This window comes from Quercus robur, chromosome 6 (genome assembly GCF_932294415.1).
Source record: "Quercus robur chromosome 6, dhQueRobu3.1, whole genome shotgun sequence".
Classification (NCBI taxonomy): domain Eukaryota; kingdom Viridiplantae; phylum Streptophyta; class Magnoliopsida; order Fagales; family Fagaceae; genus Quercus; species Quercus robur.
In genome coordinates, this window is record NC_065539.1 from 50,410,748 (window position 1) to 50,554,926 (window position 144,179).

The 144,179-nt window shown below is 36.0% G+C and overlaps 3 protein-coding genes across 11 annotated transcripts in view; all 3 read left to right on the plus strand.

The window, feature by feature from the left end:
- Positions 1 to 24,899: 24,899 nt before the first annotated feature.
- Positions 24,900 to 104,361, plus strand: LOC126689304 (G-type lectin S-receptor-like serine/threonine-protein kinase At4g27290). Of its 6 annotated transcripts, XM_050384461.1 has the most exons (8): positions 24,900 to 26,215; positions 26,341 to 26,466; positions 27,491 to 27,648; positions 27,756 to 27,966; positions 28,093 to 28,330; positions 28,405 to 28,555; positions 28,637 to 28,664; positions 103,806 to 104,361. In XM_050384461.1, the coding sequence occupies exons 1-8, from the start codon at positions 24,919 to 24,921 to the stop codon at positions 104,069 to 104,071; spliced, it is 2,475 nt and encodes an 824-aa protein (XP_050240418.1). In that variant the 5' UTR covers positions 24,900 to 24,918; the 3' UTR covers positions 104,072 to 104,361. The 6 variants fall into 6 exon arrangements, with proteins under 6 accessions (XP_050240418.1, XP_050240412.1, XP_050240417.1 ...); XM_050384455.1 differs by lacking the exons at positions 27,491 to 27,648; positions 27,756 to 27,966; positions 28,093 to 28,330; positions 28,405 to 28,555; positions 28,637 to 28,664 and adding exons at positions 102,638 to 102,795; positions 102,897 to 103,107; positions 103,234 to 103,471; positions 103,546 to 103,696 and having other exon boundaries at positions 103,778 to 104,361; XM_050384456.1 differs by lacking the exons at positions 24,900 to 26,215; positions 26,341 to 26,466; positions 27,491 to 27,648; ... (2 more) ...; positions 28,405 to 28,555; positions 28,637 to 28,664 and adding exons at positions 99,987 to 101,362; positions 101,488 to 101,613; positions 102,638 to 102,795; ... (1 more) ...; positions 103,234 to 103,471; positions 103,546 to 103,696 and having other exon boundaries at positions 103,778 to 104,361.
- LOC126689305 (UPF0619 GPI-anchored membrane protein C1322.10-like) lies at positions 32,417 to 35,163 on the plus strand. Of its 4 annotated transcripts, XM_050384463.1 has the most exons (5): positions 32,419 to 32,806; positions 33,832 to 33,908; positions 34,200 to 34,271; positions 34,741 to 34,833; positions 34,915 to 35,163. In XM_050384463.1, the coding sequence occupies exons 1-4, from the start codon at positions 32,570 to 32,572 to the stop codon at positions 34,775 to 34,777; spliced, it is 423 nt and encodes a 140-aa protein (XP_050240420.1). In that variant the 5' UTR covers positions 32,419 to 32,569; the 3' UTR covers positions 34,778 to 34,833; positions 34,915 to 35,163. The 4 variants fall into 4 exon arrangements, with proteins under 4 accessions (XP_050240419.1, XP_050240420.1, XP_050240421.1 ...); XM_050384464.1 differs by lacking the exon at positions 34,200 to 34,271; XM_050384465.1 differs by lacking the exon at positions 34,200 to 34,271 and having other exon boundaries at positions 32,420 to 32,806; positions 33,832 to 33,847.
- Positions 104,362 to 141,724: 37,363 nt separating the features above from the next.
- Positions 141,725 to 144,179, plus strand: part of LOC126689310 (UPF0613 protein PB24D3.06c) — a 9,151-nt gene continuing 6,696 nt past the window's right edge. Inside the window, exons 1-3 of the mRNA XM_050384468.1 lie at positions 141,725 to 142,118; positions 143,222 to 143,298; positions 143,590 to 143,695. Coding sequence (XP_050240425.1) covers positions 141,882 to 142,118; positions 143,222 to 143,298; positions 143,590 to 143,695 — 420 coding nt within the window. The 5' untranslated portion in view covers positions 141,725 to 141,881. The remainder of the gene's footprint in view (positions 142,119 to 143,221; positions 143,299 to 143,589; positions 143,696 to 144,179) is intronic.

Genomic DNA, 144,179 nt, shown 5'->3' on the forward strand with positions numbered 1-144,179 from the left:
CTTGTTAACTATGCAAAAATTCAAAAATTATTGTTTATATTTAAATAAGTGGAAACAGTTTTCGGTTCTATTGGTCTTATTTTTGTTTGATTACATAAAAATGTTTTTTGTAACTTGCATTTTTCTGATAACGCTTTCCATATTACTTGATCTCCAAAATAAATGGAGTGTTTGTTTCTTTTTGGGAAGAAAAGTGAGGGAGTTGGGTTAATTAGACCTATTTAGTGTAAATTTAGTTTCTAGTTTCTACTTCTTTGATCATTCTCATGGTCTTTTCGGCCATCGTGTCGCGTGGGCTTGTTAACTGCCTGATATTATTAGCTTGAAAGAATAAAAACTCTTCCAGCAATTTATGGGTCAGGCCCATTTGATGCGATTGACCCCCAAGATATCTAACTTGAGGGTGCTCTAAGCCGAAGGTTTGTTCTCCGAGCTAGGCCTGGTGAATCATTAGGTTCTGAGACAAAATTTCCTGGCCTGATTAGTGATTAGTGAGTACTATAAACTTCAGCTGAATCTGTTGCATTTTGTAGAACGCCAAAAATATTCCAAATAAGCTTTAGACAAAGCCCCTTTTTGACCCATAGATTTTTTTTTTTTTTTTTTAGAGATAATTACTATATACTGCTAATTTCATAGTTTGAAATATTTCCCTCCTAAATTTCCAAGCATTTAGTGCATGAGAAGATACTAATTCAACTACAAAGCTCCCTGCTTAAATTAGAAAATTTCAATGGTTTACACTGTTACTCAGCCTGACACAATAGGCCAGAAAAATTAAAATTTCATATTTGGGCTCATAAAGTTGTTAAAGGCCCAATTACTCAAGGCTTGAAGATGGTTTTATCTCCTGCTGGCTGCTACCACAAAAGGATGACATGTCGGGTAAATACATGAGAATACTTTGAATAGTTAGCCGAGTCAAGACCACTTGCTAGACAAAGAATGAAACAAGATAGATACAAAATCCTAGAGCCCAAACTTGTATTTCGTGAAGCTTTTATTTGGGCTTGAGCCGAAGATTAGTTTCAACATTTGGTCCAATCCTACATGAAAACCCAAGTGAAAAAGTCTGGCAAGATATGTTATTGACATACCAGATTTTTTAGTGTAGATGGAGGATGTTTTATCACAAATTTCTCATGTACTTCAGGTTGATTTAGCCGGTTTATCTTAATAAAGTCCTAATGTTCACTCTTAAAAAAAAAAAAAAAAAAAAGGCAATAAAAGGGTTTTTTCTTTTTTTTTTTAAATCATTGATTTTGATCTCCATTGGAGGACTTGCAAATGGTTTGGACTTCTTCAGCAGCAACAGTTAGGCCGAACAGAGCTTGGCAGCCACCACCTAAGTATTGGTACAAGATCAACGTCAATGGGGTGATCATACTTAACGAGCACAGTCTCGTCATTATCAAAATGCAAGGAAGAATCATGAGAAGCATGAAGACAACTTGACAGAATCAGGAACAAGGAAAGCTGCAGAATTGAAGAAAGAAGAAAAAGCAACAGTAGCTTAAGGGACTAAACTGTGTGTAGCTTTGTATTTGTATTTATCAATTGAGTAGTTAGTTATGACACGTGAGAAAGGTTGTTAAATTGTAGTTTCACACATGTGAGATTAGTTAGTTTTTCACCTTAGCAGTTAGTTTTTTCTCTGTTTTGGCTTCTCTGATTGTAGATAAGTGGTACAGTTTCTAATTAATTCAATTGAGAAACTTTTCCCTCAGTTTTCTAATATGGTATCAGAGCAAATTCCCAAATTTTTCTAGAGTTTTACACTTTCTCTCAATTTTCTTGAGAAAACTCTCTTTTGAGAAAAATCTTCTTCTTGCCAACAATGGCTTCCGCTACAACTACAAATGGTTCTACAACAGAGAATGCACCTTCTTCTTTTTCATAGGACTCACCAATGGATGATCTCTTGTTCTTGCACCATGCAGAAAGTCTAAGCACAGTTCTTGTTACATAGCCCTTGATTGGTGGAGAAAATTACTCAACATGGACTCGAACTGTGAGGAAAGCTTTGCTTACCAAGAATAAATTGGGATTCATTGATGGTACTCTTACTCTCTCATCACCATTGGTGTCTTCTCCTTCAACTGTGCAAGCATGGTTCGGGTGTGACAACATGGTTGGCACTTGGTTAACCAATTCAGTCTCACCCAAATTTCAAGCAAGCATCATCTATGAAGACATTGCTTTAGAGATCTAGAATGATTTGAGGAATTTTTTTGCTCAAACCAATGGACCAAGAGTCTTCAATCTTCAAAAGGAGATTGCTGAGCTTCATCAAGGTGAGGTGTCTATAACTGATTTCTTTACTCAATTGAAGGTACTTTGGGATTAGTTACAAAATTTTAGTCCTTTCCCTTCATGCACTTGTGGAAAATGTGTATGCAACATAAATAAAAGGCTTAATGATTTATAAGCCAGAGAGTCAATAATGATGGGATTAAATGAATCTTTCTCACAAGTTAGGACTCAAGTTTTGCTTATAGATCCAATTCCATCCCTTAGCAAGGTTTATTCTTTGTTAATTCAAGAGGAAACACAAAGATAAGTCATAAATCCATCTATTGTTAAGGTTGATTCCACTGCTCTAATTGCTAAAATGACAAGTGTTAATGCAAATCTTGGTGCCAATCTTGTTGGTAATGGTCTTGGTGGCAAGAGTAAGGACAAACCAACTCGTACTCATTGTGGTAAAACTAGTCACACAGCAAACAAGTGTTGTAGGTTGCATGGTTTCCCACCTAGCTTCAAATTCAAGAATAAGACTGCAATGGCTCATCAAGTTTCAGTCTCTCAACCACAAGAATTGATGGCAAACACAAGCACTAGTAGCTCAATGTTTACTTCTGAACAATGTCAACAACTCCTAGCTTTGTTTGCTCATTGCTCTCCACTTGTTTCTGTAGTGCAAGGAAAGGAAGTACCCTTGACAAATGTAATGTCTTCTTCTACCACTGCTATGTCAGGTATCAATCTTTCTCATTCTGTTTTCTTTGCAAAAGTAGTGAACAGAAGGACTTTTAGTTCTGATACTTAGGTCATTGATACTGGTGCTACTGACCACATTGTATGTTCAGTGAGTTTATTGTCTTCCATAACTGCTATTGCTAATACCATAGTTGAACAACCTAACGGGGAAACTGCTTCAGTGACACACATTGGAACCATTGTTTTGTCTTCTTCCCTTACTCTCAATAATGTTCTATGTATGCCATCTTTCACATTTAATCTACTTCCTGTTAGTACTATTACTAAAACACAACCATGTTGCCTTGTTTTCTTTCTACCTTTTGTTTTGTTTAGGACCTTGCCTCTCGGAGAACGATTGGAGTGGGTCAACAATTTGATGGATTATACCTGTTACAATCTAGTAGTCTTCAACAGACCTCTTCAACTGCTCTAGCTATATTTCTGGCCAGTCACAAACTCAGTACAACTTTCAATTCATTTTCAGCTACAACTACTTCCCATAGTACACTTTCATCTCTTTGGCACTTTAGATTAAGTCACCCCTTAGATTATGGGTTGCAAGCTTTGTCTCATGTTTTTCCTTTCTTACAAAATTCTTGTAATAATACTTGTGGTATCTGTCCTTTGGCTAAATAGAAACGTTTGCCTTTTCCTTTTAATAATCACATAAGCAATTATGCTTTTGATCTTCTTCATATGGATGTTTGGGGACCTTATTCTACATCTACCTTGGATGCTTGCAAATACTTTTTCACTGTTGTTGATGATGCCACTAGAGCAACTTGGGTTTACTTGATGAAAACTAAATTGTTGTTCAATCTCTTATCATTTCTTTTCATACTATGATTGTTACTAAATTTAATGTCAAAATAAAGCAAATCAGAACTGACAATGCTTTAGAGTTCAACATGCCTAATTTCTTTAGTTTTGATGGTATTATACACCAACAAAGTTATGTGTATACTCCACAACAAAATTCTGTTATAGAAAGAAAGCATTAGCACCTCCTTTCTATTGCCAAGGCTTTGCAATTTCAATCCAATTTCCCTATTCAGTTTTGGGGGGAATGTGTCTTAATTGCTGCCTATTTGATTAATAGGTTACCTTTTCCCTTATTAGATAATAAGACTCCTTTTGAACTTTTGTTTCATAAACCACCTTCTTATGATCATTTAAGAGTGTTTGGTTGTGAATGCTTTACTTCTACCATTGTTGCAACTAGGAATGAGTTTGATCTTAGGTCCATAAGGTGTGTGTTCTTTGGTTATCCTTTTAATGTCAAGGGGTATAAGGTTTTTGACTTAGGGTTTGTTTGGAAACCATTTATTTTACTGAAATTGAAAACTTATTGCTGAAAGTACTATAGATAAAGATAAAAGTTAGTTGAAATAATACGGTGAGGCCTATGAATAGTACCAAAAAGTGCAGTGGGACCCATGAATAATAGAAAAATAAGTTAAATAGTAAAATAATTTATAATTTTCATCCAAATCCAAACGCACACTTAAACTCTCATTTTGTTTTCATTTCAAGGCATGTTATCTTCCATGAATCAGTTTTTCCTTATAAGACTTTTGTCTCTATTAGTATTGATTCTCCTCTTCCTTTTGATGATGTTCCTTCTCTCTCTACATCTCATTCCTCTCTTCCTACTTCTGTTTCTTCTAATTTGGATGACACTATTCTTTAAGTTCATCATGAGCTTGATGATGATTTTTTGCATGATGTTCCTGCTGAACCTCCTAAGCCCCTACTGATCCTATTCCTCTTAGATAGTCCACTAGAGTTCACAAAAAGACCTTCAAATCTTCAGGATTACCATTGTAACATGGTTACTTCCACTCCCACTACTAATGTTCTTCAATCAGGTACTTCTCACCCCTTGTCTTCTCATCTTTTATATCAGTCCCTTTCTTCTTCCTTTAAGACCTTTTGTTGTTCTATCTCTTCTATTGTTGAACCCTCACATTATTATCAAGCAATTACTAACCCAAAATGGCAGGAAGCTATGACTGCTGAAATGGCAGCTTTAGAAGCCAACAACACCTGGACCTTGATAACATGTGAACAATGCATTTCTTCATGGGGATTTGACTAAAGAGGTCTATATGGCTCTTCCACTAGGGTTTCATAGCCAGGGGGAGTAGGTTTGTAGATTGAACAAGTCTCTTTATGGACTTAAGCAAGCTTCTAGACAATGGTTTGCCAAGTTCTCCACTACCTTGATTCAAGATTTGGGGTTTGTCCAATCCAAAGCTGATTACTCTCTATTCACTAGACAGAAAGATCAGTCTTTCTTGATCATATTGGTTTATGTAGATGATGTTCTAGTGGCTAGTAACAACAAAGATGAAATTGAAGAATTCAAGTTGCTGTTGGATCAAAGGTTCAAAAATAAGGATTTGGGAGACTTGAGATATTTTCTTGGGCTTGAAGTTGCTAGATCAAATCAAGGAATAACCATATGTCAAAGGAAGTATGTTCTTGAGGTGTTAAATGATTCAGGATACTTAGGGTATAAGCTAGCGAAGACACCAATGGAGCAAAACATCAAATTAAGTAAGTATGAGGGAGAGGAACTTAAGGATCCAAGTTTGTATAGAAGGATGATTGAAAGATTGTTGTATTTGACCATTACTAGGCTAGACATTACCTATGCAGTTCATAGGTTGAGCCAATACATGGCTAAGCCTAGGAAACCTCACTTAGATGTTGTGTATAGGATACTGCAATATCTAAAGAATGAGCCAGGAAAAGGAATTCTATTTTCATCAAAATGATAGTTACATGTGAAGGGGTTTGCAGATTTTGATTAGGCTGCATGCCCTAATACAAGAAGATCAGTGTGGTTATAGTATATTCATTGGTGACTCACTAGTTTCATGGAAATCAAAAAAGCATTGCACAGTGTCTAAGTCTTCAGTAGAGGCAGAATATAGGGCTATGGCTATGGCTACATGTGAGATAGTTTGGCTGTTATACTTTCTAAAAGACATTGCAGTTCAACAAAATAGAGAAGCTTTGTTGTTCTATGATAGTTAGGCTGCCTTACATATTGGATCAAATCCAGTATTTCATGAAAGGACCAAGCATATTGAGATTGATTGTCATGTAGTAAGGGATAAGGTGCTTGAAAAGGTCATCAAGGTAATTCATGTTAGAACACATTGTCAACTTGCTGATTTACTGACCAAGGCACTCAGTTTCAATCAATTTTCAAGTTTGGTTTGTAAAATGGGGATGATCAATATTCATTCCGCAGTTTCCCTTTAGGGGGGGGGGGTATCAAAATGCAAGGAAGAATCATGAGAAGCATGAAGACAACTTGACAGAATTAGCAACAAGGAAAGCTACAGAATTGAAGAAAGAAGGATAGGCAACAAAAAAACAACAATAGCTTAAGGGACTAAACTATGTGTAGCTTTGTATTTGTATTTATCAGTTGAGTAGTTAGTTATGACACATGAGAAAGGTTGTTAAAGTGTAGTTTCACACGTGTAAGGTTATTAAGTTAGTTTTTCACCTTAGCAATTAGTTTTCTTCTCTATTTTGGCTTCTCTGATTGTATATAAGTGGTACAGTTTCTGATTAATTCAATTGAGAAAGTTTTCCCTCAGTTTTTTGATAGTAATGGCGTCATTGTCTCAACAAATTCCCCTTCTTGGTACAATGGTAAAGGTTGAAGCACTAGCAGCAAGGAAACCTTTCGAAATTGCCCATGACTGTGGTCTTGACAGAGTGATCCTTGAGGGAGATTGCAAGGTTCTCATGAAAACTCTACAAAGCGGCTCCAAGTCCCTGGCACAGTTTGGAAAAATAGCAAAGGATGTAAACTTTTTTGCTTCTTTTTTCTGAGATGTAAGTTTCTCTTAAATATGTAGAAATTGTAACTCTGTTTCTCATTCGTTTGCAAGAAGAGCAATCCAATCATCTCAATTATTAGTTTCGATGGAGGATGTTCCTCTAGGTGTTGAACATGTCCTAAGGGCTGATTTAAGAAGCCTTCTTAAATAATAAATCTTGACCTTTTTCTCAAAAAAAAAAAAAAAAAACCTACCTCGTATAATTTTAGTGAACTCATAAATTTTGAGTCAAATCTTATAGCTAAATTACAAATTACACTCTCTAACTTTGTCAGAAAGAATTCTAAAGCCTTCCTTTGTGGTTACCTTGGAGTTACTTGTAGCTAGAAGAGCAATGCAATTTATGCAAGAGAATGATCTCCATTAGTCCATCTTTGAAGACAATTCTGAGATCGTTATAAATTCTCTACAGCATGGTGATATGTTTTAATTCACCCTTCTTTTGGCCATTTAGTAAAAGATATTTTGTCTTATGTTAGCTTTTTTCAAAACTTTTCCTTCTCTCATACCATTAAGCAAGGCAATGCAGTAGAACATACTTTAGCTTGGAAAGCAAGATTTTCTTTTCTGTTGTTAATTGGAATAAAGTATATTCCTCTTGACAGAAATAATGTTGTGCTTACTGATTTACTAGTTATTCAATGATACCTTGATTCTAAATTTTAAATAAATTAAAAAACCTTTGACCGAAATTCAAATTGTTATTTAACGTAATCTTAATTACTACTTTCATTAAAGTATTTTTGATGTTTTAAAAATAAAAATAAATCAACATATATATAGTTTGATATTAACAATTACTAGATAAATTGTTAATTACTTTACTGATTGCCAGTCTATTTTCCGATACTTTCTAAGCTTTAATTCTTAAATCCTTTTCCTCTTCCAAAAAAAAAAAAAAAATCTTAAATCCTTCCAAGCTTTTTAACACCAAGGCTTTTGAAGCTGCAAGGCCGCCTTTGGATGTCATGTCAATCATGTCATGTAGTCAAAATTTGGGAAAACGGAGGTGTCATCAGTTTCATCAAAAGATCGAGCACCGGTGCAAACTACTGCTCCTAATCCATGCACTTACACACCATAAATGAAGAAAAACGGAGCTTTAGGCATTTGGTTTGGTCTTGTGGTGAGTTGCTATATTCAGTTCTAGTTGCGAAGATTTTATTACCTAGATTTGGAATCAATTGTAGCAGATGAAGAAAATAAAAAAAAATTATGGTTTATTAGCCCTGCCGATTGATAAAATGTTGTTGTTATTGTTGTTATCTCTCTCTCTCTCAAACATTCACTTGATCTCTAACCCTTTGGAGTGGTCAATTGATGAGAGTATTGAGAGGTTATTGTATTGTCTTTGTTCATGATTTCTGTTTCTAGGTCCAAGCCTTTAGAAGAGGATCTAAAGGCTATTAGTTCTATCATCTTTGATATTAAGAGTCTAGCTAAGTACTCTACTTGTTCTAGATTTTGCTTGGGTTAATCGCTGTAATTATGCTACTCATACAGCCGCTAAGCTCGCTTTAAATTCCTGTTTCTGTGTTGTTTTTAATAAGGGTAACCTTCCTCCTGACTCTTTTCGTAAGGAAGATTGCTCACTCTGTTCTGTCCTGTTTTATTAATACCATTGCAGATTATCAACAAAAGAAAAAAGTTTGCAGAAGTTGCAATGAAAAAGTTTCCTACTTTTTTCTACAGGTTTAAGTTTTGGAACAATTTTAGATCTTCCTGAATAATTGAGTTTCATGAGGGAATAGAGCTAAACGTGTCCCCATAACGTGTAAGAGAGACTCATATAAATGAGTCCTTGTGAGAAGCTTATCCACACCGCTAACCCCAGCCAAATTAATTCTGTTTTCTAAAAATGAACATCATTTCCAACATATATAGATGCATGTGTATGGATTGGGATATAATTATGCGACAGTACTCTGTGTGAGCAAAAAGTGCACCAAGAAGAAATGCTTAAATCATGTGTGTCCTGTTTGGATTGTTTTGCAAAATAGTGATACAGTCCATGACTTATTTTAGACACCTAAGCAGGAGAGTTGCATACTGAAAGTTATTATTATTTTTGGTTAATGTCAGGTTTTATTCAGCTTTTTTCGATTTGAATTATAAAACATTTCCAGTGGCTTTCAGTTCGGTTGGGAGTTCAATTGATGTGGTATATCAGGTGAAAATGAATGCTGCAACAGATGTTGAAATTAGTGTTCTGAGCGTGTGTTCCAGAGGACCAAAGGCATTGGGTATAGTCATTCTGCTAGAAGTAATTCAATTGAGTGTGTTGTGCAGATAGCACCCCAGGACTCAAATCAATAACAGTAAATAAGCGGAAATTAAATAACAAGCACACACAATAGAACACAAGAATTTACATGGTTCGGCAAACTGCCTACCTCCACGGAGACGACGGAGAAATTTCACTATAAAATTAGGGAGATACAATAGTGCACAATAACACTCTCAAGAAATCCAAATCCCAGTACACCCTAACTTTCTCTCACCCACAAGACAAGAAAACTCTATTCTTCTTCTTCTGCGGCTGCTAGGTTTTTAGGAATTTCTCTCATCTCTATCTCTAACAAATCATCATCAGTAGGCTTATAGCCTAGCCTAAAAGGTGGTGTGGTAGCAAGAATTATTGGGTCTTGAACATTAGGCTTCTTCATGGTTCTCCCTAAATTCATCCCCGGAAGATAATTCATTTTTCTCATCATTGCTACCACATTGTTGTTGTTGTAGGGAGCAAAGTCCATTAGGATCTTCTTCTCTTCTTCTTCTCTTCTTTCAAAGCTAGGCCTCTCAATCTCAAAGCCATCCAAGGTCAATGGCTCTTTCTCAAAATCAATACCAAAGATGGGCTTGGGTGTACTCAAAGTATCGCCATATATGGTTACAATAGCTCCTTTATTTGGAAACCAAACCATTTGGTATAGAGATGAAGGTACGACCTCTATGTCATGAATCGATGATTGTCCAAGAAGCATACTGAAGTATGATGCTATGTCAGTACTTGAAACTCCACCTTCTTGATCATCGGCCCTATAGTGAGCTCTAGTGTTATGGCTCCCAAGACCTTTCTTCTACTATTGTCATATGCCCTTACATGCTGATCAGTAGGCACAAAGTTTTCAATGCTTAGATCCAAGCAATTTGTAGTCTCTAAAGGACACACATTTAAGGCACTTCAATAATCTATTAAAACCATCGGGATTCTCTTGCCCATAGCATCTACCGTAATATGCAACAAGTTGTTATGGTGTTTCCCCTTCTTTGTCAAATCCTTGTCAAAGTAGGAAATAGGGAGCTCCCTATTTATGGACCCGATCATAGCATTCAGATCTTGGGGAGTTGTAGTTGTAGGGACTTGGATTTGGTTGAGAAGGTCTACTAGGTTTTGATGGTGTTTGTATGAGGCCATGAGTAGACCCCACAAGGATATGTTGGCTTATGTCTTCTGTAGTTGCTTTAGGACCTCATCTTCTTTGGCAGGTGTTTGTTGGTGGGATTTATTCAAGGCTTCTACCTAGTTGTCTGTCTCCAAATGTGGGGGTTTGAAGTGTCTCCCCCCCCTTGTGATGTGGGCAATTCTTTTTGGGTCATTAGGATTGGTATCTTGGGGTTTGAAGTGTCTCCCCCCATTTGTGGATGTTTGATTATTTACTTGGGGTTTGAAGTGTCTCCCTTCATTTGTGGATGTTGAGTAATTCTTGGGTTCTGGTACTTCTTCATTCCATATATCATATCCTATGGTGGTGGTGGATGTCCTATCCATCAGTTCTTCCCGTGTCATCAAAAAGCATTCAGGTAGGTCATGGATCAATTCAGATGAGTCTTCTTTACATTCTTTTTCAATCATCAAGCAATTAATCCTTGGTCCTTTCCCAAAATTGTGATTGGGTAAGGGATTATTAGTGATGCTAGGCCTTGTAGGTGGCGCAATCACCTTGCTATCTATTAGGTTTTGAATTGCATGATGAAGGCCAAAACAATAATCAGTATTATGGCCAGGGCCTTGATGGTAGGCGCATCTCTTATTCACATCAAACCTTAAGGGTAGCGGGTTTGGAATTGGTCTTGGGTCTAAGGGTTTCAACAATCCTTTTGCTTTTAACTTGTTAAACACTTGGCTCATAGACATATATAACTCATGAAACTCCCTCTTGGATCTAGGCCTTTGTGATACTTGCACGGGTGTTATGGGTGCAATTGGCTGATAAGTATCATTTTTATGGATATTAGAAACTTTTGCAACTTTAGAACTAGATCCTACATTCTTTTTAAACCTCGGTGGGTTGTCATTCTTTATAGTGCCATTATTTATTGCATCCTTAATTTAGGTTCCAGTAGCAATCAAAGCTTTAAAATTAGGAAAATATTGTGCAAACTAGTACTTATGGTATGCAGGTAATAAATTCTTTACAACTATGGCTAACTGTTCTTTTTCACTTGGCCTATTCATCATTTGTGCTGCCTTGGCTCTCCACTTGGTAATGAAAGTAGAGAAGGATTCTTTCGGCTCTTGTTTAGTGGTCTCGAGATCTCTCCTTGTTACGTCCACTTCTATGTTGTATTTGTATTGCTTGTGAAACTCTCGGCAGATGTCTTCCCAACTTCTGGCTCTAGCATCATCCAAGTTGAGGATCCACCTAAGAGTGGCTCCGGTCTGAGTGTTTTGGAACATTTGAGCAAGTACTTCTCCGGTAGCACCTAGGGGTTGCATGGCCCTCATATACATCTTCAAATGGGACTTTGGGCAGCCGGTCCCTAGGTTCTATGCACTATTCACGGGACCTGCAAGGACAGAAAAATGCAAATGTAACTTTAAAATTGGGCCCCATAGGCACTATTCATAGTATAAAAATTATTTTATTATAGTGTTTTCAGTAATAAGCAGTATCTAAACAAACCCTACATATATAAAGTAATTTATAAACAGAAACAATCACGCCAGAGCTCTTTGGCTCTCTCTCTCTCAATCAAGCGCAGGCCATTTTCAGGAAGGATTAGATTGGCCGTTCATCTACTGAGCACATCGACGAAAGGAAGTGCCTTTGCAAATGCCGCTGATCGAAGCCCATTTTCAAGTGCCGTATCTGTGGGTTTGATTGTTCTAGTTAGCTTTTTGGGACTGTGTGGGATTGGTTTGGTTTCTTTGGTTGTGGACATTCTTATCATTTCTTACTTGTTATTTTAGTTGAATCTTGAAATGGGTATTGGCTTATGTGCTTGTTTTTATACATTATTGTTCTTGGCTTCGAATTATTAGTATTATTTTTAATTTATTTTCTGTTGAATAATTTTAACATGAACATTTGCTTAAATTTTTGACATAAGTATGGTAATAAATGTGTTTAAAATTGGTTTCTTTCAATTCTGTCACAAAGAGAGTCAAAATTTAATAAGTTGTATATTGTGAAGGTATTCCTTAAAACAGGTGGGTGGGTGCTTTGAGTTTGGATCTTGAAAAATGAATAAAGAAATAAATAATATGTAAAATCAAATAGAGTCTGGTATGAATGTTCAACAATGCCGAATGGGTGCAAAAGCTAATACAAAACCTTGAATTCTCTCATAGTCCATGTGACAAAGAAACTGTCTTTTTCAATTTCAATACAAAATTGCTTTTGTTAACTTGTGGACAACGGTTATACTAATGAAGAAAAAAATCCATGTTTAGTGGAAAATTCGTAGTGTTGAAAAGTTAAGTAAGGAGGGGTTATTGACAGATTTCATCAATGTGTAAACATATCTGAAATTGCTCTTCCTTCTCATTATTTAAGTATGAGTGATAAGCAAGGGGGTGTGAAACTAAACAATCAATGGGCGTTCTTTCTTTTATTTTTCTGCTTACTTATTTACTCTTTTTGTTCTTAAAGTCTCCTTTGCAGTAGATAGCATTACACCATCTAAATCTATTAGTGATAGAAGTACCCTGGTCAGCAAAGATGAAAGCTTTGAACTGGGTTTCTTCAGTCCTGGTAGTTCCAAGAATCACTACTTGGGAATATGGTACAAGAGTATCCTAGTTAAAACTTTTGTTTGGGTTGCAAACCGACTCAACCCAATGAATGACTCATCTGGCTTGTTGAAAATAAACAGCACAGGCAATCTTGTGCTTCTGAGTCAGAATGAGAGTGTTGTTTGGTCGATAAGATTACAAAAACAAGCCAGGAATCCTGTGTTACAGCTACTAGACTCTGGAAATCTTGTACGAAGAGATGGAAATTCAGGAATCCTCCTGTGGGAAAGCTTTGACTGTCTGTCTGATACGTTTTTACCAGGAATTGAGATGGGATGGGACTTAAGGAAAGGTATTAAGTGGTGTCTTACAGCATGTAAAAGTCCAGATGATCCATCTCCTGGGGATTTCACATATGGGATAGAAATGCATCCATACCCTGAGCCTGTTATTCGGAAAGGGACCAGCAAGTTCTACTGTACAGGTCCATGGAATGGTCTTCAGTTCAGTGGTTCACCGGATCTATAGCCCAATCCGATTTATGATTACTTCTTTGTTTCTAATGATTATGAAGTATACCATACCTACAAACTCAAAAATAAATCATTAATCTCAAGAATAGTTTTGAACCAAACTAGCAATACACGTGAGCACTACATATGGATTGAAGCTAGTCAAGTTTGGCACCGCTATACATCAGTACCTAGAGACTATTGTGACTATTACGGCCTTTGTGGATCCAATGGAAATTGTATCATTAGTGGATCACCGGTCTGCCAATGTTTACAAGGATTCAAGCCTAAATTACCGAAAAAATGGAGCTTAATGGACAGGTCTCAAGGTTGTGTACGCAATAAACCTCTGAGCTGCCATAAAGATGGATTTCTCAAATTTGTTGATTTGAAATGGCCAGATACTACATATTCTTGGGTGAATCAAAGAATGAGCCTCAATGAATGCAGGGCCAAGTGCTTGAACAACTATTCATGTATGGTTTATACAAACTCAGGTATCAGAGGAAGTGGTAGTGGCTGTGCCATGTGGTTTGGTGATCTAATGGATATTAGACAGTTTCCTTCTGGTGGACAAGATCTATACATCAGAATGCCAGCTTCAGAGCTAGGTATGAAGTTAATTTTGTAATAAACTCCTTATTGAAGCTACTTATGGTTTCCATTACGCTTTTCATTCTGATTTGATTTTGTTTCCTGCAATCCTTTCCTTTCAGTTTCATATCCATTAGCTTTAGTTTAACTACATTTTTCTTTGCCGTGTCAATTTCAACCATGAAGGAGCAAGTCATGTTCATAAGATAAAGAGAGCAGTGGTAGTTGCTGCCACCCTTGCTGCAGTTTGTGGAATGATCTTAGTTGGCCTTTACATTTGCAGAAGCAGAACAAACTTAAAAGGTAAAATAACTTTACCCTGCAAACCATTGCATACATTTGGTAGTATTCTCCTATGGAATCACTTGATAGGCCTTTTGCTTTTAAACAGGATCTCTTTGTCAATATGCGAAATCTACTTATTTCCATTTGATAATACAAAATTTGGAACAAGGATTGGTATGAGGTATACTACAATCATGTTAAATGTTTCAATGCACTCCAAAAGAATTTCATAGACTAAACAGTGTCATTAGACTAAGCAAACTTTGGACAATTTTTTGGGTTCTAATTTCGTGTCAGCAAAAGCAAATACACACAAACAAGAAATAAAAGCATTCACACAATACAATATTTGACATGGTTTGACCTTTTCCATGCATACACTCGTTTGTATATCAACCAAAATCCATTGTTAATGACATGGGATACAACGACACTTAATTTAACCACACACAAAAACTAATATGCTCTCACAAACAACACTCACAATTCCAAGCTCTAATTCTTCCAATTATGCTCTCCCACTAAAGAAATATGTACGTTTTTAGACCCCTTAAAACACAAGTTGTTTGACCTTGTTATTTAGCCAAGTGATTACTTAAGTAAATTGTTCAAATCTAGGTTAACACAAGTAAATCATATCATGTAAACAATACGAAAAATAAAAAACACAACAATATGATAACGTAGGAAAACCAAATCGGTAAAAAACCTGGGGAGGATTTAACCTAACTATCCTCAAGGTAAAACAAATCCACTATGAAAGAATTGAAGTTTTACACTAGCGACTTAGACCACTAACATCCTATTGCTACCTCGAGTAGAAAAATTACTACCACGACCACGTGACAGCTCCAAGTCCACGGACTACTTCTTTCTTGGATTCATAGCAACCACAAGCACTCCCACTTGTGTTTTTCTTTAAGCTCTTTATGTAGCAACTGAAGTGATCACCAAGCTCTCGACATCAATCTTGATCTTGATAACCCTAAGTGTGTATAAAGCCTAACACCTCTAGATTACACAAGAGATTCACACACACAACATATCAACAACCTAAAAACGTGGCTAGGATTTTTCTTTTTATACTTAAGGCAAAAAACGTCATATGGGCTTGGGCTGAGTTGGAAATTCTGCAAAAAAAAACATTTTGCACGAGCTTCGATCAATCGAGTCTAATTTTCAATCGATTAAGCCTTGCAGAAATTGAATAGTAATTTTTTGCAATTACTCGATTCCAACTTTACACATAAATCACTTTGAGTAGCCTAAATCTAGACTCTAAGTTTTGATCATGGTTTGCTAACATTACATATTGAAGTTCTAAAACATTTAGATCCTAAATCCTTAGAACCTAACAAAAAAGGTATATTTTTAACTCATATACTCTTCAAAAAAACTCATTGCAGGATCTTCAAAGACACTTCTTCTCTCCCCATGTAAGAGAACCTCATGGGCAAATGACACCAAACCCTTAATATATATGACTCCCACTCTGATTCCTCACTGGGTAGGGAATAGAATGTTACTTCTTTGCCAAGCAATACCAATTTCTTGAACCACTAATTACTTGTCAAAGAAGTAATTCCTTATCTGCCATAGTCTAGCCACTTTTGAATGCAAATGACCTTACCATTAGGATGCCCTTGACCTATTCATGCCACACACATAGAGCTTTGGACACCATTCCTTGAGCTGTGCAAAGATATTTATTATAGTGCTACCCTAAGAAAATGTTTAAATACTAACTACGTAAATGTTTAAGATTCAAAAAACTAAAGTGAGAAAAACTTTGGGATATACAACTCACATGCACTTACTTCACGCTCTAGTGGCATTGTGCCAAAGTTTTAAAAACCAAATTGTTCAAAGAATCAAAAAAGGGAAAGGTCCAAGGTTTGAGTCTGGTCGAATCTTAATGATATATAATTTACTAGTTAATTAAAATACAAATAATTGTGTTACATTTGTTAAAATTATCAAATTTGACCGAAAAATATCTAAAGAAATTTAAACAACTTTCAAATGAATTTTAGCGATTTTTATTAGGTTAATAGAAAATAATAAAGCTAAAAAAATTTTGTTTGGTAGTCCTTTAAGAATAAAGCAGTTTCATCTAAAATAAGTCCATTTTTTAAATAGATTCATAAATATCATGTTGAAATACAAAAGCACAATTCTTCAATCACAAATAAATTTAGTTAATACAAATTCAATGGTGCTAATGTATTGAGAGAGAGAGAGAGGTTATATAATAAAATAAAAACCAATTAATCCTGTAAGAGAACAATAAATATAATAGTTATTCAATTAAAGTCACAAAAAAACCAATTGCCTTATGGTACGTGACACTAATTTAAGGGCAGATGCCTGAGGTTTGAATCCCCACAGCGTGTGCCCTCTGTAAGTTTTCTTAGAAAAATGTTACTACCTTAAACAAGTTGAACTATGAACGGTTCAACGGGTGGTTAGGGTGGTTCACTGATTTTGTTTAGTATGCAGGGTTTCTATATATATATCGGATTCGTTGTCGCTTTGTGGTAAACCCAATCAGATTGGGCAGTCCGGTTTGGGTTTAAAAACCATGAGTCATGCCATCTAGTGGGCTTCGCTTGATCAGCCCTCAATGCTCCTACTCTAGCTTTGTGATGAATAGAACAAGATTATTTATAGGCCATGGAGCGATTGGTTGAGCCATGCTTGGTGTTGCTGAGCAGGTCATACACCTTGTGCAACTTAAATTTTCTGCCTAAAACTGTCTTCTCAACTAGTCAAGGCCTTCGTTGGGTGGTCTTGGTGTCCTTGGAAAGTTTATGAAACCTACTTTCTAGTGCCTCCACATTTGTGTAGTTTTGTACAATGATCCGAAGGTTATAGTCTTGTGAAGTTAGGTAGTTGGTGAGGCAATTTTGACCCAATCATAGATTTTTGTCGGCTTTCCATTTTAGTGCGAAAGACCTGATAATCCAAACTTCCTCAAAAAAATCGGGCTTAGCCAAGTTGTACAGAATTTTGACTAGTTTTTTGAAGTACATGCCTTTTGAAATATCATTAAGCAATTTATGGCAACTTAGCGCGCAGATTTAGTACCCCAAGATGATTTTGGGACTTAAAATATGCTTTTCCTAATTTTCATATTTTTCACATAAAATTACCGACAATTTGAACTTCCATGTAAAAATTCAGTTTAACCAAGTTGTAGAAAATTTTGCATAGTTTAAGAAAGTTTTAGAAAATTTTACATAATTTAAGAAAGTACACTTTTTTCAGATGAACTATGTGTGGTTCAAAACAACTTTGCGTGGAATGGTTCTAGTGCAGTCTGATTTTGAAAAAGAAATCCGAGATTTCCATAGAATCCATCCACTTTCATGCTCTTAATTAACGACCTTCCTGTTGTCCGTTTAACTCAAATGACTTATCATTGTAAAGCTTTAATAGTGCCAAAGTGGCACTTCTAATTTCTTGACATGAAAAGTTATGATCACGGCAATGTAACCTGAACCAGTTTTGATTATTTTTTTTGAGTGTCAGTGGGTCTTTTGGTGATTCCATGTCCAAAGCATATAAGATCAAAGTTTTTTTTTTTTTTTTTTTTTTTCTTTTTTCCTGTGATCTTTCCAATGGTTTCCAGTTTGCATCAATTCAACAACGGTTGGCCCTGGTTTGATCCATTTTCCCTAAATTTCATGATATTTTGTTTGTTCCAACTATGATTGTAGCCTGCAAATAGTCGTTTTGATTTTTGATTTTTTTTTTTTTTTTTTTCCATTCTTTTTAGAATGCAACCAAATTCATGCCGATTAGACAACAGAGCTCTAGTTAGACTTTGGTCAAAATTAGTCAAATTTGCAGTTTGACCATAAATCGATAGAATATACTGGTTTGATGCCTAATCTAGGTAAACAAGTACGTTTGGACCTTAGAAAACCCTTAGTCAAACTTAGACAAAGTTGATCCCAACATTCATCTTTTGAGTCTTCTCAAAATTTTTCATCTCATTGAACTTCTTCTTACAGGTCTTCACATGAGTCCTATACAAACCGCAACATGCATGTCCTCTTGCATAGTGCTACCAACATTGGTTTCAATGCACACAACACCAATTCCCACAATTTTTGAGTAACTAGAATTACCCATCTTCACTATACCAAAGTCTCCTGCTTCGTACGTGGTTAACAACCCCTTCGTAGGGATAATGTGGTGGGGGGCTACAAAATCAACAACCCACTCAACATCATTATTAGCAACATGCTCACACTTTTGCTCTTCAATAGAGAGCACCACATCATCCTCATCAATCACAGCAGCTGTAGTATTTTTCTCACTATCATTCTTTTCATATTTTCTTTGATCTTGTTCCTTATTCCAATGCCAACAATCTCTTCTTAAGTGACCCTTTTTCCCACAATGGAAGCATTCTCTAGTTTCCTTGAACTAAGATCTATCTCTTGATTGTGACCTACCATTGAATTTCCAATCATTAGGTCCTCTGCTTCTACCTCTACTCTTGTTCTCCGTGACAAAAGCTTGATCTTATGCATTGTCTATATTTGCATCTCTCCTGCAAACCTCTTCACTTAAAATCAAATCTCGAATATCATCATATTTGAGTTTGCTTTTCCCTGTAGAATTACTCACCACCATTCTCATGGCTTCCCAATTGTTTAGTAAAGAAGCCAAAAGTATCAATGCACGAACCCCATCATCAAATTCAATTCCCACCATGGATAATTGATTTGTGATTGTATTGAACTCATTCAGATGCTACACTATAGGAGTGCTTTCTGCCTTCTTCAGATTAAATAACTTCTTCATCCGATACACCTTGTTAGCCGACGGCTTTTCATACCTGCTAAACAAAGTCGTCATCAAATCCATTGTAGTCTTTTCTTTCACAACATTGTGCGCAACTGATCTTGAAAGAGTTAATCAAATAACTCCCAATACCTGTCTATCAAGAAGGTTCTATTAGGATTAGTGCCTTTAAATCCTATTGTATGATGCTATGTATGATATTAAGTATGACATTATGTATGACTTAATATTGTGATTAATAAATTTATTTTATTATTATCTGAAATAATGGTAACATGAATATTCGGAAATTATCATATAGTCCATGAGATGTATAGTATGTGATTTATGTGAAAAGTTACAGAAGATATAAATCACAAGCTCTTTATAAATTCAGAAGTATAGTTCGTAGTCGGTGATGAAATTGGGCATTTCATCTACGAAGACTATAACATATCAACTAAGATGATTTGTTTTGATCATGGAAGTGGAGACTTCTAGTTGATATGTTTTAAGAGTTAAGACATATTGAACTGGACCGCTATGAGATTTATTATTATCTTAATGACTGTCAATTGAATAATAAATTTCACGACTTCTATTTACATAAACTCTTAAATCTGAGGGAATAATAGATCAAATCATGAAATGTAGATTGCTTTGATATATCAGGAGTGAGATCTAAAGTAACAGTCAAAACCTCACTATGTTGGGCAGCCACATTAAGTGTTGATGGAACATATATTCTCAAGATGGAATTCATAATCTCTTAACGGAGATATAAAATATTCTCTTGAGATAAGTTTAATGGGTACGGTTATTCAGAGTGTTAGACCTAACCACTTTAGTAAGAAATTACTAAAGTATATATTTATGGAATTGAATTTCATAAATATATGATGAATAACTTAAAATGATTAAATCAGGTAGATTAAGATGTAGTAATCTACAAAGTCGCAGTCTTCATTTATGACTTTGTATTACTATGAATATTTTATAAAGGGGGTGCATGTACAATAAAGTCTTGGGATATAATTTATTAATAAGGCTTAGAATGCAATTATATTTATATAGTAATATTAAATATAATTAATGGTAACTTTGGACTTGTCAAGAGTTGACAGAAAATCCCAAAACCCATTGGAGTTAGTGTCTTATTTGTTCCCTTTTGGTCACATTCCAAGCCACACACTAAAGCTCAATTGGAAAGGCCCAAAAGGCCAGCACATTAGCGGAATTGGAGTGAAGATTAAAGGTGTTCTCAAGAACTTCCGATCTTTGGTTTTGAATTTCAGCACACCAAGATAGACTCTCTTGTTCTTATATTTTGAAACTTACATAGCACATGTTATCAATTGCGAATGAAGTAGATCTGTTAATTTTCCGCTGCGTACATGCATATTTCCATCAGGTTCCGGTCTTCATCCTTCATAGTTTCAGGTTTCGTCCCTAAAAGAGACAGATGTAATTTCTTCCCATAGAGATAATCTTCAATCTGCATCCTCCAATACGCGAAGTCTGTTCCATCAAACTTCTTCTTCAGCTATTGCTTCTACTCTAACCTTAGCTCTGATACCACTTGTTAGGTCCCAAATAATATTATCACAAATATTAGCAATCCAAAATAACAATCACACACCCTTTCTCTTTGAAGGGAAAAACCACGGGGCAAACTCCGAATAATTTCACCTCACGGCTAAAGAAAAAATCTCTTTTATTTTTCTTTGCTCTCACACACACAAATTATCTTTCTCAAAGATAGCGATTCTTTTTCTCTGTTCTTTTTCTTTTTCACTGTGCGGCACTTTTCTCTTTTCTTCTTTTTTCACTATTCCACACACCAATACAGCACAAACAATATTTATATATAACCTAGCCTCACATCACAATCCCAATACGAGTCAAATAAGGAGTCTTTCAACCAATAGCCACGGACTCTTATTTCAAATAGGATTAGTTCTTTTGCTTTCCTAGGAGTTCACTGACACCTAATTCTACTTGGAGTAGAATTCTTGATACAAACCCATTGAATGGGCTATCACCTGGGCTGGACCCACAACAATAAGAGCTCCACTATAAGGTTTTGTCTTCAACTTATAATATGGAGGAGACTCTTATTTCAAATAGGATTAGTTCTTTTGCTTTCCTAGGAGTTCACTGACACCTAATTCTACTTGGAGTAGAATTCTTGATACAAACCCATTGAATGGGCTATCACCTGGGCTGGACCCACAACAATAAGAGCTCCACTATAAGGTTTTGTCTTCAACTTATAATATGGAGGAGATGTCAGTTTTCAACAATTCGCATAATGCTCCACTATAATGCTCAATAAACTTTAGTATATTGTAGTGAGTCTGAGAATAAATTCCGTCATATGGGAGGAGATGTGATTTTTCAACAATTCGCATAATACACAAGTCTCTCAGCTGTCTATATGCCTAGATCAAACTTCACACCTAGTCAAAGTTCCTACTGGCCCTGCTCCCATTAAATACGGAAGCAAAAACAAATAAACAAAAATCTGGCTTCCAATTAAATGTGTAATGAGCTACATTTTTATTATGAAAAATGTTACGTAATTACGTTCATAATATTTTTACAATAATTACATAATAAAATTTAGGTGTTAAGTTATTACTAGTAGAACAAAAAAGTAATGTGTCAATGGTGATTCAGATTAGAATCAGAAGTAACATGACAATTAGGATTTATTCTGAAAAATGTTGTGTTGTAGAATTTTTCTTTATTTATCTCTTTCAATCAAAAAATGTAACATAATACTGCTATATAATTTCTAGGATAATTCTTTTTTTTGGATAATTCAATATCTTGCGAGTGCAAAGTATTCCACTTCCCAAATATGGTAAAATCTTTCATAACATTACCTTTCCATTCCTCTTGTCAACCTTCCACATTCTTGTCAAAAATAGTCCGCCAGAAGACAAACTACAAAAAATGCGACATCTGCAAAAGAGAGTAACAAATTAACAATACAGCAGGAAATATTTGTTCACCAAAAAAAAAAGGTGGAGTTTTCTAACAATCCAGTCATTGTTAATGTACCAATGCTCAAAAGAACAACCACATGCCTAAATCAACGCACGGCCTTCTATGATCTAGTCTTTGCTCATTATAAGAGCATTTACATTCAGTCTTCTATATGCCATGTGTTCGTATATTTTAGCATCAAGACACAAAAATAGCCCATTACTAGATCTTGCGAAATCTTGCAATTGCAAAAAAATTTGCAATTGTGCTACAGTGCCATCCTAAATGTATGATGACATTGTAGCATAATTGTAAACCAAAATATTTTATTTTATTTATTTTTACCTTTTGTTTTCTCTCACTTTTGTCTCTCATTTCTTCTCTCTCTCTCTCAGAGCTTGCGCTAGAGCTGGGTTGGATTTAGAGTGGTCACAGCATGGCGATCGGCGTGGTCATGGCATGGTCACGGCATGGCGAAGATTGGCGTAGATTTTGGATTGGCGTGGATTGGTGGAGATCGAAGATCGTGATGGTGTGGGTTTGGATCAGTGGGGTTGTGGTGTGGAGATTGGTGGGTTCTCTTGGTTATTTGATGGTGGTTCTTTTGGGTTTGAGTGTTGTGTGTGGCTTCGTTAGTGGCTTCGATGGTGATTTTTTTTTTAATTGGTTTGCTGGGATATGTGGGGTTTTGGTTTGCTTTGAAATGATGGTTTGATGGGTTTTTTATAATGTGGTTTTGGTTTGATGGTTTGATGGGTGGTGCTAGGATATGTGGGGGTGGCAATGTGTTGTTGGGTGGCATGGAGGCAACTATTGTGATTGTGGTGGCTGATGTGGGCTATTGTGGTTGTTGTGTGTGTTTTTTTTCTTGGTTCTTTTGGTTTGTGGTCGGTGTAGTGGTTTTTGGTGTGGTTGTTTCTGGTTTTCTATGGGTTTTTTTATTTTGGCTGGTGCCTAGAAGTAGAGGGAGAAAGAGAGGAAAAGGAAGAGAGAGAGAGAGAGAGAAATAGTAAAAAAAAATATTTAAAGAAACTAAAAAAAATAGAGTTTGAGATGTTAAGTGTGTTGTAAAATAGTCTGGTATAAATAATAAAATAACTCTTGGTGTGTGTTTGGCAAAAATTATTTTTGCCAACTTATTTTATTATTCAGCTTATTTTTGCAATTAGTCATGGGACTCACTGCACTTTTTAATACTATTCATGGGTCTCACTGTACTATTTCAGCTAACTTTTACTTTTATTTATAGTACTTTCAGCATAAAATTTTCAATTTCAGCAAAATAAACAAATCCCAAACAGACCATTGATATGGTAAAATGAGATTTTTTTTTTTTAAACCAGACATGAATGCTCGCAAACCTAACTTTAAAATGTTGGCTAAAGAGCTCTAAGAACAAGAAGCATTAATGGACATCTTTGCTTTGTCTCACTTAGTATATTGTAGAGAATCTGACAATAAGTGTCTGTTTGGCAAAAATTATTTTTGCCAACTTATTTTACTATCCAGCTTATTTTTGCTACTATTCATAGGTCTTACTGCACTTTTTGGTACTATTTGTGGGTCCCACTGTACTATTTCAATTAACTTTTACATTTATCTACAGTACTTTCAACAAAAGGTTTTCAATTTCAATAAAATAAGCGAATCTCAAACGAACCCTAAATTGCATCATATTAAATGGACCAAACTTCATTCCTAGTCAAGGTTCCTACTAGCCCTGGTCCCATCAAATGCGATAGCAAAAACAAATATTAGACAAAAATCTGGCTCCCAATTAAATGTGGCCCTTTTTATTTATTTATGACGTGGCCTCATTTATTTATAAGCAATGTTATGTTTACAATATTTTCACATAATTTATACTAAATCTTAGATACTAAGTTATTACTATGAAATGCATGTAGTATATTGTGGTGTACTTTTATGTTAGATTTCCTTTTCCTTTTCTTTGTGTGTGTGTGTTTGTTTCTATAAAATAAAATAAAAAATAAAAAATAAAGAATGGAAATTGTCCCACATTGTTTAAGAAAGTGTTTTACACACAACAAACACAAATGTATACTATAACTCTACTCAAAAGTTATGGTAACTTTTAAAAGAGAGTGGGGAAAGTTATATTACACACAACACACTTTCTCTTTTTGTGTTTATTTCTTTAAAAAAAAAAGGGTAATAATGGATCTACTAATATTCCTTAATATTCCATAATTTCAAATCCTTGTGCTCATCTTTCCATTCTTGTCAACCAAGGGCCGTTTGATGCATTTAGGGGCCTAACGCGAAAACTAAAATTGAGGCCTTTTATATATTTAAATATAATTTTAAAAAATAAATATTACTTAAAATGTACTATCTTGTTTTAGATGCAAAATTATTACTAATAATCATGAACAATGTAGATTTTTTTTTTTTAGAAAGTCTTTAGACACAAAAAAAACAAAAAAAACAAAAAAATTGATAAAACTTGCACACTTGTTGATATGGTAGATTGATAGTGGTAAGTAAAAGGGTAATCTTTGGTGGACCTAGGTAAAAACTACTAAAAGTATGTCAACTCAATTATTGTGGAAAACATTGTGAATTTTTTTCTTTTTTTAGATGTGTTATTTTCACAATATTTTTCACAGCAAATCATAATTGTTAAGTTGTTATTGGTTCTGATTTAAGCTCACTACCGAAATTATTTACTTTGTTATCAATAAGTAACCGCCTCTAATAACTTGTTAATGCGACATCGCAAAAGTGAGTACGACACGTGTGGAAATTTTTGTCAAAATAAATGTGGAGTTTTCTAACGTATCAATTCAAGTAAGAACGACCACAAGACCGGGTCAACTCATGACCTTCCAAGGTGTAGCCATTGCTCATTATAAATTATAGGCCTAACTTTAAAATGTTGGCTAAGACTAAGAGCTCTAATAAAGAACAGAAAGCAATGGACATCTTTGCTTTTGTGTTGTTGAGTTCCAGTTTGCTTCCTTTCTCCTTTGTACTGTTGGATGCTGCTGACAGCATTTCAAAATCCGAATCCCTCAGTGAGGGCATAACCTTGGTCTCTAAACATGAAAGCTACGCTCTGGGGTTCTTTAGTCCTGGTAATTCCAGTAACCGTTACTTGGGAATATGGTATAACAATATCCCAGGTAGAACGGTTGTTTGGGTAGCAAACCGGCTCAATCCAATAAACGACTCGTCTGGCATGTTGAGGGTAAACAGTTCAGGTAGTCTTGTTCTTCTCAGCCAGAATAGAACAGTTGCTTGGTCGGCAAACTCAACAAAACAGGCCTTGAATCCAATAGTCCAGCTTTTAGATTCCGGAAATCTAGTATTAAGAGAAGAGAACGAAGAAGACCCAGAAAATTATTTGTGGCAAAGCTTTGACTGTCCTTCTGATACTTGGCTACCGGGGATGAAGCTTGGATGGGACTTAAGGACTGGTCTGGAACGGCGCCTAACTGCTTGGAAAAGTCCAGATGATCCATCTCCAGGAGAACTGAGTTGGGGGATTGAACTTCATAATTACCCTGAGATAGTCATGAACAAAGGCACCGAGAAGTTCTTCCGGACCGGACCATGGAATGGCCTTTCTCTCAGTGGTACAGACTTAAAGAAGGAAAATCCAGTTTACACCTACGATTTTGTCATCAACAGCGATGAGGTATACTTCATATACAATTTGATTAAAAATTCTGTACTCTCAAGAGCACTTTTGAACGAAACTTCGTCCTTATATGAGCGCTACATATGGGTCTCAGAAGAAAAAAAATGGAGACGCTACTTATCTATGCCAAAAGACAATTGTGACAGTTATAATTTATGTGGTCCTTATGGAAATTGTATCATTGGTGAGTCACCAACCTGTCAATGTGTAGAAGGATTCAAGCATAAATCACCAGATACATGGAACCCAGATGAGTGGTCTAAGGGATGTGTACGTATTACCCAATTGAGCTGCGAGGATAAAGATAAAATTGGGTTTGCTCAAATTGTTGGGCTCAAAATGCCAGATACCACGTATTCCTGGGTGAACGGAAGTATGAATCTTAACGAATGCAGAGTCAAATGTTTGAACAATTGTTCCTGTACAGCTTATGCAAACTCAAATATTAACAATGGAAGAAGTGGCTGTGCCATGTGGTTTGGGGATCTAATTGATATTAGACAGATTGCAGCTAATGAGCATGGTGCTTATATGCAAGATGTATATATTCGAATACCTGCTTCAGAGCAAGGTAATAGGCCTATGGTCTTTATTGCTCTTTAATTTATATTTTTACATGCCATTGAAGCTATAATCTTTGTTGTTTCCATCTATTTTATTGCATTACTAAAATATTTTTGCTTTTCTTCTGCAAAGTCAATCATAAAGAGGAGAAAGACAAGCAAAAGACGAAGGTTATAGTAATAGTTGTGGTTGCAATTGCGGTCGTTTTTGGGGTGCTCTTGATTCCCTACTGCATAAGCAAAAGGACAAACTTCAGAGGTAATATTTCTCTCTGACCCACTTTGGAAAAGATATTTCAAGATTGTTTAATTGAACTTCTAGAAACGTACAAAGTAGCTAATAAGATGTTGAAAAAGAAAAGCTATGAAGTTTAGCCATTTGATCTTAAGAAAAATAATAGTAAGGCTAAAATATGTTGTGGCCTAAAGCAGGGGGATTAAGAGGTTGACTCAAGCTAGAAAATATAGATGGGCTGAAATTTGCTCCCAAAAAAAAAAAAGATGGGCTGAAATGGCCCATTGAACGAGAATCACAAAAAATAATCTAAATCTTGTTTTGATTAGGATTATAACCGTATATGTAAACACCAATTTATACTATTTTATGCAAGATTTCCAGTAAAGTTGGAAAGGCAGAAGCTAGCACAATATTTATAGTGAAAAAACCATGCCTTTCATCCATGAGCTTTCTTGAGAGAATCCTAGTAGTTTTATAAAATCTTGTGATCCAAAGTTCAAAACCACATAGCATTTCTTCTAGTTAGTTGACTGTAGATCAAATATTCAAGGAGGCACCTTAATTGGAGTGCACCAAAGGTTCTAGTTAATTTACACAGACCTGCCATTCATGAACGAAACCATATAGGAAGAAACTCAAAGTTTTAAACCTATTGCGAGTCGCAGCAGTGAATTATCAATTTGGAATGTAGAGTCTCGGTAGAATGGTTTTTTTCAAGACTATAAAACACATTCTTTTCTAGTTGATTGCCTTAGGGGGAGTAGGTTACTCATATAGCCCCTTTTCCTCTAACGAGTTATCCACAGGTTTTCCACTTCAGAATCATATTATCTGTCTTATGCATTTATTGTTTTGCTTTATGACTTGATCACTTATTCTTTTTTGGTTATTGATATTGACATTTTGGATCACCTAATTAATTTATTTGATTTGAAATCAAATAATAATTATGTTGTATAATTAACTAGTTGATCTAGACGGAACATAACAAGTGCCATACTCTTATTTCTTATGTATAATGTGAAGCTCATCTTGATCTTAGCAGAGAAAATCGAGAATAATGTGATGATAGACCAAAACATTGAAGGCCAAAGTGAAGACATGGAGGTCCCATTCTTCACCCTGGCTACCATAGTCATTGCCACTAACAACTTTTCAAGCTATAACAAGCTTGGTGAAGGTGGCTTTGGACTTGTATATAAGGTAACTTTGCAGCAAGCTTTTTTAAAGATCACAAAAAATAAATAAAAAAAGCATTTCTCACCATATTCAACTTCAATATAAATCAATTTGAAAATGTGAATTTTCAGGGTACATTAATAGATGGAAAAGAAATTGCTGTGAAAAGGCTTTCACAGAAATCTGGACAAGGATTAAGTGAGTTTAAAAATGAAGTTATACTAATCGCCAAATTGCAACATCGAAATCTTGTTAGGCTTTTGGGATATTGCATTGAAGGGGACGAGAAAATGCTAATCTATGAATACATGCCCAATGGAAGCTTGGACTCCTTCATTTTTGGTTTGAACTTCATGAATTTTTTTTACCAAACTTCATAAAAAATTTTATTGTTATTTAAAGAAATGCCAATTTATTGTTTCATATTCAAGTTAAACTTAGTATTAACATAAGTGAGAAACTTTTCAGATCAAACGAAAGCTAAAGTTTTAGGTTGGTCTATGCGCTTCAATATTATCTGTGGGATTGCGCGAGGGCTTCTATATCTTCATGAAGATTCTAGATTGAGGATTATACATAGAGATCTCAAAGCAAGCAATATTTTACTTGATAGTAAGATGAATCCAAAAATTTCTGACTTCGGTATGGCTAGAATCTTTGGTGGAGATCAGATTGAAGGAAACACAAATAGAGTCGTCGGAACTTAGTACGTATTCTTAACATGTTTTATTGTTGATATTTTTTAATCAAAGATTTTCATGCTTAATGATGTGTTTGCAGTGGTTATATGGCACCCGAATATGCCATTGATGGCCTATTCTCAGTAAAATCTGATGTCTTTAGCTTTGGAATATTGTTGTTGGAGATAATAAGTGGAAAGAAAAATCGAGGCTCTTTCCATCTCGACAATACTCAAAACCTTGTTGGACATGTGAGTTCTCAAAATATTTTATCCTCTATCTTATTACATATAATGATACAAATAATGATAAAGAATTTTAAAATGTCTTAGGCATGGAAATTATGGAAAGAAGACAGACCTTTAGAACTAATTGATACCTACTTAAAGGGCTCTGTGATCCAATCGGAGATTCTACGTTGCCTCCATATTAGTTTCTTATGTTTGCAACAACATCACAACGATCGACCAAATATGTCATGTGTGGTTATGATGTTACACGGTGAGAGTTCATTACCTGAACCCAAAGAGTTGGGTTTCTTTGTAGGAAAAAAATCAACTTCATCAAGCAAGGGCCAATCATCCTCAACCAATGAAATTACTATTACCATGTTAGAGGCTCGATAGTCAAATATCATATCAATTGCATTTTATAATATATCTTATGAGTGATATTTACATCTTTACATTTTGTATCATACACATTTGTATTCTCCATGTATGCGACATCAGTCTTACTATGAGAGACCGTGCCCCTGTCTCGTTTTGAATTGATTGCTTTAGGCCAAATTGACATGAATGGGTGGAGTCATATTATTGCCTCTCAAAATGGAGATTATAATGATTACATTTTTCCCTTTAGATTAAGGGTTTTACAATGGAAAACTATAATTGAAAAATTCATCATTTTATTGATTTGGGAATGAATGTACATTGATCATAGGAAATTATATGGCTATGGTCCTAGATAGAATTTAAGATAAAATAGATGGCTTTGTTTCCTAGTTACAATGTAAAGATTGAAAATTTCATGGATAAGCATTTGATCTACTAACTCTTGATCTAAACTTAGAGGCTATGTTATAAGATGGGAAGGTGTTAGGCATCCACCTTGCCCAGTAAATCAGTCTTCTAGACTATAGTGGCCAACATTTATGTCATATCATCCAAAATATTATCAATCAATTGCTTTGCTTAAATTTAATGTGTCTGCATATAAGAAACCCTAATTTCATTTTTTAATCACTACATTTGGATTAAAAAAAGTAACTTCTAGTGAATATGTGTGAATGGTGATGTCATTGTGAGAGATCGCAAAGGTGCCCTCAAAAAAAAAAAAAAAAAAGAGATTTTGAGTGCTTTTTCAATACACCTCTCTTTTTGGATAAGTGGTGTGTAGTCACCACTTACTTTTTATACTGAAAAAATTAAAAAAAAATTAAATACAACTTTACATGACTATATTGTTCCATTCTCATTGATTGAATAAAAAAATACAAACTTGATAAATTAAGTATTACATGACTTTGGGTTCTTGTTTGTTTTTAGACCCCTTAAAACACAACCAAATTAACCTAGTTAATTAGCCAAGTGATTACTTAGTCAAATTAAACAAATCTAGGTTAACACAAATATATCATATCATTGTAAAATGCGGAAAATAAAGAACACAACGATATGATAATCCAGGAAAACCAAAATGGTAAAAAACCTGGGAGGATTTAACCTAGCTATCCTCAAGGTAAAACGAATCCACTATGAAAGAATTGAAGTTTACACAATAGCGACTTAGACCACTAACATCCTATTGCTACCTCAAGTAGGAAACTTACTACCATGACTACGTGACAGCTCCGAGTTCACGAACTACTTCTTTCTTGGATTCCCAGCAAGTACAAGCACTCCCGTTTATGTATCTTTAAGCTCTTGAAACAGCAACTGAATTGATCACCAAACTCTTGACATCAATCTTGATATTGGAAACCCTAAGTGTATGTGAAGAAAAACAACTCTAGATCTCACAGAAGATTCACACATACAGCATAAAGAGCAACCCTAAAACGTGGCTAGGGTTTTCCCTTTTATACTTAAGACAAAACATAAAACCCTACACATCAAACGGGCTTGGGCTGAGTTGGAAATTCTGCAAAAAAAAAACAATCTGCACGACTTTCAATCGATCGAGTCTAATTCTCGATCGATCGAGTCAGGCAGATTTACACAGTAAATCCTGCAATAACTCCATTCCAACTTTACATAAAAACACATACTTTGAGCAAGTCTAAACAAGACTAAAAATATTTTGATCATGGTTTGCCAACATTACAAAATGAAGTTCTAATACATTAGTTCCTAATTCCTTAGAACCTAACAATCCTAGTTACAAACTATCAAAGATACATGGCTTTTTGCCCTAGTTACAATCTACCCAAATTTTAAATAAATTAATTAATTAAAAATAAAATTAAAAAAAAAAAAAAAACAAACAAACAAACAAAGATAAAGCCTAGGTCTACCTATCCAAAAACACTAAATTCGGAGGCTAGGTTATGAAATAGGAAGGTGTTAGGCACCCATTCTACCCCGACAGAGTCTGGTTTTCTAGACTCTCATGACCAATGTACCCTTTTATGCATGATATGAATGATATGTTGCATACATGGAACACTTAACTAAACTAAGCCACATGAATTTATTTGTTTAAAAAAATTCCAGATCCGTTTTTGTGAATAAAAAAATTGGTTTTTCGTTTGTATGGCATATAAAGATCTTATTTAAACATTTACTGCACTAGATGGACACTCTTTCTCTCCCTTCATTCCATCATAATTTTTCCTCTTTTACTTATAATTATGAAACTTTTAATCCTTGTTTATTGCTATTATAATGAAGGTCATAATGTCTTGGATACTATGGAAATTTTCCCTAATAATTGACTTAATAATAATGAGAAAAATATATGATTTGTATCATGTAAACACATTTATTAACTTATTAAACGTTACCGATGGAGGTTTGTCATATTCACTGCTGGATAATTTTTCTCTTGTCTACTTGTTATAATGGGCCCACTTTTATATTAACCGACTACGGAAGAAATGCATAATTTTTACTATGCAAATACATTTATAAATTTTCCAGACATCTATCACTAGACATTTCACCTGTTTACCGCAGGACTATTATTTAAGCATTTATTGTGGTCTGTCATTCTTTGTGCTAGTTTATCTCTGCAGGAGGTATTTTTGGGCTTTATTATAATTTTTGTTAGATGCAACCCGGACCTTGAGCAAAATGGGTTTTTCACATTTCACCGATAGCCTTTGGATCATATTCTAAACCCAAAGTCAAGTTTTGGTTTTGGTTTCCCAAATATCATATTGGTAACAAAAAAATTGCCCCCGACAAATATCTTCATGATAATCTTAATTAATATTTCCTTTGAATAAGAAAAATACTATGACTACAACATTTTCACAGCACTTTCACAACAAATCATAAGTGACAGGTTGTTATTGGCTATTACAAGCGGACAAAAAAGTAACTTATATTGTGAATTCAAATTAGAATCAATAAAAACTTATCACCTATGATTTGTTATAAAAATGTTGTGAAAATGTTATAAACATAGCACTTCTCTTTAAATAATATTTTTAAAACACCATAATTCTATTTAAATCATTATAATTATGGATTTTTAAAAATAAGAAATAAATAAAATTACCATTATTTTTAAAAATAATAACTATTATTAATTAAATTATTTATTACTTTAATGTTTAAAGGTTAGTGGTATATATGTGTGTCGAGTTCTCTCCTAAAAACTTGAACCACGACTTTTGTCATCTACATTTTATAAACACTTATACCTATAGAGTGATTATTGCGCTAAAGGTGCGCGGTTGTTCATTTTGAAAACTTAAGTTTTCTAGAAAAAGAAAATCTTTAAACTGAAGTTTTAAATTTAAGTAAAAAATTCTATCTTTAATATAAAATTAATAAAAATAAAAAGACATCCTGATCCTGATCCTAGGCGTAGCATATTCCAGTTAGTAGTAGTTGTTTTTATGTGGAGCCCACGTCAGCAGAGGGACACAAGTAAACGACCAACTCGAACTACGGAAGTTCAAAACTCAAACTCAAACAACAACAGCAGACTCTCTCCACTTCCTTAAACTCTGCGAACAAAAATTAAAAACCAAAATACAATTCAGATTCAGAGAAATTCATTTATTTATTTATGGTGATGAATCAGAGCCGTTGATTATGAATCTCTCTCTCTCTTCCTCCACTTCTTTATCGACCTCATCAACCACATCGTCGTCTTCGTCTTCTTCTTCTTCGACGTCGTGGTTCTCTGGCATTGTCAGAGGCCGCTCCGGCTCCGCCAAGATGAGTAGCAACTCCTCCGCCGCTGCCGGCTTTGGTGACAGTGTTTCTCCGATTGTAAAGAAGAATCACTGGCGTGGTGTGCTCTTCAAGTACGGTCCCAAGCCTATTCAGGTCCGTGTTTTTTTATTATTAAAAAAAATGACTTTCTTTTTAGTTTTTTGAATGAAATTGATGGAATGAGAATTCGAATTCATTTTTTTGGTTTTGGATTAGGGTCGTAAGAGTTTGATTTCAATTGGGTTTCATGATTTGGTTTGAGTACTCGATCTCAGTCTTAATTATGGTTATTTTGGATTATGGGTAGTATAAAATAAGTACTTTTAGTCAGTTTTCTGAAATGATTCAAGAATGAAAGGAATTAGGAAATTTTCGATTTTGTAATTAATACAGTACTTGGTTGGTGCAAATTTTATATGTGATGGTGAGTTGATTTGATGTTGAGCCCAATATTTGGTGAGAGAGATAGAGATGTTAAGGTTTCTGCAATTAAATCACTTTAAAATCAAAATAATTGTTGAAAAATGTTTTCTTTGTTACTGAATTTTGATTGTGTGTTGGTTGAGAATAGTTTGTTCAGGTAGTTAATTTTGGAAAATTGATGTGAATGCTGGTGTAAATTTTAATCATGGTAAACCGTAATATTTCTGTGAAAACAAACAAACAGTGACTAGCTCGTGTAATTACCCTTGCCCATATTATTTTCACATAAAATAGTATCACTAGAGGGGAGTGGGGTTTTGGTTTATGTTACACTCAAAACCCCCATAGGGGTTTAGTGTACTACACTCAAAACCTCCAAGGGGGGTTAAGTGTTATACAATTGACGGTTTACACATCAAACAATACCACATGGGTTTAAGTGTTACACTCAAAGCCTCAAGAGATGTTTTGTGTCTGATAGGGAAGCCAAAGGGGGTTTTGTATATTTTTACCTAATTTTTGGGATCATGGAAAACCTAAAAATGGTTCATTTGCATCAACTAGAAACAAAGGTCAATGTGAAGACGTGTGTCTGTTTTGTTGTTGCTGTTTGTGGCTTAATTGCCACATTTGTGTTCCCCTGGAGATATTAAACTTGTGTTTGTACATCTATTTTAAAACTTCATGATTTTTTGATTGTTTTCCTCATTGTGCAGGTTGCATTTAAAACAGGTTATTATAAACAACGAGTAATTTTTATTGGTGGATTAACTGATGGCTTTCTCGCCACAGAGTATGTTTTTACTTTGCTGTTTTTACATAATTACTTTGATTGAAGTGAAATATTGCTGATTCCTAAAGAACTGATGTCTCAGTCTTTCTTTGCGGTGAAAATGAGATAATATCTTTTTCAAGATGGTCGTTGAGTGACAGTTCTTTTTTTCTTTTTGCTTTGATTAGTACTGAGAGGCAGTTCTTTAACTAATTAACAAAGACCCCAGCTCTTTTAAACTATTCTAAATATTTAAAGCTAAATTTGAAAACTTAAAATTCCTGATTCTTTCTTCTTTCATATGATTTGCAGATACTTGGAACCTCGTGTGTTATTTCCAATGTTTTGTCATGCCATAGGGAGTTACAGCTATTCCTATGCACAGTTGGGTGGTTTGTTCTATTTGAATTGTAGACATTGCAAATCTGAATATCTAATATTGTTTTGAAAGTACATTTAGAAGCTAAATGTGTGTTTTTGTTGATGTAAAAATTCAGTTCAATTGGATTTTTTACACCATAAATATTGTAAAAATTCACCTCTAATTGTAAAATGTATTGTGCTTGTGTAAACCCTAAAGTGAGAAAGAGATGGTAATTTTCCTTCTTTTACAGTTGCATTGACCTTGGACATGGATATTTTACATTGGAACTTACTATTCAGATTTTAGATTGTTTAGATACTGAGCCCATGTTTACTTTCATTCTGTGTTGAGTCAGGTATTAATGTATGGATCTTGGTCTTGCCTTTTTTTCTTTTGAAAGGGAGGGGGGATGGGGGTGGAGGGCGTTGGTTCTTTTGAAATTATCCATGCTAACTCTGGTTTTATGACGCTGTTTCATCTACCTTGAAGGACGCAATGGAGCTTGATCAGCAGATCAGTCATTTAATCAACAAAGAAGATTCTGAAGGTGTGGTACTACTGGGGCATAGTACTGGTTGTCAGGTTAGTACCAGATGCATTATTATCTAAAAACTGGATCATAATTTCATTGGATCACTCACAAGACTGTCTTTGAATATCTAGGATATTGTGCAATATATGCGTACAAATGCTGCATGCTACATGCTTCAGAGCAGTCCGTGCTGCCATTTTGCAGGTACTCACCTATCAATACCCTGCTCTGCTCCTTGTAATGTAAAAGCTTCAAAGATCTATATATTCATTCCTAAATGTAAACCATTAGTTGTGCTTCTTGATGTTAGAATGAGTTTCTGCAGTGAATGGCATGGCTTTTAGCTGAATACAAAGGCTTTTTTGTGTGTCCTTGTTTAATTTTTGCATCTGAATCCTGGCTCAATCCAACTGGGTAGCAAATACTATTTAGTGGTACTAGTACATCACTACTACTAGCGATATCAGCTGTATAAAAAATTTCTCAAAACAAGTATATTATATACTAGGAAGCACGGGTGTGGATTCGGGTCGGCATTACGGCAATTTTTGAAAAAGTAGGATGCGGGAATGGCACGATACGTTTATTACTTTATTATTAAATATATTTTTATTTATATTTTCTATATACTACTAAGAATTTTTTTTTTTTTTTTTTTCCATATAATGGTAAACATATATCAATTTAAGAGCAGTAGTAGATAATAAAATACATAACCATTACATGATGTTCTTAAATTAGAATACAATATCGAAAGTTTGAAACTAAATCTAAATAAAAGATAAATTTGAAATTAACTTTTTTTTTTAAATCTATAAGTATTTTGGCCCATATTAGGTTTAATTTTGGACCGTTTCAGACCGAATCGGACCCATATCAGGAGGTCCTATTTCAAACCATTTCAGACCGAATTGGGCTACATTGAAAAAAAAAAAAAAAAAAAAAAATTTGTTGGTGGACACGTGTGGAGCCGCGTCCACGGCTGCACGGCATATCGACACGAATCCAACTCGGAATGTAAGTGCATGGATTAGAAGAAGGTGTTAGTGCTCAATAATGTGAAATCGACACCTTCCTTGTCCCAAGTTTTGACATCTTCACGTCCAAATGCCTTGCAGCTTCAAGAGGCCTGATATTAAAAAGCAACAATGCGAGAATCACCACCATCTTTACAATGTTTGACTGAGTGTTTCCCCGAAACATGTTTTGCTTCATCAAGCTCTCTTTTTATGTTTCACAGTTTGAACGCGAATTGGTTTTTATAGGAACAAAAGCAACCCTCCGTAACTCAAAAGGCAACGAATGCTGATAGTTCGTCTTTTTCTTCCTTTTTTGCAACTGCTTTTTGTCCTAAGCCCCAAATTAAGAAGGTTGATGTGGATTCTCTCATCTTTATTAGAGATAAGTGTTAGCCCCAGAGTAAGAAAAAGATGTTCCTAAATAAACAAATAGGGATTATGGAATACTCTTATCAGTCAAAAATCGATCTCCGTGTTTCTCTCTTTAGTTGTTTTTCTAACTAAACAAATTGAGCTTTAGGGAATACTATTTTCACTTCTTAGTCTCCAATCTGCATGTACCACCTCCATGAATAACCATATAGGGTCCCTTGTCCCATCTACTTGTTCCCAAGTAAACAAACAGAGCGAGCTTCGGGAATACTCTTATCAACCTCCAATCTCCATGAATGTAACTATAGCGGCCCCTTGGCGGCTTGGCCAGTTGGCCCCTCTTGCAAGATTCAAGATGCATCTGTTTTTGACTAAAAAGTATCATAGAGTGGTCCCATAATAATCCTCTATATCATATTGTATATACTATATAATAAAAGTTAGAATCTAAAACTACAATTACACGGAGTGTTTATAGTCTATTATATTTTTCGGTATATTAGTCACTTAGGAGCTGTTTGGATTTGTTGTTTCCATAACACATAACTCAAAAATGGTGGGACCCATGACTAAGAAGTCCGTTTGGATTTTCATAACTCTGTTTCCAGTTTTTATTTCCATCACTCAATTCTCTGATTTTTGAGTGATGAGTTATGGAATCTGAAAACACATTTTAGGTGTTTTCAATTTCCATAACTCAGTTTTCAATGGCATTTTCGTAATTAAAACAACATACTGGGTCTCACGGTCAGAGGTTAGCCACAACTTTTGACCTTTCTCTCTCTCTCTCTCTCTGGGTTCGGTGATCTTCTTCTTCTTCTTTTTTTTCTTTTTCCTTTCACACTGGTGGGTTTTGGAGTTTAAGATCATAAACTTTATAAATAAAAAAAAAATGATTTTTTTTGCAAACACAGATCTGAATCAAAGACCTAGAAGTCTTCCAGATCTTAGAAAAACAAGAAATTCGCAATATTTGTGTACCAAGTCAAATCAGACTCACATTCTCATCTCTCACAATCCATAACCCAAGCAAGAAAAACAGAGAGAGAGAAGAGGCAGAGAAAAATAGATAAAAAGTTTCTTAGTGTGAAAATGTGTATAGAATAGTGGGTAAGTACTGAAATTTTGCAAAGGAATTTTTTTTTTTTTTTTTCACTGGGTTCAAGCTCCTTCCGCACCTCTGCCTCCATTGCCCTCTTCCTCTTTCACTGGGTTTTGGCCTTGGTTTAAGATTTGAGAATGGTCTACAGTAGAGCGAAGACCGAAAAGGACTTGCGGAGAGCTGGCAGAGCCATCTTAGCACTATTGGACCAAACGGTGGTGTTGCTAGGATTGTCTTCATCAGCCAAAGAGGGTGGAGGGAGGTCTCCATACAACCCAATGTAGAAAAGACCAAAAAGAAAGAGATGAGAGAGAGAGTTATTAGGGGCTATGAGTGTGTCAAGCATGGGTCCCACAAACAGTGAAAAAATATTGAGTGATGATAAGTGGAGTGATGGTGCCAAACAGAGTTCGTGTAGAGTGATGGGATATTTTAAATGATGAGTGATAAGTGACGAAAATTAAGTGAGGAGTGATAAGTGATGAAAAATAAAAATCCAAACAGGACCTTAATTATTGCCACCATGGTATTCCCGATGGGGGCTATACAGAGGAAGCATGTTGAAATTGCACTATTACTTGCCTTGAACACATTCACGTGAGAATTGATATATACTAGTCGGAAACCCGTGCAACGCACGGGAACTTACCTACTTATAATAGACTAAAATAATTTTATAAAATTTTAAATTGATTATGAAATTATACTATTACGTGAATTGCTCTTATCTTTTTGAGTTACAATTTGATGAATAAGCCAAATTTAGATATTGAAAAAAAAAATAACTAAAAAGTTCTAATGTTAAAACGTTCGAAAGGGGAAAAAAAAATCAGAAAATTTACTGGCACTGCCTGGAAATTATTGAAACAAAACAAAATATATATAACTACTAAATAGATAAATATAAGAGAAAGATAGGTTACCTTCAAGAGAATAATCCATAGTTATAACAGTTGAAATTTGCTAAACTGTTTCAAATATTGCAAAAAATTGAACCCAAAAATTTAGATGGTCAAACTTTCAAAAGAAAATAAAATTAAAAATCAAAATATTCAGAACCTACAAACTATAAAAAAAAAAAAAAAAAAAAAAAAAAAAAAAAAGTCATTATTGCGAGACAATTTCAGTAAGGATGGAAAGCTTTTCTAAGTTTTTTTTTATCAAATTCTTCCTAATTGATGAAAAATTTGGTTCAAACATTATCGAACACTTTGATGGTGCAAATAATATAGGCTTCCAACATAATCTTTAATTAATAAACAAAGAAGCATGACACCATAAGAGAAAACATAAGATAACATATAGTGCATATACCTTACTCCACAGTTGTGAGAAAATATCCACACAAAAGGAATTGAAAACTTGTACATACGTATCCATAAGGTAAAGCTTAAGGTTATATAATCTAAAATAATATAGAATATAGCATCTTTGAACCACACAAAAAGTTAGCAAACTTACTACAATACTTGTAGTTATACTATATATTGTAAAGTACTACTCCATACAAAACAAAAGCAAAAAAAACTAATTCACAAAAAAGAGAAAAAGCAATAGCAAACGTACCAAAGAAATTGAAGTTTAGGGTTTTCTCTTTTAGTGGAGACGGACAGAGGAGATTGTTTTAGGGTTTTCAAAGATTTTGTCTCTTATATATATATATATATATATATATAAAAGACTCCTGTTAGGACTCTCTCACTATTTAATTTTAAAAATTAAAATTTTTTTAAATTAAAATGATGATGTGGAAAATTGTGGGAGTTTCAAAGGTTTCGGTTTTATATATATATATATAGATTAGTCTCCCTAAAATAGGGTAAGAGAACAAAATAGAAAAGAAAGCCCAGAAATGAAAAAACACCCCCACATTAGCTTCCCTATCCCATATTTGCTACAGTTGCTCCCTTGCACTGTTCATTCCCATTTCATTGCTTTATTATTTTTTGTATTTTGGTAACTGTGGTAAAGAAAAGTGTGCACTTTAAAAAGTGTGAGAAAAAATTTTAAAATAATATATGATTTAGAATAGATTATTGATAAAGCCTTAAAATGTAAACTTGATATATATTTATGTGAGCATTATCTCTTTATTACTATGCTTAATTTGTATAATTAAGCTATGATTTGCATTAGTTTCTATTATTTATCTTTACATAATTTCTTGAATAAGATGTCATTTATTATAATTTTCTACCTTTAGGAAATCATGTGAAAAAATAAGTTTACAAGAATTTGTGAGAGAATGGAGGCCAAACTAGAATTAAAAAGGAGCTAAAGGACCATGCTTAAATGTCTAAGGATGTGCAGTTAGAGTGTTTGGGTCGTTTACCATGTTTGGAAGCTTCAAGTAAGGAAATAAATCAAAGAGACAGAATTTGAAAAGGAAAAATCAGATTTAAACACTGATCAGTATTTTGGACGTATCTCTCTCCTTAAAAATCCAATTGACTCAAGGCTAGATATTAAATATCTATAAATTTCCAGTTTTGAGTTTTCGAAATTCACAATTTTTGAAGGCCGATATTAACTCACAAGTTGCTACTATAAATTTGGACGAAAATTAAATGGTAAAAATTTTATTTTTCTTTGGACACTTTTACGTTAGGCTTTTGAAGAGAGGTTGTGGAGAACGAGTTTGGCAAAGAAAAAACTTGTATTTTCTTTTCTCTTATGGCAACCTAAACTCTTTGCTAGGGTTAAGGGTTATGTTTCTTCTAAACGGTATGAATATTCAATGTGATTCTTTCTAAAATTTTAGACAACGACATATTTAATTGTTCAATTAGATTTCTTTAGATGTATTAGTTTTTCCATGCTTTCAATAAGTTCAATCATGTTTTTCTTATTGTTTAGATGAATTTCTAATAGTTTCAAATAGAAATCATGTTTTAAAGTGAAAGAGTTTTTTGAAAACTATTCTAACCACATTATTAATCTAGGTTATCATGCATTCTTGAATTGTCTCAGTTCAACTAAGTCGTAGGCTTTTAATTGTTTAAGAACAATCAATTATGAAATTTTTTTTTTTTAGATCACAAAGAATTTCATATCGATATAGGGAAACACGCTGATGCCTTGGTAATTAAAATATTGATTTAAACCAACTGTTATTTAATTGTTAACAATCACCAAGCAAAAAAAAAAAAAAAAAACATTACTTTTGTTATTCATCCAAATTGTTGTGTGATTACATTGTCTTTGAATTTACATTGCTTCTTGTGGTTCAACCTTAATTCTTCAAGAATTATATTGCTATGATCTCTTGCACTTGAGAGTAAGCAAGCAATTTTGGCGTCGCTACCGAGGAGCTACTGCGTACGTATTTAGAGGGTTTTTTTTTTTTTTTTTGGAAGCAAAGCATAATGGGTAGAAATTCTTCTATTGGTAACTTCATTCCATTTTCCTTTTTTTCTTTTTTTTTTTCTTTCTTTCTTTTTTTAATTTGATTTGATTTGATTGTGCATTCACTGTTGCATGAGCATTTGGGTTAAAAACCAGAGAGGTAGATTAAAAATTTTTTAAACTTACTTTGGTAATATTTTTGACACACCTTCACCTTCTTCATCAATCATGGGTGATGAAACACATAATAATCATGATGAGAATAGAAGAACCATGTATGAACTGTTGCATCCCACACAAAATTCTTTTCCTTCACGCATCATGTTTCCACCTAATGCACCACATGTAGAAGTGAAACAAAGTTTATTTGCAATATTTCCTAACTTTAACGGACAAGAAAATGAAAATTCTTATGTCCATATTAGAGCTTTTGAAAAGGTAATTAGTAGTTTCTATGCACAAAATGTTATTGAGACTGCTAAGTTACATTTCTTTCCTTTTTCTCTTAAGGATAAGGCAAGAAGTTGGCTTTACACCTTAAAACCTAGGTCTATAGGTAATTGGGGGGAAATGGCTCAAGAGTTTTTTAAGAAACATTTCCCTCCCCCACAAAGTCCAATAAGTAAAAAGAATGATATCTAGTTTTGTCCAAGGAGAAAATGAAACCTTATACCAAGCTTGGGAAAGGTACAAAGATCTTTTCAATTTCTGCCCAACTCATGGGTATGAAGATTGGAGGTTGGTTAGCTATTTTCATGAAGGACTTACACATAGGGATTGATAGTTTGTTCAACTCTCATGCGAAGAGGACTTTTTACAAAAAGAACCCAAAGATGCAATGGATTATCTCGATGAGATAGCTGAAAACTCTAACACATAGACTAGATCTACCCCTATGGACTCCACTAATAGGACTAGAATCAACACTAGCACTTCTAGTGGAAGTGTTTTTAAGTTGAGGGAAGATGATAACATGAGTGCCAAAATCAATAATTGATGTGGGTGTTTCGGAAAGTAATTAGCTAAAATAGAAAAAATAAAATTTTATCCAAAAATAGTGAGAAAAAATTTAGGGATTCTATTGCAATGCTATGCAGGTTTAGACTCCCAATGTCTCTCATTGGCCCTAGTGCCATCGATCATTTCATTAACTATTTGTAGTTTGACTGATTACATTTGACTATTTGTAGTGTGACTGATTACATGCTTGAGGAAAATGCATGCATCTAATAACACAGTAATTCTTTTCATAAATGAATAAATAAACAAGTTTTGTATTGCTGATATGTACACAATGCTTTATCCTATATATATAAATAAAGAGGTTAATGATATAGAATACAAACAAGAACTAATATTAATAAAATATATGAAAAATTATTATTAGGACATAATGTTCTGGAGAAAACACCTTGGGGAGACTCTAGATGAGTGGTTAATAGAATATGTAAGAACACTACTTAACCTTAAAGTTTAAACTAATGAATTTAGGTTCAACCATATGATATTAACTACTCATTTTTCTCATAAGCAAATCAATTTATTACAAAAGCGTTGAGTTTTATCAAAAGCCAGTAAAGAGCCACCACAGGCGGTGGGCAGTCAAAAGAAGAAAAGTCCATGGGTTGAGAAGCACCCATTTTAGCCAAAGTATTAGCACTTTGATATGATTCACCTTTTATTTTTCTAATAAATTGAGAAAAGTTTATTCAGAAAATTGAGATACTTTACAAACGATCTGGCATAATATTAGAAACACGAGCCAAAATGTGCATTTGTCCATTTCGCCAAAATTTTCCAGCAAAATACTCAATGTCTGAAACTATTTAGGAAAATGCCTCTGTTTCAATTTAAAACTCGATTTTTAGACAATCGAGTTATAAGGAACTGAAACTTAAAAAAATAATAATAATAATAATAAAAATTGTTGTTTGGCTCAGAAAATCATTAATGTTTCTTTAAATTTCAAAGAATTATATCAAAATAATATTTATTTTCGGAAAAAAAAAAAAAAAAAAAAAAAAAGACAAATGAGAAAATATTTTTAATTCTTTTAGGCGATTTGGGCAAAGAAAAAAAAGTTAATAATCAATCAATATCAATCATTAATTGCTAAAAATGGAAAGAAATTGGAAGATTCAATTTTGAAGGAGGCCATTTCCTTGTTAAGTATGCAAAAATTCAAAAATTATTGTTTATTTTTAAATAAGTGGAAACAGTTTTCGGTTCTATTGGTCTTATTTTTGTTTGATTACATAAAAATGTTTTTGGTAACTTGCATTTTTCTGACAACGCTTTCCATATTACTTGATCGCCAAAATAAATGGAGTGTTTGTTTCTTTTTGGGAAGAAAAGTGAGGGAGTTTGGGTTAATTAGACCTATTTAGTGTAAATTTAGTTTCTAGTTTCTACTTCTTTGATCTTTCTCATGGTCTTTTCGGCCATCGTGTCGCGTGGGCTTGTTAACTGCCTGATATTATTAGCTTGAAAGACTAAAAACTCTTCCAGCAATTTATGGGTCAGGCCCATTTGATGCGATTGACCCCCAAGATATCTAACTTGAGGGTGCTCTAAGCCGAAGGTTTGTTCTCCGAGCTAGGCCTGGTGAATCATCAGGTTCTGAGACAAAATTTCTTGGCCTGATTAGTGATTAGTGAGTACTATAAACTTCAGCTGAATCTGTTGCATTTTGTAGAACGCCAAAAATATTCCAAATAAGCTTTAGACAAAGCCCCTTTTTGACCCATAGATTTTTTTTTTTTTTTTTTTTTAGAGATAATTACTATATACTGCTAATTTCATAGTTTGAAATATTTCCCTCCTAAATTTCCAAGCATTTAGTGCATGAGAAGATACTAATTCAACTACAAAGCTCCCTGCTTAAATTAGAAAATTTCAATGGTTTACACTGTTACTCAGCCTACACAATAGGCCAGAAAAATTAAAATTTCATATTTGGGCTCATAAAGTTGTTAAAGGCTCAATTACTCAAGGCTTGACAAGATGGTTTTATCTCCTGCTGGCTGCTACCACAAAAGGATGACATGTCAGGTAAATACATGAGAATACTTTGAATAGTTAGCCAAGTCAAGACCACTCGCTAGACAAAGAATGAAACAAGATAGATACAAAATCCTAGAGCCCAAACTTGTATTTCGTGAAGCTTTTATTTGGGCTTGAGCCGAAGATTAGTTTCATCATTTGGTCCAATCCTACATGAAAACCCAAGTGAAAAAGTCTGGCAAGATATGTTATTGACATACCAGATTTTTTAGTGTAGATGAAGGATGTTTTATCACAAATTTCTCATGTACTTCAGGTTGATTTAGCCGGTTTATCTTAATAAAGTCCTAATGTTCACTCTTAAAAAAAAAAAAAAAAAGGCAATAAAAGGGTTTTTTTTTTTTTTTTTTAAATCATTGATTTTGATCTCCATTGGAGGACTTGCAAATGGTTTGGACTTCTTCAGCAACAACAGTTAGGCCGAACAGAGCTTGGCGGCCACCACCTAAGTATTGGTACAAGATCAACTTCAATGGGGTGATCATACTTAACGAGCACAGTCTCGTCATTGTCACAATGCAAGGAAGAATCATGAGAAGAATGAAGACAACTTGACAGAATCAGGAACAAGGAAAGCTGCAGAATTGAAGAAAGAAGAAATAGCAACAGTAGCTTAAGGGACTAAACTGTGTGTAGCTTTGTATTTGTATTTATCAATTGAGTAGTTAGTTATGACACGTGAGAAAGGTTGTTAAAGTGTAGTTTCACACATGTGAGATTAGTTAGTTTTTCACCTTAGCAGTTAGTTTTTTCTCTGTTTTGGCTTCTCTGATTGTAGATAAGTGGTACAGTTTCTAATTAATTCAATTGAGAAACTTTTCCCTCAGTTTTCTAATATGGTATCAGAGCAAATTCCCAAATTTTTCTAGGGTTTTACACTTTCTCTCAATTTTCTTGAGAAAACTCTCTTTTGAGAAAAATCTTCTTCTTGCCAACAATGGCTTCCGCTGCAACTACAAATGGTTCTACAACAGAGAATGCACCTTCTTCTTTTTCATAGGACTCACCAATGGATGATCTCTTGTTCTTGCACCATGCAGAAAGTCTAAGCATAGTTCTTGTTACATAGCCCTTGATTGGTGGAGAAAATTACTCAACATGGGCTTGAACTGTGAGGAAAGCTTTGCTTACCAAGAATAAATTGGGATTCATTGATGGTGCTCGTACTCTCTCATCACCATTGGTGTCTTCTCCTTCAGCTATGCAAGCATGGATCAGGTGTGACAACATGGTTGGCACTTGGTTAACCAATTCAATCTCACCCAAATTTCAAGCAAGCATCATCTACGAAGACACTGCTTTAGAGATCTAGAATGATTTGAGGAATTTTTTTGCTCAAACCAATGGACCAAGAGTCTTCAATCTTCAAAAGGAGATTGTTGAGCTTCATCAAGGTGAGGTGTCTATAACTGATTTCTTTACTCAATTGAAGGTACTTTGGGATTAGTTACAAAATTTTAGTCCTTTCCCTTCATGCACTTGTGGAAAATGTGTATGCAACATAAATAAAAGGCTTAATGATTTATAAGCCAGAGAGTCAATAATGATGGGATTAAATGAATCTTTCTCACAAGTTAGGACTCAAGTTTTGCTTATCGATCCAATTCCATCCCTTAGCAAGGTTTATTCTTTGTTAATTCAAGAGGAAACACAAAGATAAGTCATAAATCCATCTATTTTTAAGGTTGATTCCACTACTCTAATTGCTAAAATGACAAGTGTTAATGCAAATCTTGGTGCCAATCTTGTTGGTAATGGTCTTGGTGGCAAGAGTAAGGACAAACCAACTCGTACTCATTGTGGTAAAACTAGTCACACAGCAAACAAGTGTTATAGGTTGCATGGTTTCCCACCTAGCTTCAAATTCAAGAATAAGACTGCAATGGCTCATCAAGTTTCAGTCTCTCAGCCACAAGAATTGGTGGCAAACACAAGCACTAGTAGCTCAATGTTTACTTCTGAACAATGTCAACAGCTCCTAGCTTTGATTGCTCATTGCTCTCCACTTGTTTCTGTAGTGCAAGGAAAGGAAGTACCCTTGACAAATGTAATGTCTTCTTCTACCACTGCTATGTCAGGTATCAATCTTTCTCATTCTGTTTTCTTTGCAAAAGTAGTGAACAGAAGGACTTTTAGTTCTGATACTTAGGTCATTGATACTGGTGCTATTGACCACATTGTATGTTCAGTGAGTTTATTGTCTTCCATAACTGCTATTGCTAATACCATAGTTGAACTACCTAATGGGGAAACTGCTTCAGTGACACACATTGGAACCATTGTTTTGTCTTCTTCCCTTACTCTCAATAATGTTCTATGTATGCCATCTTTCACATTTAATCTACTTCCTGTTAGTACTATTACTAAAACACAACCATGTTGCCTTGTTTTCCTTTCTACCTTTTGTTTTGTTTAGGACCTTGCCTCTTGGAGAACAATTGGAGTGGGTCAACAATTTGATGGATTATACCTGTTACAATCTAGTAGTCTTCAACAGACCTCTTCAACTGCTCTAGCTATATTTCTGGCCAGTCACAAACTTAGTACAACTTTCAATTCATTTTCAACTACAACTACTTCACATAGTACAGTTTCATCTCTTTGGCACTTTAGATTAAATCACCCCTTAGATTATGGGTTGCAAGCTTTGTCTCATGTTTTTCCTTTCTTACAAAACTCTTGTAATAATACTTGTGGTATCTGTCCTTTGGCTAAATAGAAACGTTTGCCTTTTCCTTTTAATAATCACATAAGCAATTCTGCTTTTGATCTTCTTCATATGGATGTTTGGGGACCTTATTCTACATCTACCTTGGATGGTTGCAAATACTTTTTGACTATTGTTGATGATGCCACTAGAGCAACTTGGGTTTACTTGATGAAAACTAAATTTGTTGTTCAATCTCTTATCATTTCTTTTCATACTATGGTTGTTACTAAATTTAATGTCAAAATAAAGCAGATCAGAACTGACAATGCTTTAGAGTTCAACATGCCTAATTTCTTTAGTTCTGATGGTATTATACACCAACAAAGTTATGTGTATACTCCACAACAAAATTCTGTTATAGAAAGAAAGCATTAGCACCTCCTTTCTATTGCCAAGGCTTTGCAATTTCAATCCAATTTCCCTATTCAGTTTTGGGGGGAATGTGTCTTAATTGCTGCCTATTTGATTAATAGGTTACCTTTTCCCTTATTAGATAATAAGACTCCTTTTGAACTTTTGTTTCATAAACCACCTTCTTATGATCATTTAAGAGTGTTTGGTTGTGAATGCTTTACTTCTACCATTGTTGCAACTAGGAATAAGTTTGATCTTAGGTCCATAAGGTGTGTGTTCTTTGGTTATCCTTTTAATGTCAAGGGGTATAAGGTTTTTGACTTAGGGTTTGTTTGGAAACCATTTATTTTACTGAAACTGAAAACTTATTGCTAAAAGTACTATAGATAAAGATAAAAGTTAGTTGAAATAATACGGTGGGGCCTATGAATAGTACCAAAAAGTGCAGTGGGACCCATGAATAATAGAAAAATAAGTTAAATAGTAAAATAATTTATAATTTTCATCCAAATCCAAACGTGCACTTAAACTCTCATTTTGTTTTCATTTCAAGGCATGTTATCTTCCATGAATAAGTTTTTCCTTATAAAACTTTTGTCTCTATTAGTATTGATTCTCCTCTTCCTTTTGATGATGTTCCTTCTCTCTCTACATCTCATTCCTCTCTTCCTACTTCTGTTTCTTCTAATTTGGATGACACTATTCTTCAAGCTCATCATGAGCTTGATGATGATTTTCTGCATGATGTTCCTGCTGAACCTCCTAAGCCCCTGCTGATCCTATTCCTCTTAGATAGTCCACTAGAGTTCACAAAAAGACCTTCATATCTTCAGGATTACCATTGTAACATGGTTACTTCCACTCCCACTACTAATGTTCTTCAATCAGGTACTTCTCACCCCTTTGTCTTCTCATCTTTTATATCAGTCCCTTTCTTCTTCCTTTAAGACCTTTTGTTGTTCTATCTCTTCTATTGTTGAACCCTCACATTATTATCAAGCAATTACTAACCCAAAATGGCAGGAAGCTATGACTGCTGAAATGGCAGCTTTAGAAGCCAATAACACCTGGACCTTGATAACATGTGAACAATGCATTTCTTCATGGGGATTTGACTAAAGAGGTCTATATGGCTCTTCCACTAGGGTTTCATAGCTAGAGGGAGTAGGTTTGTAGGTTGAACAAGTCTCTTTATGGACTTAAGCAAGCTTCTAGGCAATGGTTTGCCAAGTTCTCCACTACCTTGATTCAAGATATGGGGTTTGTCCAATCCAAAGCTGATTACTCTCTATTCACTAGACAGAAAGATCAGTCTTTCTTGATCATATTGGTTTATGTAGATGATGTTCTAGTGGCTAGTAACAACAAAGATGAAATTGAAGAATTCAAGTTGCTGTTGGATCAAAGGTTCAAAAATAAGGATTTGGGAGACTTGAGATATTTTCTTGGGCTTGAAGTTGCTAGATCAAATCAAGGAATAACCATATGTCAAAGGAAGTATGTTCTTGAGGTGTTAAACGATTCAGGATACTTAGGGTATAAGCTAGCAAAGACACCAATAAAGCAAAACATCAAATTAAGTAAGTATGAGGGAGAGGAACTTAAGGATCCAAGTTTGTATAGAAGGATGATTGAAAGATTGTTGTATTTGACCATTACTAGGCCAGACATTACCTATGCAATTCATAGGTTGAGCCAATACATGGCTAAGCCTAGGAAACCTCACTTAGATGTCGTGTATAGGATACTGCAATATCTAAAGAATGAGCCAGGGAAAGGAATTCTATTTTCATCAAAATCAGAGTTACATGTGAAGGGGTTTGCAGATTTTGATTAAGCTGCATGCCCTGATACAAGAAGATCAGTGTGGTTATAGTATATTCATTGGTGACTCACTAGTTTCATGGAAATCAAAAAAGCATTGCACAGTGTCTAAGTCTTCAGCAGAGGCAGAATATAGGGCTATGGCTATGGCTACATGTGAGATAGTTTGGCTGTGATACTTTCTAAAAGGCATTGCAGTTCAACAAAATAGAGAAGCTTTGTTGTTCTATGATAGTTAGGCTGCCTTACATATTGGATCAAATCCAGTATTTCATGAAAGAACCAAGCATATTGAGATTGATTGTCATGTAGTAAGGGATAAGGTGCTTGAAAAGGTCATCAAGTTAATTCATGTTAGACCACATTGTCAACTTGCTGATTTACTGACCAAGGCACTCAGTTTCAATCAATTTTCAAGTTTGGTTTGTAAAATGGGGATGATCAATATTCATTTCGCAGTTTCCCTTTAGGGGGGGGGGTATCAAAATGCAAGGAAGAATCATGAGAAGCATGAAGACAACTTGACAAAATTAGCAACAAGGAAAGCTACAGAATTGAAGAAAGAAGGATAGGCAACAAAAAAACAACAATAGCTTAAGGGACTAAACTATGTGTAGCTTTGTATTTGTATTTTTCAGTTGAGTAGTTAGTTATGACATGTGAGAAAGGTTGTTAAAGTGTAGTTTCACACGTGTAAGGTTATTAAGTTAGTTTTTCACCTTAGCAATTAGTTTTCTTCTCTATTTTGGCTTCTCTGATTGTATATAAGTGGTACAGTTTCTAATTAATTCAATTGAGAAAGTTTTCCCTTAGTTTTTTGATAGTAATGGCGTCATTGTCTCAACAAATTCCCCTTCTTGGTACAATGGTAAAGGTTGAAGCACTAACAGCAAGGAAACCTTTCGAAATTGCCCATGACTATGGTCTTGACAGAGTGATCCTTGAGGGAGATTGCAAGGTTCTCATGAAAACTCTACAAAGTGGCTCCAAGTCCCTGGCACAGTTTGGAAAAATAGCAAAGGATGTAAACTTTTTTACTTCTTTTTTCTGAGATGTAAGTTTCTCTTAAATATGTAGAAATTGTAACTCTGTTTCTCATTCGTTTGCAAGAAGAGCAATCCAATCATCTCAATTATTAGTTTCGATGGAGGATGTTCCTCTAGGTGTTGAACATGTCCTAAGGGCTGATTTAAGAAGCCTTCTTAAATAATAAATCCTGACATTTTTCTCCAAAAAAAAAAAAAAAAAACCCTACCTTGTATAATTTTAGTGAACTCATAAATTTTGAGTCAAATCTTATAGCTAAATTACAAATTACACTCTCTAACTTTGTCAGAAAGAATTCTAAAGCCTTCCTTTGTGGTTACCCTGGAGTTACTTGTAGCTAGAAGAGCAATGCAATTTATGCAAGAGAATGATCTCCATTAGTCCATCTTTGAAGACAATTCTGAGATCGTTATAAATTCTCTACAGCATGGTGATATGTTTTAATTCACCCTTCTTTTGGCCATTTAGTAAAAGATATTTTGTCTTATGTTAGCTTTTTTCAAAACTTTTCCTTCTCTCATACCATTAAGCAAGGCAATGCAGTAGAACATACTTTAGCTTGGAAAGCAAGATTTTCTTTTCTGTTGTTAATTTGAATAAAGTATATTCCTCTCGACAGAAATAATGTTGTGCTTACTGATTTACTAGTTATTCAATGATACCTTGATTCTAAATTTTAAATAAATTAAAAAACCTTTGACCGAAATTCAAATTGTTATTTAACCTAATCTTAATTACTACTTTCATTAAAGTATTTTTGATGTTTTAAAAATAAAAATAAATCAACATATATATAGTTTGATATTAACAATTACTAGATAAATTGTTAATTACTTTACTGATTGCCAGTCTATTTTCCGATACTTTCTAAGCTTTAATTCTTAAATCCTTTTCCTCTTCCAAAAAAAAAAAATCTTAAATCCTTCCAAGCTTGTAAGGAATGGTTTCTCTGATTTACCTTTGCATCCCAAAAAAATATTCTTTGAACAGCATGTCTATATTGCTGCATAGAGATATATCAGTGCTATAATTGACATCACATGGACAGGTAAAGCTGAGAGAACAAATTGTAATCAAATACATTTTCCATTGTCAATACCCTAATTTTTTTTTTTTTTTTTTTTAACTCCTGGGAAATTGTAATCAAAGCTCAAAGAAATAATAATTATGAAGGGTAGACTTTTAGTTTTTTCCGCCAAATATCAATCTGGAATTAAACGAAAAACACACAAAACAATTCATGTTAAAAAAAAAAAAAAATTGTAGTTGGAGATCACGGCTAAGTTACTGAATAGAATCAATATAACCACAAATTAAGTAATTTGATAGAAAAAGAAAATAGTTGATGGGAAGAGAAGTCTTTTTTTTTTTTTTTTGGATTTAGTTTATTAAATTAAGGATATGGATGAGGAAGTATTGAGTATTTCAGTGTGTGGGGTAGGCTATTGTCATTAAATTGTGAATGATGATGTGGCATACTAATATTGGTCAATTTTGAGCCCTTCTAGAAGACGCTAATTAACCAGATCGCGGGAGTTGGGCTGGATATGTCATGTGTATGAAAAAAAAAAAAAACGTACCCAAGTCGGTTCTGTGTTCTATATATAGAAGCCAATCTGAGTCTCATTCAACATTGAATCCACAAAATACACATATTTTGTTCTTTCTTAATTCATGAAGCAAAACATGTTTTGGGGAAGCTCTATCTTCAACATTGCAAAGGTGGCGATGATTCCTGCATTGTTGCTTTTTAACACCAAGGCTTTTGAAGCTGCAAGGCCGCCTTTGGATGTCATGAAGTCAAAACTTGGGAAAACGGAGGTGTCATCAGTTTCATCAAAAGATCGAGCACCGGTGCAAACTACTGCTCCTAATCCATGCACTTACACACTATAAATGAAGAAAAACGGAGTTTTAGGCATTTGGTGTGGTCTTGTGGGGAGTTGCTATATTCAGTTCTAGTTGCGAAGATTTTATTACCTAGATTTGGAATCAATTGTAGCAGATGAAGAAAATAAAAAAATTATGGTTTATTAGCCCTGCCCGATTGATAAAATGTTGTTGTTATTGTTGTTATCTCTCTCTCTCTCTCAAACATTCACTTGATCTCTAACCCTTTGGAGTGGTCAATTGATGAGAGCATTGAGAGGTTATTGTATTGTCTTTGTTCATGATTTCTGTTTCTAGGTCCAAGCCTTTAGAAGAGGATCTAAAGGCTATTAGTTCTATCATCTTTGATATTAAGAGTCTAGCTAAGTACTCTACTTGTTCTAGATTTTGCTTGGGTTAATCGATGCTGTAATTATGCTACTCATACAGCCGCTAAGCTCGCTTTAAATTCCTGTTTCTGTGTTGTTTTTATAAGGGTAACCTTCCTCCTGACTCTTTTCGTAAGGAAGATTGCTCACTCTGTTCTGTCCTGTTTTATTAATACCATTGCAGATTATCAACAAAAGAAAAAAGTTTGCAGAAGTTGCAATGAAAAAGTTTCCTACTTTTTTCTACAGGTTTAAGTTTTGGAACAATTTTAGATCTTCCTGAATAATTGAGTTTCATGAGGGAATAGAGCTAAACGTGTCCCCATAACGTGTAAGAGAGACTCATATAAATGAGTCCTTGTGAGAAGCTTATCCACACCGCTAACCCCAGCCAAATTAATTCTGTTTTCTAAAAATGAACATCATTTCCAACATATATAGATGCATGTGTATGGATTGGGATATAATTATGCGACCGTACTCTGTGTGAGCAAAAAGTGCACCAAGAAGAAATGCTTAAATCATGTGTGTCCTGTTTGGATTGTTTTGCAAAATAGTGATTCAGTCCATGACTTATTTTAGACACCTAAGCAGGAGAGTTGTATACTGAAAGTTATTATTATTTTTGGTTAATGTCAGGTTTTATTCAGCTTTTTTCGATTTGAATTATAAAACATTTCCAGTGGCTTTCAGTTCGGTTGGGAGTTCAATTGATGTGGTATATCAGGTGAAAATGAATGCTGCAACAGATGTTGAAATTAGTGTTCTGAGCGTGTGTTCCAGAGGACCAAAGGCATTGGGTATAGTCATTCTGCTAGATGTAATTCAATTGAGTGGTCTGATGGAACTCACAGTGTGACTGTGTGAGGAGTCTGGTTTCCTGTCTCTGTTGGGTAAAGGGAGTTCACAGCTTCCATGTCGAGTTTGCATTTAGGAATGGTTTGTTGCACCCAACAAGAGAGGATGGAGCATTGGGAGTGTAGGTGTTTGTTTAGCATATTTCCTCTAGTCATGGGCTTTGTTATCTATCAGAATTGTAGTAAGTACAGAATGGTTTTATTCTATTTTTAGCTAGGTGAAGACATGAGGGAGGGAATCCTCAATATTTTCCCACCAACAGGGGTGGAGGTGTCGCAAGGCCGAAAGGCCATTGGCTATAATGGAAGATTATTTGGTTTGCTTTTCATTTAACCATGTCTTTGTTGGCACCATGAATTGGTTGATGATGGGTTTTAGGTACTGTAAGTCTGTAACATCAGTTCTAGCTTAAACTGTAATATGTATGATCCAGAAACAGAGACTGATTACACTTTTGCATCTTGTCACTGACTCACTGCCTTGTAATGATTAAAACGTCATCGAGAAATCACACTATATAATACCATGATGCTGATACAATCTCCTATACTTATCCAACCTGAATGTTTGATTACTTTGGAACAAATGAGTCAGATTATTTACCCGAAATGAAACTGCTATGGGGGTCATACAAAGTAAGTGTGTTGAAATTACACTATGACCTGCCTTGAACACAATCAAGTAACACTAATATGCAGGTTCAGGCGTTCAGCTCCTTGTTATTGGCCATTTTTTTAACTATTTGCAGACTGACTGTACATTTCAGGTTTGACAAACTACATGATACTTGCATTTTATCATGCATCCAATCCTACGCTGTAAAATACAAGGTCCTCAAAGGTGTTTAACAATTAACTCTCTTTGTCACACCAAACTCTCTAGTTTCATTAATTTCCATTACTAACTTTTTTTGTTACATTAATTCTGACTCTGGCATTCGTTTAATATAGAAGCACAATCTTTTTCCCCCATCTTCACCAAACTATATATAGCCGCATAGCAAGTCTTTTAAAAAAAATCAAATTTAGATTTTTTTTTTTTTTTGAATTGATACTTTTTTACCCCCCCCCCCCCCAAAAAAAAAAAAAAAAAAAAAAAAAAAAACTATATACCACCCTAGCCAAAGAAGAAAAAAAAATTAAAAACTATATAGGGAACTTTTTTTTTTTTTTTTAATTTGTGTCACTTACAACTCATTTCTCCGAAAATGGAAAATTTCACAAAAATAAATAAAGAACAAAGAAGAATAATCAGCGTTTCTCATAAAAAAAAAAATAGAGGAATAGTCAACATTTTATGCCGAGAGAAAGAGAGAGGGTGGTGCTTTTTTCCTATAAAATCTCATTTTCTTATTCATTTGTGAAACATAAAAAGATATTGGAAATGCACATAATTTCATCCTCAGGCAATGGAAATACACATATAATTTCATCCTCAAGCAAACATGTTGGGGAAAACTCTCTCCAACATTGTAATGTTGGTCATGATGCTCACATGGTTGTCAATTTCACTAGATCGAGCACCAACACCACCTTCTAGCCTAAATCCATGCACTTAAATACCAAGATCAGGACATCGTGGAGATTGCCATAATGCCACAAATCCACATCATTTAGGTTTTTTAGCAGTAGTCATGTGACTCATTTTCCTCTCCCTTGTGTGTATGTTTGTTCCTAAAAATAAAAAATAAAAATAAAAAAAAAAAAGAAAAAAAAGAAAGAAAAAAGAGGCTATATTTGGTCTTGTCAACAATTGTCACTTGCTAGTCATGTCTACTCTTAATTTTAACAATATAATTGTTATGTAGTTTATTTATTTATTGACAGGCCTACTATTAATTGTAAGAATAAAATTGTTATGCAAGAGGAACTCTACTTGACATCTCTCTCTCTCTCTCTCTCTCTCTCTCTCTCTCTCTCTCTCTCTCTCTCTCTCTCTCTCTCTCTCTCTCTCTCTCTCTCTCTCTCTCTCTCTCTCTCTCTCTGAATGTCAAATGTTTCTCTTTTATTATAGTTCAGAATTTGATTTTATTAACTAGTTGGCTACTGCTACAGTTGACCTAATCGCTTAAGAGGTTATTAGTGAAGTAAGATGATTTTATTAACCAGTTTTGGAATCAATCCTAGCATATAAAAAAACAAAACAAAGAAAAAAGAAAAAGTTCTCTCATAACAATACAAATGTTATTTGGGCATGTGTTGGCAAGAGCCAAGGGTTCTATGTAACTCATGTGTATATGGATTTTGTTAACCAATTCTCTGTGGACATTTGTTAGGAAATATTTTTAAAAACTTTTTATGGGAAAGGAAAAAAGAAACTAATTTTTTTCATAATTTTTTATATTTCCCTATAAAGTAGTATATATAGAAATTTTCCTAAAATAGTTCATAAAAAATATCCTAAAGGCACCAGTTAGCCGGACTTTATATATATAAGTCACGTTATGTACAGTCATACCACTACATTTCTTGTGCTTTATATGAAATCTCGAAAATTTGAAACCTTGGCCTTTTCCACATGATAAAGCTAATCTCCATTTTATCCCTTTTCAGATGTTCTAGCTAGGACCACATCATTTATTACACCCTTTACCACAAGTAACTTATGTGGTATACTAGTAACTGGTCTGTCACTTTGACATGGATCTACAAGTTTTTTTAATTACTCACAATTAACCACATAAAATAGTTGTAGGAAAGAGTGTGAAAAAGGTTGTGCTGTTGTGGACATAGAATTATTGGTTCCTTTTTCAACTTGAAAAAATTTAAGTATTTAAAAAAAAAAAGTTTTTCTTTTTTGAAAACTATCATATTTTATTGTGTTTGGTAGCCACGTTGACAATAATATGCAAAATATTTTTTGGGTATTTGGTATGCATAAAAATTATTAACATTTCAAAGTATAATTCAAAACTTGTTGACCCCTTATTAGTTATTCAAATTTATAGCCACGTGCATTATTATGATCTTCATCTTCAAACAATCCATTTCCAGTTTACATTTTGTGTACAAATTTACGCCTACACCCACACAGCTCTTGACTGTGAGATGAGTTAGTTGTAGGTAAACTTATTTTGATCGCTATGGTCTAATTCTTCACAATATTCGAGCTTTTTGGATCTGGGTAAGGTAGAGCAGGTTCACAGCTTCCCTGTAGAGTTTGCATTTAGGAATGGTTTGCCACACCCAACAAAAGAGGTTGAATCATTGGGAGTGTAGGAGTTTGTTTAGCATATTTCCTCCTAGTCGTGGGCTTTGATATCTATCAGATTTGTAAGTACAAAATGGATTATTATTATTATTTTTTATGGCTGGGTGGAATATTCCTCAATATCTATTTTCCCAACAAGCTGTGGAGGTGTCGCTAGGCCGAACGGCCATTGGCTAAAATGGAAAATTATTTGGTTTGCTTTTCATTTTACCGTGTCTTTGTTGGCACCATGAATTGGTTAATGATGGGTAATGTTCTAGCTTAAACTGTAAATGTATGAATCAGAATTGCAGCACTTGGGAGTTCTAATGAAATGCACTTGAACTTCAAGTGAAACATAGACTTAACACTTTTGCATCTTGTCACTGACTCGCTGCCCTGGAATAATTGAAGCCTCATCGTGATACTGATACAATCTGCTATATGTATCCAACCCGAATGTTTAGTTTTTTCTTTTTTTAATTGAATTTTTGAATTCTTTCCACATTATTTTGAAAACCAAAACCACAATTCTCCTATCAAACGGCCCTAAATGTCAGGGGTAGGGTCCCTTAGGCCCTTATATGGGGCTGCCTTTGCCATTTACACGCATTTGACCAAAAGAGATTTTTTTGGTGCTGATTTGACCATTTGAATACTAAAACAACACTCCTTTTTATTCCAATACTAGACAACACTTTTTTTTATTTATTCCAATACCATAACAAACACACTTCTTTTTATTCCAATACTAAACAATACTTTTTTTTTGAAAATATGTACTAAACAATACTGATAGTATAGGAGAAGATTTAAGAAATCATAACTTTAAGATAAGGAAAAAAAAATCCCCAAATTTTGGGGGCCTGATTCCCTAAACTCTTTTCAACAACACTGAGCAAATTCTTTTCCCTTGAAATCACTAGCGAATGTACTTGCAATGAACTCCAAAATCTAAATCTATATATATAATAATAAGTAAAGTTAAGAGAAACTCAAATTACAATACTAAATTAGAATTTGAGTTCTATTTTTGTGCCGTGTGTCCTAAATTATTTATTTTTAAAGAGATTTATTTCTTAATTTTAGAATCAAATGTGGGACCACATCATAAATATTTATCTAAATGAGTTATTAAATACAAAAACCAAAGAGTTTAGAATAAATGAATCGTAAAAAAAAAAGTACTTGACAATAATTATAAAAAAAATGACAATTTACATTTTATACCTAATAATATCCTTAAATTTTTTTTTAAAGAGTTAAAAAAATATAAAAATGACTATCAATAGTATTTAAATTATATATATATATATAGGAATTATATTATACATCTTATTATATATCTTTAAGTGTATCTATGTATACACATGACGTTACAAGCTAGTATATATTAATAGTCAAAACTAAGAGAAAATCCAATCAGATTTCAAATTGAAATTCAATTAGAGTCTAATTTTACGCCATGTGCCTCATTTAATCTAAACTTTTAAATTTTTGTGTCAAGTGAGTTAATTCAGTGTAGAAAATGAGGAGTCCAATATAAATAAACCTAGGTAATATATAAATATATATATATATATATATATTTTAAACCAAAGTTTAGAGAATATTTGATTAGAATCAAAATTAGATTTTACCTTTGTTAGCTTTTCATACAAATTAAATTGTTTATATTTTTTTATGTTATTTTTTTTCCCGAACTAACGAGTATATTTTTTTATATTGTTTCTATATAGATATTTTGTATATGAAGATCTTGAACGTAAGAAACTGTAATTAAGATAAATGATTCCATACACCTATCGCCATTCAATTTAAGAGATAATATTGAACCAATTTATTCTTTTATTTTGTATTGTATTTAGTAGAATTTCATGGATAGTAATAGTGAATTGATAAAAATAAAATAAACAAACATGGACAATTTACATTTCTACCTAATAATATTCTTACAAGACTTTGAAGTATATCCTTAATTATACGTATGGTTACAAGCTAGCTGTCAATAAAAGTTAAAACACGAATCCTTAAATCAATCACCAGTCTTGGCATTTCCAATTTGAATGAATAATTTTACTATCTCACATTTCGTGACAATCACTTTACGTAGGAAATTGTGATAGACTCTTAACTATTTGTTACTGTTATATGAATTTATTTATTTACAATTTACCACGTAAGACAAATATGTAAAAGTGTGTGATATTAAAATTATTGTAAGAGCATTGGCATCTACTTGTTAAGAGAAAGGGTGTCCAAAAGTAAATCTACCTACTAAAAATGATAACCAAAGGTCTGGTTTTTGTCTTGTGTTTGCTTTCTTCTATAAATTTAGGCATTTTGTCATTCATTTTGTGAAACATAAAAAATATAGATATAAAAAAATACCCATATCCTTCATGATGAAGCAAAAAATGTTCTGGGGGAAAACTCTCTCCAACATCGTATAAAGAGAATATAAATAAATTGGAGAAAAGAAAGCAATTTGGAAAGAAATTCACATATTCTTGTTGTAGAGTGTGAAATTTTCAACTAAATGCAAATTGCCACGTCATTCCAGTAAGACACGATTAATTGCAAAATACCATGTGCTACTTAGTAGGTCCTGCTATTGTTGTTTAGAGACCAAAAGAAATTTTCCAAGTATTACTAAATAAACTTACAAAAGATATCCAAAAACCAATCACAGGTAAACATGTGTTGATATTCTAATCTAAGATGACACAAGCACTCTAATTAAATATTGGCATGTGTTATTTTAAATTAAGACACTTTAATTAATTAAATTATGTTATTTGTGTCTTGAAGAACAAGATTTAAAATCCTTCAATTTAAATTATGACACATGCTACCACTCATATCTAATAATGTGTAATTAAACCTCTTCAAGTCTTTTATAAATAGAGGCTCTTATCAGTCTCGTAGGAGGACATTCAAAAGTCTTAAACCTCTCCAAAACCTCCAAGAATTTCAAGAATATGAAAAACATTCAAATTAAAAACCATTCAAGTCATCCTCCTAAATCTCAAAATTCACTAGAAATAAGCTCAATAAAGCCTCCCAAAACTCTAAAAAACTCCAAGTTAGTTAATCTATACGAATTCAGACCTCTAAAGCTTCAACGAACTTCCACCACAAATTTTTTAATACAAAGAACATTCAAAGAATGTTCTTCCAAATCATCCTCCAGGTCTCGGATTTCTACTGTATACAAGTTTCAAAGCCTCCAAAAAGTTCAAGAACTCTAATCAATAAAAACTTTATCTAAAACCCCGAAGAACTTCCACCATAAATCTTTAAAAAAAAAAAAGCATTTAAGAGTACATGAAGAACACAAAGAACAAGAAGTCTCTAACAAGTGCACGGCCAAAGGTTCAATGGAATTTTGTTCCAAAGATCTTTTGATTCACTTTCCAATCAAAGTGAAGGACAACTTATGTTCGAATCAAGCCTGCAGTAGCACAATTCTTGAATCAAATATTTTTTCAAGGAGATCGAATTAGGGGATAATTATTTTGCAATATAATACAAATACGAAGAATTATACCCTGCTCATTCATCAATATACAAAAAATACATTTGTGAAACATTTTCAATGGTTTGATTTTCAAACCTGAAATTTTGGGTTTACAATTGCTATGGCTTGATAACAAGAGAGTAGTATTGTGACATGAAAGTTGTACAGTGAGGATTTACAATAATTATAACTTCTAAAAGTGTTAAAAAGAACAAACACACATACGTACGCACGCACACATACTATTATATCTCATTTTCCGAATCAAAGTGTAAATGAAAGTGTGGGGACCGGCCCAGAATAACAAGTTGGCTGGGCCTTGGGCCCATCCGAGGACCGTTCTGTCCGAGGAGACGTCGCGGCCCATCATCCCTGCGCAAGCCAACTGGGGTGAGGAAAACACGTCCGAGGAGTAACTCCTCATCGGACAATCCAAAGTCCAGGTCAATGATGCATCCCAGTTACTGTAGCCTTTACTCCAAACACGTAAAAAGAAAGAAGGCTCAAGATATCCCAGCAAAGGCTGTCACCACCACATTAAATGCACCACAACTACTCTCCTGGCCGCATTAATGAAGAGAAGACCCCTGAACAGTGTTACCTTGGTCACTGCAACTCACAAAGAACTGGTAAGGGCATCTGATGGGACAGGTGCTCAAGTGGGGGTGTGGATGATCAACAAGTGTAGGGCCCAGATGATAAAAGAGGGCCTATATAATATGTAAGAGTCCCTCAGAAAGGGGGGACGAAAAAGAGGGGAGAGAAGAGAGAAAAGCAAGGATTCATTGTATGAATGCATAGCCATGAATAAAACTTCCACTTTTGCATCCATTCTCTTGATTCACGTTTCTACATCTACTAAGGACATGCAACAAACTGTCTGAGCCAACTGGAACCGAGTTCTTCAGCCCATACTCTACAAAATTCATTGTGTGGGACTTCTTGGGCCGGGGCCTGACCGTCCAGGACTGGGTTAACCAAAATCGTGTCCCTACATAAAGATATAGATTTCTTTGGATTGAGATTAAGTGCAATATGATGTACTAGTTCTCAATTGCTGAAATTGAGAATTGAAAAATTTTACTTTTAAATTCAACCATTTCATAAAAAAAGTGAGATTTTTTTTTTTTTTTTTTAAGTGAAAGTAGTAAAAAATAATTGTGAGTAAGGAGGGGTTAATTGCACTGGGTGCAATACTGATCCAAATCTGATTTATTTTACATCTTAATTAAGGAGTCATAACAAAATTAAACCACATTAAAGTTGTTTTATATATTTTAATTGACTAAAAAAAATTAAGAGTTGAAATAAGAATGTGGGTTGTTGGATATTATAGGAGAAGGATTAAGGAATCAAAAACTTTCTGTTAAGATTTAAAATAAAAATAAAATAAAATAAACTTTGGGAGCCAAGGAAAACAAAAAAACAAAAGCAAATTTCTCGAGGATAACATTCAAAAGAGACCCACTAGACAAGTTTGTTAGCATAAAGAGGCGGTTTTCAATTCACCCTACCATGAACCATCCTTAATTTATATTCCAGTTCTATTATTTCAATGGCTTAGGTTTAAAGTTTAAACTTAAAAGTTAAAACTATTGCACACCGGCATTACAATTTGCAAGGGATCTCTCAATCCCGTCTACACTCTCCTCCTTTCCAATTTGAAACAAGTAGCCTAAATGCTCTCAAATTCTTTATATATATATATATAAAGCAAACTTTCGGCCGACACATCTCTCAGTCTCACACATCGGACGTCCAAAACAAGCAATATTTTCGACGTGTAAGTCCACGGTCCCACCTGGAATACAATACTCAAACTACGGCCCAACTATTAAACTCACAATAGTATCAATTGCTTTCTCACACACGCTTTATCACAACTGTGGATTTTAGTTCATAAATTGTAAATAGTGAAAGAAAAAAAAAAAGGTTGTAATTCTTGTGGCAGTGATATCCATCTATTCATAGTCAGCTGCTTAAAATTGTTGCGGTAAAGTGTTAGATATATTATGGTCTAAGTCGCTCTTACCAATTGTTGGCTCATAAAACAAGTATATTAAGTTATTAACCTTATCGTATGAAAGTTGTGTGATAATTAAATGATAAGTAAAAGCATAAAAGAGAGAGCACAAGTAAATGATTACGTGGTTCGACTTAGTAGCCTACGTCCATTATGAGAAAATTCTTAACGGTTACATATTATATTAAGCATTTGTATTACAATAAACCTAATGTACGATTTATATACTAAAGAATATATGACTAACCCTAAACTAACCATAAGCTAACCATAGGCTAATTAATGTAGCTCAATACAATACAAGGACTCCGGTCAAATTTTTCTTATCTATAAAATACTCATTTTCTCATTAACAAAACATACATTCGAAATACACTCCTTCTTGAAGAAGCAAAAAATGTTACGGGGGAAATCTATCTCCAACATTGTAAAGGTGGCAGTGACTTTGGCCTTGCTGATGATACTTCACAGCAAGCCTCTTGAAGCCGTGAGGCCTCTGTATGACATGAAGTCAAAGCCTGATTCGCTCAATGTGTCAGTTTCACAGAATCGAGCACCAATTCCACCATCTGCACCTAATCCATGCACCTACATACCTGAATCCGATGATGGAGGTTGTTCCTAATTAAAGATAATGGAGCTTTAGCTTTGGTCATATCATATGGCGAGTTGTTTGTCACGTTTGATTGCAAATAAATTGCTATGTGGAATCTTCATTTTACCAACTGATGACGTCGAAAATTGTCACCAATGGGTCACACCGTACTCGCGTCTCGAATCGAACCTGCACGACAAGAACAATCGACGGACGTCCTTCAAAGAGCACCGGTGTGGTGCCGGCCAAAGGTTCTCCGACGGTCAAGTTAGAATTGTTCTGTTTTACTTAGAGCGTTAGAGAGGGTCAGTTGGCGCCGTCTGTGGGAAAGGACCGGGTACGGTAACATTTCCTAGATAAAGGAGTTACATGGTACTCACGCGCTCGATGGCAACCACAAATGACGTCCAAGAAGAAGCCCCTACGACTGCCCTTGAGAGACAGGTCAAGACGCTCGCCGCAGCCGTGGAGCGCCTCACCAAACAAAACCACGACCTGACAGAGCAGCTGAACCAAAAGAGTGCAGCGGTGAATAGCCAAGGAGAAGATCAAGAAGGGAACAGTGAGGAAAGGAGAAATAATGACGGACCACAGGAGAGTAACGCCCCGAGCAAACAAGTGCGACGGGACGCTAGCATCCCCTCAGTGACGGACACAGCTCCACAACCCATCATCGCGGAGATGCAGGCGATGAAGGAACAGATGGAAGTCCTGATGAACGCTCTCAAGGGGCGAGTGTCCAGCGATCTTGACGACCTTGTCAACCGGACTGACTCGCCATTTACGGCGTCCGTCAACTCCTTCCCCCTGCCGAGTAAGTTCCGCATGCCGAGCATGGACAGTTATGACGGAATCAAGGATCCCCTCGATCACCTAGAGACCTTCAAGACCCTGATGCACCTTCAGGGAGTGGCGGACGCAATTATGTGTAGGGCATTCCCTACAACCCTGAAGGGCGCGGCAAGGATTTGGTTCAGCCGGCTGACACCAAACTCCATCGGCACCTTCAGGGAGCTGAGCGCTCAGTTCACTACGCACTTCATCGGAGGACATCGGTATAAGAAGTCCACAGCTTGTTTAATGAATATCAAGCAGAGAGAGGAGGAGACGTTACGGGCCTACATATCACGCTTCAATAAAGAAGCGCTCACGATCGACGAAGCCGACGACAAGATATTGGTGGCAGCGTTCACGAACGGGCTGAAGGGGGGTAAGTTTTTGTTCTCCCTATACAAAAACGACCCAAAGACCATGTCAGAGGTGCTTTACAGGGCCACCAAGTACATGAACGCTGAAGACGCATTGTTAGCCCGAGAAGACAGACCCAAGAAAAGGGACAGACAAGAGGACCCCCGACAGGACCAGGGGCGGAAGAGAGGACGGATGGGAGATCGAAGGGAGGAGAGACGCCCAAAACCAATGGGCGGAAGGTTCACAAGTTTCACTCCGTTGACCGCCCCGATAGACCAAGTCCTAATGCAGATTAAGGACGAAGGATCCCTGACGTTTCTGGGAAAGCTGAAGAGTGATCCCAACAAAAGGTCCAGAGACAAATATTGCCGCTTCCACCGTGACCATGGTCACGACACGGCCGACTGCTATGATTTGAAGCAACAAATCGAAACCCTTATCCGACAAGGGAAATTGAAGAAGTTCGTCAGTAAGGAGAGAACGGATCAACCCCCACAAGAACAACACCCCCGCCGAGAGAACGAGCGACCAAGGCCCCCATTGGGGGACATAAGGATGATAATTGGAGGAACAGGTGCGGCCGGATCGTCGAAAAAGGCTCGCAAAACATATCTTCGGATGGTACAGAATGTCCAATTAGCAGGCACAGTGCCAAAGATGGCAAGAAGGGAAGGCCCTATTATCGGGTTCTCGGAAGAGGATGCAAGGCGCCTTCACCATCCACACGACGATGCCCTTGTCGTCACCTTGCGGGCAGGCGACTACAACATCCACCGAGTGTTGGTCGACAACGGCAGTTCGGCCGACATCTTGTATTATCCGGCGTTCCAACAAATGAGGATTGATAGGGAGCTGCTGATACCAACAAACGCCCCGCTCGTTGGTTTCGGAGGGAGTAGAATATTCCCTTTGGGCGCAGTCACGTTATCGGTGACGGTAGGAGATTACCCACAACAAATCACCAAGGACGTAACATTCTTGGTGGTCGACTGTTCGTCAGCCTACAATGCTATTATTGGGCGACCCACGCTCAACTCGTGGAAGGCGGCAACATCAACTTACCACCTGATGATCAAGTTCCCAACAGAGTATGGGGTAGGAGAGCTACGCGGAAGTCAAATTGCCGCACGAGAATGCTACGTAGCTATGATGGAGGTGGAAGACCAGATCCAGGCCTTGAACATAGAAGAACACCGAACGACGACAGAACCTACAGAGAAGCTAGAGGAGATAACTCTCGACGGTTCCAATCCAGACCGAACCACCAGGATCGGAACGCTTGCAAAACCCGCAATCCGTCAAGAGCTCGTGGCTTTCTTGAGAAGCAATAAGGATGTGTTCGCCTGGAGCCATGACGATATGCCAGGAATCGATCCCTCGGTCATGGTACATAAGTTGAACGTGTTGCCCTCGTTTCCACCCGTCCGACAAAAGAAGAGAGTATTCGCCCCGGAACGAGACCAAGCAATAGCGGAAGAGGTCCGCAAACTCCAAGATGCAAGCTTCATCAGGGAAGTCTACTACCCCGATTGGCTGGCGAATGTGGTAATGGTGAAGAAAACGAGTGGCAAATGGCGGATGTGCGTGGACTTCACCGATCTTAACAAAGCATGCCCCAAAGATAGCTATCCCCTTCCAAGGGTCGACATCCTAGTGGACTCGACGGCTCAACACCAATTGCTAAGCTTCATGGATGCTTTCTCGGGTTATAACCAGATCCGCATGCACGAGGACGACCAGGAGAAGACTTCGTTTGTAACCAGTCAAGGTCTCTTCTGTTACAAAGTAATGCCATTCGGTCTGAAGAATGCAGGGGCAACATACCAGAGACTAATGAACAAGATGTTCGCACAGCAAATCGGGAGGAATGTCCAAGTTTATGTCGACGACATGCTGGTGAAGAGCCGGAAGGAGGAAGACCACTTGGAAGATCTCAAGGAAACATTCGGCACACTTCGATCCTACAACATGAAGCTCAATCCAGGAAAGTGCGCGTTTGGTGTAACGGCAGGAAAATTCCTAGGATTCATGGTATCTCAAAGGGGGATTGAAGCTAACCCGGACAAAATCCGAGCCATAATGGAGATGGCCCCCCCGAGAAACATGAAGGAAGTACAGAGCCTTAACGGCAAGGTAGCGGCATTGAATAGATTCGTGTCGAGAGCGACGGACAAATGTTTACCTTTCTTCCGAACATTGAAAAAGTCATTCGAGTGGACGGACGAGTGTCAACGAGCATTCGAGGAGTTAAAAACCTATCTATCTTCACCACCTCTACTGAGCCCCTCGCAACCAGGTGAAGAGCTCTTCCTCTATTTGGCCGTCTCCACTGTGGCCGTCAGCGCGGCCTTAATCAGAGAGGAGGACAGGGCACAGAAGCCCGTGTACTACGCCAGCCGGGCGCTCCGCGGTGCCGAGGAAAGATACCAACCTATGGAGAAACTCGCTTTTGCGTTGGTCACGGCGGCTCGCAAGCTCAAGCCCTACTTTCAAGCCCATACCGTGAACGTAATGACCGACAAGCCCTTGCGAAGGGCACTAAGTAATCCTGAGGCCGCAGGTCGACTGACGCTGTGGGCAATAGAATTGAGTGAGTTTGACATCAAATACCGTCCACGTGTGGCCATTAAAGGACAAGCTGTAGCCGACTTCATAGCAGAGTTTACGCATGACGCGGACAAGGGGGCAGAAGAACCCCCCCAGTGGAACATCTACACCGACGGATCATCCAATAAGCGAGTTGGAGGAGCCGGCATAGTATTGCTGTCACCTGAAGGAGACGAGATTGAATCTATGGTCCGTCTCGACTTCCCCATTACCAACAATGAATCAGAATACGAAGCGGTAGCAGCAGGACTCGACCTAGCCAAAGCCGCCGGAGCTGAAAGTGTGGTCGTGCATTGCGACTCCCAATTCGTGACCAATCAAGTAAACGGAGAACCTTTGGCCGGCACCACACCGGTGCTCTTTGAAGGACGTCCGTCGATTGTTCTTGTCGTGCAGGTTCGATTCGAGACGCGAGTACGGTGTGACCCATTGGTGACAATTTTCGACGTCATCACCAACTGTTTGTTTTATGTTACAGTTGCATTGTAAATTGGGAATCAATCGTAGAAAATGAAAAAAAATAAATAAATAAATGTTCTCTACGAGTGTACTCTTTTTTAATAAAAAGCTTATGTATAATTCGAGCTACAAGTTTTTGGTTTGTTTCTTTATCTTTACCTATCTTCTCTCTTTACCTATGAAAAAATAAATAAATCCTTGTCAAAAGGCCCAAAACTCACGTGAGAGAAATATCAGCCTATATTCATGATGGGAATACTTGCGTTTCTACTCCGCTAGTATAATCTCTCTCGCTCTAAAGTTACACTTTTCAAGCTTTGGTTTGTTCAAGGTAAGCTCATCTTTTGATTTCTTTTTAATTCTTTTCTTAAACATCTTTGTTTTCAATCTTCTTTTCTCTCCATACTAAGTTTGTGATTTAAGTTTGGATTTGGTTTTGATTTTGTTTAAGGGCAGTTTTAGTTGCCGAGAAAATCAGGAAATTTTTTTTTTTTTTTTTTTTTGATTATTTGTTAGAAATTTGAATGAGCCCAATATGAAAAAAATACTAGTGCTTAGACCTCATTTTTTTTTTTTTTAAACTTTTTCCCAAGATTTCTGATAAACCGATGTAGAATTGGTTCATTTGGGTTTATTTATTTATTTATTTTTAAGGCTGTTTGGTTGGCAAGAAAATTGGGGAAGATGTGGAATCTCGACAACCAAGATTACTAGATACAAGTCCTGATTTAATTCCTTCATTTTCTTATTTCTGTATCAAACAGATGATTTCCTTTAACTTTTATTTTTCACCTAAATTGTGATCCTTTGCGAAATCTCTTCAACTTATTTAATTCTTCACCAAGTCCAAGTTGATAATTTCTCTAAATTTCTTTTCTTGTGTTTGACTGATTGTTGATACTCAACTCACATTTGGATTTTTTTTTTTTTTATAATTTTTTTAAGATAAAGATGAAACACTGTGAAATCCAGCAAAACACTGTATATTTATTTGTAACTTTAGCATTTTCCTTGTTAGAATTAAAGGTAATTATTGTGCTTTAGTTTATTATCTTTACCTCAAACACCAACTTTATTTCTCGGTACCCCTCTATATTTTCCTCTATGCTTTATTGTTTGAGTTATACTATGTTCATAACATTTTTATAACAAATTTTAATAACAAATTGTTATTGATTCTGATATGAGTCCAATACATAAATTATTTTTTCACACTAATAATAGTTAATAACAATTTGTCACTTAGAATTTGTTGTAAAATCAATGTGACAATGTTATGAACATATCAATTTTTTTTTTTTTTTTGGGCTGAGGTGCTATGATAGGTGAAAGACTATGCTTTGTTGTTGGGAAAATGAGAAATGAGAAAAATGGGAATTGGCCCTTCTTTTTTAGTAGTTCAATTTCTTGTTGTATGGCTTTTATCAATGAACATGATAAATGAATTTTTTTTTTTAAATGTTTTGAGAAATTTTATTTTCTTCGAAACCAAACTGAGGCAAGATATTACTTAAAGAGGACATAAAAACTCTTTGGTTATGTTTTTGTCTCATCTGGAATTGACATCTCCTTGGTGTTTCCAACAAAGACATTATACATTTAAATCCCTCCTCCCTCAACTATGGCACTGTTAGAAATGTGACTATGAAGAAAGAGCTAGAAGAGAATCGATGTCTCTTTGCTTTGCAACATGTGGGCACTTAACTGTAACATTTAACAAAATTTGATAAAAAGACTTTAGTTGGATGAACTTGAAATTTAGGGGACTCAATTGAACAAAAATAAAGTTAGAAAACTAAAGTGAATTTTGGTTTATTTTTAGAATGTGCAGTTTGCATTTTTTTCCTTAAGATTTTGTAATCAAGTTTTGCTAACATTTTATTTTTAATTGATAATATGGACAATCACTTAATATTTCTTCTGACATACTAGTAGATCTTAAATAGAATTTTATCAATTTTAGTTTTTTTTAAATCTTTTTACATATGCAATTATAACAAATTTTGTTAGTAAAATTTATTTATCACATAATTCAGTAAAATAATATTTCAAAAGTAATATAACATTTTTACTAATTAAATGACTTGCTAAATGGAAAAAAAATAATAATAAAAAAAAAAAAAAAAAAAGAGTACCAGAAAAGTAAAATTGTAGGCTCGCTTGGGTTGAGTTAAAGACAAATCTACTAGCAAAATAAAGACAAAATCGACCTACTATTTATTATTTTTACTAAAGTTGAATTAATGATTAAAGTACAAAAGTAAAAATATAAAAACTAATTAATTATATAAAGAAATTGTAGTTCATGTGGATTTATAATGTGATAAGTGCACGAGGGAAAAGTGGTGAATGCTTCTCAGCCATAAACACTAGGTCTATATCAGTTTGGAGATAAAAGTTATAAAACTTTGAAAAAAAAGAAAAAAAAGGGTACCATAGATGCAGAGACAAAAGAGAGTTTCTCATTCACGCATTATAAAATAGAGCAGAAAGCCAACGACAATAGATGAGTGCAAGATTGTAACAATAAAAAGTTGAATCACAAAAGGAAAGGGTGAGTAAATAGAAGTCAACCTGAATTAAAGAACAAAGGAGAGCAGTAAACATCGTAGACCTGCACCGAATGATGAGAAGCTCGCCAAGTACAAAGAAAGCTATTTAAAAAAATAAAAATAAAAATAAAGATGGAGAGCAACAAGGAATTAAGGTATTAAATCCAATGTGTGTGTGTGTTTTTTTTTTTTTGACAACATGGTTGTTAGGATCTTAATCTGGCTACATTACCAAATCAATCCAAATAGTAGTGAAATCGTTTATAGGGTGGAGTCAAGGTAAAATTGTGATCTAGATCGTGAGATTGCGATCCCAAGCCCAATTTAGTGAATTCTATTGTAAGGAATACTTTCGTGATTTTTTTATTATTTATTTTTTGTTTTCAATTTTTTTTTTTTTTTTTTTTAAAGGTGGTGAATGTATATGTATACTAGGCTAAACAAGAATTAGTGAACACAAAGTAGGAAGTAGTGGTTCATATAGGATTCCCTAGAGCTCTATTAAATTGTTTATTTAGGAATAACTTTTTCTTAATTTTTGGTCTTAGACTCTTAGGACTTATCCCTTAAAAAATGAAAGAACCAACATCATCAACAAAGAATTTAAAGCGGGGAAAGAGGATTTCCTTTTAGCCGGTTTGATACTTTCTTTTTTTTTTTTGGAATTCTATTGTCTCGTTTTGTTAATGGGTTAAAAGGCATTGTAAATTTGTAATGCTCTGGCTCATAAATGCTGCAAGTGGGAAATGACAAATAATTTTGTTGGGCCTCTCCCCCAGTGTTAACCTTGGGGTGGGTTGGCTGTTTGATTTTCTTTCGTGTTGCACTGTTAGTTGATCATACAATTTTTTTTTTTTTTGGGTAAATCAAAGCTTATATAAATTAACTACTAATAAGTCTATTATAAAAAATAAAAAAAACTCAGCCTTGTCAAAAATCAGCACGTCCTCCACCACAGGCAGTGGATTAACAAAATTAATATAATCAGAAGATATGGTGGCTCCAAGCTTAGCCAATGCATTAACACATTGGTTTGCTTCCCTGAAAATGTGTTGGATAGTTGATCTATGGAATTTCTTCAATAGGGTCCTGCAATCATCAAGCACAAGCTCCAACATAAGATTATTTATCGAGTAATTAGTAAGCAGTAAAACATCAAGCTCGGCATCAAGCTCTACACATAAGCTCTACCAATACAATTTAAATTATTAGCAAACCATATCTTTATTTAGTAAACATGAAAAATAGCATTTATTCACAAGAGAATCTACCAACAAAAATATTAATTTTTGCAAAATAGGATCAGTTCCAGCGAGAAACACATCCTCGACAAAGCAAGAATTGAACACAAGTGTCTTTTTAAGTCCAAGGGATACTAGACATACATTTCCAGAAGTTGCAGTTATCAAAGAACTAAGCAAAGTCACTAAACATAAAACCATGGTTACATATATAGTTGACACAAAACTATATTAACAAACTGATTATTGGGTATTTGGGAGCCAATTTATAAATTATCAACACAGAGAGAGATAGAGATAGTTGGAAACTTGATTTGCGTTTGATTACAGAAAATGTTTTCCGTTGCATTTCTTTTCTCTTCGTACCAGCTAAAATATTTTTTTCTCCAAATAAATGGAGTGTCCGTTTATTTTTGGGAAGGAAAGTGAGGGAGCTGGCCACTTCTTTATCAATGCCTTTTTGTGCAATCGTGTCATTTGGGCTTCAAATCTGCCTGATGTGATTAGACCCCGACAAATCCAACTTGTTATCCAAGCTTGGCCCACGAAAATCCTAAGGTGCTAAGACAAATTTTCAATGGTTTACTAAGCCATCAACCAACCTAAGGTTAGGTGTTTTTTTTGTCGAGCTCTATTGTTTGTAAGCTTGTTCACAAATAAGGTTGGCCAAGACTTGGGCAACTTAGGCCTAAGCCTAAGAGTATGTTTGTTTGGAGGGATTTTAGAGAGGATGGAAGATTGAGAAGAGAAAAGTGGAGATAAAGTATTTTTAGGAGGTATTGGTTAGGATGGGAAGAGAAAAAAAAATGTGGTGGAGCTTGGGTGTTTTCTCCTCTGACCCAGCAAAATGTTTTTTTTCCAAAACAATAAGAAAACAGGAGGGGGGGGGGGGGGGAGGGTTTGAGCTGACGAAAATGCCCATGTGCACTTACACATGAGTTTCATCCAATTGTGTTTTTTTTTTTTTTTTTCCCTGGCTTTTCTTGTACTTCTCAGTAGTGTTTTCTTTTTTTTTTTTTATGCTCATCTTTCTTTGGCTTGTGCTATTAAATATATATATATATATATATATATATTGAAGTGTCTATACACAATTTTTTTTTAATAAAATAATGTGTTGCTTTTTTGTTTTATTTAATGGGAACATAATTGTAAATTTATACCAACTTTATTTTCCATCCTCTCATTTTTCTTCTCAACCAAAAAAAAAAAAAAAAAAGTTTTCCATCTCTCCACTTTTCTATCCTCCCAACCAAACACAAATGGGGGAAAACTAAATCTCTTCTATCCTTCCACTTTTCTATCTTACCCCATTTTCTATTCTCTCACTTTTCTACTCTTCCAACCAAACAGGCCCTAAGGCTCCCACCACAAAAGATTTTTACCTTCTAGAAAAAAGGCCTCATTCCTATTGTAAAAAACCCAAAATTTTATTTAAAAATATGAAATTTTCAAATGATTGTGCACTTTTTTTTATTAGTTATGTTAGGGATACCCCAAATTTTACTATATGCTTACAAACTGTCATATCACCAATCATATAAAAAAGTAATTCAAACATTCATTAATTACATTATTAAAATTCATCGATCACAATTATTATCACATCATATTATGAAAATTATGTAGTACCTTTAAATTTTTTTTTTTTTTTTTAACAAGGCTTTCAAAATATGAGAATATTAGAAAACTAATTCAATTAACGGCTTGGTTCATTAACACCTCATAAAATGGAAATGCCATTTATTATGCTGTCACCATAACCACCTCATTATTAATCTACAAAACATATAATGAAAATGTAGATACTTTTTTTGCTAAACACAAAAATGTAGATACTTAAATGCTATTCTGGGCTAATACGACCACGTGCAAGCTCTAAATCCACGGACTCCTTCTCTATTAGGCCTTTGCAACACAAACACTCACACTTGTGATAAAAAAACACAAACTCACCTGTTTGTGACTCCAAGACCACCTTTAAAGGTTTAGATCATCAGCACATTTGATGACTAGAAAAGGCAATAACTTCTACAACATCGGATCTTGAGATTTTTCAAGAAATAACACTGGTAGAAGATATGAGAGGGTTTTTTGGGTACAAAACCCTAGATACAAAAGAGGCATACTCTTCTCTCTCTAAAAAGCCTTATAAAAATGTGCTTAGGGTTTCCTTTATATACTAGTAGTGTTTTACTTGAAACCCAATACGTTTAAGTAGAGTTTGGGCTGAAATAGAATTCTGTAGAAATTTCAGATCTACGATTTTCGATTGGTCAAGCCTGTTCTTCGATCGATCAAACCAGGCAAATTTCAAATTCTCTTTTCTGCAGCTTGCTTGTTCTTGGATCTTGACTTGTATTACCATGCCAATTGTTCTAAACTTTTAGAACCTAACAACTATCACAAACAGAATTAACAGGAATAGATATACTAGCAGAGATAGATTCAATGGGGACAGAAATAATGTTCTGTATAGGGGCGACTGGATCGACGATCTTGATCTTCTTGGCAAGAGTAATTGACTTGACGGTCTCGATCTTTCTCACGGAGTCCTTCATGGAATGGGTGGCTCCCTCCCATGCCCAATTCTTCAACTCAGTCGTGGCTTCAAAACAATGGCGGGTGGCTTCTAGATAGTGCCTTCTTCCCTCAGCATCAGTACTGCGGGATCTTCATCCATGTAATCTGTGGCTTCTTCGTCAATTTCCATGTCTGTGGGCTTGTCAGTCACAAAAGCATCAAAGCGCTCTATGCTATCCATCCACTCATCAAACAAATCGTGCTTCCCTTTGTTGCCTAAGTAGGTGTGTTGAGGGAGATGCTCTGACTCGCCTCCTTCCATCCTCTCATTATTACGTTCAGCATTCTCAAGTGTCAGGATTCTAAGACCGTGGACCATCAGTTTTTGGTCTAGGGTGGCCAACCTAGCATCTATATTATCTTCCTCTTCGGTATGTGGGGTTAGTGAGCCAAGTTCTGAATCATAATACGACCCAAATTCTAGAATCTCTCTTCCATGCTTGTCATATCGAGGACCATACCTTAAGCTAACATCAGTGATGCAACTCCAATATGAAGGACGCCCATAGGGGTAATCAATATAATCCACATCACTAGGTTGTTCAACCTCCTCTCTTACATCTTCTAATACATTTATCAGCTTGTATTAGTCACTATTAGTGTCACTCCACCCGTTAACTTTAGCATCATCTTCAATATCTTTATCATAGTAGTCCACATCATCATATTCTTCATAGTAAAGATCTGCGTCTTCATCTTCTCTATCACTAGAGGGTTCACCACAATTATTACAATTGTATTGGCTATCATAGTCTTCACTATTGTTGCTCTCACTGTCGCAATTGTTGTCATCATCACCATGCCCTCTGTCACTGCTGCTGTTGTCACTACCACTATCACTCATGGCATCACTTCCTTCATCATCATCACTAGGGGCTACTTCCCCTTCCTCATCTTCATTATTGGCTCTTTAATGCATGCTGGAAAGCTTCCCAGTACTCCTTTTCTTCTAGATTGCAAATGACACCTCCAAGGAGTGTAGTCATGACATCAGGATCCATGTAATCAGTCCAATCAGTAGGAACCCAAGTTGTGTCTTCCTTCTTTAGTTCTGGAACCTTATTGTTGCAATCAAGCAATATCTCGAACCCAGACACCATCGTCCTTGTTACAAGATCAAATCTCGATTCAGGGAATCCCCAATAGCATTGATTTTCTCCAACTTTAACAAACTTCCTGTTCGATGTAGGAGTATAATGCTTTAGGTTTTTTGAGGGACAAGGAAGTCCCTTTGCTTTAGCTTTGGCGCGGTCCATCTTTCTCATTTACATCTCTAACAAATCATCATCAGTAGGCTTATAGCCTAACCTAAAAGGTGGTGTGGCAGCAGGAATTATTGGGTCTTGAACAATAGGCTTCTTCATGGTTCTCCCCAAATTCATCCCCGGAAGATAATTCATTCTTTTCATCATCGCTACTACATTGTTGTTGCTATAGGGAGCAAAGTCCATCAAGATCTTCTCCTCTTCTTCTTCTCTTCTTTCAAAGCTAGGCCTCTCAATCTTAAAGTCATCCAAGGTCAATGGCTCTTTCTCAGAATCAATACCAAAGATGGGCTTAGGTGTACTCAAAGTATGGCCATATATGGTTACTATAGCTCCTTTATGTGGAAACCAAACCATTTGGTATAGAGATGAAGGTACGACCTCTGTGTCATGAATCCACGGTTGTCCAAGAAGCATACTGAAGCATGATGCTATGTTTAGTACTTGAAACTCCACCTTCTTGATCATCAGCCCTATAGTGAGCTCTAGTGTTATGACTCCCAAGACCTCTCTTCTACTATTGTCATATGCCCTTACATACTGATCAGTAGGCACAAAGTTTTCAATGCTTAAACCCAAGCAACTTGCAGTCTTTAAAGGACACACGTTTAAGGCACTTCCATCATCTATTAAAACCATCAAGATTCTCTTGCCCATAGTATCTACCATAATATGCAACGGGTCATTATAGTGTTTCCCTTTCATTGTCAAATCCTTGTCAGAGTAGGAAATAGTGAGCTCCCTATTTATGGACCCAATCATAGCATTCAAATCTTAGAGAGTTGTAGTTGTAGGGACTTGGATTTGGTTAAGAAGGTCTACTAGGTTTTGACGATGTTTGTATGAGTCCATGAGTAGACCCCATAAGGATATGTTCGCTTGTGTCTTCTGTAGTTGCTTTAGGACCTCATCTTCTTCAGCAGGTGTTGGCGAGATTTATTCAAGGCTTCTGCCTAGTTGTCTGTCTCCAAATGTGGGGGTTTGAAGTGTCTCCCCCTCCCCCCCCCCCCTGTGATGTGGGCAATTTTTATTAGGTCATTAGGATTGGTATCTTGGGGTTTAAAGTGTCTCCCCCCATTTATGGATGTTGAGTAATTTTTGGGTTCTGGTACTTTTTCATTCCATATATCATATCCTATGGTGGTGGTGGATGTCCCATCCATCAGTTCTTCCCATGTCATCATAAAGCATTCAGGTAGGTCATGGATCAGTTCAAATGAGTCTTCTTTACATTCTTCTTCAGTCATCACGCAATTAATTCTTGGTCCTTTCCCAAAATTGTGATTGGGTAAGGGATTATTAGTGATGCTAGGCCTTGTAGGCGGCGCAATCACCTTGCTATCTATTAGGTTTTGAATTGCATGATGAAGGCCAAAACAATTATCAATATTATGGCCAGGGCCTTGATGGTAGGTGCATCTCTTATTCACATCAAACCTTGAGGGTAACGAGTTTGGAACTGGTCTTGGGTCTAAGGGTTTCAACAACTCTTTTGCTTTTAACTTGTCAAACACTTGGCTCATAGGCATATACAACTCATGAAACTCCCTCTTGGGTCTAGGCCTTTGTGATACTTGCACAAGTGATATAGGTGCAATTAGCTGATAAGTATCATTTTTATGGATATTAGAAACTTTTGAAGCTTTAGAACTAGATCCTACATTCTTTTTAAACCTCGGTGGATCGTCATTCTTTATTGCATCCTCAATTTGGGTTCCAGCAGCAATCAAAGCTTTAAAATTAGGAAAATATTGTGCAAACAAGTACTTATGGTATACAAGTAATAAATTCTTTACAACCATGGCTAACTGTTCTTCTTCACTTGGCCTATTCATCATCTGTGCTGCCTTGGCTCTCCACTTGGTAATGAAAGTAGAGAAGGATTCTTTCGGCTCTTGCGTAGTGGTCTCGAGATCATTCCTTGTTACGTCCACTCTATGTTGTACTTGTATTGCTTGTGAAACTCTCGGCAGATATCTTCCCAACTTCTTGCTCTAGCATCATCCAAGTTGAGGAACCACCTAAGAGCGGCTCTAGTTAGAGTGTTTTGGAACATTTGAGCAAGTACTTCTCCGGTAGCACCTAGGGGTTGCATGGCCTCATATACATCTTTTCAAGTGGGACTTTGGACAACTAGTCCCTAGGTTCGGTGCACTATTCACGAACCTGCAAGGACAGAAAAATGCAAATGTAACTTTAAAACTAGGTCCCATGGGCACTATTCATAGTTTAAAAATTATTTTGCTACAGTGTTTTCAGTCATAAGCAGTATCCAAACAAACTCTACGTATATAAAGTAATTTATAAACGGAAACAGTCACGCCAGAGCTCTTTAGTTCTCTCTCAATCGAGCGCAGGCCATTTTCAAGAAGTACCTTTGCAAATGCCGCTGATCGAAGCCCATTTTCAAGTGCCGTATCTGTGGGTTTGATTGTTCTGGTTAGCCTTTTAGGACTGCATGGGATTGGTTTGGTTTCTTTGGTTGTGGACATTCTTATCATTTCTTACTTGTTATTTTAGTTGTATCTTGAAATGGGTATTGGCTTATGTGCCTGTTTTTATACATTATTGTTCTTGGCTTCGAATTATTAGTATTATTTTTAATTTATTTTCTGTTGATTAATTTTAACGTGAACATTTGCTTAAATTTTTGACATGAGTATGGTAATAAGTGTGTTTAAAATTGGTTTCTTTCCATTCTGTCACAAAGAGAGTCAAAATTTAATAAGTTGTATATTGTGAAGGTATTCCTTAAAACAGGTGGGTGGGTGCTTTGAGTTTGGATCTTGAAATATGAATAAAGAAATAAATAATATGTAAAATCAAATGAGTCTGGTATGAATGTTCAACAATGCCGAATGGGTGCAAAAGCTAATACAAAACTTTGAATTCTCTCATAGTCCATGTGACAAAGAACCAGTCTTTTTCAATTTCAAGACAAAATTGCTTTTGTTAACTTGTGGACTACGGTTATACTGATGAAGAAAAAATCCATGTTTAGTGGAAAATTCGTAGTTTTGAAAAGTCAAGTAAGGAGGCGTTATTGACAGATTTCATCAATGTGTAAACATATCTGAAATTGCTCTTCCTTCTCATTGTTTAAGTATGAGTGATAAGCAAGGGGGTGTGAAACTAAACAATCAATGGGCATTCTTTCTTTTATTTTTTTGCTTACTTATTTACTCTTTTTGTTCGTAAAGTCTCCTTTGCAGTAGATAGCATTACACCATCTCAATCTATTAGTGATAGAAGTACCCTGGTCAGCAAAGATGGAAGCTTTGAACTGGGTTTCTTCAGTCCTGGTAGTTCCAAGAATCACTACTTGGGAATATGGTACAAGGGTATCCTTTAGGGAATTTAACCGAAATCCCAACCTGTGAGAAACAAAAAAAATAGAGAAAACACATGCCAAAGAAAGCAATCAAATGCACAAGATAATATTTACGTGGTTCGGCAATTTGCCTACGTTTACAGAGTTACAAGGATTTCACTATTATCAGGAAAAGTGCAATACACAGTGCGGCTACAATTTTTCTCTTTATAAAAACACAGCAACCGAGTCACAATAATAACCCTAATCACCAAAGTCGGCTCCACAATGGGCTAAATGGGCCAAAAAAAATTTCCCTCCGACTTGGGCCTGTCGGCCCAAGCCTCCGCTCCATGGACTAAGCCTAAGTAAATCTCCCATTAAAAACCACGCAATATTATTCGTGTCGAGTCGTCGAACCGGATCAAACAAAACTAGGCTCCACAAAGTCCAACATATCCCAGTTAAAACTTTTTTTTGGGTTGCAAATCGACTCAACCCAATCAATGACTCATCTGGCTTGTTGAAAATAAACAGCACAGGCAATCTTGTGCTTATGAGTCAGAATGAGTGTTGTTTGGTCGATAGGATTACAAAAACAAGCCAGGAATCTTGCGTTACAGCTACTAGACTCTGGAGATCTTGTACTAAGAGACGGAAATTCAGGAATCTTTCTGTGGGAGAGCTTTGACTATCCGTCTAATACATTTTTACCAGGATTGAGATGGGATGGGACTTAAGGAAAGGTATTAAGTGGCGTCTTACAGCATGGAAAAGTCCAGATGATCCATCTCATGGGGATTTCACATATGGGATAGAAATGCATCCATACCCTGAGCCTGTTATTCGGAAAGGGACCAGCAAGTTCTACTGTACAGGCCCGCGAATGGTCTTCAGTTCAGTGGTCGTTCACCAGATCAATAGCCCAATCCGATTTATGATTACTTCTTTGTTTCTAATGACTATGAAGTGTACTATACCTACAACCTCAAAAATAAATCATTAATCTCAAGACTTTCAAGAATAGTTTTGAACCAAACTAGCAATACACGTGAGCGCTACATATGGATTGAAGCTAGTCAAGTTTGGCACCGCTATACATCAGTACCTAGAGACTATTGTGACCATTACGGCCTATGTGGATCCAATGGAAATTGTATCATTAGTGGATCACCGGTCTGCCAATGTTTACAAGGATTCAAACCTAAATAAAAATGGAGCTTAATGGACTATTCTCAAGGTTGTGTACGCAATAAACCTCTGAGCTACCATAAAGATGGATTTCTCAAATTTGTTGATTTGAAATGGCCAGATACTACATATTTTTGGGTGAATCAAAGTATGAGCTTCAATGAATGCAGGGCCAAGTGCTTGAACAACTGTTCATGTATGGCTTATACAAACTCAGATATCAGAGGAAGTGGTAGTGGCTGTGCCATGTGGTTTGGTGATCTAATGGATATTAGACAGTTTCCTTCTGGTGGGCAAGATCTATACATCAGAATGCCGGCTTCAGAGGTAGGTATGAAGTTAATATTGTAATAAACTCCTTATTGAAGCTACTTACTGTTTCCATTACGCTTTTCATTCTGATTTGATTTTGTTTCCTGCAATCCTTTCCTTTCAGTTTCATATCCATTAGCTTTAGTTTAACTACATTTTTCTTTGCCATGTCAATTTCAACCATGAAGGGGCAAGTCATGTTCATAAGATAAAGAGAGTAGTGGTAGTTGCTGCCACCCTTGCTGCAGTTTGTGGAATGATCTTAGTTGGCCTTTACATTTGCAGTAGCAGAACAAACTTAAAAGGTAAAATAACTTTACCCTGCAAACCATTGCATACATATGGTAGTACTCTCCTATGGAATCACTTGATAGGCCTTTTGCTTTTAAACAAGATCTCTTTGTCAATATGCGAAATCTACTTATTTCCATTTGATAATACAAAATTTGCAACAAGGATTGGTATGAGGTATACTACAGTCATGTTAAATGTTCAAGTGCACTCCAAAAGAATTTCACAGACTAAACAGTGTCATTAGACTAAGCAAACTTTGGACAATTTTTTTGGGTTCTAATTTCGTGTCAGCAGAAGCAAATACACACAAACAAGAAATAAAAGCATTCACACAATACAATATTTGACATGGTTTGGCCTTTTTCATGCATACACTCATTTGTATATCAACCAAAATCCATTGTTAATGACATGGGATACAACGACACTTAATTTAACCACACACAAAAACTAATATGCTCTCCCAAACAACACTTACAATTCCAAAGCTCTAATTCTTCCAATTATGCTCTCCCACTCAAGAAGTAGATATATTTTTAACTCATATACTCTTAAAAAAAAACTCATTCCAAGATCTTCAAAGACTCTTCTTCTCTCCCCATGTAAGAAAACCTCATGGGCAAATGACACCAAACCCTGAGGCCTCATTTGGGAGGAGGGAATAAAATGAAATGGAAAAGAATGAAAAAAATAATTTTAGAATATTATTTCCTTCCCTTGTTTGGGAGTTTTAATAGAGGGAATGGAAAGTCATTTCCCTTGTTTAGGAGTTTAAGTGGGAGGGAATAAAATGGGTAGAAGGGAGCACTCATTCCTCTCTATTCCCTTAAAACCTCAAATTTTCATTCCCTCCGAAATTGGGAGGAATGTGAGGGAATGGAATTAAATTTAATGAATTTTTTACTAAAACTCCCAAAATACCCTTATATATTCAACCCTTTTATTTTAAAATAGAGATCTAATAGTAATATTGCCATAAAATGATTTCATTACATTCCCTCCACGTTATTCCCAAACAAAATTACTTACATTCCATTCATTTCTATTCCTTTATTTTAAAATATCCAATCAAAGTTACTTAATTCCATTCCATTTCATTCTTTTTTATTCCTTTCCCTTACTTAAATACATTCAATTTCATTCCATTCTTTTTCATTCCCTTATAATCATTTCATTCCTGTAAGGTTGAATTTATTCAACCATCTAATTGGCTTTATTCCGTGCCAAATTTGCTTGTAATTCAGCATTTAGTAACCCTATATTTAGGTGGGTTTGTTGTAAGGGTAGTGAGTGAGATAGAGTGAAGTTTGCTCAAGAGTGTGCAAGAAAACAGAGACTCGCGGCTGGGACTGGCGAGTGGACTCGCGACTGCAAGCCGCCAGAAGCAGCACACGTGCCAAGCATGCTGGAAGATGAACAGTCATGTTAGCTAGAGCACTACAGGACAAAACAGGACAACTGGCCATACGGTTAACTCGCGACTAGATCTCGCGACTTGGTTAAGCCGCGAGGTCAAGCCGCGAGCCACCCCTGTTTTGTAAAACCTGACGTTTCACATTCCTCTCCCACTCCAGTATAAATACCCCTTTAACCCACGATTGAAAGAGAGCTTCCAGAGAGAATTTTGAGAGAGAAACCCTAAAGAAAAACAAGATTGTTTCACCCACAATCTATACTTTAGAGTCTCTTCAAATTCCCCCACTCTCTTCCTCTCCATTGACAAATCCTTGAGAGGCATTATACCAAACCTGGTTCTCACCATTATCATCTCTGTGAGACAGTTGTTTGGATTTCTGGGAAGCAGTTAGGAAGGAGCCAATCTTCATTGGTTGATGCTATGGTCTAGTAGCGGAATCCGGAAAGTTAGAAAAGAAAAAGGTTCGGCGCAACCTCGTTGGAGCAAGAAGCTTGGAGGGCTTAGGTGCACTGGGTAGATTAGGCTTGGAGGGTCTATTGCTGTCCTTGTATCCCAACTGTATTTTCTAGTGGATTGATTACCGCTTGGAGGGCGGCGGAGAGGTTTTTCGCCGAGGACTTCGGTTTCCTCTTCGATAACACATCGCGTGTTGTCTTTGTGTTTGCATCTTCCTTCCTCTCTATCTTTGCCTTTTATTTATTTGCTATGGATTTTATTTTGTTATGGCTTAGATAGTTTATAACCAATTTCATATTATAGCATGTGTTAAGTTTTCGCACACTAGTTGTTTGACATATTGCTTGAATTGGTTAAGTTGTATTTTGGGGGTCTAAACGTTCAAAGGTGTTTTGTACACGTTTTTGAACTTTCAATTGGTATCAGAGCGGGTACACTTGTTGTGGTTTTATTACCTAAGTGTGATCCTAGACCCCTGAGTTGTGGTTGTTGTTTTGGATTATACCATGCTGAATTGTAGCTTAAGTGTTTGTGAAAATGACTCTTTGCATATGTCTGAAAGGTGTCTTACTAATGATCTTGTAGAGTTATTAAAAACTAAGAAACATGCTAGAGTTATTGTTCACATGCTGGAATATCTTGAAAATCAGAATCTTGTCTTACACAGTAGCATATCTGAATCTAAATCATTGATTAAGAAATATAAAAGAAAGAATAGAATGTTGTGTGAGATGATTGAGAATCTGAAAATGAAAAATCAATCTAAAAGAAGCATGAAAACTGATGATGAGTTTGTGTTTGAAGGTCAAGAATGTCTGTCACATGTGAACCTATTTGTGCATACCTCATTGAAGGTGTTTAATGCATGTTTGTGGTATCTTGACAGTGGGTGTTCTCGCCATATGACAGGGGATAAGTCACTGTTTAAGTCACTCAAAGAAAAGGTTGGTGACTATGTGACCTTTGGTGATGGAAGCCATGCTCAAGTCCTAGGCAAAGGAACCATTGAGATACCTGGTTTGCCTCTGTTGAAAGATGTGCTGTTCATAAAAGGGCTGAAGGCGAATTTGCTGAGCATCACTCAAATTTGTGATGACGATTTCCTGGTACAATTCTCTAAGAAAGGATGTTTGATCATCAATGAAGAGGGGATTCAGGTTTTGGAAGGAAATCGGACTACAGATAATTGTTATGGAATAGTTCCCACGGCACCAATATCGTGTAGAAGCGCTCGGGTGGATATGTTGGAGCTGTGGCATCACAGATTTGGGCATGACAACTTCAAACAAGTAGCAAAAGTCTCCAAACTTGAAGCAGTCGAGGGACTTCCTAAGTTTGGAAAAGTGAAGAAGACCGTTTGTGGTGCATGTCAAATGGGGAAGCAAACTAAGGCAAGTCATCACAAGGTAAATGTGATAGCCACCTCTCGGTGCTTGGAGTTACTTCATGTTGATCTGATGGGGCCCACCAGAACTGAAAGCCTAGGGGGGAAGAGATACATTATGGTCATTGTAGACGACTACTCAAGATACACTTGGGTTGAACTCCTTAGAGAAAAATCAGAAGCTTGTGAGAGGTTGGAGATTCTGTGCAAGAAACTACAAAACGAAAAGGGGATTCCAATAGCCAAAGTTAGAAGTGATCATGGAAGGGAATTTGAGAATGCAAGATTCGAGTCCTTCTGTGAGAAGAATGGAATTAAAAGAGAGTTTTCAGCTCCCAAAACTCCACAACAAAATGGAGTGGTAGAGAGAAAAAATCGTGTGATTCAGGAGATGGCAAGAGTCATGTTGCTTAACAAGCAAATACCTCAAAAATTTTGGGGAGAAGCTGTCAACACCTCGTGTCACATTGGCAATAGGATTTTCTTTCGAGTTGGTACAAAGAAGACTGCATATGAGATATGGAATGGGAAGAAGCCTAAAGTGAAGTATTTCCGGGTTTTTGGAAGTAAATGCTATATCTTAAATGATCGAGAGAATCTTGGGAAGTTTGATGCGAGAAGTGATGAGGGTATTTTTCTTGGCTACTCTACTACAAGTCGAGCGTATAGAGTGTTTAACAAGAGAACAAAGGCTGTGATGGAGTCCATAAATGTCAAGATTGATGATGCCTTACCTAAGGTGGAAATGATTGATGATGTAGAAGGGCCGAGCACCAAAGAGCCTGATGTTGAGGTAGAAGCTTTGGATATAGAAGGTGAAGAACCTATACCAGAAGTAGAATCGACTCCCATCAACCCAAGAATGGAAACGAGATCGATGTCTAGAACTTCAAGTCCTCTTACTCCTCCAGAAGTTCATCCTCCTATCTCTCGTAGTGATGAAGTTTCCACTCCAAAAAGGCCATCTTCAAGAGTTATCAAGAATCATCCGGAAAGTAATATCATAGGATCTCTTGATGACGGTCTTCGCCTCAGGAAAGGAAATATTCTGCTAGCCAATCATGTAACATATCACTGTTATCTTGCACAGTTTGAACCAAAAAGGGGTGAAGAGGCTCTTCAAGATGAGAATTGGGTTGAGTCAATGCATGAAGAGCTGAATCAGTTTGTGAGGAATGATGTGTGGGAACTTGCTCCACGGCCTGAGAACGTTCATGTTATAGGCACAAAGTGGATTTTTAAAAACAAAACTGATGAAGATGGAGAGATAATTCGAAACAAGTCTCGGTTAGTAGCTCAAGGATACACTCAAGTAGAAGGAGTGGATTTTGACGAATCATTCGCTCCGGTGGCAAGACTCGAATCCATTCGAATCCTCATGTCCATTGCGTGCACTTTGAATTTCAAGCTTTATCAAATGGATGTTAAGTGCGCTTTTCTGAATGGATATCTAAATGAAGAAGTATTTGTTGAGCAACCAAAAGGATTTGAGGATCCTCATTTTCCAAATTATGTATTAAGATTGAAGAAAGCCCTTTATGACTTAAAACAAGCGCCTAGAGCCTGGTACGATCGTCTTACACATTATCTTCTAGATAGAGGTTTCAAGAGAGGGTACGCCGATCGAACTCTGTTTGTCAAAAATGATGAAGATTATCTCCTTGTGGCACAAGTCTATGTTGATGACATAGTGTTTGGGGCAACTATCGAAGATCGTGCTACTGAATTTTCTGAGGAGATGAAAAAGGAGTTTGAGATGAGTATGGTGGGGGAGCTCACATTCTTCTTGGGTCTTCAAGTCAAACAACAGAAGGAGGGTATATTTGTATCTCAAGAGAAGTATTCCAGAAACATTGTCAAGAAGTTTGGACTAGACTCCAAAAAACATGCCTCCACTCTCATGAGATCTTCCACTAAATTGAATGTGGATTCGTCGGGAGTTGAAGTAAGTCCTACATTGTATATGAGCATCATAGGGAGTTTGCTCTACCTTACAGCCAGTAGACCGGACATTGCTTTCAGTGTGGGCGTTTGTGCCAGGTACCAAGCTAATCCGAAGGAGTCTCATCTGACTGCTGCTAAGCGAATCATTCGAAATGTGAATGGTACTGCAAACTATGGTCTGTGGTATTCAAAAGACTCAAATGCTTGTCTTGCTGGGTATTCAAATGCTGACTGGGCTAGCAGTGTAGACGATCGGAAAAGCACTTCAGGCGGCTGTTTTTATCTTGGTAACAATCTTGTCTCGTGGATGAGCAAGAAGCAGAATTCAGTGTCTCTATCTACTGCAGAAGCAGAATACATCGCTGTTGGAAGTTGCTGCACTCAGCTTCTTTGGATGAAGAAATTACTTCATGACTATGGAATTCCTCAAGAAACGATGTGTGTCTTCTGTGACAACACCAGTGCCATCAATCTTTCCAAGAATCCTGTCCAGCATTCAAAATCCAAACACATAGAGATACATCACCATTTCATTCGGGATTTGGTAGAGGAAAGAGTTGTGTGTCTTGAGTTCATACACACCGACAATCAAAAGGCGGATATCTTCACCAAGCCTCTCGATGGTCCACGGTTTGAATCACTCCGTAAGACCATTGGTGTTGGTACAATTCCTTGACTCTCTTGTGTGTTGTGTGCTTCACATATTTATAATATGATAAGTCTGTCTGTGTTGGGGCACACACCTCTTTGATTAGCTTTTTGTGCAACATGTTTCTTGTTTGTTTGTCCATTTGTGTATACTGTTGCTTCTTTTTATGTTTGTTCAATCATTTTTGTTTCTTGTGTCAAAAATCCAAAAATCACATAAAAATTAGAAAATCAAAAAGCTTGATTGACTTTGTTGAGTATTGTCTCAAAACTTGTTTTGCCTTGTACCTTTGTGCTAATGGCTTTGTGCATTTTCGAGCATTGCTTGTTTTCATGCACTTATATCACTGTGGAAAAAATCTTGAAATCTATGTGTTTGTTGTAAATAGATCTTCAAACTTGTCATGAATGATTAGTGAATGGTTATGTTGATCTTGAGACATGCATAGACTTGTGTCTATATATCTTCCCACTTTTTATTTTAGTTTTGCTAAAAAGAGCTCACCAAATGTAAATCTCCAAATGAAAAGAGATATTGAGCTGCAAAAGCCTGTCGCACATTCTAGTATTTGACTAGGAAATAGGGTAAGCGACCTTATATTAAAGTGAATGTTCATTCAAAAAGGCCAAAGGCCTGTTCCTCAAAGAGAAATGTATATATCACTCTCACAATGAGAGATGATTGCCTCAAAAGATCAAAAAGATCAAATGTTATGATTGAAAGTGGAGTCAAATGATAAGCTCCAAGTTATGTTATCAAGTTGTGTGGGAGGTCATATATACATATTTCTATAATTGAGATGGGTCACATGATCTAGTGCTAATTGTGTATGCCTTGGTTGAATTGATCATTGAAGCTTCACATTAGACGAAGGACTATCTCATTGTTGATATCCACACACAACACACAAGTTTATGTTCAATAAATGTCATATTCATTTGTGTGATTGTACTTGATGAAATATGTTTTCACATGCTCAATCTTTGTTAATTCAAGCACAAAAAGATTTTTGAGTGTTTTAGGTGTTTTTGGAAAGTATTTTGTTAAAAAATCTGAAAATTTCAAAAATCCAGTTTTGCCCTGTTTTGGCGGCTCAGTCGCGGGTATGTCAAGTCGCGAGACTCAGTCGCATCTTCGCTGGTCATTTTTGGCGACTTGTTCGCGAGTGGAAGGTCCAGTCGCGAGGTTCACTCAGAGATTTTCGCGACTCAGCTCGCGACTCACTCGCGGGTAGACCTTCCAGTCGCGAAAAACACTTAGAAAAATTTTTCAACTTTTTGTCCTTGAGTGTTTTGGCGGCTTGATCTGGCAACTTTTTGGCGACTCGTTTCAGTCGCGAAAATCGCGTGTTTTGGATATACAGGGGCAGTTTTTAAACTTTTTATTTTTCCCTCGATCTTTTTGTGACTGTTCATTGTCTCCCTCATCTGCACTTACACATTGTCACCATGCCTCCATTTTCGATCTCCAATACTTGTCTCTTTTCAGCTCAAAATCGTCGACTCACAGGTATGGTTTTCTGTCCTGCACTCTATCTTACTTGTTGTTATGGTTTTCCCTCTGGTTTATTCACATTTGATTGTGATTTTGTGATGGGTTTTTAGCTCAATTATTATTCTTTGTCCATGCCTCGCTTGGATGCTTGTGTTTCTGTTTTTGAGCTAGTTTTTTGTTGGTGGTTGTGTTCTTCATCATGTGCTTAGCTAGGGTTAGCTATTTTTGTCTGATCTGCTGTTGATATCGTGTTTCACTATGATCCTGTGTGGTATCATGTTGATGTGTTGTTGAATTTGGTCCTTTTTCAGCTGATTATGTGGTTCTATTTGGTCTTCCTATACTGTGTAGTTCAAATTTGGACCATTGGTGTCCCTCATTGCTATTTTCTGACCATTCTCATCCAGCTATTAGGGTTTCTTCATTGTCCCTAAAATTCCACTAACCCACTGCTAATCTAGTCTGTTGGATTGTGTTCTGTCATTTCCTTTGTTCATAATGCAGACTAATAATGTCGCCTTTCAAGAAAGCTGCTGTGAAAGGAGGTAGTTCCAAAGGGAAGGAACCAGTAATTGATGTTGATGATTATCCACCTCAGCCAAAAGGGACTCGCTCTTCATCAAGGAGATTCGATCCCAACAAGTTCAGATCTTATGCAGCCAATCAGTCTTATGAGAATTTCTTTCTACATGCCACACCATTACTAGAAAGAGCTTTGGATCAGTCCTCACTTCATGACACTGACATTCCGAAATGGTTTGCTCACAAGGATTGGAATTACCTTCTATCTGATCCGGATGTCGTGTATGAAGAGTTAGTAAAAGAATTTTATGCTAACGCAATTGTGGAAGGAGATGAACTAAAGTGCTGGGTTCGGAACAAGAGCTTTTCTGTCTCTCCTACATATCTGGCAGAAATTCTTCACATCAACAGACCCATTTTCCGACATTCACCGGTCTATGATGATCTCTGTCCTGATGAGGAGCTTCTCAAAGAAATTCTTGGTCAAGACTTGGAGTTCTCACCCAATGGCAAATCCATCAGTGTTTCCTCCCTTTCTCCAAAGCTGAGAGTGCTTACAATTGTGATGTTTCACAATTTGTACCCTTTATCAAGCACTGGGTATATGAACCTCGGACGTGCTTTGTTTCTTCATGATCTAATCTCTGATGTGGAAATAGACATCTGTGCTCATATCTTTCATGTTCTGCGCAAAACGGTTCTTCGAAATGAGTCTTGGATATGTGTTCCTTTCTGCAGTCTCATTTCCCGGATCTTGAAGCTCAAGGGAATTTATTCAACAGCTGATGAAACTCCTCTCTCCAAACCAAGTCCAATCAACATGCGTACATTCAATGCAAGCATTGGACATAGTCGGAAGAGAGCCAAACCAGAAACTTCTGCATCTCACAGTGACTCTCAGTTTAGCACTCTCTCCCTAGATGAGAAACTTGATCGCATTGTATCCTCTGTCCATGAGTTGAATACAAAGATGTCTGGACTCACAGCTTCTCTACACCATCACAGCACTCGATGGGATATGAAGCTTACTTCTCTTCAAACTCAATTGGATCAAATTCAAAGAAAGCTGGAAGAGGATGACTAGCCTATTCCATGACAAAAAGGGGGAGTGATGGGCATGATCAAAGGGGGAGAATATATCAAAGGGGGAGAATATTACTTAAGGGGGAGTGTCTTTACATTCTTTTTCAGTTTCAATTTTTTTTCTTTAAGTTGATATATTGTGTTTTGTAAACCGTTATTCAGGATGTTTTTTTTTGTGTTTGTACCCATGTGCTTTTGTAAGCTTTTAGGGTTAATGGTTTATGCATAGTTTGTAGGCTTTATGGTATGTACCTTGCTTATTGCAGCCTTTATGCTTTGTTGAAATCAGTACTTTAATCTAAATGTTCTGCATTTTGGTTTATGTACTGTCACTCTTGTGCCCTTGTAGGATTGTTCCTAGATGCATATGCCTTGTGTGTTATGCATTGGTTGAGTGTTGAGCATACAAGTGTCTTGCCTTGTGCTTGTTAACTTGTATGTCCTTGTGTTCATTCCAAGTGTGAATGAGCACTGTGATCACTACCTTGTGGTGTTCACTTGGTTGATCAAGCCATGGTTTGTTTATTAACTCCATCTTTGCTTGATCACATATTGCCTGTTTCATATGCATTTATAATTTTCTGCTTACAATGATCATGGTGTATTGTTGTGTTTCAGGAGTATTATGTTCATATGATTCAAGTGCTTCACAGCTTCTAGAGTTAGGTGTGAGTGAGTTTTGTTCAACTGTTCCCAACTCACATGTTAAGTCTAGAGTCTGTTTTAGGGTTTTGTCACGGAATAGCCAAAGGGGGAGATTGTAAGGTTGAATTTATTCAACCATCTAATTGGCTTTATTCCGTGCCAAATTTGCTTGTAATTCAGCATTTAGTAACCCTGTATTTAGGTGGGTTTGTTGTAAGGGTAGTGAGTGAGATAGAGTGAAGTTTGCTCAAGAGTGTGCAAGAAAACAGAGACTCGCGGCTGGGACTCGCGGGTGGACTCGCGGCTGCAAGCCGCCAGAAGCAGCACACGTGCCAAGCATGCTGGAAGATGAACAGTCATGTTAGCTGGAGCACTACAGGACAAAACAGGACAACTGGCCATACGGTTAACTCGCGACTGGATCTCGCGACTTGGTCAAGCCGCGAGGTTAAGCCGCGAGCCACCCCTGTTTTGTAAAACCTGACGTTTCACATTCCTCTCCCACTCCAGTATAAATACCGCTTTAACCCACGATTGAAAGAGAGCTTCCAGAGAGAATTTTGAGAGAGAAACCCTAAAGAAAAACAAGATTGTTTCATCCACAATCTATACCTTAGAGTCTCTTCAAATTCCCCTACTCTCTTCCTCTCCATTGACAAATCCTTGAGAGGCATTATACCAAACCTGGTTCTCACCATTATCATCTCTGTGAGACAGTTGTTTGGATTTCTGGGAAGCAGTTAGGAAGAAGCCAATCTTCATTGGTTGATGCTATGGTCTAGTAGCGGAATCCGGAAAGCTAGAAAAGAAAAAGGTTCGGCGCAACCTCGTTGGAGCAAGAAACTTGGAGGGCTTAGGTGCACTGGTAGATTAGGCTTGGAGGGTCTATTGCTGTCTTTGTATCCCAACTGTATTTTCTAGTGGATTGATTACCGCTTGGAGGGCGGTGGAGAGGTTTTTCGCCGAGGACTTCGGTTTCCTCTTCGATAACACATCGCGTGTTGTCTTTGTGTTTGCATCTTCCTTCCTCTCTATCTTTGCCTTTTATTTATCTGCTGTGGGTTTTATTTTGTTATGGCTTAGATAGTTTATAACCAATTTCATATTATAGCATGTGTTAAGTTTCCGCACACTAGTTGTTTGACATATTGCTTGAATTGGTTAAGTTGTATTTTGGGGATCTAAACGTTCAAAGGTGTTTTGTACACGTTTTTGAACTTTCAATTCCATTCCCTTATGAACTCCCATTCTGATTCCTTACTGGGTAAGGAATAGAATGTTACTTCTTTGCCAAGCAATACCAATTTCTTGAACCACTAATTACTTGTCAAAGAAGTAATTCTTTATCTTCCATAGTCTAGCCACTTCTGAATGCAAATGACCTTACCATTAGGATGCCCTTGACCTATTCATGCCACACATGCACAGCTTTGGACATTGTTCCCTGGGCTGTGCAAAGATATTTATCATAGTGCTACCCTAAGAAAATGTTTAAATACTAACTATGTAAATGTTTAAGATTCAGAAAACTAAAGTGAGAAAAACTTTGGGATATACAACTCACGTGCACTTGCTTCATGCTCTAGTGGCATTGTGCCAAAGTTTTAAAAACCAAATTGTTCAAAGAATCAAAAAAGGGAAAGGTTCAAGGTTTGAGTCTAGTCGAATCTTAATGATATATAATTTACTGGTTAATTAAAATACAAATAATTGTGTTACATTTGTTAAAATGTTAAAATTATCAAAATTGACTGAAAAATATCTAAAGAAATTTAAACAACTTTCAAATGAATTTTAGCGATTTTATTAGGTTAATAGAAAATAATAAAGCTAAAAAAAATGTTTGGTAGTCCTTTAAGAATAAAGCAGTTTCATCTAAAATAAGTCCATTCTATAAATAGATTCATAAATATCACGTTGAAATACAAAAGCACAATCCTTCAATCACATATAAATTTAGTTAATACAAATTCAATGGTACTAATATATTGAGAGAGAGAGAGAGAGAGGTTATATAATAAAATAAAAACCTATTAATCCTGTAAGAGAACAATAAATATAATTGTGGGGCACAATAGTTTGTGGGCTCGGCCCTCTCGCTTATGGGGAGTCCACAGGCCCCAAACTGAAGGAGGCCAGGGCCCAGGCTCAAAAATAGTAAGCCCAAAGTGGCCCGAAGATACAGCCGAGGACAGCTTAGTCCTCGGCAGACCCAAAGTCTCATTGATGAAAGTGGCATACAAGCAAACTTAAAAGATCAGAAAATATCTCGGGGAAATAGTCCTTAATACCCTTCATTGATATGACATTGCACCTGACAGAACCGGATTCTTAGGCTTTATTGACCGTCTCCAACCATTTCGGGATTAGACTGACGGGACAAATATCTGTCCTGAAAAAAATCGACCCTACACGTGGACGAAGGACAACGAACGTAGGCTAGTATAAAAGAAAACGTAAGGTAACAAAGAAGGGGATCCCCCATCTCACTTCCTGGAAAAAACTTCAGGAATGAGAATGCCCGGACAATATATGCGCACCACCACGGAAAACCCACCGTCGGGTAACCGGGAAAAACATTAGTGCTCCTCGGACAAGATCCGAGGAGCCCAATTCCTCAATTTACAAAGCCGTATGACTTGGGCATCCAGCTCGAAGCCTTTTCCTATCTAGGTTTCCCCAACGTCCGGTCTGGACAGACGCCCTGTAACCAAACGTTAGCCTTTCAAGCCCACTCTCTACAAATTTTATTGTGAGTGATCCATCACGCGCGAGCCCAACGTCATTGTTGGGCCGTTTGAGAATCGTGTCCCTACAATAATAGTTATTCAATTAAAGTCACAAAAAAAAAAAACCAACTGCCTTATGGTACGTGAAACTAATTTAAGGGCAGATGCCTGAGGTTTGAATCCCCACAGCGTGTGCCCTTTGTAAGTTTTCTTAGAAAAATGTTACTACCTTGAACAAGTTGAACTATGAACGATTCAACGGGTGGTTTGGGTGGTTCACTGATTTTATTTAGCATGCAGGGTTTCTATATATATATATTGGATTCGTTGTCGCTTTGTGGTAAACCCAATCAGATTGGGCAGTCCGGTTTGGGTTTAAAACCCATGAGTCATGCCGTCCAGTGGGCTTCGCTTGATCAGCCCTCAATGCTCCTACTCTATATATATGTTAAAACTGTCTTCTCAACTAGTCAAGGCCTTCGTTGGGTGGCCTTGGTGTCCTTGGAAAGTTTATGAAACCTACTTTCTAGTGCCTCCACATTTGTGTAGTTTTGTACAATGATCCGAAGGTTATAGTCTTGTGAAGTTAGGTAGTTGGTGAGGCAATTTTGACCCAATCATAGATTTTTGTCGGCTTTCCATTTTAGTGCGAAAGACCTGATAATCCAAACTTCCTCAAAAAAATCGGGCTTAGCCAAGTTGTACAGAATTTTGACTAGTTTTTTGAAGTACATGCCTTGTGAAATATCATTAAGCAATTTATGGCAACCATGCGGGCTTAGTCCCCCAAGATGATTTTGGGACTTACAATATGCTTTTCCTAATTTTCAGATTTTTCACATAAAATTACCGACAATTTGAACTTCCATGTAAAAATTCAGTTTAACCAAGTTGTAGAAAATTTTGCATGGTTTAAGAAAGTTCTAGAAACTTTTACATAGTTTAAGAAAGTACACTTTTTTCAGATGAACTATGTGTGGTTCAAAACAACTTTGCGTGGAATGGTTCTAGTGCAGTCTGATTTTGAAAAAGAAATCCGAGATTTCCATAGAATCCATCCACTTTCATGCTCTTAATTAACGACCTTCCTGTTGTCCGTTTAACTCAAATGACTTATCATTGTAAAGCTTTAATAGTGCCAAAGTTGCACTTCTAATTTCTTGACATGAAAAGTCATGATCACGGCAACGTAACCTGAACCAGTTTTTTTTTTGTTTTTTTTGAGTGTCAGTGGGTCTTTTGGAGATTCCATGTGCATATGTAGTAGACTAATAGACTTCTAATATAAGTAGAGGACTTGGCTTGCACACATAGTAGAATTAGGCTTGGGCTTATGCTAATGGGCTAATATATCTCTAACACCACGAATCTTCTTCAACCAATGAAATCACAATCACATTGTTGGAGGCTTGCTAACAATTTTTTGCCAATATCATACAACATTGTCAATGTAGAATTATATTCATCATCATATATTGTTAACTGTGTTCCTACTCTCAAGTAAGCCATGTCCATTTTATTCAAATGAAGGTAACTTTTTTTCTTCCTTTTGGCAGCCAAGTTCATTAAATCAAAAGGGCATGTCCATAGGACATGCCCATCACATTTAAAAAGCATTAATACACTAGGAGGGTTTTAAGAAAATAACAAAATATAGTTTCAGATTGGTCCCTTTTCGTGCTAGGTAATATCCACACCTATTGGTTTCCTCAAAGCAATGGACAATCGTGGTCTACTGTACTTAGGGTCTATTTGGGATCCGATTATTTTGCTGAAACTGAAAAAAATTTGCTGAAAGTGTTGTAGATAAAAGTAAAAGTTAGCTAAAATAGTACAGTAGGACCTATGAGTAATACCAAAAAGTGCAAAGGGACCTATGAATAATAGCAAAAATAAGTTGAATAGTAAAATAAGTTGGTTTCTTAAGCTAGAGCCAAATGCACACTTAGTTTTGGTTATGAGCTCCCTACAATTAGCCACAATTGAAGATAGAACATTATAAGCATACCAACTACAATCCTGCATCATATTCCACTTCAACAACCTGCGACTGAATACATAATTAAGACAATCTCTAGAAAGACCTCGATGATCTCTAATTTTGGCAGTTTAACCATGTTTCCTCGATGATCTCTAATAAGACCTCCAACTTCTGCTAGCTCTGGATTTCCTAGGGACAACCAATCTGTGTTGAGCTTAAACCAATTGAGTTCTAGCTTGTCCCACTTGACACTGTTGGTCCACTTCGTACTAGTTGTTTAGTACCAATGGCGGATATGAAAGTAGTGAAAGCAAAAGTGGAGAGAAAAGATTGTAAATTTTTTTGTGTATTAGCATATTGTATAGTCATCATTTTATCTGATCACATTGTCAGTACCAACAATTTGTAGCTTATGCGACGTTTGCATGAGAATATTCTATTACATCTCATATTGGATAGGTCCCCCCATCCCAATATTTGTGATAATAAGGAGTCTTTCAACCGATAGCCACAGACTCTTATTTCAAATAGTATTAGTTCTTTTGCTTTCCTAGGAGTTCACAGACACCTAATTCTACTTGGAGTAGAATTCTTGATACAAACCCATTGAATGGGCTATCACGTGGGCTGGACCCACAACAATCTCCCCCTCCAGCCCATTGAGAAAGGAGATCTTCATTCTAGCTCTTCAGTTCAGATCCATGTTGGTTAAGCTGACTTCAAGCTTGACCTTCTTCATTTTCTTCATCAACACTGAAAACACCTCATCAACGTCAATCCCTTTCATTCTCAAATAATTAATCTCATCTTGGATATCCTTAATCCAATCTCTTGACTCCCCCTCATCAAAAGCCCAATTATTCTCGAAGCTAACAGTTTGATGTTCTCCAGTAGTCCTCTTCTCATGAGGTTTAACAATCTCCAGTGGAGGATATTGCTCCCCCCGCTCAAGCCCTCTAGGATCTTTCACTTCATCGTCATCCCATGTAGCCTTAGCATGTTCATATTCTTCATCAACTACCACTTCCTTTTCTGAAGCACTATTAGGCAATGAGAATTTCACACTCTTGGTTTCAACACCATTAATCCCAACATTCATCTTTGGAGTCTTCTCAAAATGTTTAATCTCATTGAATTTCTTCTTACAGGTCTTCACATGAGTCCTGTACAAACCGCAACATGCATGTCCTCTTATAACCAATGGCCCCTTAGTAAGTTTCCATCTTCCATTACCAAGGTAGTTATAATAACCCGCTTGATCCATAGCCAATGTAGAAAACACATTCATCCTTAAATCTGGAACATGTCGCACATCCTTCAACATCATAATGCTACCAACATTGGTTTCAATGCACACATCACCAATTCTCACAATTTTTGAATAACTAGAATTACCCATCTTCACTGTACCAAAGTCTCTTGCTTTGTACATGGTAAACAACCCCTTCATAGGGATAATATGGTGGGGGGCTACAGAATCAACAACCCACTCAACATCATTATTAGCAACATGCTCACACTTTTGCTCTTCAATAGAGAGCACCACAACATCCTCATCAATCATAGCAGCTGTAGTATTTTTCTCACTATCATTCTTTTCATATTTTCCTTTATTTTGTTCCTTATTCCAATGCCAACAATCTCTTCTTAAGTGACCCTTTTTCCCACAATGGAAGCATTCTCTAGTTTCCTTGAACTGAGATCTATCTCTTGATTGTGACCTATCATGAATTTCTGATCATTAGGTCTTTTGCTTCTACCTCTACTCTTGTTCTCCATGACAAAAGCTTGATCTTGTGCATTATCTATATTTGCATCTCTCCTGTGAACCTCTTCACTTAAAATCAAATCTCTAATATCATCATATTTGAGTTTGCTTTTCCCTGCAAAATTACTCACTGTCATTCTCATGGCTTCCCAATTATTTGGTAAAGAAGACAAAAGTATCAATGCACGAACCTCCTCATCAAATTCAATTCCTGCGATGAATAATTGATTTGTGATTGTATTGAACTCATTCAGATGCTACGCTACAGAAGTGCTTTCTACCTCTTTAGATTAAATAACTTCTTCATTAGATACACCTTGTTGTTAGCTGACGGCTTTTCAACATGCTAGACAAAACCTTCCTCAAATCCACCGTAGTCTTTTCTTTCACAACATTGTGTGCAACTGATCTTGACAGAGTTAATCAAATAACTCCCAATACCTGTCTATCAAGAAGGTTCCAGTCTTCATCCTTCATAGTTTCAAGTTTCGTCCCCAAAAGAGGTAGATGTAATTTCTTCCCATAGAGATAATCTTCAATCTGCATCCTCCAATATGTGAAGTTTGTTCCATCAAATTTATCAATTCCTGAATCTTTGCCTTCTTCTCCGACCATTGCTTCCACTCTAACCTTAGCTCTGATACCACTTGTTGGGTCCCAAATAATATTATCACAAATATTAGCAATTCAAGATAACAATCACACACAGGAACACAAAATTTATGTGGAAAACCTTTTCTCTTTGAAGGGAAAAACCACGGAACAAACTCCAAATAATTTTACTATTATCAAATCAATTATAATAATTCTTGTGTATGCCTCACGGCTAAAGAAAAAAAACTCTCTTATTTTTCTTTGCTCTCACACACACAAATTATCTTTCTCAAACGTAGCAATTCTTTTTCTCTATTCTTTTTCTTTTTCACTGTGCGGCACTTTTCTCTTTTCTTCTTTTTTCACTATTCCACACACCAATTCAGCACAAACAATATTTATATATAACCTATTCTCACATCACAATCCCAATACAAGTCAAATAAGGAGTCTTTCAACCAATAGCCACGGACTCTTATTTCAAATAGGATTAGTTCTTTTTCTTTCCTAGGAGTTCACTGACACCTAATTCTACTTGGAGTAGAATTCTTGATACAAACCCATGGAATGGGCTATCACGTGGGTTGGACCCACAACAATAAGAGTTATGGTACAGGCATGGTGAGACTAACTAAAATAGAAAATCTGCTCAATAAACTTTAGTATATTGTAGTGAATATGAGAATAAATTCCGTCGTATGGGAGGAGATGTGAATTTTCAACAATTTGCATGATACACAAGTCTCACAGCTGTCTGTAAGCCTAGATCAAACTCCACACCTAGTCAAAGCTCCTACTGGCCCTGCTCCCATTAAATACGGAAGCAAAAAAAAATAAACAAAAATCTGGCTCCCCATTAAATGTGTGATGAGCTACATTTTTATTATGAAAAATGTTAAGTAATTACGATCATAATATTTTTACAATAATTTCATAATAAATTTTAGGTATTAAGTTATTATTAATGAGACAAAAAAGGTAATGTGTCAATAGTGATTCAGATTAGAATCAGTAATAGCATGACAATCGGGACATATTCTAAAAAATGTTGTGTTGTAGCATTTTTCTTTATTTATCTCTTTCAATCAGAAAATGTAACATAATACTGCTATATAATTTCTAGGATAATTCCCTTTTTTTTTACTTTTTTTTTTTTTTTTTGGATAATTCAATATCTTGGGAGTGCAAAGTATTCCACTTCCCAAATATGGTAAAATCTTTTATAACATTACCTTTCCATTCCTCTTGTCAACCTTCCACATTCTTGTCTAAAATAGTCCGCCAGAAGACAAACTACAAACCCTAAAAAAAGTGGAGTTTTCTAACAAGCCAGTCACTGTTAATGTACCAATGCTCAAAAGAACAACCACATGCCTAAATCAACGCACGGCCTTCTATGATCTAGTCTTTGCTCATTATAAGGGCATTTACATTCAGTCTTCTATATGCCATGTGTTGGTATATTTTAGCATCAAGACTCAAAAATAGCCCATTACTTGATCTTGCAAAATCTTGCAATTGCAAAAAAATTTGCAATTGTGCTACAGTGCCATCCTAAATGTATGATGACATTGTAGCATAATTGTAAACCAAAATATTTTATTTTATTTCTTTTTACCTTTTGTTTTCTCTCACTTTTGTCTCTCATTTCTTCTCTCTCTCTCTCTCTCTCTCTCTCTCTCTCTCTGAATTTGCACTAGAGCTGGGTTGGATTCAGAGTGGTCACATCATGACGATCAGCGTGATCACGGCATGGTCACGGTGTGGCAAAGATTGGTGTGAATTTTGGATTGGCGCGGATTGGTGAAGATCGGAGATGGTGGTGGCGTGGGTTTGGATAGGTGGGCTATATGGGTCAGGTGGGGTTATGGTGTGGAGATTGGTGGGTTCTCTTGGTTATTTGATGGTGGTTCTTCTAGGTTTGGGTGTTGTGTGTAACTTCGTTAGTGGCTCCAATGGTGGCTCCGTTGAAGGCTTCGATGGTGATTTTTTTAAAATTGGTTTGCTAGGATATGTGGGGTTTTGGTTTGGTTTGAAATGACAGTTTGATGGGTTTTTTATAATGTGGTTTTGGTTTGATGGTCCGATGGGTGGTGCTAGGATATGTGGGGGTGGCAGTGTGTTGTTGGGTGGCATGGTGGCGGCTATTGTGATAGTGGTGGCTGCTGTGGGCTATTGTGGTTGTTGTGTGTGTTTTTTTTCTTGGTTCTTTTGGTTTGTGGTCAGTGTAGTGGCTTTTGGTGTGGTTTTTTCTGGCCTTCTATGGTTTTTTTTTTTTTTTTTTTTTGTCAGTGCCTAGAAGTAGAGGGAGAAAGAGAGGAAAAGGGAGAGAGAGAGAGAAATAGTAAAAAAAATATTTAAATAAACTGAAAAAATAGAGTTTGAAACGTTAAGTGTGTTGTAAAATAGTATGATATAAATGAAAAAATAACTCTTGGTGTGTGTTTGGCAAAAATTATCTTTGTAAACTTATTTTACTATTCAGCTTATTTTTGCTACTATTCATGGGTCCTACTGCACTTTTTGGTACTATTTATGGGTCTCACTGTACTATTTCAATTAACTTTTACATTTATCTATAGTACTTTCATCAAAAAGTTTTCAGTTTCAGCAAAATAAGTGGATCTCAAACGAACCCTAAATTGCATCATATTGAATGGACCAAACTTCACTCCTAGTCAAGGTTCCTACTAGCCCTGATCCCATCAAATACGAGCGCAAAAACAAATATTAGACAAAAATCTGGCTCCCAATTAAATGTGGCCCTATTTATTTATTTATGACGTGGCCTTATTTATTTATGAGCAATGTTATGTTTACAATATTTTCACATAATTTTATACTAAATCTTAGATACTAAGTTATTACTATGATCACCTCAAAAAAAAAAAAAAAAAATTATTACTATGAAAATGTCATGCATGTAGTATATTGTGATGTACTTTTATGTTAGAATTCATTTTCCTTTTCCTTTTGTGTGTGTGTTTGTTTCTAAAAAAAAAATGAAAATTTTCCCACATTACTTAAGAAAGTGTATTGTGTGTAGTATAACTTTCCGCACCCTCTTTTAAAAGTTACCATAACTTTTGAGTAGAGTTATAGTATACTTTTGTGTTTGTTGTGTGTAAAACTCTTTCTCTTCTTGTGTTTGTTTCTTAAAAAAAAGTGTAATAATGGATCTACCAATATTCCATAATTTCAAATCCTTGTGTTCACCTTTCCACTCTTGTCAACCAGAGACGACTTGATGCATTTGGGGGCCTAACGCGAAACCTAAAATTGAGGCCTTTTATATATTTAAATATAATTTAAAAAAATAAATATTACTTAAACTCTACTATCTTGCTTTAGATGCAAAATTATTACTAATAAACATGAACAATGTAGATTTTTTTTTTTTTTTAGAAAGTCTTTAGACACCAAAAAAAAAAAAAATTTGATAAAACTTTCATACCTATTGATATAGTAGATTGATAGTGGTAAGTAAAAGAGTAATATGTGATGGACCTAGGTAAAAACTAATAAAAGTATGTCAACTCAATTATTGTGAAAAACGTTGTGAATTTTTTTTGTGTATTGCTCTCTTTTTTTAGATGTGTTATATTCACGATATTTTTCACAGCAAATCCTAATTGTTAAGTTGTTACTGGTTTTAATTTGAACTCACTATTAAAATTATTCATTTTGTTATCAATAAGTAACAGTCTCTAATAAATTGTTACTGATTCGAAGTTGAACTCACTACTGAAATTATTTATTTTGTTATCAATAAGTAAGAGTCTTTAATAACCTACTATTTAGAATTTGCTGTAAAAAATATTATGAAAAATGTTGTGAGTATAACATTTCTACTTGATAAAAAAAAAATTACTTTACATAATAGCTAATATTTGAGCTTAATTAAATTAAAATTTGGGACTTTTTTATACTTGGGAGCTTAGGCGATCATGTCAATTACTTACCTGTCGCATTTTTTCTACTAGCATTCCATAATTTCAAATCCTGGTGCTTCCCTTTCCACTCTTGTGACTTGTCAACCTTTCACAATCTCGTCAAAAATAGTGGGCGCGAGGACAAACTACATAGAATCCGACATCGCAGAAGGGAGCAACGACAAATGTGGAAATTAATGCGAGATCGCAGAAGAGAGTAACGACACGTGGAAATTTTTGTTCAAAAAAAAAAAATGTTGGCCTTCAATTCAATAAAGAACGACCACAAGACTGGGTCAACTCATGACCTTCCATGGTGTAGCCATTGCTGATTGTAAATTATAGGCCTAACTTTAAAATGTTGGCTAAGACTAAGAGCTCTAATTAAGAACAGAAAGCAATGGACATCTTTGCTTTTGTGTTGTTGAGTTCCAGTTTGCTTCCTTTCTCCTTTGTACTGTTGGATGCTGCTGACAGCATTTCAAAATCCGAATCCCTCAGTGAGGGCATAACCTTGGTCTCTAAACATGAAAGCTACGCTCTGGGGTTCTTTAGTCCTGGTAATTCCAGTAACCGTTACTTGGGAATATGGTATAACAATATCCCAGTTAGAACGGTTGTTTGGGTAGCAAACCGGCTCAATCCAATAAACGACTCGTCTGGCATGTTGATGGTAAACAGTTCAGGTAGTCTTGTTCTTCTCAGCCAGAATAGAACAGTTGCTTGGTCGGCAAACTCAACAAAACAGGCCAGGAATCCAATAGTCCAGCTTTTAGATTCCGGAAATCTAGTATTAAGAGAAGAGAACGAAGAAAACCCAGAAAATTATTTGTGGCAAAGCTTTGACTATCCTTCTGATACTTTGCTACCGGGGATGAAGCTTGGATGGGACTTAAGGACTGGTATGGAACGGCGCCTAACTACTTGGAAAAGTCCAGATGATCCATCTCCAGGAGAACTGAGTTGGGGGGTTGAACTTCATAATTACCCTGAGATAGTCATGAAGAAAGGCACCGAGAAGTTCTTCCGGACCGGACCATGGAATGGCCATGGTTTCAGTGGTGTACCAGTCGTAAAGGACAATCCAGTTGTCAAATACGATTTTGTCATCAACAGCGATGAGGTATACTTCATATACAGTTCCGTTAATAATTCTGTAATCTCTAGAGCATTTTTGAACGAAACTTCGTCCTTATATGAGCGCTACATATGGGTCTCAGAAGATAAAAAATGGAGCCTGTACTTATCTCTGCCAAAAGACGAATGTGAAGGTTATAATTTATGTGGTCCTTATGGAAATTGTATCATTGGTGAGTCACCTATCTGTCAATGTGTAGAAGGATTCAAGCATAAGTCACCAAATACATGGAACCCAGATGAGTGGTCTAAGGGATGTGTACGTATTACCCAATTGAGCTGCGAGGATAAAGATAAAATTGGGTTTGTTAAATTTGTTGGGCTCAAAATGCCAGATACCACGTATTCCTGGGTAAACGGAAGTATGAATCTTAACGAATGCAGAGTCAAATGTTTGAACAACTGTTCCTGTACGGCTTATGCAAACTCAAATATTATAAATGGAGGAAGTGGCTGCGCTGTGTGGTTTGGGGATCTAATTGATATTAGACAGATTGCAGCTAATGGGCAGGATGCTTATATGCAGGATGTATATATTCGAATGCCTGCTTCAAAGCAAGGTAATAGGCCTATGGTCTTTATTGCTCTTTAATTTATATTTTTACATGCCATTGAAGCTATAATCTTTGTTGTTTCCATCTATTTTATTGCATTACTAAAATATTTTTGCTTTTCTTCTGCAAAGTCGATCATAAAGAGGAGAAAGACAAGCAAAAGATGAAGGTTATAGTAATAGTTGTGGTTGGAATTGCGGTCGTTTTTGGGGTGCTCTTGACTACCTACCGCATAAGCAAAAGGACAAACTTCAGAGGTAATATTTCTCTCTGACCCACTTTGGAAAAGATATTTTAAGATTGTTTAATTGAACTTCTAGAAACGTACAAAGCAGCTAATAAGATGTTGAAAAAGAAAAGCTATGAAGTTTAGCCATTTGATCTTAAGAAAAATAATAGTAAGGCTAAAATATGTCGTGGCCTAAAGCAGGGGGATAAAGAGGTTGACTCAAGCTAGAAAATATAGATGGGCTGAAATTTGCTCCCAAAAAAAAAAAAGATGGGCTGAAATGGCCCATTGAACGAGAATCACAAAAAATAATCTAAATCTTGTTTTGATTAGGATTATAACCGTATATGTAAACACCAATTTATACTATTTTATGCAAGATTTCCAGTAAAGTTGGAAAGGCAGAAGCTAGCACAATACTTATAGTGAAAAAACCATGCCTTTCATCCATGAGCTTTCTTGAGAGAATCCTAGTAGTTTTATAAAATCTTGTGATCCAAAGTTCAAAACCACATAGCATTTCTTCTAGTTAGTTGACTGTAGATCAAATATTCAAGGAGGCACCTTAATTGGAGTGCACCAAAGGTTCTAGTTAGTTTACACAGACCTGCCATTCATGAACGAAACCATATGGGAAGAAACTCAAAGTTTTAAAGCTATTGTGAGTCGCAGCAGTGAATTATCGATTTGGAATGTAGAGTCTCGGTAGAATGGTTTTTTTCAAGACTATAAAACACATTCTTTTCTAGTTGATTGCCTTAGTGGGAGTAGGTTACTCATATAGCCCCTTTTCCTCTAACAAGTTATCCATAGGTTTTCCACTTCAGAATCATATTATCTGTCTTATGCATTTATTGTTTTGCTTTATGACTTGATCACTTATTCTTTTTTGGTTATTGATATTGACATTTTGGATCACCTAATTAATTTATTTGATTTGAAATCAAATAATAATTATGTTGTATAATTAACTAGTTGATCTAGACGGAACATAACAAGTGCCATACTCTTATTTCTTATGTATAATGTGAAGCTCATCTTGATCTTAGCAGAGAAAATCGAGAATAATGTGATGATAGACCAAAACATTGAAGGCCAAAGTGAAGACATGGAGGTCCCATTCTTCACCCTGGCTACCATAGTCATTGCCACTAACAACTTTTCAAGCTATAACAAGCTTGGTGAAGGTGGCTTTGGACTTGTATATAAGGTAACTTTGCAGCAAGCTTTTTTAAAGATCACAAAAAATAAAAAAGCAATTCTCACCATGTTCAACTTCAATAAAATCAATTTGAAAATGTGAATTTTCAGGGTACATTAATAGATGGAAAAGAAATTGCTGTGAAAAGGCTTTCACAGAAATCTGGACAAGGATTAAGTGAGTTTAAAAATGAAGTTATACTAATCGCCAAATTGCAACATCGAAATCTTGTTAGGCTTTTGGGATATTGCATTGAAGGGGACGAGAAAATGCTAATCTATGAATACATGCCCAATGGAAGCTTGGACTCCTTCATTTTTGGTTTGAACTTCATGAATTTTTTTTACCAAACTTCACAAAAAATTTTATTGTTATTTAAAGAAATGCCAATTTCTTGTTTCATATTCAAGTTAAACTTAGTATTAACATAAGGCAGAAACTTTTCAGATCAAACGAAAGCTAAAGTTTTAGATTGGTCTATGCGCTTCAATATTATCTGTGGGATTGCGCGAGGGCTTCTATATCTTCATGAAGATTCTAGATTGAGGATTATACATAGAGATCTCAAAGCAAGCAATATTTTACTTGATAGTAAGATGAATCCAAAAATTTCTGACTTCGGTATGGCTAGAATCTTTGGTGGAGATCAGATTGAAGGAAACACAAATAGAGTCGTCGGAACTTAGTACGTATTCTTAACATGTTTTATTGTTGATATTTTTTAATCAAAGATTTTCATGCTTAATGATGTGTTTGCAGTGGTTATATGGCACCCGAATATGCCATTGATGGTCTGTTCTCAGTAAAATCCGATGTCTTTAGCTTTGGAATATTGTTGTTGGAGATAATAAGTGGAAAGAAAAATCGAGGCTCTTTCCATCTAGACAATACTCAAAACCTTGTTGGACATGTGAGTTCTCAAAATATTTTATCCTCTATCTTATTACATATAATGATACAAATAATGATAAAGAATTTTAAAATGTCTTAGGCATGGAAATTATGGAAAGAAGATAGACCTTTAGAACTGATTGATACCTGCTTAAAGGGCTCTGTAATCCAATCGGAGATTCTACGTTGCCTCCATATTAGTTTCTTATGTTTGCAACAACATCACAACGATCGACCAAATATGTCATATGTGGTTATGATGTTACACGGTGAGAGTTCATTACCTGAACCCAAAGAGTTGGGTTTCTTTGTAGGAAAAAAATCAACTTCATCAAGCAAGGGCCAATCATCCTCAACCAATGAAATTACTGTTACCATGTTAGAGGCTCGATAGTCAAATATCATATCAATTGCATTTTATAATATATCTTACAAGTGATATTTACATCTTTACATTTTGTATCATACACATTTTTATTCTCCATGTATGCGACATCAGTCTTACTATGAGAGACCGTGCCCCTGTCTCGTTTTGAATTGATTGCTTTAGGCCAAATTGACGTGAATGGGTGGAGTCATATTATTGCCTCTCAAAATGGAGATTATACTGATTACATTTTTCCCTTTAGATTAAGGGTTTTACAATGGAAAATTATAATTGAAAAATTCATCATTTTATTGATTTGGGAATGAATATACATTGATCATAGGAAATTACATGGCTATGGTCCTAGATAGAATTTAAGATAAAATAAATGGCTTTGTTTTCTAGTTACAATGTAAAGATTGAAAATTTCATGGATAAGCATTTGATCTACTAACTCTTGATCTAAGCTTAGAGACTATATTATAAGATGGGAAGGTGTTAGGCACCCACCTTGCCTAGTAAATCGTTCTTCTAGACTATAGTGGCCAACATTTATGTCATATCATCCAAAATATTATCAATCAATTGCTTTGCTTGAATTTAATGTGTGTGCATATGAGAAACCCTAATTTCATTTTTTAATCACTACATTTGGATTAAAAAAAGTAACTTCTAGTGAATGTGTATGAATGGTGATGTTATTGTGAGAGATCGCAAAGGTGCCCTAAAAAAAAAAAAAAGAGATTTTGAGTGCTTTTTCAAGACACTTCTCTTTTTTGGGTAAGTGGTGTGGAGTCGCCACTTACTTTTTATACTAAAAAATAAGAAAAAAATTAAATACAACTTTACATGGCTATATTGTTCCATTCTCATTGATTGAATAAAAAAATAAAAACTTGATAAATTAAGTATTACATGACTTTGGGTCCTTGTTTGTTTTTAGACTCCTTAAAACACAACCAGATTAACCTAGTTAATTAACCAAGTGATTACTTAGTCAAATTAAACAGATCTAGGTTAACGCAAATATATCATATCATTGTAAAGTGCGGAAAATAGAGAACACAACGATATGATAACCCAAGAAAACCAAACCGGTAAAAAACCTGGGAGGATTTAACCTAGCTATCCTCAAGGTAAAACGAATCCACTATGAAAGAATTGAAGTTTACACAATAGCGACTTAGACCACTAATATCCTATTACTACCTCGAGTAGGAAACTTACTACCATGACCACGTGACAACTCCGGGTCCACAGACTACTTATTTCTTGGATTCCCAACAAGTACAAGCACTCCCGCTTATGTATCTTTAAGCTCTTGAAACAGCAACTGAATTGATCACCAAACTCTTGACATCAATCTTGTTATTGGAAACCCTAAGTGTATGTGAAGGCAAACACCTCTAGATCTCACAGAAGATTCACACACACAGCATAAAAAGCAACCTTAAAACGTGGCTAGGGTTTTCCCTTTTATACTTAAGACAAAACATAAAACCCTACACGTCAAACGGGCTTGGGCTGAGTTGGAAATTCTACAAAAAAAACAATCTGCACGACTTTCAATCGATCGAGTCTAATTCTCGATCGATCGAGTCAGGCAGATTTACATAGTAAATCCTGCAGTAACTCGATTCCAACTTTACATAAAAACACATATTTTGAGCAAGTCTAAACAAGACTAAAAACGTTTTGATCATGATTTGCCAACATTACAAAATGAAGTTCTAATACATTAGTTCCTAATTCCTTAGAATCTAACAGTCCTAGTTACAAACTATCAAAGATACATGGCTTTTTGCCCTAGTTACAATCTACCCAAATTTAAAAAAAAAAAAAAAAAAAAAAAAAAAAGGATAAAGCCTAGGTCTACCTATCCAAAGACACTAAATTCGGAGGCTAAGTTATGAAATAGGAAGGTGTTAGGCACCCATTTTACCCAAACAGAGTCTAGTTTTCTAGACTCTCATGACCAATGTACCCATTTATGCATGATATGAATGATATGTTGAATACATGGAACACTTAACTAAACTAAGCCACATGAATTTATTTGTTTAAAAAATTCCAGATCCGTTTTTGTGAATAAAAAAATTGGTTTTTGATTTGTATGTAAAAAAATCAGATATGTTTTGAAACAAAGTAAAAAAAATTGGTTTTGGGTTTGTATGTAAAAAACAAATCAGATTTGTTTTGTAGATGAAAAGATCTAGATTTGTAGAAAGCTTTAAAAAATCAGATCTGTTTTTTTATGTGAAATAAAATAAAGAAAAGAACAATTTAAGAAGAGAACTACATTCATGAAATAAACCTATGCTACTTGCATCAAACAAAACAAACAAAACATTACTACTCATGACTTTCTTTTTTTTATTTCAAAATCTGCTATGTTTAAAAAAATTCAGATTTGCATCTAAGGAAGATACAAATCAGTTTTTGATTTTGAAAAATTCAGATCTACATCTAAGGAAGATACAAATCCGTTTTTTATTTTGAAAAATTCAGATTTGCATCTAAAGAAGATACAAATTAGTTTTTGATTTTGAAAATTTCAGATTTGCATCTAAGGAAGATACAAATAAGTTTTTGTGTTAGAAAAATTTAGATCTACATTTAAGGAAGATAAAAATTTATTTTTTGGTTTTTGAAAAAGGTGTAATGATACACAGTGTTAGGACATATGTAAATCATGTTAGGAACATATGTCAATATAGAATTGGCTAATCCTTTAACAAAACGCACTTTACTTGTAATTGGGTAGATCTAGAATGTGTTTAATACTTCAAGAAACAAGGTTTCAAGTTTAAGTGTTATAGTCATGCAAGTCTGTCCAAGAATCAAGTGAAGAAGTGCTGGATTTTAGAGCTTGACAACTAGTATCTATCGAGGTTTAAAAGGCTGTTTAAGCCTGATGCTCGACAGCTGCTCGATAGATAAGGCACCTATTGAGATTTAAGAAAATCAGTTTTTCAGATCTAATTTCACTCTAATCCATGTATAGATGTTTGGGCTTTATTTTCTCACAATCCTAAACATATATAAGGATTGTTTTAAGGGCCGTCACAGTTGATGCACCTCAATGCAAAAGTTTTTCACAAGCATATTGTGAATCAGAGACATATGCCCTAGTTCATCTTTCTCTTGAAGAAGCTGTTGTATTTGTACGCCGTAGGGTTTTGTAACCACGAAGCTTCGTGATCTTCATCATGTTGATGAACTCAAGAACTTTACATCCAACATCAAGTTGGTGTGTAAGCCGCGTACTGGGATCCATACATCGAATTGGTTAGCCACGTACTAGGAGTCGTACATTGAAAATGAGAGATTGTCACTACAGAACAAGTCCAACTGGGTATTGGGGTAAGGGTTCAACTGTAGGTTGGTATAAGGTACTAGGATTCCTTTACTTGTGACCGCTTGTTATGATAATAGTGAATTCTCGGGAGTAGTGACCTTAAAATCACCCGGTGGGGTTTTTGCAGTGTAGGTTTTCCCCATTCGTAAACAAATCACCATGTCAACTTTATTTTCCACTGCATATTAACTTAGTTGGTGATTTGTTTGTGCTACTACGCGTATTGCATGTTAATCGGATTAATTAATTAACTTGGCTAATTAATTGGTTAATTCATCACAAGGGGTCAATACATTCTTGGCCTATCAATTTTCAAAAACCCAAAACCTAGGTCTAAAATGCAAGAACATTCTTGGCCTATCATTTGCATATCCAACACTTAACTGATGCAAGAACACTAAAGCACGAAGCATTAGGTTTAGATTGTATCAAGGATACAAGATCCAACAAGGGCACAAGAGTACTAAGCTACATAAGCAAAGGTACATAAAAACATAGTCAAGTACACAACATAAGCTTGAACTATGAAATATGAACATAGACTAGTAATAGCAACAAAGAAAAACTTGTTGTTTGAATTGCTTGCTCTTGCATTGCTTGCTCTCCCTTTGATTTAGCTTTCTCCCCCTATCATAGCTCTCTCCCTATCATGAACACCAATCTTCCCCTTTTTGTCATGGAATAGCTAGTCATCATCTTCTTCTAGCTTCCTTTGGATTTGATCTAATTGAGTTTGGAGAGAGGTAAACTTTGTTTCAAATCGGGTGTGCTAAGAGTGCATGATAGATGTGAGGCCGGACAATTTTGTGATGATATCTTGCACGGAAGCCATGATGTTGTCCTACTTCTCATCATAGGAGTGTGAGCTAGAGCTTGTATCACCTTGAGGAGCATTACTCTCTTGCTTGACATTCTTTTGGCTATGGCCTATTATAGCATTCAGAGTGGTAATGTTGATTGGTCTTTGCTTTGATTGAGGATACTCATCTTCCATAGTGGTAACAAAATGGAAGGTAGTTCCTAGAGGCCGTCCTCTCAGAAGTTTTGACCAAAATGTGAAATATATGAGAACATATATCAATTTCTTCATCAGTAATCAAGTCATGAAGAAATAGAGCCTGACGAAGATTCATATGTCCAGTGCTTGAGAGAGGATTAAGATTATGGAACATTATTGTTGTGAGCAACTTTAACTCGGGAGATAACGATGATAGACCAATTGATTTCCCATTTGAAGACACATCCAAGTTTTCTCCGAAGGAGTCCCGAAGAATGTCAAGATCAGGTTCAATCTCATCATACACCGATCGTTTTGTAAACACTGGTCGATTGATGTTCAAAATGAGAGCAAAATATGAAAGCGTTATAGTAAAGTCCTTTCATCTCACCCAACATCATAGCTCTTCCCCATCAAAGATAGCATTTGCATAAAACTCTTTCACAAGCTCTTCATAAGGATCTTCAAGATTCGATAGAAGGTAGTTCCAATCCTTAGAAGCAATCCATTTAGGAATGTTCGTATCAAGAAGAGTAGCTTGCTCAACAACCAGTTCAATTACCATGGGGGCATTTTGGAAGTAGCTGAAATATGCTTGAAATGTGGTATAGGATCTGAATCGGGTGTCATTGAAAACTCTAGCTAAAGATCGAGTTTTCTTTGACTTAGGGGAGAAACTACTGAGGTCAATGATTGGTTCCTTCCCTTTGCTTCTGCTTCCTTTCACTGCTGACTTTTTGAAAGGAGACATCTTCAAGCAAATATCGTGAAATAGCAAAGAGCAAGATGAAACAAACGGCAACAAACTTAATTAGCTACAAGTTAGTACCAAAAACATACACTACGAATTAAACCCTAAAAACTGAAATTTAAAGAGCAATTCAAAAAAAAATTGACATGTGAAGATGCTAAACATCAAAGTATGATATAATCATGGCATTAGACATACAACATGTCAAAGATTGTGTGTGTATGCATCATATGAAAAAGTGTGCATATAAGGCATGAAAACAACTAATGATTATGTGGAGATTGAAGATAAAAATGGAGGTTTTTGGATTGAAAATGGCAATTTTGAGAGAGGGAGAGGCGGAGAAGACAAAGAGAAAAGCTTGTGATGCAAGGGAAACTAAAAATTTTTGAAAAACTATTTGAGTTTTAACCCTATTTTTGCAAAGCACGCATTTTTTTGACTCAACTAACTCGCAAGTGAGTCACCAAACTGAGTTGCCAAAATCCCTTGAACCCAGATTTTGAGAAATTTCTCTAAGTCTTTTTCACAACCAGGACTCTCACTCGCCAGTGTGTCACGAACGCCTCTAGATGGACTCGCTACTCACGAATGAGTCGCCACAAAGTCTAAAACCCAAATTTTGAAAAATTTTCTAAGTCTTTTTTGCAACTTGAGCTCTTACTCACCAATGAGTCGCAAAGCATTCTGGGTAAACTCACAACTAAAGCTTTGAAAACTCGCGAGTCGCGAGTAAGTCACCGAAAGGCAGAGTTGAAAATTTTTGAATTTTTGTGACAATTTTCAAAACAAAATACTTTCCAAAAAAAAAACTAAAATACTCAAAAATCCTTTTGGATTTGATCAACAGATGCTTGAGTATGTACATCACATTTAATCAAGTACAATCACACAAATGAATAAGGCATTCATTGAACATAGACATGTGTGATGTGGGTGGGTATCAAATATGAGATAGTCCTTAGTCTAACATGAAACTTCAATGATCAATTCAACCAAGTCATACACAATTAGTACTAAGTAGAGTGACCTATCTCAATTGTAGAAATGAACATATATGACCTCCCACAAAAACTTGATTACATATCTTTGAAGCTTTCATTTAGGAACCTTGTGTCTTCTTTCCCTTTTGTTGTTGACCATAGGGGACCAATTTCCAACTAGAGAGTTTGGCTGGACTGAGAGTAGTGGGTCCGAGGTCAGTGTTGGTCCCTTTATTGAAGATTCTGAAGCTTCCTCCCAGGCCAGCGAAGACAATGAAACACCTTTTGCTCGTCATGGCCCTGTTCTTGAAGTTGATTCTGAAAATATCAACATGCAAAGGGAATTCTGGGGTCAGTGTGCCATTGGGTTCATCTTAGACTATAGGAAGTTCTCTATCCATCATCTACAGTTGATAATCAATTCTGCATGGTAGAACAGAGGTGTTGTTTCAGTAGTAGGAAGAGATTCTTTCTTTTATCTAATCCATTTTAAGCTCCTAGAGGATCTTAATCACTTCTGCTCAGAAGGACCATGGGCAGTGGATGGAGCTTTCCTAGTATTGGAGAAATGGAGACCAAATTTGGTCCTAGACAGATTGTAACTAAACTACGTTTCCTTGTGGGTTCAATTGCACGGATTACCCTTGGAGTACCAGTACCCAAAACTAGCAAAACGTATGAGTCAGATTATAGGTATCTTTGAAAGGGTTGATTGGGAGGATTAAATACCTAGAAATATAAGATTCATGCATGTCAGAGTTCGAATTGATCCATGGATGCCACTTACTGCAAGTTTCATGTTGCGTCATGATGATGGTTCTCAGACTTAGGTGCAATGTAGATATGAAAGGGTTCATAAACTTTGTGTCCGTTGCAGATTGATTGATCATACAAGAAGCCAATGTAGTAAGAGTATGGATGAGATTGAAAGGATGCTTATCTATCAACGACATTGAATTCAACACATTCACTAGGTTAAGTTTGGATTTGATTCATTGGAGCCACACTTTCACAATGAACTCAGAGCCTTCTACAACAGAAGACGTCGTTGGATAACCCAAGTAAGGTATGGAAATCTGCAACCTTCTCACCATACACATACTCACAACCCCCCTGTCCATCCTAACCAATATCAACATCACTCCAACTCCTCTTCTCACTCCCAAGAAGACAGTCACCAAGCTTTCCCTGACCCCAAAACACCTAATATCCCTAATCCTAATAGTCTTCACCCTCCCCATCCTCTCCCTCCTACCTCCCAGTTTGAAAATGAACATACAACCCTAAACTTTGCAATATTTTCCCTATCCTTAGGTAATCCCTCAATCTCACCTACTTCCTTATACTCCCCAGGTTCATCCCCTGGCCATATCCATAACTATGACCTTCCCCCTAATCCCACCCTTGACTAGGTACCTTTTAATTCCTCTAACCATTCACATAACCCTGATAGCACTACAACTTTTACCCTGCACCCACCATGGGAACTCCCAACAGATGCTTCTCTCCAATGGACTTGGATTGTAGAAAATGGTCCTTCTATGACTAATGGTGTTTTGAGAGAGAATTTGAGGTCTGGTTCTGAAACAGATAGTGATGACACAATGGTCTTGTTCAATTTAGATAGGAGTAATGAGGAGAGCCCTGAATGGGTACGTAAGGATGCATGGAGCAGAGGACAGATTCCTGAGGCTCTAGAACCCTTTATTGAATCTTTGGTCCAAAAGGTTGATAGAGACAGATTTAGGTTTGAAGTGGGTAGTCCCAGTGATGGGCCTCAAATTAGAAGATCTCAAGCTATGGGCCAATATCATACATGGACTCAATACTTGGCAAAACCTGAACCACAGGTGGAAATTGCACATAGCCACATTATCAGCTTGGATACTAGGCTCAACAATATCATAACCATAGACCTTGCTGACTTTGGCCTAGGCCCACCTTTCCCAATTTCAGTTTCTTCAAACCCAGGGATTTTAACGAGCCTACATTGTGAGGAATGGCTAGAAGGAGGTCATGTGCCCTCTAAAAAGAGAATCAGATTAGAACTTGGGAGGCTGGAAAGAAACATTTGCCAAAAACTCCTCTATGGCTTCTTCTCAATGGAAGTTAGCAACAATGCCTCCTTCGAAAACTCTTGTTATCTTAATGCAATTTGTGACTATTATCTTACTGAGGAAACTTCAAAAAATCCACGTGGGTGCTGGGAAGCTGACCCAAATCAGCTTCCCTTACAACCATGAAGATCCTAAGTTGGAACTGTAGAGGTTTGGGCAAACCCTCTGCAGTTCTTTAATGCCATCAAAAAGCCCAAAAGTTTAAACATGATTTTATGTTCCTTTTGGAAACAAAGCTAGTATAAGGTAAAGGTAAGGAAGTTTGGACTAGGTGTGGTTTTACTGATGGATGGAAGGTTCCTAGAGTGGGTCTTAGTAGGGGTCTACTTCTACCCTGGATGCCTAGACAAAGTCTTAAGGTTACTTTTGATTTTGCTCACCTTATTCACATAGACCTCCTAGATAACAAGGGTAAACCTATCTCAATCACCTTTGTGTATGGTCACCCTAATCAAGCTAAGAAGGAGGAGGAGTGGCAATAACTTTCCTCCCTCAAAGCCACTGCTCATCCCAATTGGCTTTGCATTGGGGATTTCAACCAAATATTGTCAAGGGATGAGAAATTTTCTTTCACACAAGGTAGTATTGCTGGTCCCAACCTATTTCAACAAGTCATTTCAGATCTACATTTGTGTGATCTCACTACCACAGGGCAAAGGTTTACCTGGATGAATAATAAAGAGGAGAATGGTTTGGTTATGGAAAGACTTGATAAGGCTTTTGCCAGTGTTGAGTGGATTAACCTGTATCCTTCATACTCTCCTAGAAATCTTCCCATCATCAGGTCAAATCATGGTCCAAATATTTTGAATTTTGACTACTAAACCCCATTTAGGAAAAGGCCTTTTAGATTTGAACATATGCGGACTACCCATCCATCATGTAAAGATATGGTCCAACAGGCCTGGGTTCTTAATTCACATGGTTCTAGAGGAGAACAATTAAGAAAAAAACTCTTAAGTATCAGAAGGAAAGCTTTGGAATGGAATAAAAATGTGATTGGAAAAGTTAAGAGAGATATTAAACTGAAGCAAGCATAGCTCAACAAATCCAAATCTCCATCAACTCTATTAAGGATGTTATGAAAGAAAGAACTCTTAGAAATGAATTAGAGGACCTTTTGAATAAGGAAGAATTGATGTGAGCTCAAAAAGCTAGAACTAGATGGATTCTCCAAGGGGATAGAAATACCAAATCTTTCACATAGTTGTAAGACAAAGAAGAGCCAAAAGTAGAATCCTCCAAATTAATGATAACCAAGGGAATATTATAGAAAATCTAGGAGAAATTAAGATCATCCTGGCAGACCATTTCAAGACCTGTTTTGAGAGTAAGAACCAATCAAGTTTTGATAGTATAGTTCAGGAACTTCAGTCCTTACCCATTCCTATACTATCTACTCACCATCATAGCTCTCTCAATAGACCCATTACAGCTTCAGAGATTGAAGAAACTGTTTTTCAAATGGGCTCTCACAAAGTTCCAGGACCTGATGGCATTCTTGCCTTTTTCTTTCAAGAATTTTGGAGCACTGTTAAATCAGATGTCATCAGCACAGTCCTAGCTTTCTTCCATTTTGGATCTCTTTTTAAACCTCTCAATCATACCTTCATAACCCTCATTCCAAAAACCCCTTTCCCTGATAAGGTCTCACATTTCAGACCTATCAGTGTTTGTAATGTAATACACAAAGTCATATCTAAGATCCTAGTTAATAGGCTAAAACCCCTAATGGATAGCATCATAACTCTTTATCAGAATGCTTTCATCAAAGGGAGGAACATTACTGATAACATCCTTATTGCTCATGAGATCCCTTAAGAAGAAGAAGGGTAAGAAAGCTAGCTTTGGAGTGCTTAAGATTGACATAAGTAAGGCCTATGACAGGGTTGACTGGACCTTCCTTAAGGTTGTTTTAACAGTAATGAAGTTTGAGGCAAAGTGGATTAAGTGGATAATGGAATGTGTCTCTTCTATTAGCTACACACTGTTTGTGAATGGGAATCTGACATCTACATTCAAACCCTCCCAAGGATTAAGACAGGGGGACCCCTTATCACCCTACCTCTTCCTTTTCTATGCTAACTTCCTATCCATTTCCTTATCATAGGCTAAAAATCATAAACAAATTCAAGGGGTGAGGGTTGGAAGAAATGGTCTCTCTTTCTCCCATCTTTTGTTTGCTGATGATTCACTCCTCTTCTTCAAAAAGGATGACAAATCAATTGAAAACATCCAACTCATCCTAGAATGGTAATGTTCAATCTCAGGACAAAAATTAAACCTAACCAAATCTGATCTATATTGTTCTCCTAATATGCTTGCTGCTGATCAGGAAGCCCTTACCCAAGCCCTCCATGTTAACTTGGTTCAAAATCCTACCAAGTACCTTGGGATAAATTTCAAGCATAGAGTTAACAGATGTGCTGACTTTCAATTCTTGGTTGATAAACTCCAAAGATGGAAAGCCAGATTGCTATCCCAAGCTGGCAAAACCACCCTTATATCCTTTGTTCTCCAATCTCTTCCCCTTTATACCTTCTCTTGTTTCAAGGTACCTGATAAAATTTGTAACAAAATGGACTCTGTAATCAAGTCCTTTTGGTGGGGGCATGATCAAGGGGAGAGGAAACTGCACCTACTGAGTTAGGACAAAGTTTGTCAACCAAAAAGGTTAAGAGGACTATGTCTAAAGAAGTTCAAAACTATGAATCAAGCAATTTTATCTAAACAATTTTGGAAAATAAACCACAATCCCCAATCCCTCCTAGCTAAAACTTATAAAGCCAAATATTTTCCTAGATGCTCCATTCAGGATTGTTGCCCCAAGCCACACCATTCCTGATACTAGAAGAATATCATCAAACAGGACAATCCAGCCTTGAGAGAAGGAAAATGGTGGATTGGTGATGGTTTTGATATCCCTCTTCAACACAAATACTATTTCCAATGCCCATATCTAAACCTGGAGGACCCTAGGCTGCCAACTGGCACAGTTGGTGATCTAATTGACCACAACACTTCCTCTTGGAAATCTGATCTGGTTAGAACCCTTTACCTTCCTCCTCAAGCTGGTGATATCCTACAAATCCCTATCCCAAAAACAAACTTAGTCCGAGACAAATTAGTGTGGAAACATTCCAATAATGGGGAATATCATGTCAAAACTGCCTATGAGCTTCTCAACAATGGGACTTTGAACATACCTAGGCACCCTCATCTAAATTAGGAAACTTGGAATAAGGTTTGGAAAGTGAAGGTTCCTCTGAAAATAAACAATTTTGTTTGGAAGTTTGCTTGCTCACTCCCAAGTGCAGGAGATTGTAGCAATATAATTCTCGGAGTACCAAGGTTGAACCACAAGGAGCAGGATAAATTCAAAGACAATATAATTAAACAAAATTTGGGTGAAGAAGAAAAGTACTTTTGCTTGGTGATTGTTAACAAGAATAATAATAAAAACTAATTTAAATCAATAATGTAAATACCAAGGCATCGGGGTGTTTCCCTATATCGATATGAAATTCTTTGTGATCTAAGAAATTATATATTTCATAATTGATTGTTCTTTTACAATTAAATACTTATGATTCAGTTGAACTGAGACAATTTAAGAACGCATGATAACCTAGATTAATAATACGGTTAGAAAAGTTTTCAGAAAAAAACCCATTCACTTTAAAACCTGATTTCTATTTGAAACTATTAGAAATTCATCTAAACAATAAGAAAAACATGATTGAACTTATCAAAAGCATGGAAGAACTAATACATAAAAAAAAAATCTAATTGAACAATCAAATATGTTGTTGATAAAATCCTAGAAAGAATCACATTGAATATTCATACCGTATAGAAGAAACATAATCCCTATACCTAGCAAAGAGTTTAGGCTGCCATTAGAGAAAGGAAAATACAAGGTTTTCTCTACCAAATCTTTTCTACACAACCTCCCTTCAAAACCCTAACGTAAAAAAGTGTCCAAAGAAAATAAAACTTTTACTATTTTAATTTCCGTCCAGGTTTACAGCAGTAACTTGTGAGTTCATTTCAGCCTTCAAAAGTTGAGAATTTCGAAAAACTCAAAACTGGAAAGTTGTAGATATTTAAGTCACAGTTCCAACCCGTCTAGCCTTATGTCAATTGGATTTTTAAGGAGAGAGATACTCCCAAAATACTGATTAGTACTCAAATCTGATTTTTCCTTTTCAGATTCTGCCTCTTTGATTTCTTTCCTTATTTGAAGCTTCCAAACATAGTAAAAAACCCAAGCACTCTAGCTGCACCTTCTTAAACATTTAAGCATGGTCCTTTAGCTCCTCTTTAATTCTAGTTTGGCCTTCATTCTCTCACAGACTCTTGTAAACTCATCTTTTTCACATGATTTTCTGAAAGTAGAAAATTACACACAATGAATGACATCTCATTCAAGAAATTATGTAAAGATAAATAATAAGGACTAATGCAAATCATGGCTTAATTATACAAATTAAGCATAGTAATAAGGAGATAATGCCCACATAAATATATAACAAGTATATATTTTAAGGCATTATCACACCCCCCCCCCTAACTTAAATCTTGCTAGTCCCTAGCAATCCACAAAGCACCCATGACTGAAATTGAAAAATTAAAACTAAAATACAAGCCACTTTCGTAGGCTACACAACTGCACTTCCCATGTGTAGCAAGTCTTTGAACCCCTAGGTCACCCCTAGTGGACGAGTTTACTCTCGTGAGGGTTTGCAATGACTCTATCCACAAAAGTCAAAGGTTTCCTTAAAATTCCTGCAGCAAATGTTAGTATGCTTTATCATTATATCATACAAATGAACTTTCAATTTTTGAGTTGGGATACTATTCATCATATTAAAGAGTTTTCACTAGCTTCACTTTTGGAGTGTGTGTGCATAGCCCATCCAATCAAACCAGCTTTTCCAAACATGCATAGACCAAGAATAATCTAGATTAGAGCCTCTACTCCAAAACCTCTCTTAAGTCATCAACACTGAAAGAACACATAGAAGTAATGGCTTTTTTTTCTCTCTCTTCAAATCACATGTGAACAAAAAGGAAAGAAGAAGTTTTAAGAATATCACATGTGTATACAAAACAGCCACTAAAACAATGGAAAAAGATCTCTTGGAAAGTATGTTGAATTCCTGGAAACATGAGGTTAATACCATTCTCATCCCTAGTTTTTATCCCAAACACATACCAACCATGCACTTTTAGGATCAAGTAGGACTTTAAGCTCAATGGTAGTATAATCTTATGGCTAGGTAAAGGCAAAACTGCTCTCCTTGAAATATGAGATATATGAATCAAATTCAGAAAATTCAAGCCAAACCAAACTCATAGCAATAACAACCAATTTGAATCAAAATAACATTTACTCAGCCATATAACCCTTCTAAAATACATGAAAGATGTGTAAGATACCAATGATTTATTGATTGATTATGTATGTGATAGGCCAAGAATGTATTGACCCCTAATTGTAATTCAATTAATTAATTAATTAGCCAAGTGAATTAATTAATTCAATTACATGCCACAAGCGTGGTAGCACAAACAAATCACTAAATAACTAAGTGCAGGGGAAATTAAATTTGACACAGGTGATTTGTTTACGAATAGGGAAACCCATCGAGGCAAAACCACACTGGGTGATTTTAAGGTCACCACTCTCCAGAATCCATTATTATCAGAACAAGCGGTTACAAGTAAAAGGAATCCCAATACCTAAAACCAACCTACAATTGAACTCTTACCCCAATACACAATTGGACTTGTAATGTAGTGACAATCTCTCCTTTCAATGCACAACTTTAAGTACACAACTAACCAATCGATGCACGAATCCTAGTATGTGACTAACACACCAACTTAGGAAGATGTTGACTGCAAAGTTTTTCAGTTCATCCAATGATGAAGATCAAGAAGCTACTTGGTTACAAAACCCTTGGCGCACAGACGCAGTAGCTTCTACAAAAAGATGAACTAGGGCAAATTGTCTCCGGTCACAATATGCATGTAAAATCACTTTGCATCATGTTGCATCCTTTTTTTTACGACCCTTAAAATAATCCTTATTTATGTTTAAGGTTGTGAGAAAAGAAACCCTGCACAAATACACTTGGATATGCATGAAAATAGATATAGAAATCTGAATTTCATAATTCTTAATAGATACAGCTTCTGTCGAGCAGTTGTCGAGAATCAGGTCATTAAACCTCGATAGATACCTATCTATCGAGCTTTAATGAATAGCACTTCTTCACTTGTTTCTTAGACAGATTTGCATGGCTTCAATACTAGACTTGAACTCTTGTTCCTTGACGTACTAAACCCACCCTAGATATACCTAATTACAAGTAAAGTCGTTTTATCAAAAGATTAGTCAATTACATCAAAATTACCCAACAGTATGTCTCCTCTTTGTTTTTCTTTTTCTTTTTCTTTTTTATCTTTCTTTTCTCTCTTTTTTTCTTTCTTCTTCTTTTTGATTTTTTTTTTTTTTTTTTTTTTTGGGTGAAGAAAAGAGAGACAATGGTGGTATCTAAACGCATCAATTGCTCAAAACTTGAACCCCCAAGAGAATACCCATAAATAAAAATGTGTTCTGGTATTGTAGAAGTATTTCTCATGGCTAAAATGATGGTGACAATGGTTAGTATAAAGGTAGGCTAAATATTTGTTTAGCTAATGACAAAAAATTGGTGGTCTTTGGCTCTCATCTCCTAAAATTCCACATAAACTAGCATACCTAAGGAAAAAAATAAGTAGGATCATGGTATATCTCCCCATAATGTTTCCAATAGTCAACCAAAAAATAGAGAAATCTTTTACAAAAATTGAAGCATATGAGAGAAATTTAAGAGTTCAAACAAAGATATACCCTCACAAAGAAAAGAAAGGCTCAGGAACTCTCCATATGGGTTGAGTTTCAGTTTATATCTAGCTTGTTCATGATCCATACATATCCAACATCCTACCATCTGCAAACCCGGCTATTGTGCTCAAAAGTTTCCAACCGTGCTCTTCATGAAAGAGTCTTAATATAGCAAATAGTATAACCAACTCAGCATTATTCATTCCATCACATGATATAAAAATAAAGCTTATAACTCTTCTGCATTCAAATTCAATTTTTTTTTTTTTTTTTTTTTTTAAGAATTGAAAAGTTGCAACCAAAAAGAAAGAAAAAAAAAATCATGCAAGGTGCAACAAAATGTGTAGACCTCTCCCCCCCCCAACTAAAATATTGCATTGTCCTCAATGTATCAAAGCCAAAATAAATTCAAGGGAAGAAGTTACCTTAAGCATTTAAATTTTTTTTTTTTTTTGAAATTTCTTTCACAACTGCAAATGTTAGCTCACAAAAAAAAAAAAAAAAAAAAAAAAAAAAAAAAACAAAACAAAACAAAAACAAAAGGCAAAAAGAAAAAAAAAAACAGAAAGAAAAGAAAATTAAAACAAATATAGTACAACTTCATAAGGCTCTTTTAGAGTTCACGTAGCATCCCAATATGCAAGGATCTCTAGTGACATAGTCTCCTCCTCTGGCATAACTCCCCCTAAAAATGGTTTTAACCTTTGTCCATTTACTTTCAAAATCCTACCATCCCTAGGGTCTTCAACTACTACAGCTTCATGGTTAAACACTTTCCTTACAATGAAAGGGCCATCCCACCTAAGTTTTAGCTTACCTAAGCCCAAATATGCATCTTTAAGACCATCGGGCAGTGGCTTAAGCTCTAGCTATGGTGCCTCTTCACTTGAATGCATGAGCTTTTTTTCATTCTCTGGTAGCTCCTCAAAGAAAGGCTTTCATCTAGGAATCGCAACGAGTCAGGTTCGGGCCGGGTTTTTGCATACCCGGACCCGACCCGCAGGCCAAGACCCACGGCCCGGACCCGATCCGTTTACTAAACAGATTCTTTTCTGGGGCCCGGACCCGCCCCCGCCGGGCTCCGTGGGCCCCGCGGGCCCCGTTAAGCCCAACCAGAAAGGAAGCTTTTTTTGAAACAAGCCCTAAACTCAACATCAAACCCACGGCCAAACAATCAATCCCAAAAATCCCTTCTTTTCAAATCTCCACAGCAACACCCAAATATTAAAAATAGTAATAATAATAAAAATCCCATTTTCAATCCTCAAACCCAAAAATAACCGAACCAACGGAGGAGATTTCGAATCAAACAAAAAATAAATATAAAGAAGAAGATAAAAATAAAAATAGAGGGAAGAGTGTCTTGGCCCTAAGTTGGAGATCAGAGAGAGAGCTTGAGGTCTTCGGCCTTGGGTTTTAGATCTAGAGATAGAGGGAAGAGTGTTTAGGTTCAGCCATGGAGGCTCAACTTAATCTCTCTCTCACGTTCCCAATCCAGAAAAAATTAATCTCTCTCTCACATACCATGGCTAGTCTCACTTCAAGGTCCTTCCTGCCGTCACTCACCACCACCATCGCAACTGTGATTTTTTTATTCTCGTGATCTCAGTCTCTCTCTCTCACCAATTTCCCTCTTTCTCATGGTGTAGTCTCAAATCGCATGTTTTTGGGTAAAGATTTGTTGGAAAATTTGTTGGCTTTTGGGTTTGCTAGAAAGGCAGAAGTTGGGTTTTGATATTTGAGAAGCTAAAAAACGCAGAAGCTGAAAATTTTGTTGGGTTTTGATATTTGAGAAGCTGGGTTTTGGGGATTTTTTTGAGAGATTGGAGTGGAAGAAAGTTGATTTGAAAGAAAATGTCCATGGCAGTGGGTATCTGTTTTGGGTTAGATTTGGGTATGGGTATTTGATATTTGAGAAGTTTGTGGGTTTTTTTGGTGTTGCTTTGACTGGGTTTTTTTCTGCCTATTTGGCTTCAAACTTGCTGTAAATTTCAGTTGATGGGGGCTGAGCTGAAATGAGGGAGAGCGAGTGTCGAACTGAGGCAAGGAGGCTGCTGAGTTCAGTTGCTGCGGAAGGGAAATGAGGGATTAGGGTTAGATTATAGGTATATATATATACATAGGGTATTTTTGTAATTTCAGATATCGGGTTTTTATCCGGGTCGGGTTTCGGGTCAGGTCTCGGGGATTTTTTATAAAACCCGAACCCGACCTGAACCCGCTTCGGGTTTTTTTTTAAAAATCCATACCCGACCCCATTCCTAATCGGACAGGGTAAAATCCGGCCCATTAGGGTCGGGCCAAACCGGGTACCGGTGGATCGGGCAAAAATTGCCATCCCTACTTTCATCCTTCATTAATTGCCATCATCTGTTGTTCTTCCAAAACCTGTGAGAAATCCAACAAAGAAAAAATTTTAGATACATGAATATCACATTCTAAATCATAAGAATCGACAAAATTATTAAGAAGAGTTTCAAGAGGGTCAAAAAAACAATTCTTATTAAACTCTTCTTGAACCACCGCCCCAATGAGGTTCACATAAGCATAGTCATCATTCTCACGTGGTTGTTTAGCTCCAAAGCCATGGAACCAAAAGTGAGTTGCATCCTTCCATTCCTGCAATTAATTAAAGCATTAGCTGTGACAAGAAAAGGTCTACCCAAAATAATAGGGGTATAAGCACTAGGATGTAAAACAGGTTGGTAATCTAGAACAATAAAATCAACTGGATAATAAAAGTGTCCAATTTTTACCAACACATCCTCAACCATCCCCCTCAGCTTCCTTATAGAGCGGTCAGCCAACTATAAAGTTACTGAAGTAGGTTTTAACTCACCAAGTCCAAGTTTTTGATAAACACTGAAAAGGATCAAATTAACACTTGCCCCAAGATCTAACAATGCATGCTCCATGATGTAATCTCCAATAGTACAAGAGATCGTAGGACAACCTAGATCCTTATACTTTGGTGGGGTTTTATGTTGGATAACTGCACTTACATGTTCTGTTAGGAATACGGTCTTCTTCACATGATGCTTTCTCTTGATGGCGCATAGGTCCTTAATTACCTTGGCATATGCAGGCCCTTGCTTGATAACATGCAATAATAGCAAATTTATCTTGACTATGCAAATGCTCTAATATCTCAGATGCGGTGTCTAATTACCTAGGTAATTTTAAGGCTTGTGGAAATGGTGGAGGGATTAGGCATTGTTCAATGTCATCAAGCCCAAGTGACTCACTTTCGTCCTTCTCTTCTTCAACTGGGGTCTCCTTAGATTTCTTAGTTATTAAAGGAGCACTTTTATCAATCTCTTTACCACTCCTCAAAGTGGTCACAACTTTTACTTCATCATGTTTATCCTTAGAGCCAATTTTTAGATTTTGATTGATAGGATTGGGTTGAGTTTGGGAAGGAGACTTCCCTCTCTCTATCCCACCCAATGAATTTGTAAGCCTAGTTATATGACTTTTGGTCTCTCTCACCTCTTCATCTAGCCTAGTGAACATGGATTCAAACTTTTGATTTTGCTCACTTTGCCTTTGAATGAAAGTACTACGTGCATCCTCCAAGAAAGGTCTAGATGATGATGATGATGCATGTGGTGAATTAAAATTCCTTGGAGCAGGAGGATTCAACACATTTTCACTCTTATAACTCAAATACGGATGGTTTCACATATTTAGGTTATAATTGTTAGAATATGAAAAATTATTTGACCTATATGAATTAAATGCATGTAGTTGTTCTTCTGGCACATTTAAGAATGATGAAAGTGATGCACATTCATTTGTAGCATGGTTTATCTCATGACAGATTTTACATACCTCTATTGGGTCCCCTCTAAAGGTAGCACTAACACTTTTACTTCCTTTCATTTTGAGTGCCTCAATTTCTTTAGTTAACATGCTGATTTTTGCACTCATGTTATCATCTTCCCTATTAGGACATATGTGATTCACTTGTTAGGAACATATGTCACTACTTTATTTAATTGGCTAATATTTTGACAAAACGCACTTTACTTGTATTTGAGTAGAACTAGGATGTGTTTAATACTTCAAGAAACTTTGTTTCGAGATCAAATGTTGAAGCCATGCAAGTCTGTCCAAGATTCAAGTCTGAAAAGTGTCTGTCATTAAAGCTCGACAACTAGCCATCTATCGAGCTTGAAGAGCTGTTCAACCCCATGGCTCGACAGCTAGGGTATCTGTCGAGGTTTATGAAAAATAGAATTCCAGATCTGTTTTGACTCTAATCTGTGATTATGTGTTTGGGCTGTCTTTTCTCACAACCCTAGACATATAAAAAGATTATTTTAAGGGTCGTCACAGCGGACACAAGTTGCACAAGTGTTGAGCAAAGTTTATTCAAGCAAATTGTGACCGGAGACAGAGTTTTGCCCTAGTTCATCTTTCTTGTGAAGAAGTTGTTGTGTTTGTTCACCGTAGGGTTTTATGACCAAGCATCTTCTTAATATTCATTGTGTGATGAACTGAAGAACTTTACAGCCAACAACTTTCTCTAGTTGGTGATTGAAGTCACGTACTAGGATCCGCACAATCGGTTAGTCACGTACTGAAAACCGTGCATTACAAGGAGAGATTGTCACTACAGAACAAGTCCAATTAGGTATTGGGGTAAGGGTTCAACTGTAGGTTGATATAAGGTACTGGGATTCCTTTACTTATAACCGCATGTTATGATAATAGTGGATTCTCGGGAGTAGTGACCTTAAAATCATCTGGTGGGGTTTTTGCCGTGTTGGTTTTCCCCATTCGTAAACAAATCATCGTGTCAGTTTATTTTTTGCTGCACTTAATTTAATTGGTGATTTGTTTGTGCTACCACGTGTTTACATGTTAATTTGATTAATTAATAATCTTGACTAATTAATCAATTAATTCATCATAAGGGGTCAATTCATTTTTGGCCTATCATTCCCTCAACTTGAAAACACTTCCACTAGAATTGGTAGTGTTTAGTTCTAGTCCTATCAGTGGAGTCCATAGGGCTAGATCCAGCCCATGTGTTAGAGTTTTCAGCTCTCTCATCAAGATAACCCATTCCATCTTTGGGTTCTTTTTGTAAAAAGTCTCCTCCACATGAGAGTTGAACAAACTGTCGGTCCCTAGGTGTAAGTCCTTCATAAAAATAGCTAACCAACCTCCAATCTTCATACCCATGAGTTAGGCAGAAATTGAAAAGATCTTTGTACCTTTCCCAAGCTGGGTATAAGGTCTCATTTTCTCCTTGGACAAAACTAGTTATCCTTCTTTTTACTTGCTGGACTTTGTGGGGAGGAAAATGTTTCTTAAAAAACTCTTGGGCCATCTCCCCCCAACTACCTATAGACCTAGGTTTCAAGGTGTAAAGCCAACTTCTTGCCTTATCCCTAAGAGAAAAAGGAAAGAAACGTAAATTAGCAATCTCAATAACATTTTATGCACAGAAACTACTTATTACCTCTTCAAAAGCTCTAACATGGACATAAGGATTTTCATTTTCTTGTCCCCTAAAGTCAGGAAGTATTGCTAATAAACCTTGTTTCAGCTCTACATGTGGTGCATTAGGTGGAAACATGATGCATGAAGGAACAAAATTTTGTGTGGGATGCAAAAGTTCATACATAGTTCTTCTATTCTCCTCATGATTATTACGTGTTTCATCACCCATGATTGACGAAGAAGGTGAAGGTGATGGTGTGTCAAAAAGATTACAAAAGTAAGCTTCAAAAATTTCTAATCTGCCTCTCTTGTTTCTAACACAAGTGCTCATACAACAATAAAATAAAATAAAATAAGGGAAAAAATGGAACGAAGTTACCAATAGAAACATGATGCATGAAGGAACAGAATTTTGTGTGGGATGCAACAGCTCATACATAGTTCTTCTATTCTTCTCATGATTATTACGTGTTTCATCACCCATGATTGACAAAGAAGGTGAAGGTGATGGTGTGTCAAAAAGATTACAAAAGTGAGCTTCAAAAATTTCTAATCTGCCTCTCTTGTTTCTAACACAAGTGCTCATGCAACAATAAAATAAAATAAAAACAAAATAAGGGAAAAAATGGAACAAAGTTACCAATAGAAGAATTTCCACTAGCTATGCTTTTCTCCAGATAAAATTGCCTCTGAACATGTAGCAACTCCCCGGCAATGGCGCCAAAATTGCTTGCTCACTCCCAAGTGCAGGAAATCATAGCAATATAATTCTCAGAGTACTGAGGTCGAACCATAAGGAGCGGGATAGATTCAAAAACAATATAATTAAACAACAATTTAGGTGAAGAAAAAAAGTACTTTTGCTTAGTGATTTTTAATAAGAATAATAATAAAAACTGATTTAAATCAATAATGTAAATACCAAGGCATTGAGGTGTTTCCCTATATCGATATAAAATTCTTTGTGATCTAAGACAATTCAAGAACACATGATAACCTAGATTAATAATGTAGTTAGAAAAGTTTTCAGAAAAAAACCTATTCAATTTAAAACCTAATTTCTATTTGAAACTATTAGAAATCTATATAAACAATAAGAAAAACATGATTGAACTTATTGAAAGCATGGAAGAACTAATACATCAAAAGAAATCTAATTGGACAATCAAATATGTTGTTGATAAAATCCTAGAAAGAATCACATTGAATATTCATACCGTATAGAAGAAACATAACCTCTAGCCCTAGCAAAGAGTTTAGGCTGCAATTAGAGAAAGGAAAATACAAGGTTTTCTCTACCAAATTCGTTCTATAGAGCCTTCCTTCAAAACCCTAATGTAAAAAAGTGTCCAAAGAAAATTAAACTTTTACTATTTTAATTTCCGTCCAAGTTTACAGCATTAACTTGTGAGTTAATTTCAACCTTCAAAAGTTGAGAATTTCAAAAAACTCAAAATTGGAAAGTTGTAGATATTTAAGTCACGGTTCCAACCCATCCATCATTATTTCAGTTGGATTTTTGTTAGGACATATGTGATTCACTTGTTAAGAACATATGTCACTATTTTATGTGATTGGCTTATCTTTTGACAGAACGCACTTTACTTGTATTTGGATAGATCTAGGATGTGTTTAATACTTCAAGAAATTGTGTTTCAAGATCAAGTGTTAAAGAAATGCAAGTCGGTCCAAGATTCAAGTTGAAGAAGTGTTGTTCATTAAAGCTCGACAGCTAGCTATCCATCAAGCTTAAGAAGCTCTTCCAACCCCGAGGCTCGACAGCTGCTCGACAGCACCTCGAGAGACAGCTATCTGTCGAGCTTTATGAAAAAGAGAATTTCAGTTCTATTTTGACTCTAATTCGTGATTATATGTTTAGGCCTTCTTTTCTTCTAACCCTACACATATAAAGGGATTATTTTAAGGGCCGTCAAAGTGTACACAAGTTGCACAAGTGTTGAGCAAAGTTTGTTCAGGCAATTTGTAACCGAAGACAAAGTTTTGCCCTAGTTCATCATTCTTGTGAAGAAGTTGCTGTGTATGTGCACCGTAGGGTTTTGTGACCAAGCATCTTCTTGATCTTCATCGTTGGGATGAACTGAAGAACTTTGCAGCCAACAACCTTCTTTAGTTGGTGATTGAAGTCGCGTACTGGGATCCGCGCATTGGTTAGTCACGTACTTGGGAGCCATGCATCGAAAAGGAAATTGTGACTACAGAACAAGTCCAATTGGGTAGGGTAAGGGTTCAACTGTAAGTTGGTATAAGGTACTGGGATTCCTTTACTTGTAACCGCTTGTTTTAATAATAGTGAAATTTCGGGAATGGTGACCTGAAAATCACCCGGTGGGGTTCTTGCCGTTAAGTTTTCCCCATTCATAAACAAATTACCGTGTATTATTTATTTTCCACTGCATAATTAATTTATTGGTGATTTGTTTGTGCTACCACGCGCTTTGCATGTTAATTTGATTAATTAATAAACTTGTCTAATTAATCAATTAATTTATCACAAGGGGTCAATTCGTTTTTTTCCTATCAAGTGGAATCAAAGCAGGCACACTTTGATTAGGGTTTAATCTTTGCTGTGTTGATCCATTGACCCCAGTTTGTCATGGATAGAGGACAATCATTAATCATACCTCCTTTATTTGATGGCATTAACTATGCATACTAGAAAGTACGCATGAGAGCTTTCTTGTAGTTGAGATAGGCTGGACCAAGCCGAAGGAAGCACCGGCTGACTGGGATGGTGCCAAGATCAAGGCGGCAAACCTCAACAGCAGAGTGTTGAATGCCTTATTTAGTGCAGTCACCAATGAGGAGTTCAAGAACATATCCTTCACTGAAACTGCTAAGGAAGCACAGACCATCCTCTAGACAACCTATGAGGGAACAAAAGCTGTTAAGGATTCAAAACTTCAAAGGCTCACTACAAACTTTGAAGAGATTAAGATGGAGGAGAATGAGTCGTTCGATGAGTTCTATGCCAAGCTCAAGGACATAGTGAACTCAGCCTTCAATCTTGGGGAAACCATTCCTGAACCCAAGGTGAGAAAGGTGCTCAGATCTTTACCTGAGAGATTCCATGCTAAGATTACAGCAATCAAGAAATCAAAGGACATAAACAAGATTCCTTTAACAGAGTTGGTTGGAAATCTGCAGACCTACGAGCTAGGGTTGACTAGGATTGGCAAGTAGGGTAAAGCAAGAGCATGGCACTGAAGGCCAAGAGCAATGAGACAGATGAGTCTTCAAATGATGAAGATTCTAAGATGAAGTCCTACATCACCAACCAGTTCAAGAAGTTTATGAAGAATGCCAATGGAAAGGGCTTCGACAAGGACCGTAGGTAATCTAGTTCTTCTCAGTTCAAGATCCAAGACAAAGGGAAGTAGGATACAAGGGATGGTAGTCAGTACACTGTTCCCGCAGGACCTAAGTGCTTTGGGTGTCAAGGCTTTGGTCACACAAAACAAGAGTGTCCTATATATCTCAAGAGCAAGGCACTTGCTGCTACCTTGAGTGACATCAAGCCTAAGGATGATTCCGACAATGAGGATGATGGAATCTTGAATGCCTTTACTGCCACTGTTAATCCTACTGATGGGATTGTTGAAGATGTGGTTGAAGAAGAGGAATTGGTGGAATCCAAGTTTGAGAAGATGGATGATCAAGATGATATCCATACAGCCTATGAGAAATTATACAAGCTTTCTGAGAAACATGAGAAACTTTACAGGCCGACCACTAAAAAGCTCAGTGATGTGGAACTTGATCGTGAAGAACTATCCACAAAGTTTGATGAAGCTAATCAGATTATTGGAGAACTGAGGTACAAGAACAATTTCTTGGCTGAGAAGACCAAGAAGGTTAAAGCAAAGCTATATCAAGTCAGAGCTCAATTGGAGAGGACTTCAAGTGCAAGGCTTGATAAGATGCTCAGTCTTCAAAAATCTGCTTCTGACCGAACAGGTTTAGGGTATGGTTGCTCTTCCTCTAATACTGCTTCTACTAGTACTACTGTTTTTGTTCCTCCTAGCAATAATGTTGAAATTGAGAACAATAATGTTAAAACTATTTTAGCTAGTAAGAACTTAGACAAGGGAAAATCTATCTTAGGAACACCCCCTAAGCAAGATAAGAAGGAAGTTAATAACCCTAGGACTAAGAAGGCTAACTCTCAAAAGCCTAAACAAAAGAAGCAGCATCTCTGTCATCATTATGGAGTTGCCGGTCATACTCGACCAAATTGCTATAAGTGGCTTGCCACTCAACAGAGCAACGGCATGATAGCATCTGGAAGCCAGAATCAGCTTCAATCCTCTCTTGCTCCCCTTGGAGATCTTCTCAAAACCCTTATGTTCCTTTCAAACTTGAACGGTTTTAATTCTTCCCCCTCACTGCCGGTTCAAGGGTTTAATCAAAGGAAAGGTTCTTCCAAGGTGTGGAAGGAAAAAGGCTCTAAGTGATTCTATCACTTCTCTCTCTCTCTCTCTCTCTCTTCTTGTTTTTGTGTGTGCATTACTTGTGTGTTTTGCTTTCAAGTGTTGAGTCAGTCTAGTTTTTATACTTTGCATTGTTTAACATGTTTTTGTTTTATTTTCAGTTTTGATTTTTTTTTAATATAAAAATAAATAAAAAGAATTGAAAAATCAGAAAAATACAAAAACAGTGTGTGTTATGTGTACATTGGTACTTGTGTACATTGGATGGCCATTGAAACAAAGTTTTCTAAACTTTGTATCTCTTGTAACTTAGATGAGCATCTCTATGCACAACTAAGCAAGTGAGCTTTGTGGCTCTTGTTTGTGATGAGTAAGATTAAATTATTTCTTGTACTTAACACTCGTATCACTCTTTTTGACGAGAAGGACTAGAAAATCCTAAGAGAAAGGCATAAATAATCATCTCACCAATGTTGTCCACCAATCATAATATGACACTTGTATGCTTCAGCATAGCAAAAGTGCAGTGTCAATGACATTTATGTGCTTCGGCATAGCAAAATTGGAATGTCAAATGCTTACCATCATTTGGTATTTCTTTTCTCTCTCTTATATGCCCATGCATGATTTGCTTAAATAAAATATGCAAAGAAAATGAAAAGCAAAAAGATCAAAATGCTTTAAATATGGTTGCAAGCGTATTTTCTAGGATATGTGGGAGTTATAGGATGTACCTCGAAGATGATAGTCCTCATCAAACAGTTATGATTGTGTGTGAGTTAAAGTGATATTCTCATATCTCAAATCATCATAACATGTATACACTTATGTAATCTTGCGATGTTTTTCACACACAACACGCAACATTCTTTGCTACTTTTGATACATGTGCAGGTACAATGTGATTTGGCCATCACAAGGTTTTACATGTGTTAATGTATGCTCACTAAACTGTCTTAACTTGTTTTTGAAATATAAAATTTGTTAAACTTATTTAGTGTGTGAGTGTGTTTTTGGGATCATTGTGCTAAAAATTTTTGTTGAGAGATGATTTTGAGAGCTTAAAATGTTGTTTGGATCTTTAGTTGAGTTGCATGCTTGATTGCATTCATATCTGTGTTTTTCCCTTCTTGAAAAACGATTTTTAAGCAATCTCGACACCTCCTCAATACCTCCTCGATACCTAGCTATCTGTCAAGCTCTTAAGGTCTTTTCTTATCGCAATCTTCACAGATCCTCGACAGCTGGTGGATCGAACAAGAAAGTTCCTAGATCATCAATAGCTTCTTGACACCTGGTGGATCGATCGAGCTTCATCTCCTATGTCTAATGTTTTTGTGCCTTGACACTTTCTCGACACCTGTATCTGTTAACGGCAAAATCCTCGACACCTGTCTTGACACCTTACTCGACACCTCTCGACACCTCTATCTGTCGAGAATTACTGAAGCTCTATATAATGGGTTGTCGCAATCCGGTTCTCATTTTCTCGTTCTCTCTCAATCTATCCACTCCTATTCTCCTCCCAAACACTTTCTTCTCCCTCTAAACCTTCAGCCCACATGATTTTCGGCCTTTCCTTGCCCCAAATCACTTGGTATGTGTTCTTTTTCTCTCATTCTTCATGCATTTAGACTTAGGTTTTGGGGTTTTTGAAATTTTTCGAGGTTTTTCAAAATTGATGAGTTATTGTTAAAATTTTGGGATAGGTTTTTGATTAAATGAGTTTAAAATCTCATGCATTGCATCACATTAGCATAATAACAATATAATTATGCATTTTAGATGTGTGCAATTAATTGTGTGCTGGTAGGATTGGATTGGTTAAGCCCATGATGCAATTTCTTTTGCATATCACATGTTCATGCATTCCCCATGCATACGTACTCTCTTTTCAATATACTTGTTATATTTGAATTGCTTTAGGACTTTTCTGATTGTCTCTCTTTCTCTCCCTCTCTTTCTGTTTACGTTAGTCGTGTCTGTGGCACCTAAGCGTAAGTCAGCTCCGTCCCAGAACCCTTTGTGTTCTAGGGCATCATCTTCTTCTGATCCTACTCCTTCTCATATTCGGTTCCGTGATGAGGATGCCCGAAAGGACTTCTCAGAGAACTTTTCTCGACGAGGTGTTCATTCGAAACGCCGAGTCATTTCGGCAGACTTCGCCGATACTAACCTTCCCACTGTCATTCACAGTCGGGGATGGGAGTCACTGTGTGACATCCCGGTCACTTATCCGACCGTGCTAATCCAGGAGTTTTACTCCAACATGCATGGTTTCGATTTTTCAGTGCCTCTCTTTTCTACTCACGTTCAAGGTACGCATTGTAGTCACACTGCAGCTTGTTGTGGATGTGCTTCATGTTTCGAGGGTAGAGCATCCTGACTACCCTGGTTGTGAGCGTCTGCGGACTGTGTCCAAAGACGAGATGATTTCCGCTTTCTGTGAGCATCCTGCAGATTTGGGTGATCGTCAGTTCATACCATGTCGACCTTTTGTTAAAGGTCCTAGATTCATGAACATGGTAATGACTTTTGTTTTGCACCCACTATCTCACTATAACTCTATCACAAAGTCTCGTGCTCGATTTTTGCTTTCTTTATTAGAGCACCTCACTATAGATTTTCCTTCACATTTCATTCTTTCTATCTTAGATGTGTATAGGGATACGGCTACCCGTGATAAGCTCAATTTCCATTCGGCTATCACATGGATTCTATGCCATTTTTCTGTTCCTTTTCCCTCTTCCGACCATTTTCTTGTCATATGTGCCATAGACTACGCTACCGTTAAACGTAGCGAGGCACAGTTTCGGTCTTGGCAGTCGGATTCAGCAGCTCCTCCCTCCCGTTCTGCTCTGTCTCATTCTGCTCCATCCACATCCGCTCCCTCTTCTTCTTCGGGCAATGTGACTCTAGGAGACATCATGGCGCAGCTGCAACGCATGAATGCTCGCCTTGATACACTCTCTACGGAGTTGTATTAGGTGGATGTTCGTATCGGTCGTATTGCACGACGACAAGCGACCATGGGTGGTTTTGCTCCTAAGGCTTCTCCTCCATCACCTCCTCCAGTGGCTTCTAAGTCTGAGGATGATGATGATGATGATGGTGATGACGATGATGCTTCGGATGATGATGATGGAGATGCTAGCTCTACCGATGAGATGTCTACTTGACACTCTTACCCTTTATCACTTGTGACAAAAAGGGAGAGTAGTTTTGGATATGAAAGTAGTCATTCTTATGGAGAGAGTTAGTATAGGACATTTTGTTAGGGGGAGTGTCTGAGGGATGTAGTGAGGATTACATGTATCTTTTTCTTTTCTCTATTTTAGATACATTTATTCTTGTACATGGGTCTTGTGACCATTTTTGGCATACATTGTACTTATCTTCTTTATATATGTTGATGTATGTTTCTTTCACTTACCCTTATATGTATTGTTTCTTTTCTCTCTTTATGCACATGCTTCTTATTACGTGTATGCAATATATTATTTATGTTTCATACAAAGATGTTTTGATAAGTTTTGTTTAAAGTGTTTCAGAAATACAGGTTGTCAAAGTCTACTTGCCATAAACTCTCTTCTTGCAAAGTTTTTCAAGAGTTTGTGTTAGGATAGATTTTATTGTATTCAACAAGTGAATATGAGTTAAGTGATTTATTACTTCTCTCATATGTTCATTTGTTTATTGTGGTTTTGTCACGGATTGCCAAAGGGGGAGATTGTTAGGACATATGTGATTCACTTGTTAGGACATATGTGATTCACTTGTTAGGAGCATATGTTACTATTTTATGTAATTGGCTTATCCTTTGACAAAACGCACCTTACTTGTATTTGGGTAGATCTAGGATGTGTTTAATACTTCAAAAACTGTGTTTCAAGATCAAGTGTTGAAGACATACAAGTCTGTCCAAGATTCAAGTTGAAGAAGTGTTGTTCATTAAAGCCTGACAGCTAGCTATCCATCGAGCTTAAGAAGCTATTCCAGCCCCGAGGCTCGACAGCTCCTCGACAAACAGCTATCTGTCGAGCTTTATGAAAAATAGAATTCCAGTTCTATTTTGACTCTAATCCGTGATTATGTATTTGGGCCTTCTTTTCTTCTCACCCTAGACATATAAAAGGATTATTTTAAGGGCCGTCAAAGTGTACACAAGTTGCACAAGTGTTGAGCAAAGTTTGTTCAAGCAATTTGTAACCGGAGACAAAGTTTTGCCTTAGTTCATCATTCTTGCAAAAAAAGTTGATGTGTATGTGCACCATAGGGTTTTGTGACCAAGTATCTTCTTGATCTTCATCATTGGGATGAACTGAAAAAACTTTGCAATCAACAACCTTCTCTAGTTGGTGATTGAAGTCGTGTACTAGGATCTGCGCATTGGTTAGTCACGAACTTGGGAGCTGTGCATCGAAAGGGAAATTGTCACTACAGAACAAGTCCAATTGGATATTGGGGTAAAGGTTCAACTGTAGGTTGGTATAAGGTACTGGGATTCTTTTACTTGTAACCGCTTATTTTGATAATAGTGGAATTTCAGGAGTGGTGACCTGAAAATCATCTGGTAGGATTTTTGCCGTTAGGTTTTCCCCATTCGTAAACAAATCACCGTGTTATTTATTTTTCGTGCATAATTAGTTTATTGGTGATTTGTTTGTGCTACCATGCGCTTTGCATGTTAATTTGATTAATTAATAAACTTGACTAATTAATCAATTAATTTATCACAATGGGTCAATTCATTTTTGGCTTATCAATTTTTGAGGAGAGAGATATGCCCAAAATACTGATCAGTGCTCAAATCTAATTTTTCCTTTTCAGATTCTGCCTCTTTGATTTCTTTCCTTATTTGAAACTTCCAAACATGGTAAACAACCCAAGCACTCCAGCTGCACCTCCTTAGACGTTTAAGCATGGTCCTTTAGCTCTTCTTTAATTCTAGTTTGGCCTTCATTTTCTCATAGACTCTTATAAACTCATCTTTTTCACATGATTTCTTGAAAGTAGAAAATTACACGCAATGAATGACATCTTATTCAAGAAATTATGTCAAGATAAATCATAGGGAATAAGGCAAATCATGGCTTAATTATACAAATTTAGCATAGTAATTAGGAGATAATGCTCACATAAATATATAACAAGTATACATTATAAGGCATTATCAAAGTTGCTGCATGATATTTTGCCTACCTATTTCAACTTAAAACACTAAGCTATTTCAGCTGCTACCACCTGTCCCCTCTGTGATGAAGAGGAAGAAACTACTACCCACCTCTTCCTTCTTTGCCCTTTTGCTAGAGCCTGTTGGCATGGATCCACACTTGCGATATGTTCATCAGATTACAACAATACCTCCCTTCAACAGTGGTTGAGCCTAATTCTTAACAAACATAACTTTAAGGATCTAGCCTCAATGGACAATCTGAAATCTCTTTTTACTACACTATGGACCATTTGGAATCATAGAAACAAAGTGGTACATGAAGGGATAACTTCTAACCCTTTGCAAGTAATTCTTATAGCTCAATCTTTGTCTTGCAGGTACAAGGAATCATTCTCTGAATAGTCAAGTCCCAACTGGCTCTTAAGAAGATCAGCTGTAGACCCCAATCCTCAGCAGGACCACGGCAACTAATCATAAAGGTTGCTAGTTTCAAAAACAAAAAGAAGAAAAGGTGTGCCTATGTATATGAAGTTGTTAATCCCCAGGGAGTTGGTGTGTTTTTTGGTGTCAGCAATAGCTTAGCTAGGACAGCAATTGGGTGTCTGCTTGAAGCTGTGGTGGAAGCTAGTCTCACTGCAACAAACCATGTCCTCCAGCGAGTTTTGTTCCTAAGTGATAGTAGAGGACTGGTCAAGGCTTTCAATACCAGGAGAGCTCTAGATTGGCAAGATATCACTAGACTTGCTAACCGCAATTTTCTTGTACATAATGGTCTTCTCTGCAAAATGATCTTAGCCCCCGCCCCCTTGCTTGTTAAGCCCTTATGTGATGTAGCTAAAAAGGCAACCCAGGAGCCTATAAACCAATGCTGGTACAATCCAGCTTTTTTGTGAACTCATGTTTGTTCCTTCTCCCTGATTTTGGTATCAAAAAAAAAAAAAAGGATATGAAAAATTATTTTTATTATTATTATAAGGACATAAAAATAAATAATTGATCGAGTCCAAATAGATGGCCATATCAAGACCACTTGCAAGACAAAGAATGAGACAAGATAAATATAAAATCTAGGATCCCAAACTTGTATCATTTCACAAAGCTGTTATTTGGGCTTGAGTCTAATCATCATGTGTCCAATCCTACATGAAAACTCAAAGTAAAAAAAGTGGGAGAGTTGTGGCTGGGAGGCAATTAAAAGGTTTTTTTTTTTTTTTTTTCAACTCACTTATTTTGGGTTCCATGGGAGGACTTGCAACAAGTTTGTAGTGCTTTCAAGCCCATTAATCCATGATAGGTAAATTGTGTATAGAATTGTTTTTTTATTTTTAATATTTTAATAATTACTTAAAAAAGGGAGACACGAACCTTGATTCTCCTCATAAAAAATAGCTTGCAATGTTACTAAATTACAAAATTCTTAGCTTGTGTATAAGAGTTTTTTTTTTTTTTTTGATAAATTTGTGTGTAAGAATTGAATATACAAGGAAGACTCACTAACCTCTTGAAACACATGCATCTAAAGTATCTTATAAGGTCCACATTCTTCTTGTCATTAATGGACTTCTTGTTAGGTTTTAGACCCCTTAACACAATATGTTTGACCTAATATTAAGTCAAGTTGATTAACAAGTTTGTTATTCAAAACTAGGTTAAACAAATATGTGTAAAACAAATATAGCATGGAAAGTAAAGAACACAAAGATCTGATGACCCAAAAAAACCCAACCGGTAAAAAACCTGGGGAGAATTTAACCTAATTATCTTCAAGATAAAAACAGATCCACTATGAAAGAATTGAAGTTTGTACAATAAGACTTAAACCACTAACATCCTATTGCTACCTAATGTAGAAAACTTACTACCACTACCATGTGACAGCTCCGAGTCCACAGACTACTTCTTTCCTTGATCTGCAGCAACCACAAGTTCTCCTACTTTTGACTTTGAGTCTCCACTCAAAGGTTTTAGATCTTCTTGAAAGTTCTTTATGCAGCAACTGAAACAACCATCAAGATCTTGATGTGAATCTTGATCTTGATAGCTCTATATGTTTGTTTGAAAAAACACCTCTCAGATCTCACCAAAGATTCAAGACACAACTTAACAAAGACCTCTCTAAGACTTCTAAAATGTGGCTAAGGTTTTTCCTTTTATACTTGAAGTAAAACACTTAACCCTACACGTCATATGGGCTCAGGCTGGTTTAGAAATTCTATAGAAAATTCCTGATACATGATTCTCGATCAATCGAGTCTAATTTTCGATCGATCGAGCCTTATAGAAATTGAATAGTAATTTCCTGCAATTACTCAATTCCAAACTTACATTAAACCAAACTTTGAGCAAGTCTAAACCTAGACTAAATGTTTTCGGCATGGTTTGCCAACATATACAAATTGAAATTCTATTACAATAGTTCCTAAAGTCTTAGAACCTAACACTTCTTAAGAGGTAATGTCATTTTCTCAACCAAAAAAAAAAAAAAAAAAAACCGGTAATGTCATGTCCTATTAAAATTACATTAAGCTAATAAAAGCCGAATTTAAACAAATAAATTAACTTATTTAAAAAATAAAATCCTACAATTTATAACTATTCATATTACTTGGTATATCCTATAAAAAAAATATTACTTGGTATATCCTATCAAAAAAAAAAATATTACTTGGTATAAGTTTGGTAAATTTATAAGTTTTTGAGTCAAATTTGTTTAGATTATAAGCTCTTATAAATTATAAAGAAGTGCTACGCCCACAACACTTTATAACAAATCATAAGTGGTAAGTTTTTATTAATTCTAATTTGAATTCGCAACTTAAATTGCCTTTTACCTACCCATAACAATCAATAACAACCTACCACTTAAAATTTGTTGTAAAAATGTTGTGAACATACCATTTCTCTAAAGACAGGTTATAATCTCAATTGCCATTTTTTTAATAAATTGATTGTTACAAGTGGGTGGGAAGATTTGAACCATGAATATTGTTGAAGTACAATTTTTTCACTCATGTCAAGTGCCCCAATCCTATTTAATCACATTTATTTATTCACAAAAAATACCAAAATATCACTCATAAATTATTTTGGGCCTCCATGAATATTTCTCATCTCATTGGCCCACAAATATTTCCTATTTCATTATCTAAATTGGGTCACAATATAAACCATCACAAAAACCCAATAAAATCATGTCTTATTCAATTTCATTATCATTACTTAACTAAGCCCAATACCGGTCCTATGAGCCCAATGCACACATCACATTCTTTTTAAAGCCCAAGGCTACTTATGATTGACAATATTTCAAAAGCCTAATTCTCATTGGAAATATCAAAAGTTCAATTTACGTTGGCACTATTAAAAGTCTAAGCTAGCTACTTGGAATTATTTAGTAAAAAACCCAAGGTTATCAATACTTGGCAAAATACTATATCATAAGTATTTCACTTAAAGTCCAATGAAGAACAAAGCTTTAAGTTCTTAAACCTAATACAATAATATTACAAGACCATGAAATCTATTTATATTATAAACCCATGGTAACTATTTACGTTACGTAACACTATTCATTTTTCCAAAACCCATAGCAAACATATATCAAACCTATGGAGAATTATGAATTTGTGTTACTAATATAAAAGCTCATGAAAAGTTATAATTATTTATCTTAAACTCATGACATTTATTTATTTCATACCATATTATAAACCCATGAAATTTATATAAGAACCCATGGTTGCTATTTATCTCATATCATAACATTTATAATATTTATTTCCAAAACTCATGGTAATTATTCACCTTACAAGCCCATTATGATTATCTATAGAAAAACCCATGAGAATATCACATTATTCCACTATAGTGGTTGTTAAGCTATTTTATTTGAAATTCATGGATATTGCCTCTATTAAAACCCATGGTAAATATTATTCACAAGAAACATTGGAGATTACAATTTAGCCCCAAAGAAAATATCATTACAAAATAATCCATGACAAAAATTATGAGAAACTATACAAATTGTTATTTAAAGCCCATGGAAATTGATACCTGTAAGGATTTGAATTTGACCTCCTGTTCACTAATAGTGGATGAGGGCCCAACAAACCCAACACAATATATTTGTAAGAGAATGGGTTAGATGAGAGCGTAGCTCAGTAAATCAAATATGGGCCTTAATTGTTCGAATTCAAGCCAAGAAGACAAACACAATATTTAAGGAAAGCTTTCCTCAGTTGTGTCCGAGGAGGAAGTGTTCTTATATTTAATCAAGTTATTTCAATACAATGTGTTCCTTTCTCTTTTTCTCTTCTTCTTCTCTCTCTCTCTCATTACATGCCCCATTTCTCACAGGGGCCTTTTCTTTATATAGTTCTATTCTTTTCAATCTCAGCCTTCCACTTGTTAATCATGTAGGCAATCTTTTGGATGCTTGTCCCATCAGAAACCTCCTGGAAGCTTTGTGAGTAGCTGTAAACTGAGATATCCTTCTTCAGGGGTCATCTCCACATAAATGCGGCCAGTTGGTTAGGTACAAAACATTTAATGTAGTGGTAGCAGCCTTCTTCTCAAATATTTCCTAGGTTACTGTTGGCTCCTTTCTCTGAAAACTTATCTTCAAAAATACAATTGCTCCTTGCATAGTATCCTCTAGGCATCTAGGTTCCAACCTTCCACAATACTTTCCCGAGGAAGCTTGGCTTCTCGGGAGACACCAACAATTCGCTATCATTTTTTCTTCTCCTTGGCTCATTGACCTCGATACTTATTAAACCTCTTGACCATTCTAAGGTTCCTATAGGTCCTCGGGCATGGCCCAGGCCCAACACTCTTACTCGGCTCGTTTACCCTCACAATACCCAAACCCTATCATAAATATTTATTAGAGCTCATGAATATATTTCATTTTTACTAACGACTAAAGCTCATGTGGAATAAAAATCCATGGCAATATATGGTAACTTTGTCCATTTTGTAGAGGTCACAATGAGAAAGTAAAAGGATGGGCCTAAGTGGAGAGAACCACCAAGTCAAAGGCTCATCGAAATACTCAACCCTCATGGCCAATCCCCAACATGAAATCTTAGTCAAAACAACTCATATGTGCAAACTGACCCAGTTGGAGAACTCCCTTTAGTTCTACCTTCCGCTAGAAAACCTCAAGAAGCAACAAAGCTCCCAAACCAAATTAGGAGCTGACCACCTATCCCATCAGCCTCTCTACCAATTCTGACATAAACAATATCAAAGGCTGAGATGACACCTAAAAGCTAGTGGGCAATAAATACCCTTCTTCTCCAAGTTTTGGTCACAACTCAAGGAAGCCATAACCAAGACCTCCAAGCTCATGAAATCCTCAACTAAATAATTTATTTTATTACTAAAAACGTATGTAATTGATTCATGAACCAAACCCATAAATCCCAAAAGGGAGAAATTAGGGAAAAGTATTTTGGAGAGCATAAGGGGGTGTCCAGTAGAAGCTCTCAGCAAAGGCATCAATGGTTGACACTTGGCTTGGAGTGTCAACCAACCCTCTTGAGCTCTGTTCCTAGTTGCAGCAAGCAAGATCTCTAGTCCTTATACATGCTCTAATCCTATTAGACAAAATTAATCTCCAAATCCCATCATTTAATGCCTAGATTAGGAACATTTTAGCCCCTAGCTACATTACCCAAATAAGCAAAACACTCTAAAAGCAAGTCTCACTATTTTGGGTCAAATCTTAGAAGAGATATTCTAGGATTTTGTTGCGGTCAGACCTGGTCCCCTCTAAGTTTTTCTAATCAATCTCTTAAGTTTCACTATAAAAGGGAACTACCATTAACTCAAGAAAGGGAACAAGATTTTTTCATAAAATTCTTCATCTATCATGTCATTTTCAGTTCATAAGTCAAACCTTTAGTTCATAAATCAGCTTTTGATCCATAAATATTCATGTATACTTACCTATAAACATCTCATTCCATCTCCTCAAAAAATCTCAGCACCTTAAAATTGTCATAAACAGTCCCTTTTTACACCATACACGAAAATGGGTAAACACCGCTCCATGTCTCTTTCATACTTCCATATATTCACTCATACTTTCCATAAATCATTCCCACCACTTACTATACACATATATTCATCATTATGGGCATAATATGACATATAGAGATCTTATTTAAACATTTACTGCACTAGATGGACACTCTTTCTCTCCCTTCATTCCATCATAATTTTTCCTCTTTTACTTGTAATTATGAAGCTTTTAATCCTTGTTTATTGCTATTATAATGAAGGTCATAATGTCTTGGATACTATGGAAATTTTCCCTAATAATTGACTTAATAATAATGAGAAAAATATATGATTTGTATCATGTAAACACATTTATTAACTTATCAGACGTTACCGATGGAGGTTTGTCATATTCACTGCTGGATCATTTTTCTCTTGTCTACTTGTTATAATACTTTTATATTAACTGACTACGGAAGAAATGCATAACTTTACTATGCAAATACATTTATTAATTTTCCACACATCTATCACTAGACATTTCTCCTGTTTACCGCTAGACTATTATTTAACCATTTATTGTGGTTTGTCATCCTTTGTGCTAGCTTATCTCTGCAGGAGGTATTTTTGGGCTTTATTATAATTTTTGTTAGATGCAACCCGGACCTTGAGCAAAATGGGTCTTTCACATTTCACCGATAGCCTTTGGATCATATTCTAAACCCAAAGTTGAGTTTTGGTTTTGGTTTCCCAAATATCATATTGGTAACAAAAAAACTACCCCCGACAAATATCTTCATGATAATCTTAATTAATATTTCCTTTAAATAAGAAAAATACTATGATTACAACATTTTCACAGCACTTTCACAACAAATCATAAGTGACAAGTTGTTATTGGCTATTACAAGCGGACAAAAAAGTAATTTATATTGTGAATTCAAATTAGAATCAATAACAACTTATTACCTATGATTTGTTATAAAAGTGTTGTGAAAATGTTATAAACATAGCACTTCTCTTTAAATAATATTTTTAAAACACCATAATTCTATTTAAATCATTATAATTATGGATTTTTAAAAATAAGAAATAAATAAAATTACCCTTATTTTTAAAAATAATAACTATTATTAATTAAATTATTTAGTACTTTAATGTTTAAAGGTTAGTGGTGTATATGTGTGTCGAGTTCTCTCCTAGAGACTTGAACCGCGACTTTTGTCCTCTACATTCTATAAACATTTATACCTATAGAGTGATTATTACGTTAAAGGTGCGTGGTTGTTCATTTTGAAAACTTAAGTTTTCTAGAAAAAGAAAATCTTAAAACTGAAGTTCTAAATTTAAGTAAAAAATTCTATCTTTAATATAAAATTAAAAAATAAATAAAAAAGACATCCTGATCCTGATCCTAGGCGTAGCATATTCCAGTTAAGTAGTAGTTGTTTTCATGTGGAGCCCACGTCAGCAGAGGGACACAAGTAGACGACCAACTCGAACTACGGAAGTTCAAAACTCAAACTCAAACAACAACAGCAAACTATCTCCACTTCCTTAAACTCTGCGAACAAAAATTAAAAACCAAAATACAATTCAGATTCAGAGAAATTCATTTATTTATTTATGGTGATGAATCAGAGCCGTTGATTATGAATCTCTCTCTCTCTTCCTCCACTTCTTTATCGACCTCATCAACCACATCGTCGTCTTCGTCTTCTTCTTCTTCGACGTCGTGGTTCTCTGGCATTGTCAGAGGCCGCTCCGGCTCCGCCAAGATGAGTAGCAACTCCTCCGCCGCTGCCGGCTTTGGTGACAGTGTTTCTCCGATTGTAAAGAAGAATCACTGGCGTGGTGTGCTCTTCAAGTACGGTCCCAAGCCTATTCAGGTCCGTGTTTTTTTATTATTAAAAAAAATGACTTTCTTTTTAGTTTTTTGAATGAAATTGATGGAATGAGAATTCGAATTCATTTTTTTGGTTTTGGATTAGGGTCGTAAGAGTTTGATTTCAATTGGGTTTCATGATTTGGTTTGAGTACTCGATCTCAGTCTTAATTATGGTTATTTTGGATTATGGGTAGTATAAAATAAGTACTTTTAGTCAGTTTTCTGAAATGATTCAAGAATGAAAGGAATTAGGAAATTTTCGATTTTGTAATTAATACAGTACTTGGTTGGTGCAAATTTTATATGTGATGGTGAGTTGATTTGATGTTGAGCCCAATATTTGGTGAGAGAGATAGAGATGTTAAGGTTTCTGCAATTAAATCACTTTAAAATCAAAATAATTGTTGAAAAATGTTTTCTTTGTTACTGAATTTTGATTGTGTGTTGGTTGAGAATAGTTTGTCCAGGTAGTTAATTTTGGAAAATTGATGTGAATGCTGGTGAAAATTTTAATCATGGTAAACCGTAATATATCTGTGAAAACAAACAAACAAACAGTGACTAGCTCATGTAATGACCCTTGCCCATATTATTTTCACATAAAATAGTATCACTAGAGGGGAGTGGGGTTTTGGTTTATGTTACACTCAAAACCCCCATAGGGGTTTAGTGTACTACACTAAACCTCCAAGGGGGTTAAGTGTTATACAATTGACGGTTTACACATCAAACAATACCACATGGGGTTAAGTGTTACACTCAAAGCCTCAAGAGGTGTTTTGTGTCTTATAGGGAAGCCAAAGGGGGTTTTGTGTATTTTTACCTAATTTTTGGGATCATGGAAAACCTAAAAATGGTTCATTTGCATCAACTAGAACAAAAGTTCAATGTGAATACGTGTCTTATGGCTCTCTAATTTTGCGATTTGCACAATATGAAAGGTGTGTCATGTGTGCGTGTGCGTGAGCCTGCTTTTATGTCTGTTTTGTTGTTGCTGTTTGTGGCTCAATTGCCACATTTGTGTTCCCCTGGAGATATTAAACTTGTGTTTGTACATCTATTTTAAAACTTCATGATTTTGTGATTGTTTTCCTCACTGTGCAGGTTGCATTTAAAACAGGTGATTATAAACAACAAGTAATTTTTATTGGTGGATTAACTGATGGCTTTCTCGCCACAGAGTATGTTTTTACTTTGCTGTTTTTACATAATTACTTTGATTGAAGTGAAATATTGCTGATTCCTAAAGAACTGATGTCTCAGTCTTTCTTTGTGGTGAAAATGAGATAATATCTTTTTCAAGATGGTCATTGAGAGACGGTTCTTTTTTTCTTTTTGTTTTGATTAGTACTGAGAGGCAGTTCTTTAACTAATTAACAAGGACCCCAGCTCTTTTAAACTATTCTGAATATTTAAAGCTAAATTTGAAAACTTGAAATTCCTGATTCTTTCTTCTTTCATATGATTTGCAGATACTTGGAACCTCTTGCAACTGCATTGGAGAAAGAGAAATGGTCACTTGTTCAACTACTTTTATCATCCTCATATAGTGGATATGGCACCTCCAACTTGAAACAGGTAACTTCTGTTATGCTTTTTAATGTTAATGATGCCTGATCAATCATATTTCTAACTGTTAGGTCTCATGTGTGTTATTTCCAATGTTTTGTCATGCCATAGGGAGTTACAGCTATTCCTATGCACAGTTGGGTGGTTTGTTCTATTTGAATTGTAGACATTGCAAATCTGAATATCTAATATTGTTTTGAAAGTACATTTAGAAGCTAGATGTGTTTTTTTGTTGATGTAAAAATTCAGTTCAATTGGATTTTTTACACCATAAATATTGTAAAAATTCACCTCTCTAATTGTAAAATGTATAGTGCTTGTGTAAACCCTAAAGTGAGAAACAGATGGTAATTTTCCTTTTTTTACAGTTGCATTGACCTTGGACATGGATATTTTACGTTGGAACTTACTATTCAGATTTTAGATTATTTAGATACTGAGCCCAGGTTTACTTTCATTCTGTGTTGAGTCAGGTATTAATGTATGGAACTTG

Excerpts from the sequence above, each read along its gene's own strand:
- LOC126689304 (XM_050384461.1), top strand. The coding sequence starts at position 24,919 with ATGGACATCTTTGCTTTTGTGTTGTTGAGTTCCAGTTTGCTTCCTTTC. Across the intron at positions 27,967-28,092 it reads CTTGGACTCCTTCATTTTTG|ATCAAACGAAAGCTAAAGTT; the intron begins GTTTGAACTTCA and ends GAAACTTTTCAG. Across the intron at positions 28,331-28,404 it reads AATAGAGTCGTCGGAACTTA|TGGTTATATGGCACCCGAAT; the intron begins GTACGTATTCTT and ends ATGTGTTTGCAG.
- LOC126689305 (XM_050384462.1), top strand. The coding sequence starts at position 32,570 with ATGAATCTCTCTCTCTCTTCCTCCACTTCTTTATCGACCTCATCAACC. Across the intron at positions 32,807-34,740 it reads ACGGTCCCAAGCCTATTCAG|GACGCAATGGAGCTTGATCA; the intron begins GTCCGTGTTTTT and ends TCTACCTTGAAG. Across the intron at positions 34,834-34,914 it reads GGCATAGTACTGGTTGTCAG|GATATTGTGCAATATATGCG; the intron begins GTTAGTACCAGA and ends TTGAATATCTAG.